Source organism: Chiloscyllium punctatum, chromosome 26 (assembly GCF_047496795.1).
Source record: "Chiloscyllium punctatum isolate Juve2018m chromosome 26, sChiPun1.3, whole genome shotgun sequence".
NCBI classification, from domain to species: domain Eukaryota; kingdom Metazoa; phylum Chordata; class Chondrichthyes; order Orectolobiformes; family Hemiscylliidae; genus Chiloscyllium; species Chiloscyllium punctatum.
In genome coordinates this window covers 22,005,067-22,110,531 of record NC_092764.1, presented here as the reverse complement: position 1 = coordinate 22,110,531, position 105,465 = coordinate 22,005,067, and the positions used below count along the sequence as shown (strand labels likewise).

The 105,465-nt window shown below is 40.1% G+C and overlaps 1 protein-coding gene across 1 annotated transcript; it reads left to right on the top strand.

The window, feature by feature from the left end:
* Window positions 1-24,049: 24,049 nt before the first annotated feature.
* On the top strand, window positions 24,050-97,636 carry usp10 (ubiquitin specific peptidase 10). The gene is made up of 14 exons (XM_072595931.1): window positions 24,050-24,178; window positions 40,423-40,491; window positions 41,542-41,587; window positions 42,136-43,221; window positions 52,078-52,169; window positions 52,726-52,835; window positions 53,321-53,376; window positions 53,621-53,724; window positions 58,841-58,940; window positions 70,040-70,217; window positions 72,496-72,661; window positions 73,732-73,876; window positions 80,215-80,280; window positions 95,551-97,636. The coding sequence occupies exons 1-14, from the start codon at window positions 24,158-24,160 to the stop codon at window positions 95,736-95,738; spliced, it is 2,427 nt and encodes an 808-aa protein (XP_072452032.1). The 5' UTR covers window positions 24,050-24,157; the 3' UTR covers window positions 95,739-97,636.
* Window positions 97,637-105,465: the final 7,829 nt, after the last annotated feature.

The following is a 105,465-nucleotide window of genomic DNA, read 5'->3' as shown; positions in this document are numbered from 1 at the left end:
TTTTTCTCCCTTTTAACTCATCCATGCTGACCAGATATCCCAACCCAATCTCGTCCCACCTGCCAGCACCGGGCCCATATCCCTCCAAACCCTTCCTCTTCATATACCCATCCAAATCCGTCTTAACTGTTGCAATTGTACCAGCCTCCACCACTTCCTCTGGCAGCTCATTCCATACACGTACCACCCTCTGCATGAAAAGGTTGCCTCTTAGATCTCTTATATATCTTTCCCCATCCTAAACCTATGCCCTCTAGTTCTGGACTCCCCCAGGGAAAAATTTAGATGAAAATATAGAAAGCATGATTAGTAAGTTTGCAGACGCCACCAAGATTGGTGGTATAGTGGACAGTGAAGAAGGTTATCTAAGATTACAAAGAGATTTTGATCAGTCGGGTCAATGGGCTGAAGAATGGCAACAGGAGTTTACTTTGAATAAATGCGAGATATTGCATTTTGGTAAAACAGACAAAGACAAGACGTATACAATTAAAAGTAGGGCCTTGGGCAGTGTTGTAGAACACAGAGACCTAGGGGTTCAGGTGCATAATTCATTGTAGTTTGCATCACATATAAATGGGGTTGTTAAGAAGACATTTAACACTTTGGCCTTGGTTGCTCAGATCTTTGAGTACAGGAGTTGGGATGTCATATTGAGGTTGTACGAGATGTTAGTGAGGCGTCTTCTAGAGTACTGTGTCCAGGTTTGGTCTCCCTGTTATAAGAAGGATATTATTAAGCTGGAGAAGGTTCAAAAGAGATTTACCAGGATGTTGATGGGCATGCATGGTTTAAGTTATAAGGAGAGGCTGGATAGGCTGGGACCTTTTCACGGCAGCATAGGAGGTTGAGAGGTGACCGTATAGAGGTTTATAAAATAAATAAATTGAATGGCAAGTGTCTTTTCCCTAGGGTGGGGGATTTCATTCTAAGGGGCATATTTTTAAAGTGAGAGGAGAAAGATTTGAAAAAGACATGAGGGGCTTTTTTTTTAGACAGAGTGGTTCGTACGTGGAATGAAATTCAAGAGGAAGTGGCAGATGTAGGTACAGTTACAATGTTAAAAGACATTTAGCTAAGTACATGAACAAGAAATGTTTGGAGGAATACAGGTTATGCATGGGCAGGTGGGCCTAGTTTGGAAGTATGGTTGGCATGGACTGGTTGGAACAAAGGAAACGTTTCTGTGCTGTGTGACTCTATGACCTTTATTGTTGCATCAGCTGTGTCTATAGCATACATTCTTTCTGGTCTATGCCTTTGCTTATGCTTCATGTGAACCTCCTCCCACCCCATAAATCTATTCCTGCCTCCATCGTGTTTATCCAGCCTACTTGTAAATGCATTATGTGAACCATATCTACCATATTAATCAGATCCATGTAAAAGTCACTGTCTATGTAAAGACGTTTGTCCTGAACTCCATACCAGTGTTGCTCATGACTGATTTATTAGTAACAGTCTCATATGTATGGACCCTTAGTTTTGGACTCCTAAAGGTAGAAATGTCATCCCTACATTTATTCTATGAAATGATTTTATAACCTTAAAAACACATCACCCTTCAATCTTCTCTTTCTGTGCAAAAAAATCTCAGCTCTTACAAAAATCTCAGACAAGTGCATTCTTTCGGCTGTGGTATCAGCTTTATAAATACTTTATGTACCTTTCCATTACCTCCATATCATAAAGGAGACCAGAACTATTCAAAGTGCTCTTAAATCTGATCAACTAAAGTCTGTCCAAGTTTAATATAAACTCCTCTGCATTTCAATTCTATCCTTTAGAAATTAAGCACAATACTTCAATTTCTTTTATGGCCTAATTAACCCCTTTTAATGATTTGTGTATCTGTAAGACTAGACCCCTATTTAGACTCTGAAGGGGGAATAATCTAGATCCTAAGGGTGTACGGTTGGAAATGGAAGGATGGCTATGCAAACGAGGCAGTAGTGTATCATGATGGCTTTCCAAAGCATTTCCACTGCCAAGGAATGTGTTATACAGAGAAACCTTGATTATCTGGATATCAATTATCCGAATTTCGGATTATCCGAAGAAGATTTTAAGGTCCCGATAGAAACATTACATACAATCAGTGTTGAAACACCTCTTTGATGTTTTATTTACAATGATTAAAAGTGAATTTGGCTCACTGACATACTGCCAAGAACAGTCATAGACATTGATGGGAGCCCAGGCACTGTTTCCAAGTGACTGACTGCCCGCGCTCTCTCTCTCTTTCTCACTCACACACCCCTACACTTTCCCTGGAGTTCTACACAGGGTGTACACTAAACCCCCCTTCCCCAGATAATCTCTCTAACATTGTCCTAAGCAGGGCAAAGGTGGAACCTGTCAAAATGTTGCAGTAAAAAAGTGTGTGCGCATGTGTGTGTGTATGCGTGTGCACGCGCGCTATTTTGGGACTCACCCACCAAAGGCAACAGCAGTCTTACTGTTGGTGTCCAGTCCGGCTGCCCCAGAGAGGGAGTGGGAGCGTGGGCTGACGGGGGGGCTGGAGGGGGGAGGGGCACCGACGGGAGGGGTCAGTGTTGGACAGGGTTGGGGGTGGGCGAGGGGTGGACAGGGGACGTGGTCTTGCTCACAGTGTGCTGCTGCCTAGTCTCCTGAAAGGGGAGCGGACTTAGCAAACGCTTGCTGTGCCAATCCCATTGCACTGATGGGGGTACTGGGGGGAGGCTTTAGCAAGGCCCTTACACACAAGTGTGTGTCTCCTCAGAAATAAACCCTGAGACAGAGAGAAAGCAAAGCAGGCAGAGCGAGGAAGAAGGAAACTTCAGAAAACTCCAAGCCCTAGAGGAGAGGCATTGAATCAATTAACTGAATAATCAATTATCTGAACGAAGTAGTGCCCGCCCATCTCGTTTGGATAATCGAGATTCTTCTGTAATACCAAAAGCCCTAATTAGGGTCAATTTTCCAAACTTCTTGTTGTTTTGCCAGCTGTGGAATGGGAGGCCCGCCAATTCAAAGTAAGCTGTTAGAGACACTGGCTGAGATTGAGTGCCCTATTGAAGGTGTCTGCACCGCTCCAACTATGTCCCTGGTGGGACTACAACCCCACCCCTAACCTTCTGTATTCGATGTTCAGCTGTACAGTGGCAGACTGGAATGTATCTACAAGCATTCCTGAATTCAGGGTAGCTTGGCAATAGAAATTAAATATTTATGCACTTTGGATTTTAGCAGTATACAAAAGATAAATACTGAAAAAATTGCAGATGCTGTAAATCAGAAGTTGCTGGTAAAGCTCAGCAGGTCTGGCAGCATCTGTGAAGAGAAATCAGAGTTAACATTTCAGGTCTGGTTCTGAGGAAGGGTCACCAGACCAGAAACATAACTGTGATTTTGTTTATAACATATTACGATCCAGTTTGTATACATTTAAAACTATAGCTAGGCACAAATTATTTGATAAGGTAAAAACAATGACTGCAGATGCTGGAAACCAGATTCTGGATTAGTGGTCCTACCTGCCGATCTCCTTTTCCACCTATCCACTCCACCCTCTCCTCCCTGACCTATCACCTTCATCCCCTCCCCCACTCACCCATTGTACTCTATGCTACTTTCTCCCCACCCCACCCTCCTCTAGCTTATCTCTCCACGCTTCAGGCTCACTGCCTTTATTCCTTATGAAGGGCTTTTGCCTGAAATGTCGATTTCGAAGCTACTTGGATGCTGCCTGAACTGCTGCGCTCTTCCAGCACCACTAATCCAGAACAAATTATTTGATTGTGAAGAAATAGTTAAATAAAAAACATATTACTTACTTTTCTGGTGTTGTGAGGTATCACTGCTAACCACTGAGCCACTATTTCAAAAGTTTTTTTTATTATTCATAGTAACGTGGGAACTTAGACCAATATTTTAATTTATGCATAGCTCGAAAATGTTTACAAATATATAACAAAGAAATACCAAAACAAAAGTTAACCGAACAGGCTAATGCAGTCCTTTGAGTGTTTGGAATTTTCAAGCAAGTCTAACTTCACTATCAACTGATGTGAAATTTTATCTGCAGCTAGTTGCTGCCTCAGGCAGATCGGGTGTGTCTTGTTTTTTTTCAGTTTCTCTTAATTTTTAAGTAATATATGAAAATTGCAGATGCTAGAAATATGCAGCAAAATAGATATTGCTGGAAACATTTGGTAGATCATTTATTATTTTGTCAGAAATTTGAAGAAACAATAAACGTACAACCAGTTTAAAGAGGAACATCAGTAAATAAAAGGGGAAGCAGGCCAATGCATACCAAACAAGTGTTTTCAGGAAAGAACTAACAAGAAGCCAAAGACATTCAATAGGGTGAGAACTTGGTTGAAGAGGTAAGTGTTAAGGTAGTGAGTCAGGTGGAGAAGCAGAGAATTTTAGGGCCCCAATGACTGAATGTCAGGATTAAATGAGTTGGGGTTGGAGGCAATTAGGTAAAAACAATGACTGCAGATGCTGGAAACCAGATTCTGGATTTGTGGTGCTGGAAGAGCACAGCAGTTCAGGCAGCATCCGAGGAGCAGTAAAATCGACGTTTCGGGCAAAAGCCCTTCATCAGGAATACAGGCAGAGAGCCTGAAGCATGGAGAGATCTTTGCAGAGTTTGGAGAGCAATCCCACAAAAGGATTTAAGGGGAAGGGTGAAAATACTAATTTCGAGGTACTGCCATGTGATGGTGACAGGGTTGCAGATACAGTATAATGAATATAAATCTAAGGGCAAGCGATGATTTGGAAGTAGGATCCTAGCAGTAGAATTTTGGATTAATTAAAATTTATCAAAGAATGGTGCTTTGATGACAATTGGACACCAATCAAGTTTGGCCCATTGAGCCAGCTCTGCATTTAATAAGATCACAGATGAGCTCCACTTTCTTAACTCTATTTTGCTGCCTGACCCCCATAATTTTAGTTAACTTGACTTTGAAAACATTCAATGACCCAGCCTGCACCATTTGCAGTAGAAGAGAATTCCAAAGACTAACGAGCAATATCTGGTTAGGAATATGGATTTGACTGAAAAGTAGGTATAACTAATTTGGCAGAGTGCACATGGAGTTATTGGCATTATTACAAGCATTGATGTTTTTTCTTGTCTACTTCTTTCTACTTTGTGGATACTGTTTGGGGAATTCTTTCTCCTGCTATACCTCATCTACAAACAAGGTCATCTCTGACTATTGCACAAGTGCCATGTTTGATTAACCAGTACTACCCCTCCACCTTTACCTACACTGGCAATTCGTTTGTTATGAATGCTGCATGCCTTCAAAAAAAAGCCCCTTTCCTGGTCTCTCTGTTACCTTTGTAACACCTAGTCTTGCTTGTTGGTGCATTCCTAGGTTTTTTCTTGGAATTCTTTTCTGGATTTCTCTGGAACTATGTAATCCCTCGTTTATTGTTGCTAAGTCAGAACCCTTCTCTAACAACACTGTGGATATCTCCACACCGTAAAACTCACTGTCACTTCCTCTCGGGCAATGAGTGGGCAATAGACATTGGCTTAGCAAGTGACGTCCCCATCCTTTGAATTATGTTTTACAAGTTTAGTACATGTATGAAGCAAAAAACACCCAAAATTAATTTCTCATATTCAATTTGTCTTTTCATATACTTGATATTGTTAATTTCAAAGTAAGTGAGGGATCAGAAAGACATCCATGAGCATGAATACTTTTAAAAAGTAATGGAGAGGACATTGCTTCGTAAACACCTTGCGCATCTTGGAGCTTGTGGCTAATGAAAGATTTTCTAAAATGCAGAACTAATATTTTCTGCCATTTGACCCTGATGTCCTTTGCCTTGTGCTGATAGCTATGTTTTCCTCTGAGTTGTCTTTGAAAGATGTTTATTTTGGCAGGGAGTTAGTTTATTTTTATCCAGTGGGGCATGTGGTGATCAAAACAATTATTTTGAAGAGTTCCTGGTGAGAATTATGTATTCCTGACAGTGCCTTGCATCTTTTCTGCCAAATTCAAACTCAGGCTTGTCAGTCTAGAATGAAAATGTGCTCAGACTTGAACCAAAGTTACATAACACTGATGATTGCAAAGTTACTAAACTAATTTTCTATTTTAGTCTTGCCCCATGTATTGCTATACTCTTCCTTCTCATTGTAATTCTCAGCCTATTAATTCCTCATTTTCAAACTATAAAAGTAACATGACTTATCAGAGATCTCAAACTTAGTTTCTATGTTCCGGATACTTTCCATTATTTTGCTGTATTGCAACTGCTTTTTATTTAGGTTGGGGGTCAGCCTTGGTTCAGTTGTAACCCCCTGGCGCTTGTCAAAAAACCGGTGGTTTGATGCCCTTCTCCAAAGACTTAAGCAAATAGAAGCATAGGAACAGGGGTAGGCCATTCAGCCCCTGAAGCCCATTTTACCATTAAATGAGGTCATGGCTGATCTGTGACCTATCTCTATATATGAACCTTTATCCCATATCTCTTATTACATTTGCTTAACAAAAATGTTTTTATCTCAGATTTAAACTTAACAACTGATCCTGCCGTTTCTGGAAGAGACTTCCAAATATCTGCCACCTTTTGAGTGTAGAAGCACTTCCTAATATCTCTCCTGAGTTGCCTGGCCCTAATACTCAATCTATGTCCCCTGGTTCGAGAATCATCAACCATTGGAAATAGTTTATCTTTATCTAATCTGTCTTTTCCTGTTAATTCTTGAAGATTTTGATCATATCACCCTCTAACTTCTAAATTCCAAAGACAACAGACCTAATTTGTATAATCTCTCCTTATAACATAACCCTTGCAGTCCAGGTAACATTCTTGTAAATATATGTTGTGTTCTTCCAAGGCCACTTTATACTTCATAAAGTGTGGTAGCTCGATCTGGTCACAGTACTCCAAGTGGGGTCTAACCAGGGTTTTGGATAATTGCAGCATAATTTATGCAAATCTATATTCCAGTCCTCTAGATATAAAGGCTAGCATCCCAAATGCCTTTGTGATTATTTTCTGTACCTTTCATGACATTTTAAAGATCTAAGCACCTGAACCACCAAATCTCTTTGGACATCTATTGTATTTTACTTCATACTATCTAGAAAGTACCATAGTCTATCCTTTTTTTGATCCAAATGGATAATTTGCTTACATTGAACTGTATCTGTCATAGTTTTGCCCAGTCACTTAGTTTATCAACACCCTTCAGTAATTTTATGCTATTATTTACACTGACTACACTGCTGCCCAACTTTGTATCATCAGCAAATTTGGATATATTACTTTTTATGACATTATCCAAGTCATTCATTTAAAAAAAATAGTAATTGAGTCCCTAACACAGATGCTTGTGGTACAGCCCTAGTAGTATACTGTTTAAGGGAGAGTTAAAAATCACATAACACCAGGTTGTAATCCAACAGGTTTATTTGGAAGCACGAGCTTTCAGAGTGCTGCTCCTTCATCAGCTGGTTTGGAGTATAAGAGTACAGTACAGTTGTAGGGAGAAATATCAAAGAGAAGGTTTGAGTTCAGTGTTCAGCAGTACAAGCAATCTTTATTCAGAGCTATTTTCAACCACATGTGGGAGAGGCCAGAGACCACTCTAAATCTGGATTTCACATGGAGGCCAATTGCCCCCTTAAATCAGATCACAGGAGAGGTCAATGATGCTCTAACTTGCCCCAACTGAATATAACATTTTTATACCTTTCATATTACAGTAATTACATGCAACATTGATGTCATTGTTAGCCACATCCGCCTTATCTATACATCCAATTCAGTAAACACCCAATCAATATTGGACAGCTCTATGGACAGCCCTAGGTCCTCCCATAATCTCAAGGTACCTACCAGATACCTCCATCATCTGTCTTTTGAAACGTAGTAAAAACAAGGGCTGCAGAAGCTGGAAACCAGATTCTAGATTAGAGTGGTACTGAAAAAGCACAGCAGTTCAGGCAGCATCCGTGGAGCAAGAAAATCGACGTTTCGGGCAACAGCCCTTCATCAGGCATAGAGCTACAATGTTTCTGACCATTATACTCCTTCCCAAACATTTGCCAGCTACATGTCATTCTTTTCCAATAACCTACATACTTGTTTATCAGTAAGAACTCTTTCAAATTCTGCACTAACTTTAGTACAGAGATTAGGAAGGATATTAATTTCTACCAATTGTTATAAAGTCTTTCAAAGCAACTCTAATATAAAATACCTACAGTTCTGTGACACAGCTGACAAATTGGGAATGACCCCTCTCTCACTTCAGCCTGACAGATCAAACAAACGGTGCTGACTTGCAGCTGCAATTACAACCCCCACTATTTGCATGCTGAAAGTGAGTTTTAAACCAGAGTTTAGTCCTTGAATGAATCTTTTACTGTTTCTACACTAAACATTTTCCATTACTAATTTTCTTCTCATAATAAAAAACATCTATTCGAATGTCACTAATGAGGGTGAAATTCAATCACTTTACTATTTTACCAAGTCATTAAATGAAACCTGTTTGGATTCCACAATAACCAAGGGACATAACCCCATCTTCACTCTGTAATTTATAACCTGCCACTTTCACTCTTGCCTTGATCTTCGGACGTACGAATCTGCATGTAAGCTGCAATTGATTATCTTTCCATGTTTTACAACCTCTTTTGCTCTCTTAGAGATTGTTTGTTTGCATCATTTATTGCTGCATCTTCCCTGCCATTGAGGGATCTCCTTTTACTGTTTACAGTTGTCTGCTCATAAAATTCATCAATATTTCTGTATGGATGCTTGTGGGTTGTATTTCACAATACTGTACACATTTGAGTATGTTTAATATGTCATGACAATTACCTAGATTGAAGTGGAATCATACTTTTCCTTCTACGTTTTACTTTATAGAACAAACTTAGGACCTTGGCTTAACTAAATCTTTCAAAAATGCTCCTTATTAAAATGCTTATATCTTAGAACTGCCTGAATACAGAAACTCAAGCAAATTCCCTCATATTTCTTCTCACCAGAACCCTTTTGTGACCTCCCATGTGACCTTTCATTATCTTATCCAGTACCACTGTCAGAGGACCCCAAGTCTGGCAGTGAACATCTGCTGCCAACTCCTTTAAGCCATCTTGTATCAGGTTTATAAAAAGCCCCAAGCAGCCATCTTGTCAACTTTAGTCATGGGTCACTACAACATATACAATCTTGGCTAACCCTTCAGTACAATCCAGAGTGACATATGCTCAGACTGAACCTCAAATTGCCAAATCAAATGAGCATGAAAGTATGACACAATTCAATTATGTAAAATTTTTCCAATGTCCTGATCAATATTCATCCCTCAACCAATACACTGAAACAGATTAACTGGTAATTTATCTTCTTGGTGTTTTGAAACCTTGTTGTGTTAACATTTGGATTTGCCTACAAGACAACAGGAGTTTTGCTTGCAAAGAAATTCATTGACCATGACAGTGTATTCGGCATATACTGAAGATATGAAAAGTTTTATGTAAATACAAATTCTTTCTTGCGTGATTTTCTACAACTGAATTGCATAACCTGTAAAAATCACAAAGTAAATAACCAAGACTGCTCATGTATACGCTTAATGTGCATGTGCTAAAGACATACGTAAGATATCTAGTTGAAATTATGGCAGCTGTGTGTATCTCCACCATTCTGAATATATTTGGTGGATAAAATATATTAAGGAAAAATTTCTACCCTAATTCTGAAAAGGGAAGATGGAAAGCTACGGTTCTTTCTGCCAGTTAAGAGTGCAATGACAGAAGTAAAGATAATTTTCAAAGTGGCTTTCTTTGAATTTTATGTACATCTGTTCTGGACAATGAATCATTTAAATATGATAATGTGAAGGTCAAAAAGAATTTCAAACATATATCATAAAGATATAACAATACGCAGGTATACTCAATGTTGTGTAATGGAGTCCATCTCCAGAAATGTTACAACCTATGCTTTACTTTTCCAAATATGGACATTTACATTAATACTGCAAAAGGGAACTAATGAGAGTACACAGAAGAATACATTAATTATAAGTGTGGATGATAGAAAAGTAGAAAAATAAAATTAAACTTAAATGTGTCTTCACACTTTGCAGTAGCCCATTTTATTAGTATTTTTTCTGTCAAATAGTCTGAAATGAATATTAGTACCTGTGGATCATGTAAAACTGAGTTTGATTTGCAACATTACATGTAAACCATTTTAGTTTTAGTATTATGACAATATTAAATATTAATGTTGCCAATTGATTAATAGATTCAATGTATCCAAAGCCATTAATATTTAGAAATAAATGTGCAGGTCATACTGGATCTCCACTTGGAAGTACTCAAGACTAGTCATCCTAGTTGTCTCCTTCGCCATTCTTACTGCAAAGTTTGACACCCTAGACGTGGTCCCCAACTTCAATCATCAACATAAATTGTAAATAATTGCTGTCCCAACACCGATCCCTGAGGCACACCACTAGTCACTGTATTCCAGTCTGAATAGCACTCATTTATTCCCACTGTTTGATTCCTGTTAGTCAACCAATCCTCTAACTGTGCTCATACTTTACCCCTAATGCCACACATCCTTATCTTATGCTTATGTTTCGAGGGATATGGGCCAGATGCTGGCAAATGGGACTAGATTGACTTAGAATCGACATGGACTAGTTGGACCGAAGGGTCTGTTTCTATGATGTGCATCTCTATGACTCTAAATGGTGGAGTAGCCTTGATTGGATGAATGGCCTACTCCTGTTTCTTTTATAAAACAAGATAAATTTAAAGACTTTCAAGTTGGAGATTTAAGATGAGCACAGGCAGCACTTTAAAGGAACTGGGACTAGTAGATCTTTGGGAAGGGAGAAATGGAATTTTTAGCTTTGCTAAAATGGTGGAAGGGTGTTCTAACAAGATTGGAAGAAAGACTCAAATTGGATAACATCAGTTTGTGATTGATCTCCACAGACAATGATTTTCTTTTTGTGTCTGGGAAAAAATTACCTTTGCAAAATAAATTCTGCAACGACATAAATAAATACAAATATTCAATTGTTAGTCTGTCTAGATCAAAAATTGAGATATAGCTACTTTAATGAAACACATTTTATTGCCAACTGACAAATATACGTTAGACATTCCTTAGAAGTGGGTGGAAAAGGGTGGAGCATGCAAACATCATTGAAGACAAGCACTGATCGGAAACAATTCTAGACTCAAAAAAATGGTCTTTACTTGATCTTAGAGTCCCACACTTTTTTTTTGGATAAAATTATAAATATATATTAGGTTTCAAGCTGTTAGAAGTTATTAGAATAAAAATCTTGTCCAGTTTCTGGCTTTTGCACTCAGTGGCATATAATTAGTATTTCTTCAATGTTTGTTCGTGTGTAAACAATTCCTGTGAAAATTAGTCATACATTTTGAAGTTGTAAATACTAATGACAATGAATCTCTATCTCTTCCAGCTGAATTTGATTCTTGAGTTGTTTAACAGCAACAAAGACTTGTAGCTGCAAGCACCTGTAATGTAATTAAATATCCTAAGGTCGTCAGAATATTATGCTTTCCTGGAAATTGGATTGATATATGTTTCTTGACTTGCTGTGTTTTGTGAAGACAGTAAAGAGTTTCTGCTCCACAGAATGTAGAACAGCACAATGCAGAAACATAACCTTTGGGCATATGACCTCCATCTTGAATCATCTTAGGTAGCCATCTTACAACCAGTGCCATATTGACACAGTACAAGCAAACCTGTTATCCTGGCCATTTGTGACACTGAAAAATCCAAACTACTGCAAATCAGAAACAAAAACATAGATTTCTAGAAAACTCAGCAGGGTCTGGCAGCATCTGTGGACAGAAAGCAGAATTTATATTTGGGGTCCAGCGGTTCCTCTTTTGAAGCATCTAAAATCTACTAAAAGAAGAACACAGATATGTTCAGGGCTGCAGAAATCTGCTAAAACGCTTACAAGTCTCATAACATACAATCAAATATGACATGAATCATGTGAGGATGTATTAACTCTGATGATCAAAAGGTCAAAGAGTCAGCCTTAGCTGCATTTCATGAGTTGCCGTTCACAGGGTTCTTGCACAAAACGACACCGGTACCTGACCTGAGATCGGTTTGAGTCTGTTCATTAGAGTGATAGATCTTGGATTAATTAAAGTTTGTTTAGGTTGGATCGGTAGGGTTATATTGTTGGAGACCTGTAGTACATTGAAGAAGTCAAGCATTCAAATGATTACGCCGTTAATGGGGGTTTCATCAATAATGATTAGATTAGATTAGATTAGATTAGATTACTTACAGTGTGGAAACAGGCCCTTCGGCCCAACAAGTCCACACCGCCCCGCCGAAGCGCAACCCACCCATACCCCTACATCTACCCCTACACCTAACACTACGGGCAATTTAGCATGGCCAATTCACCTGACCTGCACATCTTTGGAGTGTGGGAGGAAACCGGAGCACCTGGAGGAAACCCACGCAGACACGGGGAGAATGTGCAAACTCCACACAGAGAGTCGCCTGAGGCGGGAATTGAACCCGGGTCTCTGGCGCTGTGAGGCAGGAGTGCTAACCACTGTGCCACCGTGCCGCCCAATGAGATTGGAGCAGAAGTGGTGAATAAGTTGGGAGGGAAGCCTGCTTTGCTGATAGTGTCAAAGTGCTTCAACTGGAGGTCCAAAAAGATACAAGGCTACACATAACTGTGTTTAGTCCTAGTGAGCAGCAGAGGAAAAGAATGAAATCACCAATGCAAGTCTGAGGTCCCTCTTGGAAGTGTGAAATGATGCAATTTATTTTTGTCCATTTTGAGTTGATGGAATTCCTGCCTCACCTATCCAACAGATATTTGGATGGTCTGCACAAATAGAAGGAGTAAAACAAATGCGTTGGGAATGTTTTTGGCATTCAAATAGAAACTGACCCCTCAGTAACAAAGGAGGTTGGTGAGTGACACCTGTGGAAGAGTAAAATAAATGATCTAAAAGTGCAATTCTGGTCTCCTTTCTATCGAAAAGATGTTGTGAAACTTGAAAGGGTTCAGAAAAGATTTACAAGGATGTTGCCAGGGTTGGAGAATTTGAGCTATAGGGAGAGGCTGAACAGGCTGGGGCTGTTTTCCCTGGAGCGGAGGCTGAGGGGTGACCTTATAGAAGTTAACAAAATTATGAGGGGCACAGATGGGGTAAACAGGCAAAGTCTTTTCCCTGGGGTCGGGGAGTCCAGAACTAGAGGGCATAGGTCTAGGATGAGAGGGGAAAGATATAAAAGAGACCTAAGGGGCAACTTTTTCACACAGAGGGTGGTACGTGTTTGGAATGAGCTGCCAGAAGTAGTAGTGGAGGCTGGTACAATTGCAACATTTAAGAGGTATTTGGATGGGTATACGAATAGGAAGGGTTTGGAGGGATATGGGCCGGGTGCTGGTAGGTGGGACTAGATTGGGTTGAGATATCTGGTCGGCATGGACAGGTTGGACCGAAGGGTCTGTTTCCATGCTGTACATCTCTATGACTTTATGTCCTAGGATTTTCAGGATATAAACATGAGGGCACAAAAAAAACCATGAGCACTTGACAAGAAAAAACCATGAAGAAGATGGACTAACAGTGTTGAAGGCAGGTAGAAAGAAACCTGGAAAAGGACATTGCTGCAAGATTAGACTTTTAGACAGAAGGTGGAACAACAAGGTCAATTTAATTAATGTCTGTGGAGAATAGGGTACTTTGTAATCATGTAATCTGCTGATCGTAACTTTGACCAAGATGGGTTTTGCACTGTGTTAAAGATGGGCTAAAAATTAGGAACTGCAATGGGGACCGTCAGGAAAGATAAATATGGAATTTAATGGTGCTGAAACATTTGTGAATTTTAAAGAGGAAGGGGAAGTTGAAGACCAGGGTGAAGGTGGAAGAATGAACAATTGGCGTTTCTAAGAAATAAAAGTACAGTGCATGTTCAGACTGCATGGGGTGACAAACCGAAGCAATCACTTACCAATAAATATCAATCAGGCCTTGTAACATTTGTATTTGCATTTTGTTAATACATTTCAAATCCTCTGGAAATGTTAACTTCTAAACAACCTAGGCACTACTCTTGTTGTGCATTCCCTGTCAGGATAATGAATCTGATTGGATTGTAAATAAGATTTCATCATGCAATATCTGTAATCACATAAGCTTGGCCTACAGTTTGAAAATTTTGTGGTTCTGTTCGCCGAGCTGGGAATTTGTGTTGCAGACGTTTCGTCCCCTGTCTAGGTGACATCCTCAGTGCTTGGGAGCCTCCTGTGAAGTGCTTCTGTGATGTTTCCTCCGACATTTATAGTGGTTTGAATCTGTCGCTTCCAGTTGTCAGTTCCAGCTGTCCGTTGCAGTGGTTGGTATATTGGGTCCAGGTCGATGTGCTTATTGATTGAATCTGTGGATGAGTTGCATGCATCTAGGAATTCCCTGGCTGTTCTCTTTGGCTTATCCTATAAATGCCACTATAAATGCCAGAGGAAACATCACAGAAGCGCTTCACCGGAGGCTCCCAAGCACTGAGGATGTCACCTAGACAGGGGACGAAACGTCTGCAACACAAATTCCCAGCTCGGCGAACAGAACCACAACAACGAGCACCCGAGCCACAAATCTTCGCACAAACTTTGAGTTTGAAAATGTTATTAAATTGACCCTTATAAAGTTTGGACCTAGTTTGGCTGATCATCTTTCCCCATGTTTGATGGTCAGCTGCTGTTATGTTAGTAGCTCCAAGAAACTGAAGGCTATTTATAAACAGTTAGAGTGTGTCCTGGCTCAAACCACAAATGAGAGTTGTGAACGTAAAGTGCAGTCTTTCCTCCCAGGTTACTAGCAGCAATATTTGAGAGATGAACCTTGGTGCATTAATGATCTGGCCTTCGGAAAGTGTCTAGAAGCAGCAAGCGTAATGTCAGAGTAAGGAATTGACCAGTTCGGACAGAAATGAGAGAACTTTTTCTCTCAGAGGGAAGTGGATGTGTGGAATTCTTTACTGCAAAGGGCTGTCGAGGCTAAGTATATTCAATGCTGTCATAGACAGCTTTTTAAGGGGATCAATGATTATAGGGAAAAAGCTGAAAGGTAGAGTTTAGGATAAGCAGATCAGCTATGATCTAATCAAATGGTAGAACAGATGCAATGGGCTAAATGGCCTACCATATTCCTACAATTTACAGCTTAATGAGGTTACCTGGCTCATGGTGTCTATACTGGGTCTCTAGATAAGATATTCACCCTGTCTTATTCCTCCTTGCTCACCTTTCTTTGTAAGTCTGTGCAATCTTCCGTTTCAGATAGACTGTGTTTGCTGACACCAAGAAGCATGCGCAGTATGTTCTAGGGAGAGGCTTTCACATGTGCTAGTGAATGAGATTTGTTCGTGTTTCCAGCATGCACTTGCTTGGTTTCACAAGAGAAATCAGGAACCAGGAGTCGGGGAGAATAGAAGAAACCCCTTCAATCTACCCCATCCCCCACTTCCGTCTGATCACCTGTCTAGTCTTCTCACCGCCCCTTTTCTGATACCCCAACCAAGCCCCTCCCCCTGACCAATTGTGGAGCTCTTTCCTGCTGTCAAACCCATTTCACATATGCAATGCACACGTTCCACATGATAAAATGATGTAGAGAGTCGGGAACCATGTTCATGTGCAGTCCCAAGAGAGAACACAGTTGCAATTGCCCTACCATTTCGCTGTCAGCAAATACTGCCATTCAGATAACTCCATAATTCCATTTGAATAATTTGGTTGCACCTACTTCCATCACACTCTGAAATAGTGCCATCCAGATCCCAATCACTCTCAACCACTTTTCTTCATTATCACCACTGCTTCTTTAGCTCTTTAACATAAATCTATGCCCTCTTGTTCACCATCATTTCACAAGGGGGTACAGTTTTTCTCTAGTCGAAAAGGAATTCCTGATGAAGGACTTATGCTCAAAATGTCGACTCTCCTGCTCCTTGGAAGCTACCTGACCTACTGTGCTTTTCCAGCGCCACACTTTTCAACTCTGATCTCCAGCATCTGCAGTTCTCACTTTCTCTCAGTTTTTCTCTCTCCACTCTGTTCAGACGCCTCAGAAATTTGAACACCCCTATTATATCTCCATTCAGTTGTACCAATCAATACAAAGAAATGGAACTGGATGGATCTCCAGACCTCGACCTCGGCACTGGAAAAGACAACGGCAGATACAGTCCTATTGACCCTGCAAAGTCCCCCTTACTAACATCTGGGGCTATTGCCAAAATTGGGAGGGCTGTCTCACAAACTAGGCAAGCAACAACCTGGCATAGTCATACTCACTGAACCATATCTTACAAACAATGTCCCAGACACCACCACGACCATCCCTGGATATGTCCTGTCTCAGCGGCAAGACTGCAGCAAGTGGCAAGGGAACCAACAAGAGGGAAAAACATATTTGACCTTTCCTTACCAACCTACCAGCTGCAGATGCATCTGTCCATGACAGTATCGGCAAGAGCGACCACCACACAGTCCTTGTGGATACAAAGTCCTGCTTTCACATTGAGAATATCCTCCATCGGGTTGTGTGGCTCTATCACCGACTTCGAACAAATCTAGCAACTCAAAACTGAGCATCCACGAGGCACTGTGAGCCATCAACAGCAGTAGAATTGTGCTCCAGCGCAATCTGTAACCTCATGGTCCAGCATATCCTCCACTCAACCATTATCATCAAGACAGGGGATCAATCCTGGTTCAATAGAGAGTACAGGAGGGCATGGCAGGGGCAGCACCAGGCAAAAATGAAGATGAGGTGTCAACCAGGTGAAGCCACCAAACACGACTATTTGCAAGTGGTAGACAGAGCTAAGTAATCCCACAACCATAGGATCAGATTTAAGCTCTGCAGTGCTGCCACATCCAGTTGCGAAAGGTGGTAGATGAGTAAATAACTCACTGGAGTAGGAGACTCTGCAAATATCCCTATCCTCAATGATGGAAGAGCCCAGCACATCAGTGCAAAAGGTAAGGCTGTTGCTTTCGCAGCAATCTTTAGCCAGAAGTGCGAAGTAGATAATCCATCTCAGCCTCCTCCAGTCGTCTAGGAGAAAGTGAGGACTGCAGATGCTGGAGATCACAGAGCTGAAAAAGTGTTGCTGGAAAAGTGCAGCAGGTCAGGCAGCATCCAAGGAGCAGGAGAATCGACGTTTCGAGCATGAGCCCTTCTTCAGGAATGAGGAAAGTGTGCCAAGCAGGCTAAGATAAAAGGTAGGGAGGAGGGACTTGGGGGAGGGGCATTGGAAATGCGATAGGTGGAAGGAGGTTAAGGTGAGGGTGATAGGCCGGACTGGGGGTGGGGGAGGAGAGGTCAGGAAGAAGATTGCAGGTTAGGGTTCGAGGGTTGGGACTGAGACAAGGTGGGGGGAGGGGAAATGAGGAAGCTGGAGAAATCTGAGTTCATCCCTTGTGGTTGGAGGGTTCCTAGGCGGAAGATGAGGCGCTCTTCCTCCAGCCGTCGTGTTGCTATGGTCTGGCAATGGAGGACTCCAAGGACCTGCATGTCCTTGGTGGAGTGGGAGGGGGAGTTGAAGTGTTGAGCCACGGGGTGGTTGGGTTGGTTGGTCCGGGTGTCCCAGAGGTGTTCTCTGAAATGTTCCGCAAGTAGGCGGCCTGTCTCCCCAATATAGAGGAGGCCACATCGGGTGCAGCGGATGCAGTAAATGATGTGTGTGGAGGTGGAGGTGAATTCATTTCCCCTCCCCCCACCTCAGTCCCAACCCTCGAATTCAGCACCATCTTCCTAACCTGCAATCTTCTTCCTGACCTCTCCGCCCCCACCCCCACTCCGGCCTATCATCCTCGCCTTAACCTCCTTCCACCTATTGCATTTCCAACGCCCCTCCCCCAAGTCCCTCCTCTCTACCTTTTATCTTAGCTTGGCACACTTTCCTCATGCCCGAAACGTCGATTCTCCTGCTCCTTGGATGCTGCCTGACCTGCTGCACTTTTCCAGCAACACATTTTCAGCTCCTCCACTGGTCCCCAGCATTACAGAACCAGGCATCAGCCAATTTGATTCACTCCATATGATATCAAGAAATGGTTGGAGATGTTGGATATTGCACAGGCAACAGGCCCTTACAATATTCTAGTAACAATACTGAAACATGTACTCCAGAACTTGCTGCTGCCCTATCAAAACTGTTCCAGTACAGTTACAACACTGGCATTTACCCAACAATGTCGAAAATTACCCAAGTATGTACTGGACATAAAAAGCAGGCCAAATCCAACCCGGCCAATTACTGCCCAATCCGTGTACTCTCAATCACAAGTAAAGTGATGGAAGGTGTCATCAACAGTGCTTTCATGCAGCATCTGCTCAGCAATAACCTGCTCCATGATGCCCAGTTTGGGTTCCGCAAGGACCTTATTACAGTCTTGAGTCAAACAGGGATAATGGAGCTGAATTCCAGAGTGGAAGTGAGAGTGATAGCCATTGACATCAAGGCTTCATTCAACAGAGTATGGCATCAAGAAATCCTGGCAAAACTGGAATCAATGGGAATTCGGGTCAAACTCTCCAATGGTTAGAGTCATACCTGACACACAGAAAGATGGTTGTGGTTGTTGAGGTCAATCATCTCAACTCCAGGACATCTCTGCAGGAGTTCCTCAGGGTAGTTTCCTAGGCCTAACCATTTCAACTTCTTAATCAATGACCTTCCCTTCATCATAAGGCCAGAAGTGAGGATATTTGCTGATGATTGCACAATATTCAAGACTCCTAAGATACTAAAATAGTCCATGTTCAAATACAACAAGACATGGACAGTATCCAGGCTTGGGCTAACAAGTGACAAGTAACATTCGTGCCACACAAATGCATCATCAATAGGAGACAATCTAATCACCACCCCTGATATTCAATGGTGTTACCATCACTGAATTCCCCATTGTCAACATCCTGGAGGTTATCATTGACCACAAACTCAACTGGACTCACCATATAAACACCATGGCTACAAGAACATGTCAGAGACTAGGAATACTGCACAGAGTACACACACCTCTGAGTTTCCAAAGCCTGTCCACCATCTACAAGGCACAAGTCAGGAGTGTGATGGTTTCCTCTCCACTTGCCTGGATGAGTGCAGCCTTAACAATACTCAAGAAGCTTGACACCATCCAGGACAAAGCAGCCCGCTTGATTGGCACCACATCCACAAGCATCCACTCCCTCCACCACTGAAACTCAGTAGCAGCACAGTGTACTATCTACAATATGCACTGCAGAAATTCACCAAAGATCATTAGACACACACCTTCCAAATCCATGTCCACTTCCATCTAGAAGGACAAGGGCAGCAGATATATGGGAATACCACCACCTTCAAGTTCCCCTCCAAACCACTCACCATCCTGACTTTGATATATATCACTATTCCTTCACTGTTGCTGGGTTAAAATTCTTGAATTCCCTCCCTATGGGTCATCCCATAGCAGGTAAACTGCAGCGGTTCAAGATGGCAGCTCACCACCACCTTCTCAAGGACAACTAGGGACAGGCAATAAATGCTGGCCAGCCAGTGACACCCACATCCCACAAATTAATTTTTTAAAAGTCTCCTCTTAGGCTTTCCTTCTCCAAGGAAAACTGACCCATCTTCTCCAAACTACCTTGGAATTTAAATTCCTGGAACCAACCTTATAGATTTTTTTTCTGCACACTCTCAAATGTCTTTGTATTTGGCATACTAATCGCACCCAGAACTGGTCAGTTAAATCTAAACCAGTGCTCTACATTTGTACATAATAATAAACATTAGATTGGGCATGATTTTATTAAATAACATGGCATGCATGAGCAGCCTTCTCTTTGTTCAAATGATTGGATGTACTACTTGCTCTTATACTCTATGACCATAGAAACTTCATGCTTTATTAGCCATTCTTTTGAACTATTGTGCCACCTTCAATGATGTCAACTACTCTTGTACCCTTTTAAGGTAGTACCTTTTTATATCATAATGCCTCTCCATGTTTTTCCTGTCAAAATGAATTTGTTTGAAATTCTCTGCAATGAGCTTCATCTGCCACCCGTCTGCCCAATCCACCATTGATTTTCTTTTGGGGTTCTACTCCATTCTCCTCATAGTTAACAATATTTTCAAGTTTTGTATAATCTGTTTTGCAATTGTGCTCTGCAAAATCCATCTACCCCTGCACACCAAGGTCTAGATCAATAATCTATTTCAGGAAGAGCAAGGAAACCAACACTGATCCTGGAGACCGTTTTCTACAAATCTTTTTCCAATCTAAAAGAACCCATTAACTACTATTCTTGATTTCCTGTCAGCCAGCCAATTTTGTATCCATGTTATAATATCCTTTTTATTCCATAAGCTATGACTTTGCCCACAAGTCTATTGTGCAGCATTTTATCAAACACCTTCAGCATTTCCCTCATCAACCCCCCATCACCTCTTCAAAACAATCCAGCCAATTTATTAAACATTTCAGATGACCAACTCTATTCTAGATTCATTACCCACATTTGTCCAAATTATTGTTGATTTTGACTCAGACAAATGCTATGAAGTGGTAATGTTGTGGAAGTGCTGTTTTCTAAAGAGATATCAAATCGAGGCCTGGTCTGCACAACAAGACCTGGAGGCAGGATTTCGAACAAGAATATTCTGGAACAAAACGTTCTGAAGAAGTCAATTCAGACTTGAAACATTAACTTTCTCTCTCTCCCTCTCCACAGAGCCTGTCAGATCTGCTGAGTTTCACCAGCTATTTCTTGTGAATGTTTACATGACAATGTAGTCTAATCAACCAGTTGAGAGATGTTGTTACACACATACAGCAAAGTCATAGAGATTACAGCACGGAAACAGACCCTTTGGTCCAACTCATCCATGCTGATCAGATATCCTAACCTTATCTAATCCCATATCCCTCTAAACCCTCCCTATTCATATACCTATCCATATGCCTTTAAATGATGTAACTGTATCAGCTTCGACCTTTTCCTCTGGCAGCTCATTCCATACACACACCACCCTCTATGTGAAAATGTTGCCCCTTAGGTCTCGTTTATATCTTTTCCCTCTCACCCTAAACCTACGCCATCTAGTTCTGGACCCGCCCGCTGCAGGGAAAAGACCTTGGCTATTTATCCTATCCATGCCTCTCACGATTGAATAAGACTCTAAAAAATCACTCCTCAGCCTCCGACATTCCAGGGAAAACGGCCCTAGTCTACAGCCTCTCCGTATTGCTCAAATCCTCCAACCCTGGCAACATCCTTGTAAATCTTTCCGGAACCCTTTCAAGTTTCATAACATCCTTCCAATAGAAAGGAGACCTGAATTGATGCAATATTCCAACAGTGACCTAACCAATGTCCTGTACAGTTGCAACATGACCTCCCAACTCCTGTACTCAATACTCTGACCAATAAAGGAAAGCATACCAAATGCCTTCTTCACTATCCTATCTACCTGCGACTCCACTTTCAAAGAACTGTGAACCTGCAATCCAAGGTCTCTCTGTTCAGCAACACTACCCAGGACCTTACCATTAAGTGTATCAGTGCTCCTCTGATTTGATTTTCCAAAATGCATTTTCCACCTCACATTTATCTAAATTAAACTCAATCTGCCACTCCTCAGCCTATTGGCCCATCTGATCAAGATCCTGTTGTAATCTGACATAACTTTCTTCACTATCCACTACACCTCCAATTTTGGTGTCATCTGCAAACGTACTGACTATACCTCCTTTATTCACATCCAAATCATTTATATAAATAATGAAAAGCAGTGGACCCAACACCAATCCTTGTGGCATACCACTGGTTACAGACCTCCAGTCTGAAAATCAACCCTCCACCACCACTCTCTGTCTTCTACCTTCAAGCCAGTTTTGTGTCCAAATAGCTTGTCCTCCCGGTATTCCATGAGATCTAACCTTGCTAACCAGTCTCCCATGAGGAACCTTGTCGAACGCCTTACTGAAGTCCATATAGATCACATCTACTGTCTGCCCTCATCAATCCTCTTTGTTACTTATTCAAAAAAACTCAATCAAGTTTGTGAGATATGATTTCCCATGCACAAAGTTATGCTGACTATCCCTAACCAGTCCTTGCCTTTCCAAATACATGTAAATCCTGTCCCTCAGGATTTCCTCCAACAACTTGCCCACCACTGATGTCAGGCTCACTGGTCTATTGTTCCCTGGCTTTTCCCTAGCACCTCCAGTCTTCCAACACCTTACCTGTGACTATTGATGATACAAATATCTCATCCAACAATGACTTCCCTAGCTTCCCACAGAGTCCTATGGTACACCTGATAAAGTCCTGGGTATTTATCCACTTTTATACATTTCAAGACATCCTGCATAGGAATGTAGTATGGACAATTTTCAAGATGTCACCATCTATTTCCCAACAGTATATATCTTCCATGTCCTTCTCCACACTGATGCAAAATACTCATTTAGTATTAGCACTTGGGGCAAAGGTGGTGGTGGGGGGGGGGGAACAAAAGGAGGATTAGGCTATTGAGTTGGATGATCAGCTATGATGGTGATGAATAGCAGAGTAGGCTGAAAGGGCCAAATGGCCTTTTTCTGCTCCTCTCTTCTATATGTGGTGCAGGTGGGACTTGAACCCAGAGCTACTGGCCCACAGGTATGGATACTACAACTATTCCCCAATAGCCCTTCTTGGGCTTCGACATACCTTGGTAAATATTCATTCCTAAATCAACATCACAACATAATGGTGGCTCAGTGGTTAGCACTGCTGCCTCACAGCACCAGGGTTCCAGGTGCGATTCCAGCCTCGGGTTTGCATGTTCTCCTCGTGTCTGTGGGTGTTTCCTCCCACACACAGATGTGCAGGTTAGTCAAATTGGCTATGCTAAGTTGCCCATAGTGTAAGACGCATTAGTCAGAGGGAAATGGGTCTGGGTGGGTTGCTCTTCGGAGGGTCAGCGTGGACTGGTTAGGCCGAAGGGCCTGTTTCCACACTGCAGGGAATCTAATCTAATCTAAGACGGTGGCTCAGTGGTTAGCACTGCTGCCTCACAGCGCCAGGGACCCGGGTTCAATTCCCGACTCGGGCAACTGACTGTGTGGAGTTTGCACGTTCTCCCCGTGTCTGCGTGGGTTTCCTCCGGGTGCTCCGGTTTCCTCCTACAGTCCAAAGATGTGCAGGTCAGGTGAATTGGCTATGCTAAATCGCCCATAGTGTTAGGTAAATATAGGGGAATGGGTGGGTTGCGCTTCGGCGGGTCGGTGTGGACTTGTTGGGCCGAAGGGCCTGTTTCCACACTGTAAGTAATCTAATCTAATCTAAGATATAGGTTCACCAGTTATTATCACGCTATTGCTTTTGTGAGTTTCATGTGCACAAATTGGTTGTCACTTTCATTAAATTAGAACACAGGCAAATTCCTGAAGACCCAGGAGTTTCTGAATGAGCTGAAAATAATTTGCCCTAAATTAAAGTCGAATTATTGCACACCTCAAAGAAGAATCAGAATGCAAGTCTAAACCAAACCCAAACCAACTTGAGTATTACATTGCTTTTTTAAAGAGTGACCCATGAGGAGGCACTCCCCCCACCCCCGCCGCCAGTGTTACAGTCTGACCAATAGGAACGGGGAAAGCTCAAATGGGGCTGGTACTGACCAATCATCGAGCAAGCCGGACACCAGCCGCGCGCGATTTGTCCAATAGGTGCCACGGCCCGGGAGACTCGTGGGCCATTGGCGGGATGACCATGTCCCGCGGGCTGACCAATAGAACGCGGCCCTCGTGGCCTTTAGGCCAATGGGAGGGCGTGGATGTGGCGGAGCAATGGTGGAAGAGCGGTGGTACCGCCCGACCAATGGAAAAGGAGGCGTGCAGCAGAGGGACGAATGGGGGTCACTGAAGCGGCAGGCCAATAGGAGAGGGCGGCGGTTTTGGGCCAATGGGAGGGTAGCGGTTGGGGCGGGGGTTTGGGGGGGAGAGGCGCCTGGGAGACGGGCGCGCAGGCGCACGGGCTCCGGCGGAGCAGACAACATGGCGGCAAACGGGGAAGCATGAGTTATCTCATTCAAAAGCAGCGAAATGGCTAGCAACAGTATAAAGGTGAGGAGAGCCAGGCATGGCAATGGATGACGCCGGGGGCCAGGCGGAGAATGAAACAACTTGGCGGTGGGGGCAGGATGAGAGATTTTGTTCCCTGTCGAGGATGAGGTGGTGATAGTGCGGGGCGGGGGGGAGGAGGCGGAGGATCCATGAGGTTTAGGCCCCGGGGTATTTTCTTCAGCCTGACTCCTTGCCGTCGTAGAGTTTTAGCCCAGGGGCCCACGCGATGCTGTCAGGCTCTTGACCATCTGAAGGACACATCTCTAACGGGGCCCGCCCGCCGTGGTGCCTCACGTTTCGCTCTGCCTGGGTCTGACATGCGCCGCGGCCCTGTTAACAGGCCATTTTCTATAGTTCGGCTGCATTCCAAAATGTTCGGTTCAGCAAGAAAGCATTAAAAGAGATGAGGGGTGGGGGAGGGGCGCATGATGATTCATTCCAGCTTGGACTGTGTGTCCCCTACAGTTAACCTGGAAGGGATTCTCTCGGACAGCAGGGTATATCCTTGAGTTTTATCACAACACGTCTGTGGGCAAAAGACCTTCTAAGATCCGCGTTTGTGGATCCCAGTTTTAATACTGGGGAATGGTCGAAGTGGATTCCGACGATTTTAATTTGTAGGCGGGGGTGCTCCTGTTCTGCACGTGTTCTGAACGAAATCTCTTGGTTTCTGCCTGTACTGTAATACACATATGACACATTAGTTTTTTCGTCTCACTAATTATTGCAGTGCAAGCTGTGGTTCTGATCGAACTTGTAGCACACTTTTCTTTAACATCTAGAAAGTTTGGTAAAAGCCTTGAATGGGATTGCTGCGTGGCTTCCAGCCTCCTGCTTGTTTATCTTCAGTCGGATTTGAACAGTTCCTCTTGCTTTACTGAAATAAATTAAACTAATGTGGATAAACTGCTTACTATATTGCCATGTGTATTTTCTATAAAATCTGACCAGCATTTTCTCTCATGTCCTTGTTAGAACTATGTGTGAAAATTGAATTTATGTTTTAAAAAACAAATTCAGTACTGTCAATTGTAATATTATAACCATGAGTTGAGAAACAAATTAGTGAGTTTTGCTGTCAACTCTGCATTTAGAAATTGCTTGCTCTATGAAGCTTTTCACCACCCTGCCACCCCCTTTATCTGCATTCTATGAATGTTCCCAAGTCAAAGAAGAATATCTGAGGGCAAAGATGTTAAAACAAACAATATGAAAACCATTTTAAATATCTGCTTTGGATAGTCCCATCAACTAGCATAACTGGTCATCTTGCCAAGAACTGTAAAGTTTTTAATTGGTCTTGATAGATTAAATCATATCTGCTTTATGAACAAATCCATCAGTTGAGAAAAATGCTATTTTGACTCTTATTTGAATTTAAAGCTCTTAGGAATTATTTATGTTGAATGATTTGTAACCAGAGTGGATTTTCTGCTGCGAAAGGAAGGGCTGAAATGAGATAGTGGATAACTATTAACCTCTAAGATTTCCATTGTACCCACCACTTATTAATTTCAGTGTTTATTATGATTGTATTTATGTGTGCAAAATTAACAGTTGAAGATTTGAGGTGTCTTGCAGTGCCTGTAAAACACTCCAGAAAGAAAGGGGTCTTCTGTAATATGCTGTCATTGATTTTTTTTTCCAATTTTAAAAATACCTTTCCCAAATAATATTTATTAAAATAGTTAATTTCAATTTAAAATTAATTTGCTTTATCCAGTTTTGTTTTTGTGCAGAAAAGTAGTGCTAAATGACAATTGACACTCCACAGAAGTGGGGCTTTCAAAACTACCTGTATATTGCATTTATGTACGCCTAAAAATGCTATGGACAGCGTCTTCTCACATTTGAAGCAGATTTGTCTTAAATCAACACTGAAAATTAGATTACTTAGTGTGGAAACAGGCCCTTCGGCCCAACAAGTCCACACCGCCCCGCCGAAGCGCAATCCACCCATACCCCTACCTTTACCCCTTACCTAACACTACGGGCAATTTAGCATGGCCAATTCACCTGACCTGCACATCTTTGGACTGTGGGAGGAAACCGGAGCACCCGGAGGAAACCCACGCAGACACGGGGAGAACGTGCAAACTCCACACAGTCAGTCGCCTGAGGCGGGAATTGAACCCGGATCTCTGGCGCTGTGAGGCAGCAGTGCTAACCACTGTGCCACCATGCCGCCCAATTGTTGCTACCATAACAAGCAGTTGTACTTGCTTGCAGGAGTACTCTGTGGAAAACCTCAAATTCATCTCAAGGTCTAATTTTGAACATGCATGGCTTTTTAACCAGCAAAAGTGTTTTTATGACCTATGCTTCGAGATTGTTGCTACTGTTTCTAGTTTCTTATTTTAGCAAGCAGCAGATAAGTTGACATTACTAAAGTCTAAGGTAGATCTGTATTTGGAACAGGTAAAGTGACAAACCCTCCAATTTAATCCTTTTGAGGGAAAATAAAATTTAAAAATATATAGGAAGCATATGTATAACAAATATGTACAAACCTGACAGTAGCTCTGGCATCCAAATGTGCAGTTAATGTAATTATCCAGCAGTTTTTGTCAGATTCCCTGCACTTCTATAGGATGAACTTTTGAATTCCAGCAGATGTCAATTCGTAGAAACCACTTGAACTGATGTCAGGTTTCTTTTCTGTGCTGTAATGTTGTTATTTTTAAAAATCCTTAAGTGACTTGCGTTTTTAATGGATTACTAAATCATCATTACTCCTGAATATTTCCTTTCATCTTTGAAAAACTAATTTTATTTGTGGAAGGTCAAATTTTTATATGATAACCTTTTTTATTTAGTATTTAAAATCTTTTTTAGCTTATTGCTGACCCCCATTGAGTTTGTACCAATCAGTTATATTATTCTTCAACGTGATTGGCTGATTAATCTGACATCACAGTTGCTGAACTTACAGCGACCTCTTACAATTGGCCCCAGAATCAGTGACTCCCCTAAAGGAAGAATCCATGCTAGAAATTGTCAGACAAATGTCTAACATGAATTAAGGGCAGTGATATCATTTGTCATTTTGCCACCGATTGTGACATCTGGCTGTAGAATTAGGAGCTACTTGACCTAATTGTCTAGGCAAGCTTCATGATAGAGTTCTGAAAGTAATTAACCAATTCCTTTTGGAAATTCCTTTTGATTTCTATCTCCACCACCCTGACTTGCATAGAATTTCAGGTTCTTTGCCAGTCAAAGTAAATCTCAGTGCCCTGCTTAGTGACTGTTCTGTCAGTGGAATATGTATCCTCCTTTGTTCATCAAAACTGTTAAATGATTTTGAAAAACTGTATCAGGATGCCTCTTTGCTTTCTCCAAGGAGAATCATTGTATGACTTTCCATATAACTGAAGTTTTTAAAAAAAGTTTACTATTTTTTATTCCTCCCCTCAAATATTTGAGAATTTTAGTAAATCTTGTCTTCACTCTTTCTGAGATGACATTCTTTCTAAAGTGTCACCAGTAATTAATTATGGATGCTTAGTACAGCCTTACTTTTGTTATTAGTTATTAATACCAGGGATCTCATGCATTTTTAACTTATTTTCACTATATACATGTCCCTATGTCTCTCCCTTTCTGCAACCCTTTCAGATTATTTAATGTCAATTTATTATTGCCTGTGTTCATTCTTCCTAATGAATTGTATTACTTCACACTTCTCTGGTAGATTCTGTTTGATGTATATCCATTTACTTCACCAAGTCTGTTTTCCTGAAGTCTGTAACTGCCCTCCTCATTTACTCTGTCATTCACCGACTTCAAAATGCAGTCCTATGTTTCTAATTCCAGAGCATCGCATTTGTTTCAAGCGGTCTTAATACCGAGCTCTAGTAGGCATCACTGTATGCATCCATCTAGTCTGGTAGACGATTGTTTGTCATCAGTCTATACTTTCTGTCTCCAAGCCAACTTTGAACTCAGAATGCCGTTGTCCTGTTATAACCAAGAGGTTCAATATTGCTTATAAGTTGTACAATAAGTAATGAGCAGGACAATGCCCCCTGCTGCAAATCTTGCTTCATGTTATACTTCTAGGCATACTTAATATAAATTTGTCAAATTTTCTTACTCAATTTTGTAATTTTAAATATCTCACTGTACTTCTAGGTTCTCACCAAGAGGTGGCTATTTGAATGCTATTGAAGGTGGCTAATTCTCTCCATTATCAATGTATTTCTTTCCTCCAGTGGGGCTGTTAGTAATGCCATGAGCAGTTTGTTAGCTTAGTAAAAGTTGCACTAGCTGACTGGTTAGTACTGTTGCTTCACAGTGCCAGGGACCTGGGTTCAAATCCAGCCTCTGGCGACTATCTACGTGGAGTTTGCTCATTCTCCTCGTGTCTGCATGAGTTTCCTCCTGCAATCCAAAGGTGTGCAGTTCAGGTGAATTAGCCATGCTAAATTGCCCATAGTATTCAGGGATGTGTAAGGTTAGGTGCATTAATTAGGGGTAAATGTAGAGTAATAGGGTAGGGGGATGGGTCTGGCTGGGTTACTCTTCGGAGGGTCGATGTGGACTTGTTGGGACGAAGGGTTTGTTTCCACATGATAGCGATTCTATGGACTGCGCTCTTGATGATAATATGCACTTGCAGCACATGTTATAACTTCTGTAATGCCAACATTTATGGATATCTGAGTGATAGTCATCTGTCCTGTGACGTACAAGCATCATGAGTGTGATGTATGTAGAGTTGAATTGAAGTTAAATTGCTTATTCCAGTTGAAGATTTATTTGAAATATTTGTCTACCTAAACCTATTAATATCTGAACTGGTCTATATATTTACATAACGTGTTAAAGGATCTAGCACTTGAGTTTATTTGCATTGCTGTGTTGAATTCAGAAAGTAAATTGTCTTTTACAGGTGGAAATGGTTTCCTTACTTGATGCTGCGGTTATATTGATAGCATTGAAATCTGTCATGTGATACATGCCAAATTGTAGTGTTGTCCTCACCATAGCAGCTGCTGCTGATGTGAATGAATTCTGTGCGTCCTTAAGAAGCTAATATTTTGCTCCCAGACAATGGTGGCAAATTATGAAGTTTAATTCAACAAAACTGGTTATCTTAGTTCTGCAGCTTTCAGTCTTTCTAGCACCAGATATATCATAAGTCATGCTTACTTGCATTTCACACTACGTACTTAGCTTGTAGTATTTTTTTTAAAGATGAAGCAAGCGAGTGAGTTGTAATATCAAGCATTAAGATGGAAGGTTGCTCTCCTTTCAGGCAACTAGGGAAGTACAATAATGTGGCCTTGCCAGGTTAACCCATGTCTGAAGTAGATAATAAAAATAGAAATTAGACTAACATGCTAATTAAAGGTTAAATATAACAATCTCATCAGAGGTTTGTGTGATGTAATAAATATTTAAGCCTCAGTTCATTTCTGCTAATGTTATCAAACTCCATTTTGCATTAACTTTCCATTTTTGACAACTTAAAGCCTTCTGCAAAATATAACTTCGTTGAGAAGGAAACTGTTTAGTTTTTGATTGTTTAGGGTAGCTCAGTGGTTGGCACTGCTACCTCACAGTGCCAGAGACCCAGGTTTGATTCCAACCTTGAGTGAGTGTTTGTGTGGAGATTGCACATTCTCCCTGGATCTGAGGGTTTTCTCTGCATGCTTTGGTTACCTCCCACAGTCCAAAGATGTGTAGGTTATGTGGATTGGCCGTGCTAAGTTGTCCCATAGTCTGACTGGGATGCTCTTGGGATGGTTGGTGCAGCCTCACTAGGCTGAATGGACTCTTCTATGCTGTAGGGATTTGATGATTCTAGATCAGTGCTTCCCAAATGTTTTCTCACTGTGACCCCATTTCAGGCTTAAATGTTATCACAAATCCTTAGAGAATACAAGTGGAGAAGTAGGGAATGGGCAGAAAACCAATGAGAGGAGGGCCTAGTTCCTTGGTAAATATTGCTGCCTTACAGCGCTCAATCTCAACATTTCAGTTGTCAATCCTATCTGGGGTCCTACCCTCCCACTTTGAGAAGTCTTAGTTTAGATCGTGTAAAGCTGAATGCATCTGTTCTGTACCAGCCACTCACTATTACCTGAATGATGATATCAGATAAAATTCTAGCAAGAAATGCTTTATTCCTGCCTCCCTGGGTTGGATTTTAACTTGTGTTGCACAGATAAAAGAATGGTGTTAATTGCCCAACTGAACCACCAAGTCCAAGGGTTATTTAGATATTTACATTTTAAGAACATTGAAAGTTAACTAAGTTTGTAGCCTTGCAATAATCACATGATCACAGATGCTACTTTGGAATATTTCATAGTCTTTGCATGTATAAGGCATTTGAAATCCTTGACTGATTTCCTGAAAATATTCGCCGACTTGTAAGTATGCTTGCAATTTTATACAATTGCAACAGGAACGTGTATTGTGTAATAACTGAGTTGTTAACTGGAAAAAAAAGCTTAAGAATAAAGTAGATGTACGTTTGTAGGTACTTAAATTGCAACTTTATTTCATGTTTATGAAAAAAACTAAATTAATATTTAACATGCTTTTCATAATCTTGTACAAACAAAGTTGAGATTTCCCACCTTGTATGGCTGAGTCTGTTAGGTTGAAAGGGACAATTTTGTTCATTCACGTTGGCTGATATATATTGTCTATCTTGCATGCGGGCAACATAGAGAACCCATTTAAGTTAGTAACACAAGCTGTTCCAGTTGAATCTTTTTAAAAAATTTTAAAGTATTTTTATTGACTGACTGAGAAACTCACCGCCTTGTCTGAAGGAGCTTCATAGTTGCACTAATACTGCTACATAATGGATCTTGCCCTCCAACATCAAAAGATGTCAGAATCTTTAAGCATTGGCAGGTGGGACTAAAACATAGTAGGATTTTAAGCAGTGTGAAATTTAATAGCAGCACTGAGTCTTGGAGAATCAATGTTATATTCAGTAGAGTTTGCATGCAGAATTGTGAAACCATTGCTTCATAACACCAGTTATGCCTCGGGATGTTTTTGAACTTAATCAGCAAAAACTGTATTCTGAGGGAATTGGTAGGCCTTCTGTGGATTTCCGGTCAGAATACTGTGCTTTTTAGAACCTGTCTTATAATCTTACCTGAAACAGAGTTCACTCTTGACTGGTCTACCTGATTTAAAGCCTTCTGTCTTGTGATACGATATTTGGCACTGTGGTCAGCTCTATATTAAATCTATGTTGTGCAAATGCTTTGAATGAAATTTAAAAGTGTAATCTCCAAGAATTAAGCCTGGGTAAAGTTTATTGGGACCTTGGACTGCCCAAGTACCAGGTTCTCATTTTGTACCTTGTCAGTTGGGAATCCAAAGGAATGCAAAGCAAGGGTATGTTAGGTTTGCTAATAAACAATGCCCTGTGGACATACCGCTTTAGTTACCAGATTACTGAATTTGTCAGAGGGTTGTCTTAACTACAGATTTCCAAAGCAAAGCATGATATCTTAGAACTGACTGGATGCCAAAAAGACCATGTTTCTGTTTGGGGGGGATAGGTGGTGGGAGAAGAAATCACCATTATGGGTGATTTGGGCTGCATTCAGTGAGGTATTATGATAAAATCATGGGTTTTTCTCTCTAGCTATTTGAGTGTAAACTATGTATTTTGTTAAGTTGCAGTGTTGTTGTATGTTGTGCAGTTTAACATGTTTGGTTGGTAATTTAATTGAGTTGAAAGCTTTCCAACATATATGAAGCTGGTATAGCAACTTGAGTTTTTAAAATTCAATCTTATTGGAAAAATTAAAAGTAAGAGCTGCGACATGGACCTGCGTTTGATTCCAGCCTTGTGTGACTGTGCAAGCTCCACACAGACATTCTCACCATTTCTGTGGGGATTTTCACTGGCCATTCTGGTTTCCTTCTGCAGTCCAAAAATGAGAAAGTTGAGTGGCCGTGGTAAATTGCCCTGCAGTGTCCAGGCATGTACAAGCCAAATGAATTAGCCATGGTTAATGTAGGGTTGCAGGGATAGGGTAGGAAGCTCTTTGGAGGGTCAGTGCAGACTTGATGAGCCAATTGGCTTCTATCTGCACTATAAGGATTCTGATTTTTTTTTTGTGTTCGGAGTGGGAGAAGCTATCACTGTATTTGACAATAAAACATGTTTGTGCAAAAATAGATGGCATTTATTTTTCAACTTAGCATTTTCCAAAGAACTTCACAATCAACTGATTACTTTCTCTGTATACCCAAATCATGAGAGCTAATTAATGTGTGCTAGCTCGGTACTGTGTACATTAACCTCTAACTATTCAACATGTAGTATGTAGTTAATATATAGGGATTATGACATTGCATTTATGACTTTTGGTTAAAACTCAGATCAGAAGATCTTGAGTTCGGTTTCTGTTTTGTACTGAGTTAACTGATCTTGATCATGGCACGAGTTAAAATGTAATATTTTGTATGGATTATTTAGGTGTAACATAAATCCAACTCCATGATGATGCATATAAAATATGTTGCAAATTAACCATCAATGACTTATCTATTTAAATTTCCTATAATTGGTCCAATTGGTCTTGACCCATGGGTTCTTCACTAATTGTGCAAAACCAGTAATGTAGCTGTAATGAACTAAAAGTAATTGCTATTAGTATAGGGTCAATAAATCATCCCAAAACCAGAAAATGAAACATTGCTGAATCTGACAGAAAAATGCTGCCTGAATTTTGATTACTAGATGAAGGAGAGCACAATTAAAGACATTGGATTTGTTTCATTGTTTGTTTTTGATTTAATCAAGCTTTTCACAAATGGGGAGGGGGGTGTGTGAGGAGGGAACGTAGTTGTAATTTTTGGATCGATTTAGTTTAAACAGTTTTCAGGTGACCTTCTAAGTTCTGATTTGGCATTTGAAAATATTTCTCACTTTAGGTTTATTGGGGGGTGCTCTCTATTTTCAGGATATTTAACAATAAGTGTTTTAAGAATATTTTAAGTTGCTGAACTACGAAGTCAGAGACTCAAACAAATTATTGTTTATGGGAGTTTTATTAACTTCAGAATAGGTGACTAGTATATATGTTTGTGGATTTACGGGATCCAGTCAACCATGATATACAATGTGCTGGGGATTGAATGAGCTACGGTTCCGTTAAGGTCAGTGACAATTGGATTCTAATGACTCATCACAATTTAAGTATATGTTTAAGTATGTGGATTTCTTTCCATTGTCCTACACTCTCTCTGTTGTAGGTAATTAGTAATGCAGCCTATTGATTGGGTTTGCGATTCTCAAATCAGATTAGCAGAGTATTGTGGCTAATAACCATGTGTTTTAATATTTGGTTGAGCTAGTTAAAGCAATCTCCTTTTTTAAAAAAATATACTTTATTCACAAAATATGTGAAAGTACATTAAATATGAGTTGAAATTTGGCAGTGCATGAAGTGTAATACAGATTACTTTCTTTCACATGAGGTGCTTCAGCATACATACCACTACAGGTGACGTTTATAATGAGCAATTATCTTTTACGTCAAACACTTGAAGATGCGTACAATTAGAGGATTTTAATGATTTCTAAACCCTCTATATCTCATGGTGGGAAGCTTTTGTTGTCTTTTTTTCCTTGAGCTTTGGTGAAGTTTGTCGAAGTATACCTTGTACTGCTGACTGGCACATTCCAACCTTTAACCAAATCAGACTGTACATAATTCCACCTTCATAAACCTCAGCCATGCCAGCCCCTGCCTTAGCCCAACTGCTGTTGAAAACTTGGTGTGTCTCATCTCCAGATTATATGGCTCACATGCTCTCCTGGTTGAAGATGGAAAGCCAACCATCAACAGGTTCACCTAGTTTTGCTCATATCGATTCATACAACACTAAAACAGGTCCTTTGGTCTGGCAGTTTGTTCCCTATACGCACCACCCTTTGCATGAAAAGGTCCCTTTTAAAGGCATGATTAGTAAGTTTGCAGATGACATTAAATTGGGCAGTATCGTGGATATTTGAGTAAGGTGATCAGAAATTGCAGCAGGACCTTGATCAGCTGGGGAAGTGGGTTGAGGAATGGCAAATGGAGTTTAATATAGGGAAGTATGAGGTCTTGCATTTTGGAAAGTCACATCAAGGTAGGAGTTTCATGATGAATGGGAGGGCCTTAAGGAGTGTAGTGCAACCGAGGGACCTTGGAGTTCTGGTGCACAGTTCTCTGAAAGTAGACAGAGTGAAGAATGCTTTTGGCACACTGGTCTTCAGTCAGGGTATTGAATATCGAAGTTGGAAAGTTATGTTCCAGCTGTACAAGACATTGGTGAGGCCGCACTTGGAGTATTGTGTTCAGTTTTGGGCGGCACGGTGGCACAGTGGTTAGCACTGCTGCCTCACAGCGCCAGAGACCTGGGTTCAATTCCCGCCTCAAGCGACTGACTGTGTGGAGTTTGCACATTCTCCCTCTGTCTGCGTGGGTTTCCTCCGGGTGCTCCGGTTTCCTCCCACAGTCCAAAGATGTGCAGGTCAGGTGAATTGGCCACGCTAAATTGCCCGTAGTGTTAGGTAAGGGGTAGATGTAGGGGTATGGGTGGGTTGCGCTTCGGCGGGGCGGTGTGGACTTGTTGGACCGAAGGGCCTGTTTCCACACTGTAAGTAATCTTAAAAAAAAAAAGTTTTGGTCACCTTGCTATAGGAATGATGTTATTAAACTGGAAAGAGTGCAGAAGAAATTTCCAAGGATGTTGCCAGGATTTAATGGTTTGAGTTATAGGCAGAGGTTGGACAAGCCAGCACCTTTTTCTTTAGAGCATTGGAGACTTGAGGGGTGGGAAGAGTTGGGATCTTGTGGACGTGTATAAAAGAGGCTTTTTCTCAGGGTTGGGGAATCGAGGACGAGAAGGTATCAGTTGAAGATTAGAAGGGAAAGAATAAGTGCTCTGAGGGGTAACATTTTTACACACGGTGGTACGCATTTGGAATGAGCTGCCAGCAGAAGTGCTTGAGACAAGTACATTAACAACATTGAAAAGGCATTGGGGCAACTACATGGATAGGTTTAGAAGGATATGGCCAAGTGCAGAGAAATGGTGTTAGCCTGGATGGACAGTTTGGTCCAGTTTGAACTTAAGTGTCTGTCTCTCTGCTGTATGACCCTATGACTCTAAATTCTTCTCTCTCCCCCCCCCCCCCCCCCCACATTAAACCAATGCCCTCTAGTTCTGGATTCCGCAACCTAGGAAAAAGGCATTGGCTGTTCACCATGCCCCTCCTGATTTTATAAATCTAGAAGGTGACCTCTTGGCCTCCAATGCTCCAGCAATAAAAAGCCCCAGCCTATTCAGCCTCTCCCTATGACTTAAATCCTCTACCCCCAGCAATCTTTACCAGCATCATGATAAATTAGTGAGCACAGGATAATTAAACACCTCAAACTTAAGCCACATCATTTTCAAATCCTTCTGTGCCTTGTTTGTCCATATTACTTAACACTTTGAATCCGAAGAACACTACATTCATTCAATTTTAGTCCTTTATGCACATGCAAGTGCACTCCGAAATAAGCAACAATATCTTCAGCTGAGGAGACCATAAGACAAAGGAGCAGAACCCATCGAGCCTACTCCATCATTCAATTGTGGCTGATATGTTTCTGAACCACGTTCTCCCACTTTTGCTCCATTACCCTTGATCCTCTTGATACTTAAGAATCTATGTATTTCAGTATTAAATATACTCAGTGACTTGGCCTCTGCAGCCTTCTGTGGCAATGAATTCCATTGATTCACCATTAACCGACTGAAGAAGTTTCTCATTATTTCCATTTTAAAAGGTTTTCCCTTTACTGAGACTGCCCTTGGGTCCGTCTCACCTACCAATGAAAACATCTTCCCAGCATCTACTCTGTCCAGGAGATTTGAGCTGTGAAACTTCATTGCTAAATTTATTCCTTTCTCACCTTTCAAGGCACTCTATAAAACTATCTTTTTATAAAATGTTTTGCTCATCTATGCAATTATTTTGTCATCGAATGAGTATAATGTTTTGCACTCAAGTGCCTTGGAGATGTGATCTCATGATACAGAGGTGGAACTGGGTGGTCTTAGTAATGGAGAGGTTGTGCCATTCGAGCCTCATTTCAGGATCAGATAGGACGCCAAAGGTTCAGCTGAGAAAGTGGCTAGGTAGGGGAATCTAATTTAGTAGACTAAAAAAATTTATGACGGGGATAGATTTGTTTTAAATGTATGTTCCAGAACCTGTTCCACCATGTTTTCCTGTGGTAAAGTTGCTGTGCAAAGTTATTGTTTAATTTCTATAACTAGCTTCTATATTTTAAATAAATAAATTTAGAATTCTAATTTTATCATTCATACCTATATTCACTTGAGTCTTTGCAATTACACAGTGGCTGACTTCCAAGAGATTAAGAAATAAAAGTAGAATAGTTTAACAGTTTGTGCTTCTCGTCATTTGTTTTGTTGATCTGTTGATTTAAGCCTTTGATCTTGACACTTCAAATTTGAATGGTCATTCCTATTTAAATGGTTGGGTTAGCTGTGAGCCAGTTGCAAATGGCTTTATATGATATTGTCTGAAAAAGATACAGCAAACTTTTTATTAACTGGCACTGATGGGATCAGGAGTGTGCTAGATGATCAATATTCCAGTTGATCAAGAGGTCCACACAATCAATTTAAAAACACACGTGAAGTAATAGACACATATTGAAAGGAGTTTATATATCATTGTTATACTTTATTTACAGCATAACTCAATTGAATAATAATGCAGCTTTGCCTTAAATAAAACTGAATGGCAAAGAGCCTTGTCACTTGCACCCACAACTGACGACTCGCGGCAATTGTGATAATGCAGTCAACATCCGGTATTTCAGGTTTATAATTTTTGCCAGTTTGAGTGCCAAATTTAAAAAAAATTGCCATATTATAATCACTTTTTATTTTCCTTTCCATTTATACCAGTGATTGTTTCTTCTTTCCTAGCTGTAATGCTTAATTCCTATGAACTTTTAAAGGTTAACAACAATTGATATCTTGACCAGGGACCCAACCTTATTTTTTAATGAGCCTGGTCTGGAATTTCTGGTATTAATGGCTGCCATTATGGGAGAATTTAGTCCACCTGAAATTGACAATCTAATTTAAATTGTTTTGAGCGGAGGGGGGTTATGAGTAGGGAGGCAGACCAAATAACTGTATGTTAATGAAAAGCTGCAGAAAGAGATGTGGTGTGAATGTTCCCAAAATGAGAAGAGACGAGTGAAAATACCTTTTACAGTTTGTTGAAACTTAGAGTGAGGGTGTTTATAAAACTAAACTTGAGAAAATGGCAACTAGCAGGATAAATTCTTATGCAGTACATACAAGAATTGCACTGAAAATGAATGCATATGTTACCTTCTCCTGGGATTTTCCTTGAAGGTAACAATACGTCTGTTTTCAGTTATAGTTGGTCACTGTGGTACATTAATCAATTGAGTCAACTTGGAATTTTTGTTCACTTCCCACTCAAGGTTAAAATGAAGCTGTGGGTTGGTAATGTGTAGGATGGACATCCCAGTGGCCTCTGCAAGGAGGAGACTTCTGGTGTGGATTAAGGAAATAGAGGACTCCACCGTTGAGTGTCATGAATGGTTTAATTTTTCAGAGGGCTATGATTCTCTTATTGGGTTATAATTTTATGTTTGCTCATGCGGTATGTGTGTGTTTCTGGCTGGGCTAGCAGGCATTCCTTTTTAGAAAGTAGTACTGAACTTCCTCCTTGAACCATTGCAGTGTTTGCACCGTAGATACACCCACAGTAATGTGAGGGCAGATATTTCAGGATTTTATTCCAATAACTATGAAGGATCAGCACTCGTTCCAAGTCAGGTAGGTTTCTGGTTTGGAGTAGAGCTCTTAGCTGGCGGTGTCCCCATGCATCTGCTGTCTTCGTTGCTCTAGGATGTATTTGGTTGCAAGTCTAGAATGTTTTGTCAAAGGAGACTTGTAAGGTATTGCAGTGTACCATGTAGCTCGTAGCCAATGCTGTCACTGTGTTGGAGGGAGTGAATGTTGAAGATAAAAGATGAGGTGTCAGTCAAGTGTGCTCCTTTGTCATAGATGATGTTGAGCTTCAGCAAGTGTTAAGTATGCTACTATATTGCTGATTTGTGTTCTAGTAAGTGGTGGGCAGGCTTTAAGGAATTGGGAGGCAGCTTAAAGTTCTTTTTCCTGAGGTTCTTACAGTTAATGCAACTGCAACACACCAACGTCTGTGAATAAGCAACCAAATTTATTAAGCACCGCACAGTACAGTACAAACTTTGGAGAAATCTTTAACACACCTTGCAGTGCTTATGGGGTCATGGCAAAAGTTCTGACTGAACAAAGGAAACAGTCTTTCCTTTATAGTAAATCTTTACATCGCAGTTAGTAATGCCTACAAGACAACTCCCTCACAGTCACATGCCACTCAAGGATACACTGCAGTCACCGCCTGCCCTCCAGAAACAATGTCATGCAAATAATCTCTTAATGGTCAAATCTGTTGCAAATGTTTTTTTTTGTAAGTATAGGGGAGTAGTCAAATTCCAACTGTAATGTTCTTATTGATTTCTGATTTGCGGATGAAAAATGTAAATCATCCCTGAGTGGCAAGGACATGGCCATGTAAATCTCCCACCTTTTCACCTATAGAACAAAGACACACCCTTGACCCCAGGCATTCAATTACTTGCAGGTCAGTAGAGCCAATTAACTCTTTAATATCGCAACTTGTTGCAGAATTCTCTGCTTTTATAGCTTTAGTGTTTATATGGGGGTCATGCCTGGGTTCTGGTAACTGCAGAAATATGCTGATGAGTACTTTGGCAATGTCAATTTGACAAGGGTGGGGATGGTTGCATTTTCTTCTTGGCAGTGAGTGTTGCTTAGCATTTGCGTGCCATGACTCAGTCTTTGAGTTGGTGGTGACCATGGTGTAGTCACAAGTGAAATTCTCATCTCGAACCTTTATGATGGAGCAGAGATCACTGATGAAACAGCTCCAACCATCTTCAGCTGTGACCCATTGTGAAGAGCTGCTGTAATAAAAGCAAATTACTGCAGACGCTGGAATCTGAAACCAAAAGAGAAAATGCTGGAAAATCTCAGCAGGTCTGGCAACATCTGTATGGAGAGAAAAGAGCTGACGTTTAGAGTCTAACTGACCCTCCAGAGTTAAGCTGTTTTGTTCCTGTCTGGGCCAAGGCTGAATGAGGTCAGGTGCAGAGTAGACATGGAAGAACCAGCATCACATGAGCAGGTTTGTTATTCGGGAAGTGGTATTTGCTAGTACTGTTGATTGCACCTCCTGTCACTGCGCTTAGACTTGTGGGGCGATAATTGACTGGGTTGGATTTGTCCTGCTTTTTATGAGCAGACATACCTGACCAATTTTTAAAATCTTTGCTTCTGGTAGCATTTATTTTGTGTGTTTTGCAATTGGATCTTTTTTTGAACGTATTGACTACCCTAATTCCATGACTACATCAGTATGAGGTGCTGGTGAGTGATCTAGAACAGAAGCCCAGCTTGTTTTTTTTCCTGTTGACTTTGACTTTGAATAAGCGTTTGGTCATGTGCAACAATAAATCTTGCAGTTTAGCACCAAGTATTAACTGTTGTGTTGAAAATGCTATCTGAATGCAGTTTGTTGATTGGTCATGCTAAATTGCCTATAATGTTCAGGGATGTGCAGATTAGGTACATTTCAGGGGAAATGTAGGTTAGTAGGATAGGGGAGTGGATTAGTGTGGACTTGTTGGGTCGAATGGCCTGATTCCACACTTAGCTTTTCACAGAATCATAGAAACCCTTAATTAAAATTCTGGTATTTGCCTGATCTCATTCATTTGCTCAATGGTCTCTTAATGTTTTATCACATACTGATTTTTTTTTCATTACCTTTAATTGTTCACTTTTACAAGTTACTATATCCTACATTTATGTAAAATAATCTTTCAAGCATTTTCTGTCTGGCTACAATTAGTAATCATGGGAAAAACTGTTGTTTTGCACAGTCCTCAACTGTTGATTATATGGTGTGTGTATTAAAGGATACTGGCAAGAATATCATGAGCAGCATGGTCTAGTGCTGTTGTTGTGACAGGATAAACTACAAGTCAGCCATTTGCTAAATATGCTCCTAGGTTTTAGGAAGTATTGTGTGCTCACAGTCAATCTAAGTTAATAAGCATCCTTTTTCTCTTTTTCTTCAGTACATCTTTGGGGAGTTCAGCCCTGATGAATTCAATCAGTTCTTTGTCACATCACGTAGCTCTGTTGAGGTAAGTGTACTCTGTACTGGGGGGGGGGGGGGGGGGGGGGGGTGGAGGGGAAGGAAGAAGCAACGGTAATCAGTCCAAGAAAATGCACCTCTGAGATTAACTTCTGTTTTTCTCAACACTGATTGCTCTGTATTCTGTGATTGAAATGTTGGTGCCTATTATTAAAAGAAGGATCAGTACAAAGACAATGTAAAGATTGCTTCTGTTCTGATCCACCTTCCACAAGGGCCCTCAGAAATGTCAACCTTTTTTCTCAACTGAGGCTTCCCCGCCACCTCAGCCATGACTCCTCTCCTGCACTCCGTCCATCCATTTGTTTTCCACCCGCAACATTTATACAATCCTCGCTTTCAACTCCACCAGCCTCCATATAGAAAGGATCATAAGCTGCCATTGCCACCATCTCCAGCAGGATGTCACCGCATTTCCTTCCGCTCCCTTGCCACCCTTCCACAGGGACTGTATCCTCTGGGACACTGTTCCATTTGTCTCACACCCCCATGGTGTCTTACTGTGCAATTGCAGAGAGTAACACCTGTTTGTTTGTTTGCTTCCTCCCTCCTATACATACCTTCTGGCTGAAGTAGTACCTGCATGTCAGTCAAAATAGTCAGCTGTATTTGTTGCTAACAATGTAGTCTCTTCTATTTTCTGTGGGGTTGAAATGCAGACTAGGTGAACGCTTTGCTGAGCACTATTTTGTCTCTTGCTGGACCCAAACATTGGCTCTGCTTTCTTTCCATAGATGCTGGGTTTTTCCAGCTATTTCTGATTTTGTCTCCGATTTCCAGCATCTGTAGCTCTTTATGATTGGTGAAGGTTGCTTATGTTTTCCTGTGTAATATTTTACCCTTTTTATTCTGTACAGGTATGCGTAATTTTGGTATTGTAGATTGAATGTATCTTGCATATTTGAATTGGAATTTTCTGGACCAAATTATTTAAATTGTAATCACTCAACAAAAATATATGGCAAAGGATCATGTTTGTGGGGATTTTATAATCCTGTGTAAGGAATAATACCAAACATCTGTTTTCTGTTTGGCACAGCTTCCCCCATTTAATGATAAAGCCTTGCATGTCAGTCAGACAGTAGGTAAGTGGTTGGTATGTAAGTATTTGTGAAGCTTCCATTGACTGCGATAATCTGTAATAATCGTGAATAGCATGAAGATTATACATAAAATAGGTTTACCTTTAGTTCTTTTGTGTTTTAGGCTTGGTAATTTTTTTAATGCAAACTAATTCTAAATAATGCTTAGTAATGGGAGTACATACATAAAAACTAATCCCTTAAATAAGCTGTTTCATCTGGAGCTTGAACTTTTTATGTGCATGCATTGATTTTTGCAACAAATGCTTGTAGGATAATTTGGGAATAAATATATAAATTACTTTTGATACTACATGGTTAATATAAGTGTTGACCCCCTAGAATTCTGTGGTATGATTTTCAGCTTAAATCTCAAATGTAAGCTGTTTAAACCATTGCATACTTAATATTTCAATTGTTCTAAGCAAAACTATTTTCACTATGTAGCTTTTTAGTAGTGTCTTATTTTTGGAGCAAGATGAAGGATAATATTTTATATAGTAACTTAAAAGATATAAACATTGCAGCTAACTTTTGTTTTGCTTATACAGGAGATGGAAATGATTCGGACACTGAAGAAAATGAGTCTGAACCGCCTGGATTGCAGGGCAATATTTACAAAGTTTCCAGTACTCTAAATCCACAGGCACCGGAATTTATATTGGGTTATCAACCTGTACAGAAATCCCTCAATAACTTGTCGGATGAAGTTGCCTATAGCTCCATTGACTGTCAATTTGGGGAGAGTAATATTTCTCTGGACAGTGGCAATTGCCAGGGAAATGATGATCTCGTCTACCGTGGGCAAGGCCCAAGGGAAAGAAGGAACAAGAAGAAAAGGCCACCTGGTTATTATCGCTATCAGGAAGGTGCAAGTGATGCTGGTGGTCCTGCTGAAACTTTGGGCCTTGTTAATGGACATGTGTTAAACTCTGGGCTAAATGCAATAAGCCCAGAAGAGGTTGATTTACTTGGCCCAAAAGAGATTGCTGAATCTCATGGAGCTATTTCTTCAAAAGCAAATCAGAGGACTTGTGATAGCCCTGAAAATGATGCGGACTTCATTAGTGGAGCCTTCTGTAATGATACAGTCTCTAGTACACTAGATGAGGCCAGGACTGCTGAGCAGCCTGGATTTAAGCTGGAGGCAAACAATGAGGCTACTATTGACGTTAATTCCACTGAACAGCCCGATCTCTCTGAGACTGGAAGGAATAGCCCAGTAAGGACAGCTATTGCACAATCCTATGCAGGCACAGACATTACTGTGGATGTTAAAAATGACAGTGGACAAACACTGGAATATTCTGGTGATAGTGCTATAGCACATCCTAGTACTGATGGGGAAGGATTGCAAACTGATAGCACAGAATGCGAGCAGGAGAAACCAGAGGATGTATTTGCAGTCGAGCCAGAGCAGACAGTTTTAGCTCCTCCTACTGCTTCTGCTCCCTTGCCAGCCAAATCCTGGGCTAGTCTCTTCCATAATTCAAAGCCCTCTTCAGGACCTGTGGCCTATGTTGAGGCAAAATTCACACCAGCCAATGCTTCTGTTCAATTACCTGAGAAACAACCGGAAATAAGAATGGATGTGCCTGTTCCAGTGTCTGAGGATTCTGCAGCCCAACAGATAGCTGGTAATTTTTAGAACATGTTACAAAGGAGCTTCAAATGATAAGTTTTTTTTGTGGTATACTTTGGTTGGTTTCAAATTAATATTTGTGCATTTGTTTTTCAATTATTAACATTTTTTAAACAAGTTCTTCAAAATCTTAGCTTAAAAGCTTGAGACCAATCTGTTGAGTTACTTAAGTTCAGAAAATGCTTCCTGACCTAGATGCATTGCTATGTGACCAGTTGCCGTAATGTATAAAACAATAGCCTGAATGTAAAAAGACAGTGCTTGTGTTAGCAACGTGACAACTATTCAGACACTATTTCATACCTGAAGATTGAACAGGTTGTATGGATTATCAAGCATATGTCGCTGCATATCAATGCATAATGCATGAAAAGTGATTTATTGGCACAAAAATCAAAAAGATTGTTAATACTGCATTAATTTCGTCTGCAATGAAAGTCACTAAAAACAAATCATTTCTTCATCAGTGATTGCAATTGGTTAAGCCTGTCTGTTTATAATTTTGCAGTGTTCGAATTATGCAGCAGGTTCCATTAAGTTTGAGATCATATATCACATTATAAACTGGGGGGAAAAAAGGGGTCCTTCAATCAGAGTAGTACCTACTAACAACAATTCTGTTTTGTGCTCTGTAATTCAGTAGGTTTCAAAACATTCTAGGGCTTGAAGGCCTTTGGCCAGATATGCCATTCAAGATGGTCGGTATAGTTTAAGTGGCAACAGTCATGTGTAAAATTAAGTGGGCTGAAATGAAGCCACCACTCTTTTATTTGAATATTATTCATTATATATTAACGCATTTGGAATCCAGGAAGTGTGTCTCCCCTCTCAAGGTGAAATATCTGGAATGAGCCACAGGTTGCAAATTGGGACATCTAGTTGTTTGGACCTGAGTCTATAAGTAATTGCTTATTAGCATAGAACTTAAATATTGGTAAAAGGAGACACACAAGCTCAAAGCTTTCTGTTTCTCACTCATCAAGACGAGGATGCAGGACCATCAACTTGTACAGTGTATGAACAGGATGCTGCTTGGGCTATGTTTACCATGAGGGGCACAACAGGAATAGTTGACTGTCAGTCTTAGTTCTCAGACTAGGCCATGGTGTTGCCATGGGAATGCAAGAGATTGGCATTCTCTATAACTTTTTTTTCCCCCAATGAAAATTATACAATGCACATGCAAATTCTTTTTGCCTATGTAAAACAGAGTTCTGTATGTTAATATGGTAGTTCTTGGCACATATAAGTGCATAACACTACACGCCTGACAGATAAATTTGTTTTTGCTGTAGTTCTTAGCATGGATTATTTAAGAGTCATACAATTGCAAAATTGTACCTAATATTGAACTAGTATTCTGGCATTTGCAAGGATGGACTAGTTGTGCATGACCTGCACCTGATTAAGCAAGGTCAGCATACTGCTCTTTGCAAATGGTTAGCAGGATGTACTACTCATGTTTTACTTCTATTTTTCTGTATTTGATTATGAACTGAAATGGGAAAAGGACTGGTTTAAAAACAAGGGATTGTTGCATTTTCAATAAGTACACTACTGTATATGATACTCGCTCTTAAGTGCTGTTTACATGGTTGTTGGTTCAAGCAGTGGAGAAAGCCTAGTTTCAGACAAGCTGGAGCCAGGGGGCTGTGTACAAATGAACATTTAGCCAGCAGCATGTTGCTGATTGTCTTATGAAATGGTGACCAATGAGCTCCTGTCGCAAAAACTATGCGATTAGCACCAAAACAGATGAACAAGTTGAGGTTGTGAATCTTCTGGACAGAAGCCACTGGATGTACAGAAAGGAAGGAGCTACTTGTCTTATATGGTAAAAGGCATCTCAATCCTGGAGAGAGCCATTGTATTTAACCTCCTCAGTTGTAAGTTGTGACCTGTAAAGATCTGGGACTTAGTTGTGTGTGTGAACCAGCTAATCTGTGCCGCCTGTATGCAAATGAAAATTCCTGGAGAAGGAAGATTGAGGAGCAGCGTTCTGATCAGAAGTAGGTTCGTTACAGCAAACCATGGACAGGAACCAGAGAACTGCCTTTCCAGTTTTTTCCACTGACCATAACACACTTTTTGTGTCTGTCTTTGACTCTTTCTGTGTCAAGGAAGAGTTTGTGGGCCAGCATTATGTCAGTAGTTCATAATTATTTATCTGGAGGGTTGGTGCGGACTTGTTGGGCCGAAGGGTAATCTAATCTAATATCATAATTCATTTGTCATAAATAATTCTTAAGTATAGGAAACCTGGTCTATGCTTTCTTTCAACCTGGGGAAGATGGATAGACTGGGGAATTTTACAGACTTTGGGGGTGGCATGGTGGCTCAGTGGTTAGCACCTGCTGCCTCACAACGCCAGGGGACCCGGGTTCGATCCAGCCTCGGGCAACTGTCTGTGTGATCAGGTTTACTGTACTTATGACAATAAATTCTGACTACAAATCAAAGTTTACATCGGATTTTGTAATTGGGGGTTGAGGGTGGGAGTAGGAGGAAGAGAGAAGAAAGTTAGCATGCTATGAAGCTTGGCACATTCTGCTGTGTTTCCATGGCAACATCCTGACCAATCAGTTCTCCAACAAGATGGGTAAACTCTTAAGTAACTCCTGCATCTCCATGCAATGGTAGCACAATTGTTCCTTTAAAGTCATAGAGCATGGAAACAGACCTTTTAGACCAACCCATCAATGCCAATCAAATATCCCAACCTAATCTAATCCCATTTGCCAGCACCTGGCCCATATCTCTCCAATCCCTTTTAAATGTCGCAATTGTTCTAACCTGCACTAGTTTCATTCCATACTCGTACTGTCCTCTGCATGAAAAAGTTGCCCCTTAGGTCTTTTTTATATCTTTCCTCTCTCACCCTAAATCTATGCCCTCTAGTTCTGGACTCCCTCACCCCAGGGAAAAGACTTTCTCTGTTTATCCTATCCTTCCCCCTCATGATTTTATTAACCTCTATAAGGTTATCCCTCAGCCTCTGACACTCCAGGAAAACCGCCAAGAATAGCCTCTTCCTATAGCTCAAATCCTCCAACCCTGGCACCATCTTTGTAAATCTTTTCAAACCCTTTCAAGTTTCACAACATTCCTCTTGAAATACTGCATGCAATTCTGGTCTCCGTCCTATTGGAAGAAAGCATGACAGACACTGCCTTCATTGTCCTATCCACCTACGACTCTACTTTCAAGGAACTATGAACCTGCACTCCAAGGTGTCTTTGTTCAGCAACACTCCCCAGGACCTGAACATTAAGTGTATAAGTCCTGCTAAGATTTGCTTTCCCAAACTGCAGCACCGTACATTTATCTAAAGTTAAACTCCATCTGCCACTCCTCAGCCCATTGTCCTATCTGATCAAGATCCCGTTGTAATCTGAGGTAACCTTCTTAGCTGTCCAATACACCTACAATTTTGGTGTCATCTGCAAACTTACTAACTATATCTCTTATGCTCACATCCAAGTCATTTATATCAATGACACAAATTAGTGGATCCAGCACCCCTGTGTATAAGTTGTCCCTTCTTCAATTGTCTGTTGTGTGTTAGCCTTCAAAGTCAAAAGTTCAAGTCAAAAATCTTCAACTTTGTCTCCTTTTGGCAAAACAGTGTTGTCAGGATAATGGCAAACCTGTGGGAAAGAGTCACCACAGGGCAATAACTGATAGTCATAGAGATGTACAGCACGGAAACAGACCCTTCGGTCTGATCCGTCCATGCCAACCAGATATCTCAATCCAATTTAGTCCCACCTGCCAGCACCTGGTCCATATCCCTCCAAACCCTTCCTTATCATGTACCCATCCAAGTGCCTTTTAAATGTTGTAATTGTACCAGCCTCCTCCACTTCCTTTGGTACCCTCTGTGAAAAAGTTGCCCCTTAGGTGTCTCATATCTTTCCCCCCTCACACTAAATCTATGCCCTCTAGTTTTGGACTCCCCCACCCCAGGGAAAAGACATTGTCTATTTACCCTATCCATGCCCCTCATGATTTTGTAAACCTCTGAGTTCACCCCTCAGCCTCTGACGCTTCATGGGAAACAGCCCCAGCCTGTTCAGCCTCTCCCCATAGCTCAAATCCTCCAATCCTGGCAACTTCTTGCGATTTCCTGGGAAAAAAAATGTTTGTCTTGATTGCACCTCAGAAGGGGGTCATGGAGAGGGTCCCACAAGAATTGTATATTAAAATCATTTGGAAACATTTGGGCAGCACCGTGGTTAGCACTGCTGCCTCACAGTGCCAGAGACCCGGGTTCAATTCCCGCCTCAGGCAACTGTCTGTGTGGAGTTTGCACATTCTCCCTGTCTGTGTGGGTTTCCTCCCACAGCCCAAAAAATGTGCAGGTTAGGTGAATTGGCCATGCTAAATTGGCAGTAGTGTGAGATGAAGGGGTAAATGTAGAGAAATGGGTGTGGCAGGGTTGCTCTTCGGAGATTCGGTATGGACTTGTTGGGTCAAAGGGCTTGTTTCCACACTATAGGGAATCCATATCTAAAGTAATTCCTTTAACAGATTTCTTCCACACTCAAAGTGATTTTTACCAGGTTATAATTCAAGAGGAGCAGGATGCTGTGTTACCTTCCTCAAGTAACAAGTCTTAATTGAGTGTGGTCTGTACAACAGAAATTGAAGCTGTAGTTTGAGCATTTCTAACTGTATGATTCACAGTGGAGCTTGTTAAATCTTTACAATTAATACTCATTTACCATCATTTTAATATAAAGATATGTTGAGAACACAGGTCATGTGATTGACTACAATTGTGAACTTTGTTTTAAAATTAACATTAATTTAAAGGGTGCAGATTTGACATGGTGTTTCATGAGACTTTTTTGAGTTGCTATCTCGTGGTTTGTATGAATTGGCTTCTTTACAATCTTATTGCTGAGGATCCTTCAATTATAGTCATAGAGGTGTACAGCACGGAAACAGACCCTTCGGTCCAACTCTGACCAGGTCGCCCAACCTAACCTAGTCCCACTTGCCAGTACCCAGCCCATGACCCTCCAAACCCTTCCTATTCATATAACTATCCGGATGCCTTTTAAATGTTGCAATTGTACACCTTCCACCACTACTTCTGGCAGATCATTGCATACATGCACCACCCTCTGCGTGAAAATGTTGCCACTGAGGTCTCTTTTAAAATCTTTCCCCTCTCACCCTCTAGATCTGGACTCCCCCACCCCAGGGAGAGAACTTTGTCTATTTATCCTATTCATGATTTTGTAAACCTCTATAGGGTCACTCGTCAGCCTGCGATGCTCCAGGGAAAACTGTACCAGCCTAGTCAACCTCTCCCTATAGCTCAAATCCTCCAACCCTGGCAACATCCTTGCAAACCTTTTCTGAACCCTTTCAAGTTTCACAACATCCCACCGATGGGAAGGAGACCAGAATTGCATGCAGTATTCCAACAGTGGCCTAACCAATGTCCTGTACAGCTGCAACATGACTTCCCAACTCCTGTACTCCGTTCTCTGACCAATAAAGGAAAGCATAATAATCGGCGCCTTCATATCCAGTCTACCTGCGAGTCTACTTTCAAGGAGCTATGAACCTGCACTCCAAGGTCTCTTTGTTCAGCAGCACTCCCTAGGATCTTAAGTGTATAAGTACAACAGCTCGCATTTACCGAAACAAACTCCATCTGCCACTCCTCAGCCCACTGACCCATCTGATCAAATCCCTTTGTATTCTAAGGTAACCACCATTGTCCACTACACCTCCAAGTTTGGTGTCATCTGCAAACTTACTGACTTTACCTCTTATGGTCACATCCAGATCATTTATATAAATTATGAAAAGTAGTGGACCCAGCACCAATCCTTGTGGCATTCTACTGGTCCCAGGCCTCCAGGCTGAAGAACAACCCTCAACCAACCCCCTCTGTCTTCTACCTTTGAGCCAGTTCTGTATCCAAATGGCCAGTTCTCCCAGTATTCCATGAGATCTAACCTTGCTTACCAGTCTCCCATAGGGAACCTTATCAAACGCCTTACTGAAATCCATATAGATCATGTCTACCACTCTGCCCTCATCAATCCTCTTTGTTTGTTACTTCTTCAAAAAAACTCAATCAAGTTTGTGAGACATGATTTCTCACGGACAAAGCCATGTTGACTATCCTTAATCCGTCCTTGCCTTTCCAAATACGTGTACATCCTGTCCCTCAGAATTCCCTCCAACAACTTGCCCACCACCGATGTCAGGCTTACTGGTCTCTCGTTCCCTGGCTTGTCCTTACCACCTTTCTTAAACACTGGCATCATGTTAGCCAACCTCACCTGTGATTGTGGATGATACAAGCATCTCAGCAAGGGGCCCAGCAATCACTTTCCTTGTTTTCCACATAGTTCTAGGGTACCTCTGATCATGTCCTGGGGATTTATTCACCTTTATGCGTTTCAAGCCATCCAGTACCATCACCTCAGCGATATGGACATTTTTCAAGATGTCACCAATTATTTCCCTACATTGTATATCTTCCATGTCCTTCTCCACAGTAAACACTGATGCAAAGTACTCGTTTAGTATCTCCCCCCATCTCTTGCAACTCCACACAAACGCCGCCTTTGCTGATCTTTGAAGGGTCCTATTCTCTCCCTAGTTACCCTTTTTATGCTTAATGTATTTGTAAAAACCCCTTTTGAATTCTCCTTAACCTATTTGCCAAAGCTATCTCATGTCCCCTTTTTGCCCTCCTGATTTCCCTATTAAGTATCCTTATACTTCCTTTTTACTCTTCTAAGGGTTCACTTGATTTATTCTCTCTATACTTGACATCTGCTTTCTTTTTCTTAACCAAACCCTCAATTTCTCTAGTCATCCAGCATTCGTTACACCTACCAGTCTTTCCTTTCACCCTAACAGGAACATATTGTCTCTGGACTCTCGTTATCTCATTTCTGAAGGTTTCCCATTTTCCAGCAGTTGTTTTATCTGTGAATATCTGCCCCAATCAGCTTTTCAAAATTCTTGCCTAATACTGTCAAAATTAGTCTTCCTTCAACTGAAACCAAAATGGTCATTCTAACAAATGAGAGACTTAACTAACAATCCAGGTCTTTTTCCAATATATTATTTCAGTTACATCACACTGTAAACTTTTGCTATAAATTTTGTGCCTTACAATCTTACACTTCACAACCACCTGATGAAGGAGCAGCACTCCGAAAGCTAGTGTTTCCAGTTAAACGTGTTGGACTATAACCTGGTGTTGTGTGATTTTTAACTTTGTCCAATTTAGAACTTCAACTCTGATTCACTTAAATTGGTCCGTAAAATGCTTAGCTTGTGCATTAACACAAAAGGTTTTTAAGTTTAGGAGAGAAAGGAAAATGAAGATTTTTTTTGGACTTGGTTATAGGAGGCTAAAAGAAACAGTATAGAAAGGCATCATGTGTTGGCATAGGCTTAGTGGGGCATCGGGCATGTTGTTTTGTTCCAGTCTTTGTTCTTTGATTCTGTGTAGATCTACAACGTTATCTATAGAGTAATAGCTGAAAAGCAATAACTTTGATTCTGTAACACAAGTAGCAACTTTTGTAAATTTTTGAAATTCAGTATAAATGTAGATATACAGAAGGCAGATATGTTTAGATATTTTTAAATATCCGTCAAGGTCCACAATATTTTGGAGATTTGATGGTTTCACCTTAGTATTGCCACAAGATGGTGCTAAAATATCATAATTTGTCCCTGCTTGCCATCTAATACTAATAGTGATTTTGGTTGATGTTCTTTCCCTGTTTTACCATCGAGCTTATCTAATTCTACAGCTGTTCATCCTGTTACTGCTCATTCATCCATGGCTACTAGTTGTGGTCAAATCATATTTGATTTTGCTTCTTCCAGGAATTCTGTCTGATGTGATTCGTGCTCTCTCCCAGGCATATCTGATGAGCTCAAATTCCAAGTAATGCAGACTGTTCCTCATTGTGAACTTGGGTTATGTTTTGAAAGGATTAACTAATTGCATCCCTTTCTTGATCTTTGCAAGCCTAGTATGTTAACCTCCTGCTAGGTTTAACTGTTGCTCATTCCCAGGTAGTGTTTCTAACAAGTTTTGTGCTGCACCATCCATTCTATGTTATAAAAACATCTTCCATGTTTTATTTTGTCAATTAACTTGTTAATAAATGAATTTGACCGAACTTCCCTTGACCTATTGAATCAATATCTCCAGTAAATGGTCCTCCTCCTTTATATTAACTAAATTGCAGAAATTGTTGATTTGCTGTCAGATGTTGCAATTCCATATAATTAGCTTAATTTTAGTTGAACTCTATATATAAATATTTGTGATAGCCAGTATAGTGTAATTGCACAGTAACATACACTACTACCAAAGATGTTTGTTCTGTAGTAACCAATCAGTAATTGCTTCTCAGCATTAATTCAGAAAAAGACAGTTCACTGCCCCAACACATGGAGTAGCAATGTGCTTTGCACAGGGTATTGAGATGCAGATTTGTGCTTCTGATCGCTCAAAGTCAATTCCCAATTTGCATTGCTTAGCTAAAATGAGTTTTATTTTTGCAATACTTTTTCCATGTCTGATAGCTGCTTCAGTCAGATAATGACAACAGGCCTAGGAGGGAAAAATATTTTTGCACAATGTGGGAACATTGTTAGAGTATGCAGGCATAATCTTGATGAGTATGCTGTGGCATTTACCTGTTGAGCAAGGTGTAACTTCAAGTTTTAATGTTATTAATGTTAGAACAGAATATTACAGGAATCAGCTTGAAAGTGATTTCAATAAATAAATTCAAAATCAATTTATTAATCTGGTAATGTGACATGTTGTTTTTCTTTCCCATGTCCACAGAACTGCTGGAAAGTGTGAAATTGGTTCATAAACCAGTGTCTTTGCAACCTCGAGGCCTGATCAACAAAAGCAATTGGTGCTACATCAATGCTGTATCCTTAAAATCTATATACAACATATCTAAATTTCCAACAGTCAGTTTGTACAGCAGTAAGACTAGAAATGAAGGCTCCAATGTTGAAATGAAAAAAATAATGCTGCTATGTTATAATATCCAAAAATGTGTTTTATAATAATTTTTGTGAACGAATTCCTGACATGTTATAGTTCTGAAATATATTGGATAATTAAGTCAGTTTTTGATTAGCTATTATTTGTTACTGCTAAGGTATTAGAGTTAGGAGAAAACAGTGTTGAAAATATCTGGAAACAAATCAAATCAAAATACCATATTATGTAAGTGTGGCTCCATTAAGGTTGTTGTGCCTATGGGAAGTCTTACTTGAATGTACTAGAGCTAGTCACAGGTCCTTTGCTTTGTGTGATTTTCAATATCGACCAGAAACTCTAAATGTACATTATAATGAAAATTTTGTTTGTTCACTTCTACTTTTAAACTCTTTACATTTAAGGTTTCAAGTACTATGGGTTGCAGATAATAAGCAAATGGAATAAGTGGAACTGTTATGCGCTTAACTAATATGACAGACTCTGCAAGCATTGGTTGCTTGCCCACCCATGTATCACCTGATGAAGTCTATTCCGATATATAGTGAGACGCAGAGACCTCGCAGTTCTACACCAATGCTTGATAGTTTGTATGTATTGTATTTATTTATACATGTACTTCAAATATTTTTGATAAATACTGTAGATGATATGGTCACATCTGCACACTTGGATGTAAAATTTAGGAGCTTTTCAATGATACCAGCGCATCGATGATGATTGCTGACTGTGTGCACCAAACATTGAACAGTTTTTCAAAATTAAAAATTCTACTTTTCAGTTTACATTTGAGACCTTGTACACAATTTTAATGAAATTGTATCCGTATCAAAACATCATTAATTTGTAACTATTTATTACTGTATTTGAGAAATATCACTTACTGTGTCAGCAAATAGCTTTGGTTTAAATGAAAATAGGTCAGGTACAAAATTTGTATACGATCATAATGTGATATATTTGATTTGATCGCTTTCCAAAAGATTTATTTTTATATTAAAGGATAAACATAATCAAGAAATTGCTAAAAATGTTCTCTTAAACTGAACATGGTTCTGTTTTATTATTTAAATAGTGTTCGACTGATGAATGAGTTCAGTACAATGCCAGTACCTTCCAAACCAAAACCAGGTATGTAATTTGGGTAACATGTTAACTATTGTAGCAGTGTGCTAATACATATAAAATGTCATGAAAATGGCAAGTATTTTATTCTGGAATGCATAACTAGACATTAGTTTTTCATTTTTGTTGTTTATAATGTGTATAATGTACAGTGTAGATTTTTCATTGTTAAAAGTAATTAAATTGGCTGTGCAAACGTTTATTTTTGGATTTGAATACAATCTCTTATAACCTTTTATAATTATGCAAGGTACTGGTGATAAAACTGTTAAAGATATTCGCACTGGAATTCCTTTCGAACCAACCTACATTTATAGAGTGCTGACGGTTATCAAGTCAAGTTTATCTGAAAAAGTAAGTTTAGGGTATTGTTTACCCTTAAATAAATGGTGAATTTTTGTTTTTCTTAATCCCAAATCATGTTTTTGAGTTTCAGTAATTTGACACTTACCAATTCCTTTTAGTACCACTGCTGTTCTATTGCAGTTTTAATATGCAATGGTGCAGTGAAATTGCAAACAGAAGTTAAATTATTTAAAACCCATGTGCTCATTAACAATCCAGATTGGCTTTTATCAATTTTAGAATTTTGATAGTAAAATCCTATATGTCAAAGTGGAACTTAAAATGAAAACGGTATTGGTGGCGCAGTGCATGGTGCCATGGTTGGGATGTGAGTTTATGCCCGTGACTTCTCCTCTTCTCTCTCCTCCCCCCACACCTGATTTGTTCCGATCTCTCTCTTACCAAAATGGGAGGTGCTGAAGAGAGGCCGTGCCCTTCCTCACAGAGGAGAGTTGTCACCGAGCCATGCTCTTCCTGTGATGATGAAAGGTATTTTTTACTAATCATTAGTTGTTTTCGACTGTCTGTCTGCAACCAAGTATTTAATATTCCCACCCCAAGTTTCTATATATTAAAATCCCTTTTTCCTGATTTGAGAAGTACGAGAGACCTGCTCCATATCACTGTTTATTGCTGGTGCAGTGTCAGCTGTTAGGTGAATGAGAGTAATGGCTGTCTCACCTTCCTGCCTTCTCGAAAAATCAGAGTGACTCCACTTTATTAAGATTTGGAATTCATTCTAACCTTCTCCCCATTCCCCAATCTACTGCTGGGAGTCATGGATATCTTGTAACATCTTCACATGCACTTTTTGGAGCTCCAGCATTATACATCACTGTGCTGCCATATGTAATTGATATCTTTTGGTTTCTCACAGTGCAAGGGAACTATGTCTTGTGGTATCTGTTTGTCTATTCACAGACAAGTAATGTAAACTTACAAGTGTGTCTGTGCCTTTTTGGAAAATGCTTTAATGGGTGTTTTTTGTTGTACTACTTTATCATTAGTCATCTGTTGTCAATTATGGAGCTGATTTACGCAAGTGAAAATGTCAGCAAAGGTAACATTTTGTGCACATGGGTTAAATTTGAAATTTGACTTTGCACCAATCCTGCAAATCAGTTACAAGTACTCTTTTTGTAGAGTACAAGCTAATTTATATTGAAGCCACTCAACCCTCTTTCCAACTTGATGTCAATGGTTGTAATGTAACAAGTCCTGCAAATGAAAATCTGAAATAAGATTGAGTTCCTTCACTGTAGACCTCCCTAAGAGTGTGGTAGACAACGTGCAGTGGCCTTCAAACCTTTAATTTTTAAAAACCTTTAGTTGCATTCCTATGAACTTGATAAGGCTTAGCAGAATAAATTTACTATTATATTATCATCTTTTAATTCAGCAGCACAGTTTGTGAGAATTATGATGCCTAGTTTTTCAGAACACACCAAGGCATTTTATCCAGTTTATATGTAGTTCAGACTTAACAATTTCTCACAAAAAGGCAAGCTACAGTTTCAGCACTTAGTTGCATGTGCCACCGACCAACATTTTATCTTGAGACCTAATTATCCTAGCACAAGTAAGGAATAACTCACAACAGAGAGAATGCTTTTTCCATGAGATTCATTTCTGTGTTAGAATGGATTTTAGTGTCTACACAAGTGCTTCTAAACTTAGGCCTTGGTGACCTTGTTTTGAGTCTTGAAAATTGTCAAGTAACCCCTAGTGATAGTGTGAGGGGATTGGTGGGAGACCTGTGGTGACTGTGTTAGAAAGAGAGCTCCATGACATTCATTGGTGCAACGGAGACCGCATATCCCAAATTTCAGCTCCATACTTCACTTTGAGATCCCTACCCTCACTTTTAAAAAGCTCTGACTTTTACACCATTTAGTTGTCACTTCAGGTCCTTCATTGCTGCTACATTGCAAACCGTACAGAAAGACAAACTTGCATAAAAAAGTGTCCATGGCATGTTTCAAAGTGCCTCACAACAAAAGAAGTACGTTGCCGTTGCTTTTGTAATTCATGGAAAGGGAGCAACAAGTTTATACATGGTCAAGTCATACAATTACCAAAATGAAAAAATTCTTGCTATGATGGTTGAGAGAGAAATATGGGCCGAAACATTGATAGAATGTGAACATGTTTTGGGAGCAAAAGTTCCTTCAAGCCGACTGTCATTCAATAATATAATGGCTGATATTAATTTAACTTGAATTGCACATTACTGCTTACCCCGATTAACCTTTTGCACCATTACTTATCAATAATCTGTCTGTCACTGCCTTAAAATAGTAAAAAGTTTCTGCCTTTTGAGGAAGTGTTTCAAAAATACCCAACTCTTTTGACAGAAGCAAGTTCTCCTCATCTTTACTTAAAAATTAGGCTCACCTGTTTAACACAGTGACCCATGGTTCTATATTTTCCCACCAAAAGATGCATCCTTTTCCCATCCACCTGTTAGGTACCCTCAGGATCTTGTATGTTTCATTTGAGTCATCTCCAACAGATACAAACTGAGTCTGTCCAGCTTTTCCTCATTGGGCAGCCTACCCATTCCAACTATTTATCTAGCAAACCTTCTCTGAACTGCATCCATTACAGTTACATCTTCCTTTAAATAAAGTGATCAGTATAGTGTGCAGTAAGCCAGTCTCCTGTCATGCCCAGTATCTTATTTCCTACACTGAGCTTTTATTTTTCCACAATAACCTTTTGTGGCACCTTCTCGGATAACTTCTGAAATGTAGTTTTATACAAACACTGGTTCCCGAGCATATTACTGCTTCAAACAAACTTGAATAAGTGGGTTAAACCAAATTTCCTTTTCACAAAGTCACAGTTATTTTGCCTGATCACCTTGAATTTATCTAGGCGTCCTCTTATGATGTCTTTAATTATAGCTACTAACATGTGCCCTATACTTGATGCTAAACTAACTGTCATATAATATCCTCCTCTCTATTGCTCCATCCTCTTTGAATAAAGGGGTTGCATTCACTACTTTACGATCTAATGGAACCTTAGCTGAACCCAGGGAATTTGGAAAAATTGAACTAATGCATCAGTTCTCTAACTAGCTACATTTAACATTGTAGGATGAAAGCCATAAAGAGTTGAAGCTGTTCGAACAATTTGCTAGTGCTACTTTGCTGATTGTCTCAAATTGCTCCCACAGTTTAAATTCCTGATTGACAGCTATTTCTGGGCTGGTTACTTATATCCTCCTATAGTGAAGACTGATGTGAAATAACACTTTTTAATTTATCTATCACCCCTTATTTTCCATCATCATTTCCATTGACTTAAAGTGAACATTGGTTCTGTAGAAATTAACATTGCTTTTTTAAATAGCTGTTGAAGCTATGCTTTGTCCTTTGTTGATTTTAGCTAGCCATTATGTCTTAGGATCTTTTTACATCTACCTATGGGCATAGACAAAGCCTCCATTTACTCTATTCTACTGAAAGATATCATCTTCACTAAGCTTGGATTATTTGCCAAGTCTTTGGTGAGGACTTTTAGGAAAGATGTGGAAGCTTTGGAGAGGGTGCAGAGAAGATTTACCAGGATGTTGCCTGGAATGGAGAGTAGGTCGTACGAGAATAGGTTGAGAGTTCTCGGCCTTTTCTCGTTGGAACGGCGAAGGATGAGGGGTGACTTGATAGAGGTTTATAAGATGATCAGAGGAATAGATAGAGTAGACAGTCAGAAACTTTTTCCCAGGGTACAACAGAGTGTTACAAGGGGACATAAATTTAAGGTGAAGGGTGGAAGGTATAGGGGAGATGTCAGGGGTGGGTTCTTTACCCAGAGAGTGGTGGGGGCATGGAATGCGCTGCCCGTGGGAGTGGTAGAGTCAGATTCATTGGCGACCTTTAAGCGGCATTTGGATAGGTACATGGATGGGTGCTTAATCTAGGATAGAAGTTCGGCACAACATCGTGGGCCGAAGGGCCTGTTCTGTGCTGTATTGTTCTATGTTCTATGACTCAAAACCATATTTACTTTAGAGCTTCAATTCATAGTGTATGTTTTCATGAATAAACGTAATAACAATTCACTGGTGGGTTTCAATTAAGTCTGGCCATTCCATCCAAAATGATTCATTTAAAATGCCTCTGAAAAATAAAGGATATCATATAAAGCATATCCCCTGGCTTGGTAATAATGTTCTCTTCAACTGAGGATCCTCTTTCTTCTTACACAGATGACCTGCTCTTAGCAAAGGTACTGTAGTTGTAATCGCATCCATTGTATACACTCTGTACCTATTGCTTGTTTTGGTCAGATTGTACTCCAGAAATCAGGTTCATAAATAGCTGCGCTAACTACAGCCTGCACCATCTGGCACACTCATGCTACGTCTTTTCTGTGTATTCTGGGAGACTGCTAATTTTAGCAAGTTGACTGCAATAAATGTTTAAAAAACATTTCCTTGACAAAACTGTTACATGTGTTATATTGGAACTGACTGGATTGCTCTACGGTGTGTTGGCATGGGCTCAATGCTTATGATGACTCCATGACTGTATCAGGGGTTCCTGAAAATCCAGTTAAGCTTTCTTTTCTACTTGTGTGATATTCTATCGCCAAAGTCTCATTTGAAACAAATATACCAACTGAAGAAGTACATGTCTTTGAATTGGAACATTGTAGGTTTAAGCATTATTCCAGGACTGGAGGACTACATCAGAGTTGACTGTCCATTGTAGTAATGAACACGTGCTGTATGAAATGTTGAATTGAATCAGTGTTTCTGTGTTCCAATGAGCCATGTGATTGCTGAAGATCTTTAAACTACTCACCTGGCATGGAGCAGTATATTGTCTCGGTCGTACTTCATACCTTTCTCATGAACAGAACTTGAGTTAATTGACCATTCATCTCTTTACTGTTTGTGGGCCTTGATGTGCAAGCTGGCTGCTGCAGTTATACTTGTGTCATTGCTTCAGAAATGAATTAATTTATTCAATAGAAAACCTTGGTGCAATCTGAAAAGTTCTGTTTACGTTGAGGTAGTAAAATAAACATTTTTTTTTCCTGCTGAAACTTTTAATCTTTTTTTTAGCCTGCTTTTAAAAAATATGTTCTAATTAATAGACCTTATTTTCTCATATAGGGTCGGCAAGAGGATGCAGAAGAATATCTGGGTTTCATTTTAAATGGTCTTCATGAAGAAATGTTGGCGCTGAAAAAACTGATTACTCCTCAGGATGAAAGTAAGTGACCTTTAGTTCCCCATCTCTTCCCAGAATTTTGAAATAGTTTCCTGAAATGTGATTGATGTGTATCTTGTAAAAGTTGAATGTGCCAAGCCAGTCTTTTAAATGAAGAACCATCACGCCAATGTAATGTCTTTAAGTGATTAACCTGCATACTTGATTTGAACTCCAAAAAGATTCTTGCAATATTATCATGTAAAAAGCAATAACACTGTAGAGTTTAGATAGTATTAATTCTCTAGCATTTCAAATATATGAACGTTTAAACTCATGCCATACAAATTTAATTATTGACACATAACACTAAAGCCTTCAAAACTGCTCTAATTATTATTTGAGTCACCAAATAATTTGTCCCAATAGCTTGGGTGTGCAACATAATTTACATAATCTTTGTCCACATCATTATTGACAGTGTTGATAAACGTGATATCATTCTTTAAGTAATTGTCAACTGTATGTGTGTTAGGATGAATTAGGAACAAAAAATAGGGCAGCCTGGCCCCTTAGCTCTTGCACAATTTGATAAGATTGTGACTGATGTGATAGTGGCCTCTTCTGTCTTCCCACATAGCCTTGCATCTTGACTGGCAATGAAATCAATCTAACTCAACCTTTATAATATTCACTGACCCTGACTCCACTGCTCTGAGGGAACACCAGCTGGGAGGTATTAAAAAAAGGATAAAAGCAAATTACTGCGGATGCTGGAATCTGAAACCAAAAGAGAAAATGCTGGAAAATCTCAGCAGGTTTGGCCGCATCTGTAAGGAGAGAAAAGAGCTGATGTTTCGAGTCTGACTGACCCTTTGTCAACGCTTTGACAAAAGGTCAGTTAGACTTGAAACGTCAGCTCTTTTCTCTCCTTACAGATGCTGCCAAACCTGCTGAGATTTTCCAGCATTTTCTCTTTTGGGTGCTGGGAGGTATTGTTGAGTGCACACAGTATTTCAAGTTTTGAAAAAGTTTTGCCAATATTGGGAGCAAGGTCATTCCATGTATCTGTTACTCATTACAAATGAAGTACTCATTTTTATTTCTACCTTTTTCTCTGTATTTTATTTTTCACTTTCCAACATACAATTGTTCTGCACTTTCTGGATATTTTGCTTGAGGGATAGTTACCCACACATTTGAGGCTAAGCAGCATTTAAGACTGCAACGGTTAGTTACTATGCCGATGTTGGGTGATCTCTCAAATCAGGAGAATCTTGTGGTTCTATTAAACTTGAGTGATATGCTATAAAATTTGTATTTGCTTCATGACTACGAAGTTGTGCTTTTTTGAATCTTGTGCCCCTTCTGGTTAGACTTGAATTCTAAAATATTGCCCATCTTTACTTTGAGGGCCTAAACTTGGATGGTTTCATGGGTGGTGATGTGGCTATTTTGCCCATGTTAACCCATTCTTAACCATTTTTCTTAATCACGTTCACCATTTTTCTCTAGTTGAACCTGAGCTGCCTATTTGTTCTTTTTATGAACGCACTGTGATAGATCATTTGGTGCACTTTAGCAATGTTGATTGGCTAAATGGTTGCCATTGGAATTGTCAGAGAACTAATACAGGTAGACAACCCTTTATCCGAAATCCGATATGCTCCAAAGCCCGAAGGTTTTCTTTTGTGAACTTTTTTTCTTATTAACAAGGTTGTTTGGCATGCAAATAGTTAACCCAAGTTGACACCCACTCAATGTGTGTCTCTGAGATGCGACGTGTGGGTGCATGGCCCTTCACAGGCAAGCCTCAATTCTCTCTCGATACCTGTTTTACTAAGTGAGTCATGCTGCTCCAGTAAGGTTTTTAAACATTTCACCATCAAGCTGTCACTTATTCTGAAATTCGAAAAATTCTGACTTCTGAAAACCAGCTGGTCCTGAGCATTTCGGGTAAAGGATTGTGCGCCTGTATTAAGCTTTCCGTACATGCCTTTAAATGAATGGACCTGATTAACTACAATAATTAATTTATTATTATGACATGGTTTGATCCCTGATATTCTAGAGTCAACTTTTGTAAAAGAAAAAATGCTTTTTAAGCCTAAAAGTCATGGATAAACTTAACATAAGCCTTTTATGCATATACTTGGTGGTTTCTTGAGGTGTTACACTATTAGTCAGGAGGTAGGTTAGTTCAGTTGACTGGATGCTGGCTTGTGATGCAAAGAAATGCCAACTGTGTGGGTTAAATTACCACACTGGCTGAGGTCATCAAGAAGGATTTGCCTTCTCAACTACTTTAGTCGCCCGGGATGTGGTGACCCCCAAGTTAAAGCAGCACCAGTTGTGTATCAAGGGAGAAACTCTATGATCCAGTAGGACAATCAGGACTTTACCTTTAGGGGCTTACAGTAATTTCAAGATTGCTGAATCTAGATAATTTATAATGTAATTACCATATCCATTGTATTTTACATCAAACTTTTGTTGAAACATTTATTCTCTTTTTGACTAACTCCTGTTTGATCATGTTCAAAGTTCAAGTGTAGAATGCTCGGTATTGGTAATCCTTCAGATCATGAAGAGTAGAAAGGCGTATGATCATATGATGATCCCAAAATAAGTTATTACTTATGCAATGTATAGAAAGATACTTTTGCTCATAAAATCCATGAAACAAATCCTTTGTATCGAAGACTTCTCTGATACAGCAGTGCTGAGAATTTTTACAACTGCCACACAATGTCACTGACTTTTAAAGCTCACGTCTGCTATTGACCATCAGACATTTCCAGTCATGTGGTAATTTGCACCATTGCACAAAGAAATTATAACTTCAGTTGAAATGCTTTAGGTTTGAATTTTTGCAATACAGTTGATAGGCAGAATGTTTATTGGCAAATTACCTATGCTTTGTAAAACAACTAAATGTCACTGATTTAAATTTTTCTTAGCCTGTTTATTTTTATTAATTTTTTGTGTCATCAGTTTCTGTGACTTTGAATTTATTACTTACACATAGTGGTTCTGAAATTGGTTTGTGCAGAATATACTTAGAGAATGAAAGAACTGACATTTATGTAATGCCCCATGTGGTCAGATAATCACAACAATTCATATCCATTTAATTGCTTTTGAATTGTAAACAGTAATATTTAAACAAACAAAGCAATCAGTGTGAAAGTAAGTGTAGTGAGTGATTTAGATGCTGTTTTTAATTGATGGCTATATCGTGGAATGAAATTTATATATCCTGACACTGTCAAAAAGAAACAAAACCTTTTTGAAAGATTTGAAGAACTTGCATGGAAAAGAATATTATGATATCCTTAAATCATATGCAAATTCAAAATGACGAATTATTGACAGCCTTAAATTCACCGTGCCAAAACATGACTTTAGATACTGTGGATACACATGTCAGCATGAAGTGGCAGCTCCATTCCTTTATTCCAGAGATGGTTATCCTGCGCAGCAAAGAAACTAGTAAAGAGAAGACCATTTAAGATCTGTCTTCCCATAGACTCAGCAGCCATTGACATGCTTGAATTAGCCTGTCAAATCACCTGAATCAAAGAAAGTGGCCTTTTCTGTCAAGACATGTCCGTACATCTGCACCTTTCCCTCAGCACCTGATGGTGGGTCTACCTCTTTGAGGAGCTTTGGGAAATGAATATGAATGACTTCATAGGCTTTCTCTCTGCTCTTCTAAAGGTTGATTGACTGTCTTGAGTGATGTGTCTTTCTGCAGCTGCATTAGTTACTCATAAAATGATTTTGTTTTTATTAGTTCATGAGATACAAGTATAGCAAGGCTATACAAGAGCAGCATTTATTGTCTCTTCCTGACTGCTGAGGGTGGTGGTGACCTGCCTACAACCACTGAAACCACTGATATCCATGCGTAGGAATTCTCATAGAGCATTTGTTATGAGGCTTTTAAAAATTTTGCTCAGCAAAAACGAAAAGTCAATATATTTTCAAGACCGGCAGATGTGATTTGAGGATCTTGTGGTTGATGGTGTTTTCATGTTGGTTGCAGGCTTTGAAAATGGTCTTAAAGAAGCTTTGTCTGATATCTGCAGTCAACTTTGTATGTGATACACATGTCAGTTATGGTGGTCAGAAATGGAGGGAGTGAATGTTTAAGGAGTGTCTGATTAAGTGGGCTGAATTAACCTAGATGGTATCAGGCTGGTTGAGTGTTGTAACTGCACACATGCAGGGAGGTGGAGATTATTCGATCATGAGTGGCACAGTGGTTAGCACTGCTGCCTCACAGCGCCAGAGACCCGGGTTCAATTCCCGCCTGAGGCGACTGACTGTGTGGAGTTTGCACGTTCTCCCTGTGTCTGCGTGGGTTTCCTCCGGGTGCTCCGGTTTCCTCCCACAGTCACAAAGATGTGCAGGTCAGGTGAATTGGCCATGCTAAATTGCCCGTAGTGTTAGGTAAGGAGTAAATGTAGGGGTATGGGTGGGTTGCGCTTCGGCGGGGCGGTGTGGACTTGTTGGGCCGAAGGGCCTGTTTCCACACTGTAAGTAATCTAATCTAATCTAATCTACTTTTGTAACTGTCCAGTCAAGTACGATGACATGATAATTGACAAAGTCATTGAGGCACCTGAAGATGGTTGGATCAGGCCACTACTCTGAGGAGCTCCTGCAGAGGTGGCTGACTGCCAACAACCCTAAGCATCTTTATGCTAGCTATGACTCAAAGCAGCAAGTAATGCTATTCCTTAATCGCGTCAACTCCAGTTTGTTTGGTCCTTGATGCCACACAATCAAATGCTGTCTAATGTCTATCATTGGCACTCACTATCACATCACTTTATCTAGATCAGTTTGTGAGATATTGTATTCTTCGTGCCTTCATTAGCCTACTCACAAGTGCTTTATGTTTCCCACTCTCAAGCCCATCGTGTTTATTCATTCATAACTCCTTTACTAGCCCACTCACAAGCTAACATCATGTCCCCTTTTCATTCATTCATAACTCATTACTATAACACTGTTTCATTCATTTATTTGTAAAACTATGGTTCTGTAGTATATTTTGGAATGAAATTAAGGCAATACTTCCAAACCCATTACTGTTCCTTTGTATGTTCAACACTTATCAGACCTATTTACATCAAAAGCTACATCTAAATAAATATCAAAGACTATTAACCTATTCAGAACAATACCTTCCTTGTCATCATGTCTCCATGACCTATCCAAAGCAATGGAAATATTATAACATTACTCCGCTCTTAGCAACCGTCTCTTGGACCTGAATAGGTATACAGAACGACAAACATTTTTTTCCAATTAGTGTGTACTTGTTAAATACCTTCTAACTGGCCCATTACCCCTTTAGGAAACTAACTGTGAAAACAGCGCTTTGTAAAATTGCATGAATGAGTGAAACTCACACTGGCAAATAGTAAACAAATCTCTCAACCCAGCTGCAGTAATCAGTTTAATATCCTTTATTCTTTTGTTAAGTACAGGTACAATATTTGAGCATATAAACATAGTATTTTTTAAAAGACAAAGGAGCTAACACCTCTTAATTATGCAAGCAGACTGGATAGACAAACTTAATCCTATCATATGTAGCAGCCAGCACTTAGCACATGTTTTAACTATCTCCTGTCTCCCAAAATAGAAACCCCTCAAACCATTGTGTACTATAGATAAAGCAATGTAACGCTATAGTAGTGGAATTTTAATATATGTATAAAGAGGCTGTTGTAAGAATTGTATTTTGGGATTCTATTGTTGCCTTGAACTTGTGGTTGCTGAAGACTGAGGTTATTTTCGCCACACAGTGATTTTGGTCGTTATTTCAACACGATCCCACAAGTTTTTCTGTTCATGTTTGGGCCAAAGCTGTAATGAGGTCAGGAGCTGAGTGGCTGTGACAGATCCCAAATGACCATCGGTGAATAGCTTATTGCTAAGCAAGGGCTGCTTGATAACACTGGTGTCGTCAACAACTTCCAGTGCTTTGACTGGGATGAGGTTGTGTGAGACTGCTAAATTTGTCATGGAACTACCATAAGCCATGATAGGATTTGCAGTACAAGACTGATTTTCCCAAACTGTCATCACAATAGGGTGCCTACCAGGTGAGCAATTTGATGGCTACAGCTATTTGTTATTATCAGGGATTAAGTGTTTAAGGGGTTCAGTACTTGAGTAAAATGTTTGTTTTGACAGATACTAAATCTTTGCAACTTTATTTTTTGTCAGCATGCAGCCTGAGGTATGCCCATGACGCATACTGTGAGCCTCATTCCTGATGAAGGGCTTTTGCACGAAATGTCTATTTTCCTGCTCTTCGGATGCTGCCTGACCTGCTGTGCTTTTCCCGCACCACTGTAGCATTGACTGCATACAGTGAGAGTTGACTTGGAGAGGAAAGCTGATATGAGTTGCTACTAAGTTAGCATAATGGCTTTAAAGGGCTAGGGGGGGGTATTTGAGAGTATGAAGGTTTGTTGGAGATGGGCATATATTTGTCTGGGGCATAATCAGGAGTCACATGACACCAAATTCTAGTTCAACAGGTTTATTTGCAATCACAAACTTTCTTAGTGCTGTTTCTTCATCAGGTGAAGTGGAGGGAAGTGCATAGGCACAAAATCAATAGGATGAGAGATAATTGCAATTCCAGGTAATTGAGTGATAAAAGATAGTACAAATGGTGTGAGTGAAATGTCGACGGGCTGAATGACAAGTCTTTGCACATAATCAAGTGTCAAATGGTGAGAGTAAGTTGGCAACAGCTAAACAGCAAGTGAAGAGATAATGTATAATCTGATTAATTGAGACAGAGGGGTAATTAAAATAATAAGAATAAGATGGTGAGAGAGACAAACCAAATGGCTGGAATAGTATGGTATGTATAAGAGTTGCATGACAAGGGTCTAACCAAAGTAATCCAAAACTGTACAAACTAATTCAGGTAGAGATGACAAGTTATCAAGGTGATAGTGTCAAAACAGAACAGAAGGAAGATTTTAGTGATATAGAACAGTGTGGTGGGGTTACGTGTAGCGCGATATGAAGCCAAGATCATGGTTGAGGCTGTTCTCATGGGTACCAAACCTGGCTATCAGTTTCTGCTCTGTGATTCCATATTGTTGTGTATCTCGAAGGTCCCCTTGGAGAATGCTTATCTGAAGATTGGAGGTGAATATCCTTAGCCACTGAGATGTTCCCCATCTGGAAGGGAACATTCCTGCCTGGCGATTTGGTTTGTCTCTAGCACACACTTATTTTTGATTTTTGCCTTACTTAATTGGATCATACATCATCCCTTCACTGTAGACACTTTACTTACACTAGACACTTTTTATCACCTGCAAAGACTTTTGTACTATAATTTGACTCTCTCAATTATCTGGAATTTTCTTGCAATTACGTCTTTGCCTATAAGCTCTGTGCCTGTGTGCTTCTCTCCACTTCACCTGATGAAGAAGCAGTGTTCTGAAAGCTTGTGATTTCAAATAAATCTGTTGGACTATGACCAGGTGCAGTGTGACTTTTGATTATTTCCACCCCAGTCCAACACTGACGCATCCACAGCTTGTCTGGGGCATGTGGGACCATCTGGGGTAATTGGATGAGCAAAGACTAGCCTGGAGTATGTGAGGCATGGGAGTGGATATAGGTCTTTAATTGGCATGGATTTGGCACGAAGAATAAGGAGATGAGTCCAGGAAAGTTTTGTGTTTTATTTTTATTTTCAAGCTTTCAAGCACGTGCTGGAATCCACAGGCTGAACTAGCAGCCTTCTCTACTATTTCCCAAATCGTGCAACCTGACTGCCATTCCAGCCCACCTCCCTGATCCAGATTTGAAGCATGTAGCTATTTGTTTTTAAAGATAGAGGTGTTGGAACAAGGGTTTCTGCTGCCTGCTTTCTGCCTGTAAAGTACAGGCTATTTTGCCACTCTAAAGTCAGTAGATAGCAATTTAACCATAAAGAAAGTTGTCTGCCAAGATGTGGAGAAATACCTTCCATAATACATTAGCATTATTCTAGTATTTGTTTCCGTACACATACAGAACCCAGAGGTTTAAAAAAAACTCTTTAACTTTAGTTTAAGCTTTTTGTTGAATATTTGTTCATACGTAGCACTGAATTTGTTTTTAAAAGATGTCTTTTGCATGTCATGAAAATATCAACTTTAATCAGCAGGCATGTGTGTAATTTCTTGGGAGTTGCAAGCTAGTTTTCTGTGTCACTTTTAATCAAGAATTATTCAAAGATTTTTAAGCCCTTTTAATAGAATAAAAAATGTCAGAAAAAGCCGCATGGCTTCTCTAGGCTACTTCAGCATTCCACAGGCCAATGGTCGATTTTCAACCATAGCTTAAATTTAGAAATAATGTACTTTGTTATGAGAATGATGATCAGAGGCAAGCATTGATGAAGCATTCATGAGTTCAAATTCCATTGTAGTAGGTGTACAGTTAAAATTTTCTTGCTAAAAAGAATCTGGAATTAAGTGAGCGTAAGTAATGGTGACCGTGAAACTGCAAGGATTGCAGTAAAAATCTATTAGCTAATGTCCTTCAGGAATGGAAGTGATCTCTTACCTGTTTGTTACCTACATGTGGTTTCAGACCCTCCACTGTGAAATGCACAACAAGCCACTTGCTTCTATTTAAGTGATACATGAATTAAGAATAATATGAAGTGAAGCATCCAACATCAACCTAAACAGTGGACACACTAAGTCGAAAGTGTAGTGCTGGGAAAGCACAGCACATCAGGCAGCATCTAAGGAGCAGGAGAATCAACATTTTGGGCATAAAACCTTCATCAGGAAAGACTCTAAGTGGACACACTAAGACATACTAAGCCCAATCCACCCTGCAAAGGCATCCTCACTAATATTTTATTCAATAAATCTGAAATATTTGGGAAATCTCTCCCACAGAATAGCAAGGTAACTATCTATTATCATACCAATAGAACCATATCTTTTATCCACCATCTCCGATTCCTCCTCCTACCTCCCATATTACCCATGAGGACAGCCTCAACCATGATCCTGGGTTCATGTTGTGCTGCATGTAACCCCATCACACTGTTCTGTATCACTAAAATCTTGCATACTGTTCTGTTTTGACGCCATCACCGTGACAACTTATTAGCAAGATACCAATCAGATATCATAACAGCAGAACAATATATTTTATCCACCATCTCTGATTCCTCCTCCTCCCTCCCTCAGTATGTTTTGTTCAACTAGTGCGACAGACTTATTGGAGACGGAGGCAGCATAATGGTTTATAGAAGGGAGTGTTGCCTGGGATCCTCAACATTTGTTCTGGATGTTACGAAGTCTCAAAATCAGAGAAAAGTTGAACAAGATAATTTCCTACTGATTACTATCAATTACCCTCATTAAGCTGCAGTACCTCAAATCCGTATTGTTCCATGTTGAACATCGTATGGAGAAAGGACTGAGGATAGCGAGTACAGAATGTATGCTGAAGAGGGGAGAACTTCATTGTCCATCATGAAGAATGGCTCAGCATAATATGCTAAGTGCTACCAGATTGGCTTTGCAATACATGGTGAGAGAATAGAGGAAAAGTCGTTCTCCACTGCTGTCCAATTACAAAAATAGTCCATGATAGTATTGGTAGCAGTGGCTAGCTGCCAGACTTTTCAAGGTCATACTTGCATGCTTCTCTCCATATTGTACTCCCAGTGTGCTAACTTAGATTTGGTTCTGAATCATTCTAGCAGCTCAAAGCTGAGCATTCATAATCCTCTAAAACCATTATTGGCAGCAGAACTGTATATTACTATTACTGTAACCTTGGGGTGCAACATCTTTCCTTACAAGCCAGCGGATCAGCACTGCTTCATTGAGGAGTATGAGTGACTGCAGGAGAAACACCATCAGGAGTACCTGAAAATGAAATGAAATGAAACCTCATGAAACTAAACCATACATCAGGATGTTGTGCTAAACAGCAGAATTAATATACTGTAGACAAATTAACAGATTTTCCAACTAACAGGTCACAGCTCTGCAGTCATGTCACATCCAGTTGTGATTGGTGGCAGACAATTAAACAATCAACTGGGCAAAAGAGTTCATCAATATTGCCACCGAAAACAATAGTTGAGTCCAGCAAATGTGCAACAGTCTTTAATCAGGAGTTCCAAATTGATTCATCTTGGTCATCTCCTGAGGTCGCACCATTCTATAAGGCCATCCCTTTGTCAATTTAGTTTGCTCTGTGCAGGCCAGGAAACTGTGATCTGTAGAAGATATATCAAAGGCTGTTGGTTCTGACAATATACTAGCTATAGTGCCAAAGACACTTACTGTGGAACTAGCCGTGTCCTTCGTCTAGGAATTCTAACATAGTTATAACATTGGTATTTCTCCACACCTGTGGACAATTGTAGAAGTATATCCTTTCCACCAAGCAGGACAAATCCAATCTCGGCAGTTATCATCTCAGTTCTGGATTAGTGGTGCTGGAAGAGCACAGCAGTTCAGGCAGCATCCAAGGAGCTTCGAAATCGACGTTTCAGGCAAAAGCACTTCATCAGGAATAAAGGCAGTGAGCCTGAAGCGTGGAGACATAAGCTAGAGGAGGGTGGGGTGGGGAGAAAGTAGCATAGAGTACAATGGGTGAGGGGATGAAGGTGATAGGTCAGGGAGCAGAGGGTGGAGTGGATAGGTGGAAAAGGACATAGGCAGGTAGGACAAGTCATGGGGATAGTGCTAAGATGGAAGTTTAGAACTAGGGTGAGGTGGGGGAAGGGGAAATGAGGAAACTGTTGAAGTCCACATTGATACCCTGGGGTTGACGTGTTCTGAGGCTGAAAATGAGGTGTTCTTCCTCCAGGCGTCTGGTGGTGAGGGAGCAGTGGTGAAGGAGGCCCAGGACCTCCATGTCCTCGGCAGAGTGGGAGGGGGAGTTGAAATGTTGGGCCAAACCTACAGACAAATGTTGGAGGTGCTTGCTTTCTTGGTGAGAATTTGAGCCCAAGTGTGCTTCTGACATGCGTAAAGCAAAGAAGTGACTTTTTTTTTCAAAATTCCTATCACCACAGATGCTGGCATATACTGAATGTAGTTAGTAAACAGCTGGTGAGGTTTATCTTGTTTTTTTTATGCTTACTTTAGGAAATGTTGTTTCAAATGGACCTGATTTGCAACAAGGAGTTGAAGAAGACTTGGAGGAGCAAAGTGAAGGCAGTGAGGATGAATGGGAACAAGTAGGACCCCGAAATAAAACATCTGTTACTCGGCAGTCTGACTTCATTCGAACCCCTATCACTGATGTCTTTGGTGGACACATCAGGTAGTGTATGCTCTGAACTTTCATTTATGAATGACCTATAATAATTGTTTGATACCTTTACTGCAAGTTTAATGATTTTTGTGACTTGTCCATGTACTGTTTAAAATTAAGGGAGTTCCCCATTTAAGAAAGAAGAATTGTCTTCTGTTGGAGAATTGAAGTGCAGATTAGATGTATATTAATGCAACCTTCTATATATAAGCACATGGCGGTGATCCCATTTGTGCAGTCTAAACTGGTTGTCAGCATATTTCTTTGCACTCTCTGGATTACTCAGCAAATGTTCTTCAATGGCAGAAATGCAGCCAGTGTGGTGAACACTCTATTTTCTCCATGGCATCAGTTCTACCAATGACTACTTGTTCAATAATCAGCATTCTCCTCTCATGCAGGATAAATGTTGGTTTCCCCTTATATTAGTGTACTTCTGAATTGTCCTGATGTGTGCAAGTTGAAAAGCTTCAACAAGTTGAGTCTGTACAGCAATGTTCAAATTCTGTACTATCAAAGGATTAATAATATTTTTCTTGTGAATTGACAGCCTACTGTTGCTGTCACCATTTAGCATGGATGGGAACTTAGCTCATTTAGGTTGGCAATGTGAGCTTCTGAATAGAAGGACTAGTGTGTAAAGTCAGAAGTTTATTTTTTTTTGTTTAGGTGCTTGCCAAAATAAAGAGGAAGGCAATACAGTAGTCAGCAATGTGGTTCCAGAACTAGTCTTAAAAAATGAGCCATGTCATTTGAATACTCCTATATATAAACAGAAAAGCTGAGTAACCATATTTGCTTCACCAAGGATCGATACGATGAAGAACAGTTCAGAATGGTAAAAACCAAAATAACTGTGGATGCTGGAAATCAAACAAAAACAAAGGGTGCTGAAAAAGCTCAGCAGGTCTGGCAGCATCTATGGACAGAAAGCAGAGTTAATGTTTCAAGTCCAGTGACCTGATGCTGCCAGACCTGAGCTTCCAGCAATTTGTTTACTTTGAAAATAATCATTATTTCTGTTGGGCTTTCTCTTCCATCAGATTCATTGTGCAAAGGATTTTAAAATAATTAGTTAAAATATTTTACCTTGTAAAGTTTGTTTCTCCTTATGTTTGGAACTGTTTTTAAAACATTTTTCCCAGGGAATCACTGAGTCATTTTAGAAGAGTTAGATAATCAGGAGGGGCAATGACCTGTTTTGTTTTTGAGCACTTGGCCAACCAGCATACTCGGATATAAGGTTAAAACAATGACTGCAGATGCTGGAAATCAGATTCTGGATTAGTGGTGCTTGAAGAGCACAGCAGTTCAGGCAGCATCCATAAGCTTATCTCTCCACACTTCAGGCTCACTGCCTTTATTCCTGATGAAGGGCTTTTGCCCGAAACGTCGATTTCGAAGCTACTTGGATGCTGCCTGAACTGCTGTGCTCTTCAAGCACCACTAATCCCGAAGCATACTCAGATATGTTTTGTTTATTCATTTGTGGGACATGGACATTGCTGGCAATCCAGCATTTCTTGCCCATTCATCGTTCTCCTTGAGAAAATGGTACTGAACTACCTTTTTTTTTTGAACCACCACAGTCCATCTGCTGTAGGCAAACCCACTATACTCTTAGGGAGGGAATACCATTATTTTGACTGACCGTGAAGAAATGGCAATTTATTTCCAAGTCCGAATGGTGTGTGGGTTTAGGTGTAGTTCCAATGTATTCACTACCCTTGTTTTTCTAGATGGGAATGGTTGAGAGTTTGGAAGGTGTTGTCTGTGTACCTTTGAATTGCTGTAGTGAATCTTGTAGATAGTAGCAGCAGTTTGTACTGAGCACTGGTGGCGGAGGAAGTGGCTGCTTGTGGAAGTGGTGCCAATCAAATGGGTTGCTTTGTCCTAGATTATCAAGCTTCTTGTTTTGTTGGAGCTGCACTCATCCAGGCAGGTTAGGAATATTTCATCAGTTCCTAAGTTGCACCTTGTAGATGGCAGACAGGGTTTTGGGATCAAGGAAATTAGTTACTTCAGTATTCATTGCCGCTGACCTGCTCTTCTAGCCACTGTGTTTGGTGAGTCCAGTTGATTTTCTGGTCAATGGTTACCCCCACGGTGTTACATTAGGATGGCTGTTAACTGTTTTAAATAGATCAGAATCAATTGAAATGTTTTGAATGCAATTTCAAGTTACTTACTTATTTCTTCCCCATCAGAGATTTTAGAATTATCGCAAATCTAACTATTGTATACAAGTATTGTGCAAAGTTTCAAAACCTCACTTCTCACCTTCCAGATCTGTGGTTTACCAGCAAAGCTCCAAGGAATCTGCTACCCTCCAGCTGTTCTTCTCACTGCAGCTTGATATACAGTCCGAAAAGATTCGCACAGTGCAGGATGCTCTGGAAAGCTTGGTGGCCAGGGAGTCAGTCCAGGGATACACCACTAAAACCAAACAGGAGGTACACACTTCTAACTAGAATGAATTCAAATTATAAATGAGAACCAAATCAAATTTATTTAAATTTAAACTGAATGCTTTGAGTTCTACTTGTATACCCTGTAACTTACAAGTAATGTATATAAACATTTTATTATTCTCATCAGCTTGTAACAGTTAACTTACATTTTCTATTCATTATGTGAAACATGAATGCCATCTCCATCGCATATGCTGATAATGCTCACATTTGAAATGCTCAGCAAGTAAACACAGTCGCAGTTTTGACCATTTTAAATTAAAACCATAATTAGGAATTTTTTGCGGCAGATTTATCTTATTAATTCCAGTGCTTTGAACACAGAAGTATCAATGGATCATGTTTGAAGCATTGTCGATGTTGTACTGCAAGCACTCAGTCACTGAGTTACACTTGTCTGTCTTCAAGTAGATGCTTAAGCATCGAGGGCCCCCTCGGTACTCTCTGCCAAAGATGTTTTCTGAGGTTAAAGAGCCCGCTAGGTTCTCTGTCAATGCCTTGCTATTTATGGAAAAGGAGTAAGTGAGTCAATAGCTTGCCAGTCTCCTGTGCAATTGAGACAATGGAGCTTGTGACCCCAAAGATTATCTTTGTGACTTTGTTGAGGGGCATGTGTTAAGTTAAGCGCTGTCTTGAACCAAAGAGTGCCACCCTTCAGATTCTTATTTACCTTCCTTTGGCAGAGATAGAACATTCGTGTTGTTCAGGTTTAGCTGGAAGTGGTCTGAGTAAATGAGGGAAGATAAAATGGAGTTGTATGTAATTTGTGACTGAAGAAATTGGTCTATCACACTACCTTTGTGTTTAAATTCACTAAATAAAAATGTGTTGGAACATTTTGGAGACACTCTACTTTTACAGGTGGCTTGGATATTTAACTATTAAGTAAATCCTGCAATTTGGAAAATAAATTGATCTCATTTCCAAACAAACATTGTTGTATTCACTGCTTTCTGGATTAATTTTCATAGTCTAACTGGCTAACTGCTCATGTAGTATGGGAATGTTTAATTACTTCAAGACTCTAAACTAATTTCCCCTTGCTGTTTCAGGTTGAGATTTGTCGTCGTGTTACCTTAGAAGAATTGCCACCTGTTCTTGTCTTGCATCTTAAACGTTTCATTTATGAAAAGACTGGAGGATGCCAGAAATTGATCAAGAATATTGATTACCCCATTGACCTTGAAATAAGCAAGGGTAAGTGTAGCATATTTCTGCAAAATGGTGAATTGATTGGTTATACTAGATGTTGTGCTTTTTTTTAAAAAAGTCCTTATACACTGAAATGATGTCAGTGCAGCCATTTACCATAGAACTCAGGATTCCACACCTGCTATTTCTCTGTTTTGAATCTCGAATGTCACATTTTGTGGGAAATGGTAGATAGATCAAAGGCTTTGCAAGTTTTATTGTGAGATAGTGATCTGTGATTGTGGACTGAGGTTATCATTGTCCAATTTGATTTTTTTTGTTCTCTTGAAATGCTTTCTATTTGACAATTATGACAGGCAGAGTTGAGTCACTCTGCACTTGGTAAACTTAAATGGCATTTATTTGAACACTATGTGAAAGAAACTAAAATAAGAATTGAAAGGTAAAGCACCAGAAAAAGATATTCAGTCTGACCCCCCCGCCCACCCAAATATATTTCAGTCTTCTAACTAACTCTTATTCCTTTCTTCATTTCTCCCTTAAAATTTATTGCACGTCAGACATGATGACCATCTACATTCCACATCCTCTGCTTGGACATCTCACTGATGGTTATGAGAAGGAAAGCAGAAGAATCTGCCAATGTGATTGTTTGTATCTTCGACAGTGCTGTCGAACAACATGTTTAACAATAACCTACTTAGTGACGCTCAGTTTAGGTTCTGTCAGGTCCTAACCTCATGAAAACCTTAGTTTAAACAGGGACAAAAAAGCTGAATTCCACCGTTGAAGGTAACTGACCCTGATATAATGACCAAATTTGACCAAGTATATCATCAAGGGATTCTAGCCAAACATGGGGTCTTGGGGATCGGGGAAAAACTCTGCTGCTTGTGTGACATGAACTGTACTTGTCATTTGTCAACTCAATCTGGATATTGTCGAGATCTTACTGCAGGGCGTGCACCAATATGAATTGTCACAAATGGTAACAAAAGAAACTGGTTGTGGTTGTTGAAGATCAGTCACTCCAGTAGGAATATCCTGGAGCTGGAGTTCCTTAGGGTGATGTCCTAGACACAAGCATCTTCAGTTCCTTCATTAAGCATGTCTCTATCACAAGGTCAGAAGTGGGGCTATTCTCTGATTTACTACATAATATTTAACACCATTTGTGACAGCTCATACTGGTGCAGTCCCTGTCCAAATGCAGCAAGATCTAGACAATATCCAGATTTTGAGTTGACAAATGACAAGTAAAGTTCATGTAACGCAAGTACCAGGCAATGATCATCTCCAACAAGAGAGAATTTAGCAATCACCCTTACTTTCAATGGCATTATCACTGAATCCCCCATAGCAGCATCAGAGGTTATTGTTAAGTCGGAAATGGGACTAGGCTAGCCTTAAGTGCTGCAGCTCAAAGAGCTGGTCAAAGTTTAGAAATACTTGAGCCTCAAGTAACTTTCTGATTCCCCAAAGCCTGTCCATCATGTACAAGATGCAAGACAGGAGTGTGATGGAATGCTCCCCACTTTATATGGATAAGTGCAGCTCCGTTGACAAGTTGGATATCATTCTGGACAAAGCAGCCCACTTGATTGGAACAGCATCCACAAACATTCACTCCCTGTAGCAGTTGTGTGTACCATCTACAGGATGTATTACAGAAATTTGCCAAGGTTCCTTAAACAGCACCTTCCAAACTCATGGCCACAACCATAGAGCGGGACAAAGGTAGCAGGTACATGGGAGCACTGCCACTTGCAAATTTCCCGCCAAGCCACTCACCATCCTGACTTGGAAATGTATGCAAGTTCCTTCAGTGTCACTGGGTCACAACCTTGGAATTCCTTCCCTCATGGCGTTGTGGTTTAGCTGCAGCAAATGGTTTAAGAGGCAGCTCATCTATAGCTTCTCAAAGGCAAACGAGGATATACAATAAATGCACATCGCAACTTTAGATGTGCCAATCATGTCAGTGTCAAAATGTAAGAATTAGTCTCAATGTCACTAGGAATATTTTAACACTTAAGCATTCACCTATCAGGAAGGACTGGCAGTCAGCTGAGAATAGCTGTAATTAATTTTCAGGTTAAATTGTACTTGATTTTTTAATGTTTGGACAAATGTAGTAGAAATAGGCAAATGTTTTGCATTTTATATAATTCCTTTTGTGATCTTGAGGCATTGCAAGTAATTTGCAGTATAATCATTTTTCTATTGTAGGAATCATAGCAATCAATTTATGCATAGCATAAACATCAGTGAAATAAATTACCAGATTTATTCTGTGTGATAACTGGCCAAGCCACTTGGACGATTGATTCCACTGTTGCAAATACAGCTGTGGATCTTTTATGGAGAGAAGTTAAGATTTTGATTCAACATCACATGTTTCCTTTAGCTACACTATGGGCGGCACGGTGGCACAGTGGTTAGCACTGCTGCCTCACAGCGCCAGAGATCCGGGTTCAATTCCCGCCTCAGGCGACTGACTGTGTGGAGTTTGCATGTTCTCCCCGTGTCTGCGTGGGTTTCCTCCGGGTGCTCCGGTTTCCTCCCACACTCCAAAGATGTGCAGGTCAGGTGAATTGGCCATGCTAAATTGCCCGTAGTGTTAGGTAAGGGGTAGATGTAGATGTAGGGGTATGGGTGGGTTACGCTTCGGCGGGGCGGTGTGGACTTGTTGGGCCGAAGGGCCTGTTTCCACACTGTAAGTAATCTAATCTAATCTAATCTAATCACATCTGAAAGATATCAGTCAGCCATCAGTGCAGTACGCTCTATTGAAATGTCACTCATGACTTTGTGCTCAAATCTTGCATTCAAACTCTATCTTTCTGACAAAGGGGTGTTACCAATTAGTCGCATCTGGTTTGAATAAGAATTAACTGACGCTTTGAAACAATTGAAGCAAGTTGCAAAATTCTAGGGTCTAACTTCGGAAGTCGTCATTAATGCAAACTTGCACAGTGGAACAATAATCGAAGTGAAGAGTATTGTGTCGGCATAATGTACTGATATGTACACTTTAGCTGCCAGGATGATGGAAAGCTAGGTTTTTTTCCCCTGAAATGAACATACATTTACATGTTTCCTATAACAATTGCTAAGATATTCAAATTAACAAAATACCAATATATTAGTACATCAGGATTTTTGGCTATGGCGAAGTTCAAAAAGAGCATTTTCCCCCTACTTTTAAACTGATTTGTGTTATTGCACTCCATTTTAGGGAGCAGTGTTTTCTGTAACAGCTGATGAAACCCAATCCTGATCAACTAGCATCCATGATGCATTACAATTGAAGCTAAATATAGGATACAAATCTACAACCATGCTATGAAATTGAAGTAGCAACTGAGCTGTAGAGGTAGCTTACGGTAGCTAAGCTGCAATTGCCTTCTCATTTCACTCACGTTTTGCTTACAGAAGAATAGAGTTTAAAATGGAGTTTGTCTTTAAAAGCAAATAATTGGAAACTGCTCATTGAGAGAATATTATATTTATATCCAAAAACATCATAGAAACATGATTCATGCAAATATTTACCAGTAAATTTCTTCTGGGAATAATGAATCTGTGGAATTCTTTACCACAGAGCTGTCAAGACTGGGTTATTAAAAATATTCAAGACTCCGATGGAAGGGAATCTTGACCTTTTGAAGGGAATCCAGGGTTGCAAGGGAGAAAAGCAGGAAATTGCAGTTGATGACAATGATCGGATCAGCCATGATCTCATTAAATAGCAAAGCAGACTCACTGGACCCACTTCTGCTCTAGATTCTGTGGTCTTCTAGTAGAGCAATATGAATATCCTGCATTTCCACTTGATCAAAACAAAATAATCATTGAAATATTATTTGAAGTAATTTTCCACACAATTCAAAGGTTGTTTGTTTGCACCAAGAAGATTTGAAACCATCATCTTAGAATATTGTACACCATTTTCTCTGAGGGGGTGACAATCTCAAACTGCATCTCTGGCCGTTTTTTCACATGAGAAGGGAGCTGTGTTTGTGAGGGGAGTTTCCGATGATGGCTCCCTTCGCAGTGCAGACTCAAACTTCCATTCTGGCGGTCCTTTCATAGTGCAGAACTATTTAAGATTGTCACTCTTGCTGAAACTGGCCCATTATGTTCGAAGATGACTGGGAACATTTGAAACATAATCTGACATTTAAGGTCCCTGACAGCCACTTTGACAGCTGCTGTCAAACCTAAAGTACAACAGATTAATGTGATGGGGGTAGGGTTTGGCAATGGAAAGGGTAGGGTACCGAGTGGGTAGGATGCTAGAGTGTAACATGGTAAGATACATGATGCTGTTTTAGAGTATGATTTGGAGATGCAGGTGTTGGACTGGAGTGTACAAAGTTAAAAATCACACAACACCAGGTTATAGTCCAACAGGTCTATTTGAAAGCACTAGCTTTCAGAGCACTGCTCTTTCATCAGGTGGTAACCTAATGGAGCAGTGCTCTGAAAGCTAGTGCTTCCAAATAATCCTGTTGGACTATAACCTGGTTCGTTAGAGTAGGTCAGGATAAATGGAATAAATGTAATCTGTCTGGCATCAGGTTTAAGAATTGGGGCCAAATATGGGAGGGAGTGTCCTTTATAATCCACACTCTCTGTACTGACAAAGGAAGATTCATGGCCCTGTTTCTTGCCTTTTCAAAGATATAAGTAGCATTGGTCCAATGTAAATTACTAAAATAGATCTCACTGACGTAAGACACAATGCATCTTTATTCTGCATTTTTCCAGATGAATTGTTTCCCAGGCTGTAGTGGGAGATGTGGGAGTAAATTACAGGGGCTCTGACTGAAATTTTTTCATTCGTGGCGGACTGGAAGGTAGTTCAAGTGGTTCTGCTTTTTAGGAAGAGTGGTAGAGGTAACCAGGGAATTACAGACCAGTACACATCTCATCAGTGAAAGGCAAACTGTTGGAGAATATTCTAAAGCAGAGAATTAATACCCATTTGGGGGGGATTGGGTTTGATCAGGGATAGCCAAAGAATGGGATCTAATTTTAAGGTGAAAGACAAGAGGTTTAGAGGGGATGTGCAGAAAATATCTTCACCCAGAAGGTAGTGGGAATCTGGAATGCACTGCCTGGGAGGAGAATTGGATGAGTATTGAAGTGCCATGACATTAAAGGCTAATGTGCTGTGCTGCAAAGTGGAACAAGTATAGACTTCTGTCCTCTATAATTCTATGATTTTTATGCTCCCTTAATAAGATGATGTGAACTATCTATTTTGAATTCACAGGTCCACTAGATTTTTGATTCATGTTCAGCTGAATAAGAGATACAGTTAGTAAGTTTGCAGATGACACCAAAATTGGAGATGTAGTGGACAGCGAAGAGGATTACCTCAGATTACAACAGGATCTGGACCAGATGGGCCAATGAGCTGAGAAGTGGCAGATGGAGTTTAATTCAGATAAATGAGGTGCTGCATTTTGGGAAAGCAAATCTTAGCAGGACTTATACACTTAATGGTAAGGTCCTAGGGAGTGTTGCTGAACAAAGCGACCTTGGAATGCAGGTTCATAGCTCCTTGAAAGTGGAGACGCAGGTAGATAGGATAGTGAAGGCGGCGTTTGGTATGCTTTCCTTTATTGGTCAGAGTATTGAGTACAGGAGTTGGGAAGTCATATTACGGCTGTACAGGACATTGGTTAGGCCGCTGTTGGAATATTGCGAGCAATTCTGGTCTCCTTCCTATCGGAGGGGTGTTGTGAAACTTGAAAGGGTTTAGCAAAGATTTACAAGGATTTTGCCAGTGTTGGAGGGTCTGAGCTACAGGGAGAGGTTGAACAGGCTGGGGCTGTTTTCCCTGGAGTGTCGGAAGCTGAGGGGTGACCTTATAGAGGTTTACCAAATTGAGGGGCTTGGATAGGATAAATAGGCAAAGTCTTTTCCCTGGGGTCAGGGAGTCCAGAACTAGAGGGCCTAGGTTTAGGTGAGAGGGGAAAGATATAAAAGAGACCTAAGGGGCAACTTTTTCATGCAGAGGGTAGTACGTGTATGGAATGAGCTACCAGAGGATGTGGTGGAAGCTGGTACAATTGCAACATTTAAGAGGCATTTGGATGGGTATATGAAGAGGAGTTTGGAGGGATATGGACTGGGTGCTGGTAGGTGGGACTAGATTGGGTTAGGATATCTGGTCGGCATGGACGGGTTGGACTGAAGTGTCTGTTTCCATGCTTGATCATGTGTGCCGCACCTGCCCCCACCACCATCACCACCATCTTAACACTGACTTTCCCAAGTTTTTTGCTTATACAGTACAGTGTTAAAGCTTAGTTATGACAACAAACTGGCCAGTCTTAAGAAGCTTTGTTAAACTATTCCTTTTCTTTCAGATCTCCTTTCTCCTGGTGTGAAGGGTAAGATTTTCAAAGTCCAACGAACCTATAGACTCTTTGCAGGTATGTAAGTTATGAAAAGTGCTTTTTTAATATTTATAACAATGTAAACAATTAAAATATTAAACTTTAATCTTTGGGAAGAACAAAGTTGTAAAACTTGCAGCACTGTGAAATTGAGTGTTGCATTTTGTCCCATTTTGGCACATTAACATTCCTTATGAGTGCATGGGAATGTTTAGATCAAAGCCATAATGATTTGGAACTTTTCAAAATGGCATGCACATTTCAATGTCTTGATAGTGCATCTCAGTTCTAATTTTCAATTCTGCAAATAAGAGAATGCACTGTACATAGATGCTATATGTGAAATTCTTTCCTCCCCTGGTGATACAACTGATTGAGGCTTTTTTGTTTGTGAGAGAATATAGGACACTTTGAAAAATCTCAAAGTTATTTTGATTGGAAACAAATTCTAAGGGGCATTGTTGAGGAGATCTTCAAAATCCATTATAAATCTGGAATTGCAATTGTAAAAGATCAGTTATCTAGAAATTTGCACCAGATCCAGGAATAATTGATACTTAATAATTAACTCTTGGTGGACCAGGTGTAGATGCCTGTGGACGGGCTTGGTGTTAAAGAAGCTTAATGACACTTCGTACCAGCAATTCTTGTTTAGGATTCTTGCTGGAACATTTGTGTGATGCTAAATGTAAAGTACTTTTGAGTTTGTTTGACAGTTGAAGATACACAAATGCAGCTGCATTTTTAATTTGACTTGAGAGTTCCCTTTTACTTCCTAATTCTACCTAATGGTCTCTGATACGTTATGACATCTTGACGATTCATTTACTTCTGCTTTTGAAACCAAACCAATGATCTCTCAGCCCTCTGGAATTTACTTGGATTTATCTATGGTCCTTGTGATTTTATTAACCACCAAGGCCTCCCCTCAACCTTTGACGCTCCAGTAAGAGAAATTTCAGCCTATCAGTTTCTCCTTTATAACTCGAACCCTCCAGTCCCAATTGCATCCTTGTAAATCTTTTCAGCACCCTCTCCAATTTAATTATATCCTTCATATACCAGGGCACATAAAACTGCTCATTACTCAAAAAGTGGTCTCACCAAAGTCCTGTACAACTGCAACGTGACGTCTCAACTCCAGACTCAATGGTCTGAGCATGAAGGCAAATGTGCCAAAGGTCTTTTTTTTATCGCCCTATCTACTTGTGCTGTAAGTTTCAATAAACTATGTACTGAACCTTTGGGTTTCTCTGTTCTTTAACATACCCCAGAGCCTGAGCATTAACTGTTTAAGTCCAGCCCTTGTTCATCCTACCAAATGAATTGTGAAATTAGATACTCAAAACTTAGATATTTCTGGCTGCTTCAACTCATTTGTTGCATCCAAAAGAAATCCAAGGTTCTCTTATTTCTATTTTCTATTGAATGCGATTGATCTCTTTTTGGTAAAGAATTGAATTTCAACTTTATTTATACTTTTGTACAAGTATCAAAGGCATCCAGTTATGTATAGTTATGACTTTAGACACTTAATGGGAAGGTCCTAGCGAGCATTGCTTAACAGAGACCTTGGAGTGTATGTTCATAGCTCCTTGAAAGTAGAGTTGCAGGTAGATTGGATAGGGAAGCAGGCATTTGGTATGCTTTCCTTTATTGGTCAGAGTAGAAAATGTGTCGCTGGAAAAGCGCAGCACATCAGGCAGCATCCAAGGAGCAGGAGAATCGATGTTTCGGGAATGAGCCCTTCTTCAGGAATGAGGAAAGTGTGTCCAGCAGGCTAAGATAAAAGGTAGGGAGGAGGGACTTGGGGGAGGGGCGTTGGAAATGCGAGGGGTGGAAGGAGGTTAAGGTGAGGGTGATAGGCCGGAGTGGGGGTGGGCGCGGAGAGGTCAGGAAGAAGATTGCAGGTTAGAAAGGTGGTGCTGTGTTTGAGGGTTGGGACTGAGACAAGGTGGGGGGAGGGGAAATGAGGAAACTGGAGTAGTCTTACTCCACCAAGGGCATGCAGGTCCTTGGACTCCTCCATTGCCAGACCATAGCAACACAACGGTTGGAGGAAGAGCGCCTCATCTTCCGCCTAGGAACCCTCCAACCACAAGGGATGAACTCGGACTTCTCCAGTTTCCTCATTTCCCCTCCCCCCACCTTGTCTCAGTCCCAACCCTCTAACTTAGCACCACCTTCCTAACCTGCAATCTTCTTCCTGACCTCTCCGCCCTCACCCCCACTCCAGCCTATCACCCTCACCTTAACCTCCTTCTACCTATCACATTTCCAATGCCCCTCCCCCAGTCCCTCCTCCCTACCTTTTATCTTAGCCTGCTTGGCACACTTTCCTCATTCCTGAAGAAGGGCTCATGCCCGAAACGTTGATTCTCCTGCTCGTTGGATGCTGCCTGATCTGCGCTTTTCCAGCAACACGTTTTCAGCTCTGATCTCCAGCATCGGCAGTCCTCACTTTCTCCTTTATTGGTCAGAGTATTGAGGACAGAAGTTGCAAGGTCATGTTGCAGCTGTACAGGACATTGATAGGCCACTATTGGAATATTGCAGTTCTGGTCTCCTCCTTATCGGAAAGATGTTGTGAAACTTGAAAGGAAATCATGAGGGGCGTGGATTGGGTAAATGGGCAAGGTCTTTTCCCTGTGGTGGGGGGAGTCCTTAACTGCAGTCTTTGACTTTGCTTGTTGAACTTGTGTATCTAATTCTCCAATCTTTACTGTCATCGAAGATTATCTCAAAGATTTGTGTTTGGATTCGTGCAAAACGTTTTTCATAAGTTCTGTGGTGGGGCCTCCTGCTATTAGTCTAGGTGAATTAAAGTGATGTTCCCATGCTAAATATCATGTAATTACCTTAAAATTTCTGGTTTCCTCGAGTCAGAGTCACAGAGACATACAGCACAGAAACACACCCTTCGGTCCAACTCCTCCATGCCAACCAGATATCCCAATCCAATCTCGTCCAACCTGCCAACACCCGGCCCATATCCCTCTAAACCCTATCTATTCATATACCCATCCAGATGCCTTTTAAATGCTGCAATTGTACTAGCTTCCACCAATTCCTTTGGCGGCCCATTCCACACATGCACCACCACCCTCTGCATGAAAAGGTTGCCGCTTAGGTCTCTTTTATATCTTTCCCCCCTCACCCTAAACCTATGCCCTCTCTAGTTCTGGACCCCCACCGCAAGGAAAAGATCCATGCCCCTCATGATTTTATAAACCTCTATAAGGTCATCCTTCAGCCTCTGATGCTCCAGGGAAAACAGCCCCAACCTATTCAAACTCTCCTTGTAGCTTAAATCCTCCAACTCTGGCAACATTCTTGTAAATCCTTTCTGAACCCTTTCAAGTTTCACAACATCCTTTCGATAGGAAGGAGACCAGAATTGCAATGTTCCAACTGTGGCCTAACCCATGTCCTGTACAGCCGCAACATGACCTCCCAACTCCTGTACTCAATACTCTGACCAATAAAGGAAAGCATACCAAACACCGCCTTCCCTATCCAATCTACCTGCAACTCTACTTTTGAGGACCTATGAGCATGCACTCCAAGGTCTCTTTATTCAGCAGCACTCGCTAGGACCTTGCCATTAAGTGTATAAGTTCTATGAAGATTTGCTTTCTGAAAATGCAGCACCTCTCATTTATCTAAATTAAGCTCCATCTACTTCTCAGCCCATTGGCCCATTTGATCAAAATCCCATTGTATGCGAGGTAACCTTCTTTACTGTCCACAATACCTCCAATTTTGGTGTCATCTGCAAACTTACTAACTGTACCTCTTAAGCTCATGTCCAAATCATTTCTATAAACAATGAGAAGTAGTGGATCCAGCACTGATCTTTGTGGCACTCCACTGGTCACAGGCCTCCAGTCTGAAGAACAATCCTCCACTACCCACCCTCTGTCTTCTACCTTTTGAGCCAGTTCTGTATCCAAATGGTTAGTTGTCCCTGTGTTCCATGAAATCTAACTTTCTCCCTTGGGGAACCTTGTCGAATGTTTGTGGGGAGAATTAGTACTCGCACAATTGTGTTTTATTTTCTCAAAAACTGCAACATGCAAGATTCCATAAATACCTTTTTTAGAAATAGAATCAGTGTGAACATTGGGGCACTGGCAGTCTCACACAGAGCACCTCACACCTTCAGTGCATTTTCCGAGACGACGTGGCACCTGTTGTTAAAGTTCACTTGAGAATGTAACATTTTTATTAAAAAGTTCTGGGATTTACATATGAAAGAACGGAAACCAACATGGTCATGCTAAAAGACGAGAGACTTAACAGACAATCCAGGTCTTTTTCAATATATAATTTCAGTTGCATCACACCGTAAACTTTGGTATAAATTCCATGTCTTATGATCTTACACTCCGCAACCACCTGATGAAGGAGCGGCACTCTGAAAGCTAATGATTCCAAATAAACCTGTTGGACTACAACCTGTTGTGCTGTGATTTTAAACTTTGAAATAACCTGGGCACAGATCAAAGAGATGAAGTCATCTTTTGTTCTGTTCAGTTGCGCTCTTAAATCTCTTTGACCAGCATCCTGAAAACAATAACCATTTGGAATTAATATGCAAACTATTTTGAGGCTGTCATGTTTTCTTTATGTATCCAGTGCTTATTTACAAAGCTAGTTATAAACTGCTGAATCTGCAAGCTGTGCTGATTGTGAGAAGCTCCAGAAATGTCTGACATACCAACAGGCTTTTGGTATGGAAAGAATTGCTTTGAAACAAAACATTGGTGTTGCCTTCTGGCAACCAAAAATAAGATATCTTTTAATAGGTGCACTAGTTTAAATTGAAATCATGTTTAGTATTTCGTGATAAAGTAATGAGTTTCCTCATCAATATGCAAGGACCCTCAGGAAGTCATAAGTTCACATCTAAATAGTGGGTATTAGCTAAATGCATGTGCTGCATAACTTAATTTTTTTTCTGTCCTGTTGCTAATGATTTAGAGTCAGAGATGTACAGCACGGAAACAGGCCCTTCAGTCTAACCCATCCATGCCGACCAGGTATCCCAACCCAATCTAGTCCCACCTGCTAGCACCCTGCCCGTAGCCGTCCAAGCCCTTCCTATTCATATATCCATCCAAATGGCTTTTAAGCGCTGTAATTGTACTAGCCTCCACTACATCCTCTGTCAGCTCATTCCATACACATACCACCCTTTGGTCTCTTTTATATCTTTCCCCTCTCACCCTAAACCTATGCCCTCTAGTTCTTGACTTCCCCACCCCAGGGAAAAATTTTGTCTGTTTATCCTATCCATGCCCCTCATGATTTTGTAAACCTCTATAAGGTCACTTCTCAGCCTCCGACGCTCCAGGAAAAACAATCCCAGCCTATTCATCCTCTCCCTGTCAACATCTTTGTAAATCATTTCTGAACCCTTGAAAATTGCACAACATCTTTCCGCTAGGAAGGAGTCCAGAATTGCACTCAATATTCCAACAGTGGCCTAAACCAATGTCCTGTACAACTGCAACGTGACCTAACTCCTGTGCTCAGTACTCTTTTTCCTTTTAATTTTTAACTCTTGATACTAGAATGAGTGTCACTACAGATATTCAGATGAAAGCTATATTATAATAAACCATTTAAGGAAAATAACCACCAGTTTGCATTGTTGTTCTTTTCCTGCTTTTCAGTTGTCTTTAGTGTTTAAACTACTTGGTTTGTTATTCACTTTGTATATTTTACGTGACCACTACGCCCTCATATTCTTAGCAGTTTATTTCATATGGGTGCTTGGCAATTTCCTATATTAGAAATAATTTGGGAAGTTTTACAGCAACAGAGATTGCAATTGAGAATATCTCGAGGAAGAATGTTTGCATTATGCTGAAGTATATTTTTGATATTCCTAAATTATCATCATATGGTAATGAATGAACATCAAATTACGTTGAGTTTGTAAAGCATGATAATTATTGTGGTTGGGCTTTGATAAGCTGGATGATTGAGTTTCACTTGAGAGTAAATAAGCAACTGTGATTTTTACTCCATCTGTGATCAAGAGAAGAATGTTTGCTCTGGACATGATGAAATGTAAATGGTATTAAAGAAATCAAAAGTCTGAATGCTGGGATCCTAATTTGTGCAATGTTTATTACCTTCAGGAAGGTGCACTCGTTTAAAAATGCTCAAAAGAAAAATATAATCTGTATAGGATTTTGTGCAATTTTTAAACAAACAGCAATTTAGAACTTGTGATTTTAAGCACGTTTTCTTTCCCCTCTGTCATTTGGCTTTGTACAATAATGGAATTTCACATGTTTTTGTGTGAGCAGGCCAAGTGCAAATATTGACATTCTGGGACTTTTTTTTCAAATATAGACATTACACCTGTCTTTACATTTTTTTTTAAAGTGCCAACTGTTTAAAAGGGGGCCATTTTATTGTTTCAAGAATATAGTTCTGGCTAATATATATCAAGAATGTAGTAACTGAATAAATACATAGTGCTGACATTTCTGTACCAAGAATTCCACTACGCACTATGGTGGAGACATCCTATAGAATCTCAGAACCCTGACAGTGCAGATCAACACTGTTCAGCCCATTGACTCTGAACCAACCCTCAAAGAGCATCCCACCTGTTTCCACCCATCCCCATAACCCCATATTTCCCAGGGCTAATCCACTTTGTCTGCACATTCCTTGACACTATAGGGCAATCCACCTAACGTGAACATTTTTGGACTGTGGGACGAAATCAGAGCACCCAGTGGAAACTCACCCAGACATGGCAAACATGTGCAAACTCCACACAGTCACCAACGGCTAGAATCGAATCAGTGTTCCTGGTGCTGAGGCAGCGGTGCTAACTGCTGTACAGCCATGCCAGTCCTATTTTAGATTGTACGTGGGAAGGCAAAACTGAACAGCAGAATGAAAGCTTTATGCTGGATTGGAATGATAAATATCTTTTTAGGAGGATGCAATTTGAAGTTCAAAGCATATATGAGAATTTTTTATTTCACAGATTAAATTAAAAGCCATGTGCACACTTGATGGCAAGTGTAAAATGTTAAGTGATTACTAGGAACATGATATCTAGTTATGGAGCTTTCATAATTCTTAGTCAGTCATGGTTTCTGAGTTTTTCTATTTTATATGGAGCCTAGATTCCTAATATTAGTAGGATCGGCTGTTTTATTCTGGGAACAAGCGGGGAAGTAGTTAATATATATTTTTGCCAGTGTTTTTCAGCAAAGCATTATGCAGCTTTAAAAATCATTGAGAGCACCAGGAGGCACTTTACCCCATCATTCACAATTAAAGGAGGAAGCTGGAGTGTAACTGTTTTTGTCTACCTTTGCCTGTCAAAATTTTAAGGCATATCTTTTAAATTATTGTTTCTAGATTGGAATGCTCTTGTAACTTAGTTATACTGTAAGATAAATTAATAGCAAAGTAATTTAAACTGTAACAGTGTTAAATTGCTGGTACTTCAAGCGACTTTTTGTATTCTTAATTTAGTTAACTTGCTTACTGCTTTGCCCTATAATTGGGTGAACCTGCTAGGGTGATTTCCAAGATGCAACTGTCCATATTTCAGTGTCAAGAATGCAGTATGCATGAGTTCAGACACCATTTAGCATGGAATAATCTGACAGTATACACTGTCCATTATGTATACTTGCATCATTCTAATATAAGCCACTGGATAGAAATCTATAATAGGTCATCTTGCTTCAATTCCCTCTGTCAGGAGGTCAACGTTAGTACCAGTGCAGTGGCTGAAATCAGCTAATTCTGAGCAGAAATCAATCATGGCGCTTGATATCACTTTGTATTGACTGTGGACATGAATTTTGAATTGAATTATCCCTTGCAATGTTGAAATAATTATTCAAAGTTGATGAAATGATTTTAAAGTTGTTTCAGTACAGTTTTAGCAGTGTGTTGGTGTGGGAGAAATAATTTATAGTTCATTGTGATTCTGGTATTTTCAAAGTGATCTATTCATATAGTGGCGAAAGAAATTTGCAAACTAGACTGAACCTGCTTAATAAATTTGCATTTGGCTGAAAGATAACTTTCATATGCATCATCCTTCACTAATAGTACATTGTATATTTTAGTACAAATCCATTAGCCTTTCCTGGCATCATATAAGTATTTATATTACATCTTCATTTTTAAAAAAAGTTATTTTGGGGACTGGTGGAATGTTCTTTGCAATTTTATATAATGATAAAAGGTCCTATGAACTCTCCAATCGCACACGAACAGTATTAAGGTACAGAACATAGACCAGTACAGAGTAGGCTCACCATGTTTGTGCTGACCGCGACACCATTCTAAAGTAATCCCATTTGTCTGCCCATGGTCTGTATCCCTCTACTTCCTGTCTGTTCATGTGTTTTTGTCTAAGTGCCTCTTAAACATTGCTCTTATCTCTGTTTCTGTGACCACTCCAGGCATCTATTGCCCTCTTTAAACAAAGCTTTCCATGCGCATTTCTTCTGAACTGTTGCCCCCTCTCACTTTAAACCTTACACCTGTTAGTATTTGATATTTTCACCCTGGAAACAGACTCTGGCTATCCATCCTATCCATGTCCGTCATAATTTTATTTCTGAGGTTTAGTACAGTACTCAATCTCTACATGCATCATCTTAGTCCTTGGTTGCTAGGATTCGTCATGACTTTATAAGTAGGGTTAAGGGCTTCTGGGGTTAATCAGTGGTCTGTCTGGGTCTTCCATTGGAGATTTCACAGCTGCCTAACATTTTCAGCCCTTGGTGTTCATGAAAGTAAAATGCAGATAATACCAGCTAATGCAGCATGTTACCATGCTGCCATTGCAACTTAAAATTGGTCACTCTGCAATGTCATTGCACCAAGCTGCCTTTTCTTCTTTTAGATATATCTGACATGATTCTTTTCACATTCTGTCTCTAGCCACCATTTAGCAGAAGATTCATTACAGTCTCGTATTGGTATGAGACATTGCCAGGTTTTCAAGTTATCTAATGCTATATTGAATCTTAACAAAAAAAAATGAAATCAACCTCAAGATATTTAGTGAATAAGTTTGAACGTGTCTGACTTTAAATCTGGCAATACAAGATATTTCTGCTCTGCGCACTGGTCTGTATGTGGGTAAGACCAGCACACTGGCTGCCATTAAATTCTCTAAGGAGTGTAACTTGGTATACCAACTTTAAAAGGAAACGTACATATACTACTGATGTACTACCAGTCTGTCTAACTTAGCAAATCTGGGCTGTTGGTGAGGTCGGTCACAAACGAATGCCCTGATGAGGGCAGTTTTCCCTGTAATGTGCTGGACTTTTTAACCCTGATAGTTGTGCATTCCATGGTGGGTAAACGAAATGTACTGCCACTCCAGCCCACAAGCAGAGATCTGGTAGATGCCCATGACAGGAATTAATGTATGAAAGCCATGCCTGCCATTAGTCAGGTGGGATTCAGAGCCAAAATTCACTCTTCAGTTCCTGGAATTTGAAAGCATTTTAGGACTCTTCTATCCTGTAGCATTTTCATCAAATCTCCTCTCACTCTTCATGTCTCCCTCTGGCTTGACCCATTAGTGTCCCAGTCTCTCAGCCTCTCCACACTTCTGCTTACCACTTCCTTGTCCAGAATGCTCACTAAGCAAGATATTTGGGATGGAGGCAATGGCTTTGGGAAATTTGAAGCATGATTTGGGGGCCATTTAATACCACTTGTCTAGTCATTCTGCTGTGGCTGGTTCTGTAGAACCTTTGAAATGAAGATTGACTCCCAAAGACATTTGACACTTTAAGAACATTGCTTTTCAAAGAGATTTGGGAAAGGTTTAGATTTCTAAACCTGATATTAAGCTAGGGAGAATAGTGAATAGTGAGGATGATGCTAGGCCGTTTCAGAGGGGCATTGACAAGTTGGCCAAATGGGCAGTCACCTGGCAGATGAATTTCAATATGAAGAAATGAGGTAATGCATTCTTTAAGAAACTTGGAAAGTCAGTACAGACTCAATGTACAACTTTGAGGGACATCTAGGAGCAGAGGGATCTTGGGTTCACTTGTATAATTTTTTTAAAGTGGCCAGGCAAGTTGAAACAATTATAATGAAAACTTATGGGTTTATAAATAGAGGCGTACAGTGTAAAAGCATGGACGTGATGCTACACCTCTAAAAGCCATTGGTCAGATCACATTTGGAGTATTGTGTTCAGTGCCTTATTTAAGGAAGGATATTAAAGCGCTGGAGAGCATGCAAAGGAGGTTTACTAGAATGATGCAAGGAATTTCGAATCAAGGCAAGGTTAGAGAAATTGGGCTTATTGTCCTTGGAGTAGAGAAGATTAAGAGCTGGCCTCATTGAAGTGCTCAAAATTATGAGCAGTTTTTACAGGATAAAGAAGGATGTTCTGTTTCTATTAGTTGGTTTGTCAGTTGCTCGAGATCACAGTTTCAAAATTGTCAGCAAGTGAGATGAGGAGAAACTTTTAGACTCGGTAGTTAGGATTTGGATTGTGCTGCCTGGGAGAGTGGTGAAGATGGATTCCATAAATGGTTTCAAGAAATTTGATAAATTACTGCTACAGAGGTAGGGCTGGAGAATTGAAACTTGTTGGGTAGCTCTTTTGGGAGCCAATATAGGTACAATGGGTTGAAGGTCCTCCTGCTTGTAAACCTCTAATTCTATGATCTCAAAACAATATTGAAAAGGTTGTGAGGTTGTCTCATGGAGCATTTTAAACTGTACGTACTTCCGTATACTAGCTCTACAAAATTCACTTTGGTCATTGAGTGACAGTTTAGTTTAAAAATTGTGAAATTTTATATTACAGTTAAACTCCATGAATATTAAATAAAAATATTTTAGGTGAAATAAATGTCATTGCTTTTGTAAAAGCTACCTCAACAACTGTTCTTAATCATTCTTACCACAGTTCTCTCCTTGCCAGTTCCTGGATGTAGTTTTTCTCCTTTAATGTTCGTTTAACTTACATAGAAACTGTTTCTGACTTCCATAGTCCAGTGCAAAAAAAACTGTTTAAAGTTAGAGACACTTCACCTCTGATTATATTTGTGAAGTGAAGAAATTAAACAATCTTCCTCTCACTACTTGTAGCAGTTTTAAGTAAAGAAATCACTCTGAAGTGAAATAAGTTGCCTTTTACAGCTATCAATTTTATGAACAAACCTATTTAGCTGTTTGAATTTTGACCTTGACAAATTGAAACATAACATCCTTGTCTTTAGCCACCGCTACTAATTTGACTTATCAGCTGACTAAAGTACAAACTACGATATGAAAATGAATGGTCATGTAATAATTTATGCTGCATTTAAAACCGAGGGGTCATGAGTTCAAATAAGACCATAAGACATAGGAGTGGAAGTAAGGCCATTTGGCCCATCGAGTCCACTCCACCATTCAATCACGGCTGGGCATTTCAACTCCACTTACCCGCATTCTCCCCGTAGCCCTTAATTCCTCGAGACAACAAGAATCTATCAATCTCTGCCTTGAAGACATTTAACGTCCCGGCCTCCACTGCACTCTGCGGCAATGAATTCCACAGGCCCACCACTCTCTGGCTGAAGAAATGTCTCCGCATTTCTGTTCTGAATTTACCCCCTCTAACTTTAAGGCTGTGTCCATGGGTCCTAGTCTCCTTGCCTAAGGGAAACAATTTCCTAGTGTCCACCCTTTCCAAGCCATGTATTATCTTGTACGTCTCTATTAAGTCTCCCATTAATCTTCTAAACTCCAATGAATACAATCCCAGGATCCTCAGCCGTTAGTCATATGTTAGACCAACCATTCCAGGGATCATCCATGTGAATCTCCGCTGGACACGTTCCAGTGCCAGTATGTCCTTCCTGAGGTGTGGGGACCAAAACTGGACACAGTACTCCAAATGGGGCCTAACCAGAGCTTTATAAAGTCTCAGTAGCACAATGGTGTTTTTATATTCCAACCCTCTTGAGATAAGTGACAACATTGCATTCGCTTTCTTAATCACGGACTCAACCTGCATGTTGACCTTTAGAGAATCCTCGACTAGTACTCCCAGATCCCTTGTACTTTGGCTTTACGAATTTTCTCACCGTTTAGAAAGTACTCTATGCTTTTATTCTTTTTGCCAAAGTGCAAGACCTCGCATTTGTTCACGTTGAATTCTATCAGCCATTTCCTGGACCACTCTCCCAAACTGTCTAGATCCTTCTGTAGCCTCCCCACTTCCTCAGTACTACCTGCCTATCCGCCTAACTTCGTATCATCTGCAAACTTCGCTAGAATGCCCCCAGTCCCTTCATCCAGATCATTAATATATAATGTGAACTATGGTGCTATGGTAAATTTAAAATTGAGATTTGCTAAATTTGATTTGTGGATTAGCATTTTACCATATCCATTACTTGGGGTACATTCATTCTTACACACCTGTGATAGCTCAAATATAGATTTTGTTTACACTGGTAATGCATATCTGTGCATTACCTTGATATTGGTACACATTCTGCACATAGATGGGGAAAAAAATATTACAGGGAACATTGGGCATAAGCTGATATTAATTTGTTTTTGCTTCAAATTGCACGTGAGAGAAACAGTTTAGTAGATCATGTAACTTGATTTATTTGAATACTTTTATCAGTTGGTTATTGTGTTTAACTTTATTACTTAACTTTGTGAGAAGTAACTCACTGAATCACTTTAAATCATCCTGAAGATGGATTAAGATGTAGGTAAATATAATTATTTTGTTTAAGGCCAGTAACGCTGCTTGCTGGGTGAAATGCAACCTGGTCAGCGTTAGTTTACCCCAACTTTACAATTTATTACTGCATGGATTTGTATTCTGAGGCACAGAAAAATGCAGTTTCTTTTGAAGTACCTGATTGCGGTCCTGCTGGCAACAAACACTACTTGCAGATGCTTTGATTTAACTTTTACACTCATTCACTATGGATGTTTCTGTACAACGGATGTTTCTGTACAACAGATGTTAGGACCATAGTTGGAAGAGTTCAGCTGGTCTGGTAGCATCCGAGAAGAGAAATCACAGTTAATGTTTCGTGTCTGGTGAACTGAGGAACGGTCACCGGACCCAAAAATTAACTCTGATTTTTCTGCACAAATGCTGCCAACCTGCTGAGCTTTTCCAGCAACTTCTGTTTCTGATTTAAAGCATCCACATTTATTTCAGTTTTTAGAACCATAGTTTCCTTGAAGTGCAAACACCTACTGGGAAAGAGAAAAATAGTACTTTATACATGCAACATATAGTCGTTTAATTGATATCTGATGCTTTCAAATCGCAAAGGAACAAATATTTTTAGCCAGAGACTAATAAAATTAGAATCTGTAATCAATGGGCATATGGAGGATTTTAAAAAAAGACACATGTTATAACTTTTGGCATTTTTACATTTTAATCAAATAAACCTGAAGTGACTGCCTGCTGCCCATCTAGACTTGGGACAGTCGTGCTGCAAGAACTTTGGGCACAATGCTGTAAAGCTGCTTGAAGTTGACTTTACCAGTTTCCTCATCTCTCCTCTTTCCTTCCTCCCCCCCCCCCACCTCATCCCAGATTCAACCCTCCAACGTGGCAGTGTCTTATCTGTTCATCCTCATTCCCACCTGTCCGTTCTACACTCCTCTCTGACCTATCATTATCACCCCCTACTTAATCAGCCACCTTCCCTTCCCCCTCCACGCCCTACTTGTCTCCCAGCGCCCCCCCCCGACCTGTGCTATTCCAGTGCCACAACTTTTGACTCTGTAGTTGACCTTAAGTGAATCAAACATTTACATTAAATATGTGCCACTCACTATTCAAAAATTTGAGATGCTGGTAAACAAAACTAAGCATTCATTGTGCACTTTCCTTGTATGCTGTGTTGCATTGATTTCCCAAAGTATCTTTTCGTACAAGTTTTGACATGGTTTGTCTTTGCTTGAATGACTGTTTTAGCTTAGAGAGCCAACATAAAATGCCCAGACAAAAGTTGGTCAGTCCTGTTTTGTGAGGATGGAGTCCTTACAGTTTTTGCAGGTACTGGGCTTTGTTTAAAAACTGCTTGGAATAATTTAACTTCTGTATATAGGGGGAAAACCCTCTGTCGTGATGCTAAAATTTGTTTGGAGAAGTTATCTTGCAAGTTTCAATTCTAGATAGAATTTACCATCACACTCAGAATTGTCATGCTGTAGAAGTAGTCTGTTCTGATGATGCACGTTTCTTCAATGCAAATTGGCTTTAATGCAATTGAAGAATTAAGACCGTTATTTGTAGAATGCAAACTTTCCTTACCTGTATTGGCTATATTTGTGATTTCTGGTCCCATTGGTTTAAGTGGTGCTGCTATTATGAATTTTCTTAACTCTGGATCGCCTGAGTGTTTGTCAGAACAGACTGCAGCTGTTTAGTCCATTGTGTCTACACCAGCTTGTGAGCATTTGACTTTTACCAGTCTATTACCATTTTCCCCTGGAGCTCTGCACAGATGTTTTGGTTTAGTTTTAACTTCTACAAGACTTCTGTTCTATAATCCTTAGATGTTTGACTGGATATGGTAGTTTTTGTCTTATGTTTAAATTCAAGAAGTTGTGGAAGAGTGTGCAAAAACTTAATTTTAAGGCAGTCTTGTGCAGTTTGCTGATAGAAAGATGCATTTGAGGAGGAGTGAAATGCTGATTTCAGTGACACTATTTCTAGACTATCAACTGTTATGCACTAAAATCACAGATTTGCCCAAGAACAGGAAGGCTGTTAGGGTGTAGTTGTAGGGTGTAGACCTCTGAGCCAGTAGGCCTGGGTTAAAGTCCCATCCTCTGTAGGCATGCATCATAAGGTGTCTGAACAGGTTGACTCAATATCTAGGTTGTTAGAAATTGCCTTGCTTTGAAGTACCTGATTGATTATCATAACAGAAATAAAATAGTGATAAGGTTCATAAATCCACCACTCAGGCCATTCAGAAGTGTTACCTAAGGTGAAACTACAAGTTACTGATCCAGAATTGGGATTGAACTGTAGGTCTCTCCATGGAAGCACCAGCTAAATTTGCTGGAAGATTTTTCTTGTCTTTGTGATTTTATCACAACTGAAGAGAAAATTTGAAGTATGGTAATACTATACTTTGTAAAATATATAATATATATATATAATTGTATTTATAAAACTGACTATAAAAAAATCTAATCAGAATGTTGACTATTATTGACTATATAGCATGTCAGTTTTGAAAGATCCTATTTCTTTTCATTGTCCCACAACATTTTCCTTTCTCTTTTCAGTTGTCTATCACCATGGAAACAGTGCAACTGGTGGACATTACACTACAGATGTCTTCCATATTGGTCTTAACGGCTGGCTGCGCATTGATGACCAGATAGTGAAAGTGATAAATCAATACCATGTTGTGAAGCCCTCTGCTGAACGTACAGCCTACCTCCTGTACTATCGCCGAGTTGATCTGCTGTGAACTGTCACTGTACTGTTGCTCTAGCATCTCACCCTTCAGAGCACCAACTGTCAGATAAACCCTTCCCTCCCTCATTACAATTTTTCAAATCCACTCTCGTAACTTCAGATTAAAGTTTAAATGGGGAAAAAAACCTGGGGATGTGCACCAGCAGCAAATCTTGTAGATTTATGTCTATGTGACATCTTTCATAACATTTTAACTTCATACAAATCAGTTGCTAATGTTTTTGCTTTTGATAATAGGTAACACTTGAGCCCATGGTTTTGGGGGAGGGATAAGTGTTCCATTGTACTGAATGCTTTGGTGTTTTAATGAGAAAAACTTGCGTGTGTGATTACTGGGTGTTGAGCAGCAGTAGAATGCTGACAGTTTTTTAAAAAAAGCTTAATGAAAATGCTTAAAACTGCACGTTACAAAATAACATGCAAATCCACATTTGAGGTTGAAATATTGAGACTGTGTAGATGGGTGATTGTAACCTTAATGCAGCTACTAAGACTTCTGATTGCAATTATGCTTCTGTGTACACAATTGAAACTTGATATAAAAGAAAAGATGATTGATATAATTCCATTAATGGTTCAGTCTGGCTTTGTTTACTTTGTGGTTTTGCTCTTCTCTCATTGTTGAAATGGAGCTGTAAACAATTTAGTGATAATTAGAGAAAATTGAGTTTATCACCCATCAGTTAATAAATTCATTTCAAGTTCTTTAAATAACTGTTTGGGCGTGAATTGGATGCAAGATCACAATGGTGCAAAGAAAGTTGACTTGAACAGTCTGTTTCAGCTTTCCCAGTATTGGTACCAGGAAATGGTTAAAAAACAATTTAAAACCCTCTGCAGTTCTAGAATTTCAAGATAGTTACCCATTCAAAAACATTTAGACAAATCACCTTTTGATATTGTTTACGCAACCTTAATCGGACTGTAACTAAAACTTCCCTGTGAAACTTTACTGTAATTAAATGCTTTTTTGCTAATTATAACATTCTTACAAACTTGCAGTTAACTGACAACTCATTCCACTATTGATTGCCACACAGCCATTTTCGAGATCTTGCCAACTTATTCCCATACCAGTGGAATTGGTTGCTTGTTTGGGTCAATTAAATGTTGCCACCTGTCCAATAGGCTAGTAGTAATCTCATCAAAAGTCCTCATCATTACCATACTTTTGTCAGCTAACAGTTTGAATTAAAGTGCACCTGAATTTTAATGAACTGAGTTCTTACTACTGCCGTAAGAAATGTGTCTCAACCCATTAGGCTGTGGCAAATGTTTTTAGTTATTGGTTTGAGGATACCGGTTTCTGTTGGGATAGAGGGTAGCTGGTGCTGGGGACTTAGTCTCTGTTTTTTAAAAACTTCTTTCCATGTTTGGTTGCCAGGGATTGATAGACAGCTATCTGCAATTTTTGCTTGATCTGTTTAGTTCATGCATTCAAAGACTTATTTTCCCAATCTTTTTAATCTTTAACTTGTGCATTCCCTAATTAAAGACTTTCCCCAGTACCTTTTAAGTTCTTTCTTAAATGACCAAACATGGCTGACATTTTAATGTGAGATATTTTCAGAGCTTTTTAAGAACTATACATACGTGGTAACCAAATGATTTGCTTTTAGATTCTGTGAACTTGATCTTGAGTTAATTTGTTGTCTTGCAGATGAAACTACCTTGAATAAAAGTCTATTACTATGAAATATTGCAACGTGTAATCTGTTTAACCAAGAAGTTTGCCCCATATTCTATTTGAATATTCATTTATGTAATATGCTTTATTTATCAAAATGATGGCAAAAATGGTTCCATATTTGCACAGTATCTGTTGCTTGCTATTTGAAGTTTTAATCCTGCATATGTTACAATAAATTCAGTTATAACGTTTTTTAACCATTTCTTGGTTAAATTGTGTGGTTAATATCAAACCTGAAGATTGAATAATATTAAAAGTTGTACCTAAGATAAGTTTAAAGTATGATTTTGTTCCTCCCATTAACTTGATACCGTTCCCATTTTCTGATTTTTGACCTGAGCAAAATGCCTAAAAATAGTAGATTAGTACTGTTAGTTAGAACTGGTTTTATCAAGTTGCTCAAAGTAATGCATTATATTACCAGATGGACTCCCATCTATTGACCAGGAATTTACAAAACTTTCCCATTTGGGGAGACGGCTGATAAAGCTTCAAATCACAATTAGAACCAGTTCAGTACCACAAAACCAATTGCACCTCAGCAATGATTTACTTAAGTAATTTTAGCAGCCCAGTGGCATGCAACAGATGGGTCACTTGGGGGAAAAATTGTTTGTTTTTATGCTTTTGTTTGCTTTAGTTTGGCAGATTGAGGTGAAGTTAAACACACTGTCTGAGGAGCAGCTGCCAGTTTGTACATGGTGCATAATTATTTAGTGGCACTATATGAACTTCATTCATAAAACTGACAGAATTGCTCTTCAGTTCTTGGGATAATGTTTGATTTGGCTGTACAGCCTTGGAAACCAAGCAAGCAACAAATTTGAACTGAATTAAAATAAGGTGAATGTGTTTTTCCAGAAGTCTTAATTTTATAATTATGTCTAGTTCCTTCATCTGTTTTTATTTAGACTTGAGTTTACTAATATGCCAGGAGATGAAGTAGAATATGAATTCTCATTTTTGAGTCTTGTACAGCCAGATGAACCTTTGTGACTAAGCTGAGGTACAATAACTGTCCATTGGCATTCAGTTGGGGTCGCAACTTGATTCACATGTGCTAGGAACTCCCTGTATTCACCCAGTGGACCCTGTCTTTGTGAACAAAGAACATGTGCCTTTTCAACTTAAACACAAGCGGATCATCCACCCTAGTGTATTCCTCATGGCAATGTTGTTGAATCAGTCAAGTTGTCTGGTTTGAATTTAAACAAACACTTGGCAATTAACTGTTCCCTGGTGCATCCCTGTGGAAAAGCCTCTACCAGTCAGAGTCTACTTGCCTTCCAATCAGCACCCTCTTCTCATGCAGTATAAGTTGTTATTCCCATTAGAATCTTGCATTTTTGCAATCCTGTCCTGATGTGCAAGATGGAAAGCTTCAGCAAAATGTTTATATTTTCAGCAGTACCTGAACTGAAACTGTTAATTTCAATGATGCAAGTGAGATTCACCATAAATGCATTGACTAACTTGTCATGCAATTGAGTTTAGAATAATGGTGACGTCATCATTGTTTACCATAAAGCTGTAAATCTCTCAGCAGCTTCTGGTCTCTAAATATACACAGTGAACCATGTAAACCTGTTAATTGTCTTGTTTCCTGCTCCTCCAGAAGTTTTGCTGCATTTGTTTCCCACTGAGGGACAGCATTCATCACATGAAGTTTAAGTACTTGCCCCTCAGGTAGACAGAAGAAATGGAGGCTGATCTATTCAAAATTTAAGTTTTAATGTGCAATAAATCTTAATTGCATTATCTCAATTCTTAAAATTTTTAGTTGCTTACATTTCACAGATTGTCTCCTTGTCTCTTTCTTTAAGTTCTTCCTCAATAGGTTTCGACCAGTCTCTTGTCACAACTCCCGATGGTTTTGCTGGAGCAATTTTTTTCCACCACAGTGAAGCACCTTTGGGCATTTTTCTCATTTTCCTGCTTGTACATAAATGTTGAAAGTTTCATGGTGGCAAACTTCCTATCTTCAGTAGGAACTCCTCATTTTGTCACTCATCAATCAAACCAAACAAACCTTATTTTTTTACATTTCTGGGTGTTGCTGACTACTCTGCATCACTTGACCATTTATGTTTCTCTGCAGAATCAAGGTAAAAGATTGCACTCCGATCTAACTCCAGACAACCAAGGCAGTGTATATTTACAACAGGATCACGACTCACTGAAATACAATAGCTGACAAATAGATTCAAAGCCCAGCCAGTTTAATTTCTCTTCCAAGTTTTGTGATTTGTTTTCATGAAGTTTTCGTTATGATGCTTTTTAACTGTTTCTCTTGTGGATTGCTTGATGCAGTTCGCTTTCATCCTAAGGTAATTTATACCACTGCTAGAACTTTGATCATTGCAGTGGAGTTTTGGATACCTCCTGTTTTCTGTTATAACTAAAACCTCATAATTCTCCCTGTGCGTATCTGTATGCAAGTTTGTTGTCATCTTGATTGCATTCATTTTACTGATCAGTGTAGCATTTTATCAACCCTGTATGAAGTGACTTAAAATCTGTTCAAATAGCTTTCCCATTTCTCAAGATCAAGCGAGAAGCTTAACTTTTAGTTAGGCAAATCTATATTAGGCAAATCCTGCCCATCTGTAATCTTCATATCCGCATCTATGTTGTTGGTGGTTTAATACATGGACTGCAAAGTTGAACTTTGTTCGTAGGATTAATTCAACAAGCAAGGAATTGAATTAAATTGAGGCAATGCCAGTTTTTGGGTAGTTTTATTATTAAGAAATATCAATATATTTAGTAAGCCATGTCTGGAGTCTTTTTGGGTAGATCATCCCTGTATCAAGTATCCTTTGGCTTTAGTTTGCTGTTGAAATATGTTGCATTGTTGATCTTTGCATTTTTGCACCTTAAAAGAAAACCCATGGGATTAGAAAGGCAGTGGCTGCAGGGATATGGAATTGGCTGAGAGGCAGGAAGCAAAATAGTGAACAGTTCTTTTTCAGACTGCAGGGCACTGTACAGTAATGTAATTTTTCTTGTTTTCCCCCTGGATGGAGTAACCTTTAGGTATGTTGCTTGTTTCAATATTTATTAATTGCCTGGATTCTAAGAGGCAGAAGGAGGTCACTGCTTAAAATTATATTTATTGTAATATATCCAACTCAAATTTAAACGAGTTAAAATAGCATCAAATTTGTGGAGGAGAATTTTAAACTAACTTTTTGTTTTACATAGAAAATAGAACAATACAGCGTAGAACAGGCCTTTTGTTTTGTCATTCAATCTTTAAAACCTGGCTCCAGTTTTTCACCTATGCCTAAGTTTGACTGCCAAACAGCAGACATAGATTCTCTTTACTTTGTGTTACTTTTTAATATTTGGAAAACTCCAGTTGCATCCTTATACATTCCATGGAATATAACTTTAGCTGTGTAATGTTTCCTCTAAATGTATTCCTTAAAGTGATTGTATCATTTTATTCACAAAAAAAACACAATGCTGGAAATACTTAACAGGTCAGTAAATATAGAGTCATAGAGATGTACAGCATGGAAACAGACCCTTCGGTCCAACCCGTCCATGCCGGCCAGATATCTCAATCCAATCTAGTCCCACATGCCAGCACCCGGCCCATATCCCTCCAAACCCTTCCTATTCATATACCCATCCAAATGCCTCTTAAATATTGCAATTGTACCAGCCTCCACCACATCCTCTGGCAGCTCATTCCATACACGTACCACCCTCTGCATGAAAATGTTGCCCCTTAGGTCTCTTTTATTTCTTTCCCCTCTCACCCTAAACCTATGCGCTCTAGTTCTGGACTCCCCGACCCCAGGGAAAAGACTTTGTCTATTTATCCTATCATGCCCCTCATAATTTTGTAAACCTCTATAAGGTCACCCTTCAGCCTCCGACGTTCCAGGGAAAACAGCCCTAGCCTGTTCAGCCTCTCCCTGTAGCTCAGATCCTCCAACCCTGGCAACATCCTTGTAAATCTTTGCTGAACCCTTTCAAGTTTCACAACACCCCTCTGATAGGAAGGAGACCAGAATTGCATGCAATATTCCAACAGTGGCCTAACCAATGTCCTGTTAAATCGAAACATGGCCTCCCAACTCCTGTACTCAATACTCTGACCAATAAAGGAAAGCATACCAAACGCCGCCTTCACTATCCTATCTACCTGCGTCTCCACTTTCAAGGAGCTATGAACCTGCAATCCAAGGTCGCTTTGTTCAGCACCACTCCCTAGGACCTTACCATGAAGTGTATAAGTCCTGCTAAGATTTGCTTTCCCAAATTGCAGCACCTCACCTCGCATTTAACAGAATTAAACTCCATCTGCCACTTCTCAGCCCATTGGCCCATCTGGTCCAGATGCTGTTGTAATTTGAGGTAACCATCTTTGCTGTCTACTACACCTCCAATTTTGGTGTCATCTGCAAACTTACTAACTGTACCTCTTATACTCGCATCCAGATCATTTAAGTAAATGACAAAAAGTAGAGGACCCAGCACCGATCCTTGTGGCACACCACTGGTCACAGGCCTCCAGTCTGAAAAACAACCCTCCACCACCACCCTCTGTCTTCTACCTTTTGAGCCAATTCTGTATCCAAATGGCTAGTTCTCCCTGTATTCCATGAGATCTAACCTTGCTAATCAGTCTCCCATGGGGAACCTTGACGAACCCCTTACCAAAGTCCATATAGATCACATCTACTACTCTGCCCTCATCAATCCTCTTTGTTACTACTTCAAAAAACTCAATCAAGTTTGTGAGACATGATTTCCCACACACAAAGCCATGTTGACTATCCCTAATCAGTCCTTGCCTTTCCAAATACATGTACATCCTGTCCCTCAGGATTCCCTCCAACAACTTGCCCACCACCGGTCTATAGTTCCCTGGCTTGTCTTTACCGCCGTTCTTAAACAGTGGCACCACGTTTGCCAACCTCCAGTCGTCCGGCACCTCATCTGTGACTATCGATGATACAAATATCTCAGCAAGAGGCCCAGCAATCACTTCTCTAGCTTCCCACAGAGTTCTCGGGTACACCTGATCAGGTCCTGGGGAGTTATCCACTTTTAACCATTTCAGTACATCCAGCACTTCCTCCTCTGTAATCTGGACATTTTGCAAGATGTCACCATCTATTTCCCTACAGTCTATATCTTCCATTTCCTTTTCCACAGTAAATACTGATGCAAAATATTCATTTAGAATCTCCCCCATTTTCTGTGGCTCCATACAAAGGCCGCCTTGCTGATCTTTGAGGGGTCCTATTCTCTCCCTAGTTACCTTTTTGTCCTTAATATGGCCCCATTTGCCCGAAACATCGATTTCGAAGCTACTTGGATGCTGCCTGAACTGCTGTGCTCTTCCAGCACCACTAATCCAGAATCTGGTTTCCAGCATCTGCAATCATTGTTTTTACCCCAAAGTGCTCCCCCACTGACACCTCAGTCACCTGCCCTGCCTTATTTCCCAAGAGTAGGTCGGGTTTTGCACCTTCTTTAGTAGGTACATCCACATACTGAATCAGAAAATTGTCTTGTACACACTTGAGAAATTCCTCTCCATCTAAACCCTTAACACTATGGCAGTCCCAGTCTATGTTTGGAAAGTTAAAATCCCCTACCATAACTACCCTATTATTCTTACAGATAGCTGAGATCCCCTTACAAGTTTGTTTCTCAATTAGCCTCTGACTATTGAGGCGTCTATAATACAATCCTAATAAGGTGATCATCCCTTTCTTATTTCTCAGTTCCACCCAAATAACTTCACTGGATGTATTTCCAGGAATATCCTCCCTCAGTACAGTTGTAATGCTAGCCCTTATCAAAAATGCCACACACACCCCCCCCCCCCAACCCCATCTCTCTTGCCTCCCTTCTATCCTTCCTGTAACATTTGTATCCTGGAACATTAAGTTGCCAGTCTTAATAGGTGAGAAACTTCTCAGGTCATTGTCCTGATGAAGGATCATTATCCTGCAACACTGGGCTGAAATTTTTCGAGTGTTACTTTTATGAAGGTATAGTTGAAAAACTAGCAAGAACTGACAAAGCACGGAGTCCTGAACAAGCTAACAATGTAGCACTTGGTCAAAAAAAATAGCAGCCATGGGTTGCCATGAAACCAAAAACAAATACAAATTCAAATTCGACCAAACAATTTAACTTATACCCTAAGATACCAAGTTCCAATCAAATTTTAATGTAGTGTTTTGATAATATTAAAACCAATTAAGTGATCCAATATTTGGGGGTATAATCCAAAAACCATGAAAGAAATTGCCTTTTTTTTTTGCAAATTAAAATTGCATAGAATCTGTGTGGAGACAGAGTTGAGGAACAGCAAAGGCATAAAGACCTTGGTGAGAGCTGTGTACGGTAATCAGGATGAGGAACAGAAAGACACTATTTCAATAACCATGGGGGACTGCATTATGCAAGTGGATTTGGAAAATCAGGTTGGTAGCAGACCTCAAGAAAAGGAAATTGGGAAATGTCCATGATTGGATTGTTTCAGAGCAGCTTGTGGTTGAGCCCACTGGGCGACAGGATGTGGAATGAGGCAGACTTAGGGAGCTGGAGGTAAAGGACCCCCTTGGGAACACTGCCCATAATACGATAGAATTCATCCTGCAGTTGAGGGAGAAGATTGAGTCAGATGGAAAATGCCAGCAACAAACCAGTACTTCAAAAGAGTCAGGAGACAGAGGTGAGTGTAACGGATATCATGAAGGAGAAGGTGCTGTTGTGACTGAAAAGGTCTGAAGATGGATAAATCACCCAGGTCAGATGGGCTAACCTCAGGGTTCTGAAGGAGATAGTGGAGGAGATTAGAGGTATTGGAGATGATTGTTCAGGAACCACTGGAGTCAAAGAGGGTCCCAGAGGACTGGAAAATAGCTTATAAAACTCTGTTTAAGAAGGGAGGGAGGGAGAAGACAGGAAACAAAAGGCTGGTTAGCTTGATCTTAATCGTTGGTAAGATTTTAGAGTCCATTATTAAAGATAAGATTGCTTATAACAATAAGAGTACTTGGAAGTGCATGGTAAAATAGGGCTGAGTCAATATGACATTGTCAAATGGAGGAGAAAGTGAGGATTGCAGATGCTGGAGAGTCAGAGTCTAAAAGCGTAATGCTAGAAAAAGCACAGTCAGCCAGGCAGCATCCGAGGAACAGGAGGTCATGCCTGACCAGTCTGTTAGAATTCTTTAAGGAGGTAACAGATAACTTGGGTGAAGGGGAGCCAGTAGATAAGATCTATTTTCATAAGGCCTTTGATAAGGTGCTGCACAGGAGGCTGCTAAGCAAGATAAAAGCTCAAGGTATAGCGGGAGAGGTACTGGCATGGATCGAGGATTGGCTGACTGACAGAAGGCAGAGAGAAGGGATAAAGGGGTCTTTTACAGGATGGCAGCTAGTGACCAGTGGAGTTCCGCAGGTGTCCGTGTTCCCCTAGTGATGTTTTCTTACTTGATTTCTTATCGTACATGCATACATGTAGATACAGTGAAACATGTTTAAATTTAAAATTTGAGAGATCCATTCAGAATTCTAATAACAACGGGGAGGACTTTGTGCTTGAATCTTTTGATACAAGTGTTAAGCTTTTGCCTGACAGAAGAGGTTGTACAATGATGATCTGGAAGAAGGAACTAAGGGCATTCTTGATATGTTTGCAGATGATGCAAAGTTAGGTGAAGGGACCAGTAGTTTTGAAGAAATGGGGAGGCTGCAGATGGACTTTGACTGGCTCGGAGAACGGGCAAAGAAGTGGCAGATGAAATGCAATGTGGGAAAGCATGAGGTTATGCTTTGGTAGGAAGAATAGAAGCAAAGACTATTTTCTAAGCAGGGAAAAAATTGGAAATCTGAAGCACAAAGCACTTGGGAGTCCTTGTTCAGAAATCTCTTAAAGTTAACATGGAGTTTCAGTTAGCAATTAGAAAAGCAAATACAATGTTAGCATTGATTTCAAGAGGTCTAACACACAAGAGCAGAAATGTACTGCTGAGGAGTATAAGGCTCTGGTC

Bases quoted from the DNA above. Each gene is read 5' to 3' on its own strand.
- usp10 (XM_072595931.1), top strand. From the start codon at position 24,158: ATGGCTAGCAACAGTATAAAG. The intron at 52,836-53,320 runs GTATGTATTGTA...TTATTTAAATAG, and splicing joins ACACCAATGCTTGATAGTTT to TGTTCGACTGATGAATGAGT. The intron at 72,662-73,731 runs GTACACACTTCT...TTGCTGTTTCAG, and splicing joins CCACTAAAACCAAACAGGAG to GTTGAGATTTGTCGTCGTGT.